Here is a 144,179-nt window from a genome sequence, read left to right on the forward strand (position 1 = left end):
ATAGCCAAAATACGCAAATGACAACAAGAGGACCACAGACCACAACATTTTGTACATTTGTTTAATTGCTTATTTATTTTTGCATTTGTACATTGAATAGCTATTTAAATTGCTTTAAAATACTTTAAAGGAATTTTATATAAATTAATTTAAACCATTGCACTGTGCGATTTATAATTTAGTAGTCTTTTGCTATTATGCAATAACAAAACGCCGACAAGCAAAAAGCAAATAGGTTGAAACGTCAATACAATACTGAAAAAAAATCTTTGTAATTCCGAAAAATTAACTGAAACTTGCTGAAATCCACACAAATGAGTGCTACAAGCCGTAAAGGCCCGGTTTTCGACCCGGGCCTGTGCCGTTGTTGCGGCGCGCTGAAGAAATGTCGCCTGTTGAACCACGAATACGAATGGCAAGGAAAGAAAGAAGTGTACTCAGATATGTTCGTGGATTGCTTTGGTTTAATGGTAGGTCCTTCTTTTCTTGCTTTTATAAACTAAGTAAACTTCTCAGGTTAATTCAGATGATGTATTTGGTATTAAATTCACACTTGTCAGTAAAAATCAATTTTAATTAGAAACACATTTCGACAGACAAACTATGTACGCCTGAAGTTTACGCCACGTTAACGTAGCTAGAAGCTGAAATAGTTCGCGATAATTGCGAATATAATCTTTAGCTATTTAATATTGTTTAAGAATATTTTACAGACCATATGAATGAGTGTGTTGGCAAAATATATTGTTTTATTTTATGTTTAAATTGCCCCAAGCATAATTGTATTTCTATCTTTTTATTTGTTATTTATCATTACTGAAGGAAAAGGATTAGTCATTTTGTGACAATTTTGTGAGGGGCAACTTAAAATTACAACTAAAACTAATTAAATCTAAAAAAGGCCCGAACATGCTGTGGCAAGGTCCCGAAGATGCTGGCTGCGTTACCCTGCTGACCTGCCAGACTGATGCGTTGAGCGATGTAACAGCCGGCTCTCCCCAGTTGTCTCTGACTCATTATTGTTTAATTTAACCATTGTTGATTGTTTATTTAAGCCTTTTATTTTTCCTTAAATAGTTTGCATAATAAAAGTTTTCTAATAATATTGTTGTTTATTTTACTATATTAAGGACCCCTGTCGGGTATAGGCCTATATTGTTGATTGTTAATCTCTAAATATTTTGCAAATAAAGTCAAAGTTGATGTCATAATGAATCTGTCACAATAATTCCAGCTTTCACACCTTGATGGCTCCGAGCTGGAGCGCCTGATCTGTGCCACCTGCGTGCTGAGACTGCGGGACGCCAGTGCGTTCCGCGGGCAGGTGCTGCGCTGCGAGGAGACACTGCTTCAGGCTAGCATACATGTGCACGGAGACAATGGTATAGCTAAATGTTGCTACCTGTTTTTAGTACTTTCAAATATATCAGCACAAAAAAGGTTAAGCAAGCTTACAATAGTACATTACGATACAAGTGCGAAAAGTAAGAAATTATATATTATATATAAATTTGAACTATATAACACTGGACACTGTGTGACATAGGCTCATCAGCTCAATAGCTGCTCGCCTATAATTATATAATAATAATAATAATAATAATGTCTTCTATACATGGATGACCTCAAATTATTTGCACCAAATAACCAAGACTTGAAGGAGCTACTGAAAACCACCGAAGTCTTCAGTAGTGCCATCAACATGGAGTTTGGTGTCGATAAATGTGCGGTTATGCATGCACAGCGGGGGAGGGTTGTAAATTCAACAAATTTACAACCTTCTGAAACAATGTCTTTCAGATCTATCTCTGAATCAGAAACCTATAAATACCTTGGTATGTCACAGTCGTTGGGTATTGAGGACGAGGGTATTAGACGGTCGGTGAAGGAGCGCTTTTTCAGTCGGCTCACAAAAGTTCTTAACAGTCTTTTGTCAGGAGGCAACAAAGTGCGCGCCTTCAACGCCTGGGTAATGCCCCTACTCACATACTCCTTTGGCATACTAAGGTGGACTCAGACCGAGCTGGATGCCCTGGATCGGAGGGTCCGGTCACTGCTCACCGCACATCGGATGCTACACCCACGCTCGTCAGTTATGAGATTGTACATCCCACGGAAATGTGGAGGCCGAGGCTTCCTAAACGCCAAGGATCTCCACAACCGCGAGGTGTACAATCTCAGGAATTATTTCCTTAACAACGAGTGTGGGATGCATCGTGATGTGGTGGCAGTAGACAGGAACCTCACGCCGCTCTCCTTGGCAAACGAGAACTGGCGCAAACCTGTGGTACTAAGTACTGCGGATCGCAAGGCGGCATGGGAGAGTAAGGTGCTACACGGGCGGTTCTACAAGGCCCTCACGGGACCCGATGTGGACCTGCTCGCGTCGGTGAACTGGCTACGATTCGGGGACCTCTTCGGAGAAACCGAGGGTTTTGCCTGTGCAATTGCGGACGAAGTAATGATGACGAACAACTATCGGAAATATATCCTGAAGGACGGTACGGTCGACATTTGTCGGGCATGCCGCCGTCCCGGAGAGTCACTCAGGCATATCATTTCCGGTTGTTCTCATCTTGCTAACGGCGAGTACTTGCACAGACATAATCTCGTAGCCAGGATTATTCACCAACAGCTTGCTCTTCTATACGGCCTTGTGGACCGCGAAGTACCGTACTACAAGTATTCACCTGCGCCAGTTCTTGAGAATGGTCGTGCCACGCTCTATTGGGATCGATCTATTATCACTGACAGGACTATTGTAGCCAATAAGCCTGATATTGTGATAATAGATCGAGCGCAACGCCGGGCCGTGCTCGTTGACATTACCATCCCCCATGATGAGAATCTCGTGAAAGCCGAGAAGGACAAGTCCAGTAAGTACCTAGACTTGGCTCACGAGATAACCGCCATGTGGGATGTTGATTCGACGATCATTGTCCCGATAGTTGTTTCAGCGAACGGTCTAATAGCGAAGAGTCTCGACCAACATCTTGAGAGACTCTCGCTAGGTGGTTGGATCAAGGGCCAGATGCAGAAGGCGGTGATCTTGGACACGGCGCGGATAGTCCGCCGGTTCCTCTCTCTGCGGCCCTGACCACCGGTAGCTTGGGCCCTGCCCCGCTGCCGGCGGCATTCTAGGTTAGGTTTTTTATGATGTGTTTATATGTATTTTTTATTGTTTTGTAAGTGTTTTTATATTTTACTTTTATATTCATATTATAAATAACCTAACGTAAGAGGAAAGATAAATAAAGGAATAATAATAAATTCGCAATATGTGGTGATAAATTGAAATACGACCAAAGGGAGTGTTTTAAATCGACACGAGTTGCGAATTACCTTTTCGCACGTGTATTGTACAACGTTTTACAGTACATATGGCTCTTTAAATTTTCAACATAGGCACGTATTGTGCTAGTTACCGCACTAGAGCGGTAAAGTGGCACCATGTGTACTGTAAAACTTCTTTGTTAAGGCCATTAAGTGCCTATGTATGTCACCATAAAATTGTACTCCAATGTACTAAAACATGATGTTACTCCAATTTTGAAAATATTGCCTCGTTCCAGGTCTTCCGGAGGTGAAGCAGGAGCCCGGACTGAAGCTAGAGAGGCCCGGGGAGGTACCCGTGGTACCCGAGGCCCCGGATGATGTCATGGACCCCCACTATGTGGATGATGGTGTTGGTGACGGTATGAAAACTTTCTTGTTATATTCTTGTTAACTATGTAAACAAAAGTCACTAGTAAATTCATCATTCAGAGACAATTTCAATATGGCGGTTTGTTTACATAGTTAGCAAGTTCCATAAAATGACACTATGTACTTTTTTTCTTACACCCCGAACCATTCCACGGGCTATCCCCGTACAAATGCATATGTGACGTTATCTATGACAAGGGACCTTATTGTCGATGGCGCTTACGCCATTATTAACGATGCTCCGATATAAATAAATACAATGCCGCGCGACGCTGTGGGGCGTAAGCGCCATCGACAAAAAGGTCCCTTTCCATAGATAATGCCCCATATTTTTTCCAGATGTAGACGTCACAGTGGCGAAGCCAAAGAAATCACTGAAGAAGGAAAAGAAGAAAGTGAAGCGGCGAGAGCAGCGCGGCAAGCGCGAGCTCATGGAGAAGATGAGGAGGACTGGGGAGAGGCTGAGGAGACTGGCGAAGATCGGTAAATATAACGTTAATTTGCTGTAATAAGGATAAGAAGGTGAAAGTGAAGCGGCGAGAGCAGCGCGGCAAGCGCGAGCTCATGGAGAAGATGAGGAGGACTGGGGAGAGGCTGAGGAGATTGGAGAAGATCGGTAAATATCACGTTAACTTGCTGTAATAAGGATAAGAAGGTGAAAGTGAAGCGGCGAGAGCAGCGCGGCAAGCGCGAGCTCATGGAGAAGATGAGGAGGACTGGGGAGAGGCTGAGGAGATTGGAGAAGATCGGTAAATATCACGTTAACTTGCTGTAATAAGGATAAGAAGGTGAAAGTGAAGCGGCGAGAGCAGCGCGGCAAGCGCGAGCTCATGGAGAAGATGAGGAGGACTGGGGAGAGGCTGAGGAGATTGGCGAAGATCGGTAAATATAACGTTAACTTGCTGTAATAAGGATAAGAAGGGGAAAGTGAAGCGGCGAGAGCAGCGCGGCAAGCGCGAGCTCATGGAGAGGATGAGGAGGACTGGGGAGAGGCTGAGGAGACTGGCGAAGATCGGTAAATATAACGTTAACTTGCTGTAATAAGGATAAGAAGGTGAAAGTGAAGCGGCGAGAGCAGCGCGGCAAGCGCGAGCTCATGGAGAGGATGAGGAGGACTGGGGAGAGGCTGAGGAGATTGGAGAAGATGGGTAAATATCACATTAACTTGCTGTAATAAGGATAAGAAGGTGAAAGTGAAGCGGCGAGAGCAGCGCGGCAAGCTCGAGCTCATGGAGAAGATGAGGAGGACTGGGGAGAGGCTGAGGAGATTGGCGAAGATCGGTAAATATAACGTTAACTTGCTGTAATAAGGATAAGAAGGGGAAAGTGAAGCGGCGAGAGCAGCGCGGCAAGCGCGAGCTCATGGAGAGGATGAGGAGGACTGGGGAGAGGCTGAGGAGACTGGCGAAGATCGGTAAATATAACGTTAACTTGCTGTAATAAGGATAAGAAGGTGAAAGTGAAGCGGCGAGAGCAGCGCGGCAAGCGCGAGCTCATGGAGAAGATGAGGAGGACTGGGGAGAGGCTGAGGAGACTGGCGAAGATCGGTAAATATAACGTTAATTTGCTGTAATAAGGATAAGAAGGTGAAAGTGAAGCGGCGAGAGCAGCGCGGCAAGCGCGAGCTCATGGAGAAGATGAGGAGGACTGGGGAGAGGCTGAGGAGACTGGCGAAGATCGGTAAATATAACGTTAATTTGCTGTAATAAGGATAAGAAGGTGAAAGTGAAGCGGCGAGAGCAGCGCGGCAAGCGCGAGCTCATGGAGAAGATGAGGAGGACTGGGGAGAGGCTGAGGAGATTGGAGAAGATCGGTAAATATCACGTTAACTTGCTGTAATAAGGATAAGAAGGTGAAAGTGAAGCGGCGAGAGCAGCGCGGCAAGCGCGAGCTCATGGAGAAGATGAGGAGGACTGGGGAGAGGCTGAGGAGATTGGAGAAGATCGGTAAATATCACGTTAACTTGCTGTAATAAGGATAAGAAGGTGAAAGTGAAGCGGCGAGAGCAGCGCGGCAAGCGCGAGCTCATGGAGAAGATGAGGAGGACTGGGGAGAGGCTGAGGAGATTGGCGAAGATCGGTAAATATAACGTTAACTTGCTGTAATAAGGATAAGAAGGGGAAAGTGAAGCGGCGAGAGCAGCGCGGCAAGCGCGAGCTCATGGAGAGGATGAGGAGGACTGGGGAGAGGCTGAGGAGACTGGCGAAGATCGGTAAATATAACGTTAACTTGCTGTAATAAGGATAAGAAGGTGAAAGTGAAGCGGCGAGAGCAGCGCGGCAAGCGCGAGCTCATGGAGAGGATGAGGAGGACTGGGGAGAGGCTGAGGAGATTGGAGAAGATGGGTAAATATCACATTAACTTGCTGTAATAAGGATAAGAAGGTGAAAGTGAAGCGGCGAGAGCAGCGCGGCAAGCTCGAGCTCATGGAGAAGATGAGGAGGACTGGGGAGAGGCTGAGGAGATTGGCGAAGATCGGTAAATATAACGTTAACTTGCTGTAATAAGGATAAGAAGGGGAAAGTGAAGCGGCGAGAGCAGCGCGGCAAGCGCGAGCTCATGGAGAGGATGAGGAGGACTGGGGAGAGGCTGAGGAGACTGGCGAAGATCGGTAAATATAACGTTAACTTGCTGTAATAAGGATAAGAAGGTGAAAGTGAAGCGGCGAGAGCAGCGCGGCAAGCGCGAGCTCATGGAGAGGATGAGGAGGACTGGGGAGAGGCTGAGGAGATTGGAGAAGATGGGTAAATATCACATTAACTTGCTGTAATAAGGATAAGAAGGTGAAAGTGAAGCGGCGAGAGCAGCGCGGCAAGCTCGAGCTCATGGAGAAGATGAGGAGGACTGGGGAGAGGCTGAGGAGACTGGAGAAGATCGGTAAATATAACGTTAACTTGCTGTAATAAGGATAAGAAGGTGAAAGTGAAGCGGCGAGAGCAGCGCGGCAAGCTCGAGCTCATGGAGAAGATGAGGAGGACTGGGGAGAGGCTGAGGAGACTGGAGAAGATCGGTAAATATAACGTTAACTTGCTGTAATAAGGATAAGAAGGTGAAAGTGAAGCGGCGAGAGCAGCGCGGCAAGCGCGAGCTCATGGAGAAGATGAGGAGGACTGGGGAGAGGCTGAGGAGATTGGAGAAGATCGGTAAATATCACGTTAACTTGCTGTAATAAGGATAAGAAGGTGAAAGTGAAGCGGTGAGAGCAGCGCGGCAAACGCGAGCTCTTGGAGAAGATGAGGAGGACTGGGGAGAGGCTGAGGAGATTGGAGGAGATCGGTAAATATCACGTTAACTTGCTGTAATAAGGATAAGAAGGTGAAAGTGAAGCGGGGAGAGCAGGTTTTCGGAGGCGAAAAATCGATCTAGCTAGGTCTTATCTCTGGGAAAACGCTAATTTTTGAGATTTTATATGTTTTCCGAGCAAAGCTCGGTCTCCCAGATATTAAGGATAAGAAGGCACACAAAAGCCATAAGGTTTACCGATGGACAGTTAACCTTTTGTACGCCAATAACCGATATATGCGCACCGTAGGTCCAACGCAGAAGACGGATTAATCGGTCACAGACCACAGAGCAACATCGACCTACGTGCATATACATAAAGTTCAACTTCAGTTTTGACACTTCAATGACGTGGTCTGAGTGACGGCTTTTGTGTTTGACACGGCGTCGAAAAGCTTAAAGGGGCGCCACTGATTACCATGTCCGCCGGACGGTATCGGCCTGTCAGTTGTTCGGAACTGTCAACTTTTTGTTCTAACTGACAGGCCGATATCGTCCGGTGGACTGTTAATCAGTGGGCCCCCTAAGAGCGTTGCTGTTTTTTTTTTATACCACATAGGTGGCAAACAAGCATACGGGCCGCCTGATGGTAAGCAGTCACCGTAGCCTATGGACGCCTGCAACTCCAGAGGTGTTACATGCGCGTTGCCGACCTTATAAAAACCTGTACACTCCTTTTTTGAAGAACCCCATACCGTAGACCCTCGGGAAAACCTCGGAAGGGAGCTCATTCCACAGCCGGAGCGTCCGCGGGAGGAAATTCCTCTTACACCGCACAGTACGCGACCATTTAGGTTCTAGGGTGTGTGGATGAACACCCTGCCTGCGAGCGGTGCGGTGATAGAAAGCTGCCGTTGGCATCATGTCAAACAATTCTTCAGAGCACAGCCCATTGTACAAGCGGTAGAACACACATAAGGAGGCAAGGTCTCTCCTCAGACTTAAAGGTTCAATACCGCTTGTGAGTTTGGGATCATCGACGATTCGTACAGCGCGCCTTTGCGCGCTTTTGTTTGTACAGTCACCTGCAATAATATGTTACACAACGAAGGCCGCAAAAATATCTGACACGATCTTATTTGTAGCGCAATAAGAGCGCGTCACATATTTTTTTTTTTTTAATCTAATTTTTATTGAGGCTTTGAACACTCTAGGTGAACATGTCAGCCTCATGGGTGCTTACATAGTTCCCTACTCAAGGGAGAGATCAATAAAGTGGTATACACTGATTGTTTTGTCAGATAAAGGCTCTGCCAATTGATCTGTCCATTGTGCATGGAGCCCAAACTACCAAACAATCTTTTTCTCAAGTCCGTGTTCCGGGCGCACTCCAACAACACGTGAGACGTCACATATTTTTGCGGCCTTCGTTGTGTAACATATTATTGCAGGTGACTGTACTATACTTTGCAGCTCGCTGTACAGTCACCACACGGGATTGTTAAGCCAATTAGGGTTCTTGCTAAATTGGTAATTCTATAGCGTAAGTATTGAACAACCAATTTAGCTAGGACCAATAAATGACGTAACCATGCATCGCAGAGCGTGATGGTACATTCAGCAGCAATAGATGCTAAGCGGGCGAGGTGTTTAAAATGATCTTGACGCGACGTGACTTTATTGTTAAGAGAATAAGAGCGTACGGTAATTTTGAACACCTCGGCCGCTTAGCAACTTCTGCTGCTGACTGTACATAATGCGGTACCTTTTAATTTTTAGCAAATAAACTGTTTTTAGGGACCATTACTGCATTTTTATTACAAGTTTTTATTTACTTTCACCTGTCCCGTTGTCTGTCAGTCTGTAATCAAATCTTGCAAGTTAAATTTGACCCACTTCCCGGTTTCCGATGAAGCTGAAAATTTGCATACGTGTGTAAGTCGGGTGACAATGCAATATTATGGTACCATCGAGCTGATCTGATGATGGAGACAGGAGGTGGCCGTAGGAACTCTGTGAAACAACGTAACCTAATTGTGTTTGGGGGTTTTAAAATTGTCTCAATGAGTATTAGCACGTATTAGTTGTCTGTGGAAAAAAAGTACAGTCAGCGATAAAAGCTTGTACCAAAAATAATTTTTTTGCCATAAACTTATTATCATCAAAATGTGTTATTGCAGAAATGCAACCGGCGGTGAAGAGGCGAGTGGTGGACGCGGACTACAAGGCGTACAGAGAGTGTGTGACGCTAGTGGAGAGCTCGTACGCGTGCCCGTTCGACACGTCGTTCAGCGACTACTACTGTGTCTACTGCCGACAGGTACATATCTAATCCAACCGGCGGTGGAGAGGCGAGTGGTGGACGCGGACTACAAGGCGTACAGAGAGTGTGTGACGCTAGTGGAGAGCTCGTACGCGTGCCCGTTCGACACGTCGTTCAGCGACTACTACTGTGTCTACTGCCGACAGGTACATATCTAATCCAACCGGCGGTGGAGAGGCGAGTGGTGGACGCGGACTACAAGGCGTACAGAGAGTGTGTGACGCTAGTGGAGAGCTCGTACGCGTGCCCGTTCGACACGTCGTTCAGCGACTACTACTGTGTCTACTGCCGACAGGTACATATCTAATCCAACCGGCGGTGGAGAGGCGAGTGGTGGACGCGGACTACAAGGCGTACAGAGAGTGTGTGACGCTAGTGGAGAGCTCGTACGCGTGCCCGTTCGACACGTCGTTCAGCGACTACTACTGTGTCTACTGCCGACAGGTACATATCTAATCCAACCGGCGGTGGAGAGGCGAGTGGTGGACGCGGACTACAAGGCGTACAGAGAGTGTGTGACGCTAGTGGAGAGCTCGTACGCGTGCCCGTTCGACACGTCGTTCAGCGACTACTACTGTGTCTACTGCCGACAGGTACATATCTAATCCAACCGGCGGTGGAGAGGCGAGTGGTGGACGCGGACTACAAGGCGTACAGAGAGTGTGTGACGCTAGTGGAGAGCTCGTACGCGTGCCCGTTCGACACGTCGTTCAGCGACTACTACTGTGTCTACTGCCGACAGGTACATATCTAATCCAACCGGCGGTGGAGAGGCGAGTGGTGGACGCGGACTACAAGGCGTACAGAGAGTGTGTGACGCTAGTGGAGAGCTCGTACGCGTGCCCGTTCGACACGTCGTTCAGCGACTACTACTGTGTCTACTGCCGACAGGTACATATCTAATCCAACCGGCGGTGGAGAGGCGAGTGGTGGACGCGGACTACAAGGCGTACAGAGAGTGTGTGACGCTAGTGGAGAGCTCGTACGCGTGCCCGTTCGACACGTCGTTCAGCGACTACTACTGTGTCTACTGCCGACAGGTACATATCTAATCCAACCGGCGGTGGAGAGGCGAGTGGTGGACGCGGACTACAAGGCGTACAGAGAGTGTGTGACGCTAGTGGAGAGCTCGTACGCGTGCCCGTTCGACACGTCGTTCAGCGACTACTACTGTGTCTACTGCCGACAGGTACATATCTAATCCAACCGGCGGTGGAGAGGCGAGTGGTGGACGCGGACTACAAGGCGTACAGAGAGTGTGTGACGCTAGTGGAGAGCTCGTACGCGTGCCCGTTCGACACGTCGTTCAGCGACTACTACTGTGTCTACTGCCGACAGGTACATATCTAATCCAACCGGCGGTGGAGAGGCGAGTGGTGGACGCGGACTACAAGGCGTACAGAGAGTGTGTGACGCTAGTGGAGAGCTCGTACGCGTGCCCGTTCGACACGTCGTTCAGCGACTACTACTGTGTCTACTGCCGACAGGTACATATCTAATCCAACCGGCGGTGGAGAGGCGAGTGGTGGACGCGGACTACAAGGCGTACAGAGAGTGTGTGACGCTAGTGGAGAGCTCGTACGCGTGCCCGTTCGACACGTCGTTCAGCGACTACTACTGTGTCTACTGCCGACAGGTACATATCTAATCCAACCGGCGGTGGAGAGGCGAGTGGTGGACGCGGACTACAAGGCGTACAGAGAGTGTGTGACGCTAGTGGAGAGCTCGTACGCGTGCCCGTTCGACACGTCGTTCAGCGACTACTACTGTGTCTACTGCCGACAGGTACATATCTAATCCAACCGGCGGTGGAGAGGCGAGTGGTGGACGCGGACTACAAGGCGTACAGAGAGTGTGTGACGCTAGTGGAGAGCTCGTACGCGTGCCCGTTCGACACGTCGTTCAGCGACTACTACTGTGTCTACTGCCGACAGGTACATATCTAATCCAACCGGCGGTGGAGAGGCGAGTGGTGGACGCGGACTACAAGGCGTACAGAGAGTGTGTGACGCTAGTGGAGAGCTCGTACGCGTGCCCGTTCGACACGTCGTTCAGCGACTACTACTGTGTCTACTGCCGACAGGTACATATCTAATCCAACCGGCGGTGGAGAGGCGAGTGGTGGACGCGGACTACAAGGCGTACAGAGAGTGTGTGACGCTAGTGGAGAGCTCGTACGCGTGCCCGTTCGACACGTCGTTCAGCGACTACTACTGTGTCTACTGCCGACAGGTACATATCTAATCCAACCGGCGGTGGAGAGGCGAGTGGTGGACGCGGACTACAAGGCGTACAGAGAGTGTGTGACGCTAGTGGAGAGCTCGTACGCGTGCCCGTTCGACACGTCGTTCAGCGACTACTACTGTGTCTACTGCCGACAGGTACATATCTAATCCAACCGGCGGTGGAGAGGCGAGTGGTGGACGCGGACTACAAGGCGTACAGAGAGTGTGTGACGCTAGTGGAGAGCTCGTACGCGTGCCCGTTCGACACGTCGTTCAGCGACTACTACTGTGTCTACTGCCGACAGGTACATATCTAATCCAACCGGCGGTGGAGAGGCGAGTGGTGGACGCGGACTACAAGGCGTACAGAGAGTGTGTGACGCTAGTGGAGAGCTCGTACGCGTGCCCGTTCGACACGTCGTTCAGCGACTACTACTGTGTCTACTGCCGACAGGTACATATCTAATCCAACCGGCGGTGGAGAGGCGAGTGGTGGACGCGGACTACAAGGCGTACAGAGAGTGTGTGACGCTAGTGGAGAGCTCGTACGCGTGCCCGTTCGACACGTCGTTCAGCGACTACTACTGTGTCTACTGCCGACAGGTACATATCTAATCCAACCGGCGGTGGAGAGGCGAGTGGTGGACGCGGACTACAAGGCGTACAGAGAGTGTGTGACGCTAGTGGAGAGCTCGTACGCGTGCCCGTTCGACACGTCGTTCAGCGACTACTACTGTGTCTACTGCCGACAGGTACATATCTAATCCAACCGGCGGTGGAGAGGCGAGTGGTGGACGCGGACTACAAGGCGTACAGAGAGTGTGTGACGCTAGTGGAGAGCTCGTACGCGTGCCCGTTCGACACGTCGTTCAGCGACTACTACTGTGTCTACTGCCGACAGGTACATATCTAATCCAACCGGCGGTGGAGAGGCGAGTGGTGGACGCGGACTACAAGGCGTACAGAGAGTGTGTGACGCTAGTGGAGAGCTCGTACGCGTGCCCGTTCGACACGTCGTTCAGCGACTACTACTGTGTCTACTGCCGACAGGTACATATCTAATCCAACCGGCGGTGGAGAGGCGAGTGGTGGACGCGGACTACAAGGCGTACAGAGAGTGTGTGACGCTAGTGGAGAGCTCGTACGCGTGCCCGTTCGACACGTCGTTCAGCGACTACTACTGTGTCTACTGCCGACAGGTACATATCTAATCCAACCGGCGGTGGAGAGGCGAGTGGTGGACGCGGACTACAAGGCGTACAGAGAGTGTGTGACGCTAGTGGAGAGCTCGTACGCGTGCCCGTTCGACACGTCGTTCAGCGACTACTACTGTGTCTACTGCCGACAGGTACATATCTAATCCAACCGGCGGTGGAGAGGCGAGTGGTGGACGCGGACTACAAGGCGTACAGAGAGTGTGTGACGCTAGTGGAGAGCTCGTACGCGTGCCCGTTCGACACGTCGTTCAGCGACTACTACTGTGTCTACTGCCGACAGGTACATATCTAATCCAACCGGCGGTGGAGAGGCGAGTGGTGGACGCGGACTACAAGGCGTACAGAGAGTGTGTGACGCTAGTGGAGAGCTCGTACGCGTGCCCGTTCGACACGTCGTTCAGCGACTACTACTGTGTCTACTGCCGACAGGTACATATCTAATCCAACCGGCGGTGGAGAGGCGAGTGGTGGACGCGGACTACAAGGCGTACAGAGAGTGTGTGACGCTAGTGGAGAGCTCGTACGCGTGCCCGTTCGACACGTCGTTCAGCGACTACTACTGTGTCTACTGCCGACAGGTACATATCTAATCCAACCGGCGGTGGAGAGGCGAGTGGTGGACGCGGACTACAAGGCGTACAGAGAGTGTGTGACGCTAGTGGAGAGCTCGTACGCGTGCCCGTTCGACACGTCGTTCAGCGACTACTACTGTGTCTACTGCCGACAGGTACATATCTAATCCAACCGGCGGTGGAGAGGCGAGTGGTGGACGCGGACTACAAGGCGTACAGAGAGTGTGTGACGCTAGTGGAGAGCTCGTACGCGTGCCCGTTCGACACGTCGTTCAGCGACTACTACTGTGTCTACTGCCGACAGGTACATATCTAATCCAACCGGCGGTGGAGAGGCGAGTGGTGGACGCGGACTACAAGGCGTACAGAGAGTGTGTGACGCTAGTGGAGAGCTCGTACGCGTGCCCGTTCGACACGTCGTTCAGCGACTACTACTGTGTCTACTGCCGACAGGTACATATCTAATCCAACCGGCGGTGGAGAGGCGAGTGGTGGACGCGGACTACAAGGCGTACAGAGAGTGTGTGACGCTAGTGGAGAGCTCGTACGCGTGCCCGTTCGACACGTCGTTCAGCGACTACTACTGTGTCTACTGCCGACAGGTACATATCTAATCCAACCGGCGGTGGAGAGGCGAGTGGTGGACGCGGACTACAAGGCGTACAGAGAGTGTGTGACGCTAGTGGAGAGCTCGTACGCGTGCCCGTTCGACACGTCGTTCAGCGACTACTACTGTGTCTACTGCCGACAGGTACATATCTAATCCAACCGGCGGTGGAGAGGCGAGTGGTGGACGCGGACTACAAGGCGTACAGAGAGTGTGTGACGCTAGTGGAGAGCTCGTACGCGTGCCCGTTCGACACGTCGTTCAGCGACTACTACTGTGTCTACTGCCGACAGGTACATATCTAATCCAACCGGCGGTGGAGAGGCGAGTGGTGGACGCGGACTACAAGGCGTACAGAGAGTGTGTGACGCTAGTGGAGAGCTCGTACGCGTGCCCGTTCGACACGTCGTTCAGCGACTACTACTGTGTCTACTGCCGACAGGTACATATCTAATCCAACCGGCGGTGGAGAGGCGAGTGGTGGACGCGGACTACAAGGCGTACAGAGAGTGTGTGACGCTAGTGGAGAGCTCGTACGCGTGCCCGTTCGACACGTCGTTCAGCGACTACTACTGTGTCTACTGCCGACAGGTACATATCTAATCCAACCGGCGGTGGAGAGGCGAGTGGTGGACGCGGACTACAAGGCGTACAGAGAGTGTGTGACGCTAGTGGAGAGCTCGTACGCGTGCCCGTTCGACACGTCGTTCAGCGACTACTACTGTGTCTACTGCCGACAGGTACATATCTAATCCAACCGGCGGTGGAGAGGCGAGTGGTGGACGCGGACTACAAGGCGTACAGAGAGTGTGTGACGCTAGTGGAGAGCTCGTACGCGTGCCCGTTCGACACGTCGTTCAGCGACTACTACTGTGTCTACTGCCGACAGGTACATATCTAATCCAACCGGCGGTGGAGAGGCGAGTGGTGGACGCGGACTACAAGGCGTACAGAGAGTGTGTGACGCTAGTGGAGAGCTCGTACGCGTGCCCGTTCGACACGTCGTTCAGCGACTACTACTGTGTCTACTGCCGACAGGTACATATCTAATCCAACCGGCGGTGGAGAGGCGAGTGGTGGACGCGGACTACAAGGCGTACAGAGAGTGTGTGACGCTAGTGGAGAGCTCGTACGCGTGCCCGTTCGACACGTCGTTCAGCGACTACTACTGTGTCTACTGCCGACAGGTACATATCTAATCCAACCGGCGGTGGAGAGGCGAGTGGTGGACGCGGACTACAAGGCGTACAGAGAGTGTGTGACGCTAGTGGAGAGCTCGTACGCGTGCCCGTTCGACACGTCGTTCAGCGACTACTACTGTGTCTACTGCCGACAGGTACATATCTAATCCAACCGGCGGTGGAGAGGCGAGTGGTGGACGCGGACTACAAGGCGTACAGAGAGTGTGTGACGCTAGTGGAGAGCTCGTACGCGTGCCCGTTCGACACGTCGTTCAGCGACTACTACTGTGTCTACTGCCGACAGGTACATATCTAATCCAACCGGCGGTGGAGAGGCGAGTGGTGGACGCGGACTACAAGGCGTACAGAGAGTGTGTGACGCTAGTGGAGAGCTCGTACGCGTGCCCGTTCGACACGTCGTTCAGCGACTACTACTGTGTCTACTGCCGACAGGTACATATCTAATCCAACCGGCGGTGGAGAGGCGAGTGGTGGACGCGGACTACAAGGCGTACAGAGAGTGTGTGACGCTAGTGGAGAGCTCGTACGCGTGCCCGTTCGACACGTCGTTCAGCGACTACTACTGTGTCTACTGCCGACAGGTACATATCTAATCCAACCGGCGGTGGAGAGGCGAGTGGTGGACGCGGACTACAAGGCGTACAGAGAGTGTGTGACGCTAGTGGAGAGCTCGTACGCGTGCCCGTTCGACACGTCGTTCAGCGACTACTACTGTGTCTACTGCCGACAGGTACATATCTAATCCAACCGGCGGTGGAGAGGCGAGTGGTGGACGCGGACTACAAGGCGTACAGAGAGTGTGTGACGCTAGTGGAGAGCTCGTACGCGTGCCCGTTCGACACGTCGTTCAGCGACTACTACTGTGTCTACTGCCGACAGGTACATATCTAATCCAACCGGCGGTGGAGAGGCGAGTGGTGGACGCGGACTACAAGGCGTACAGAGAGTGTGTGACGCTAGTGGAGAGCTCGTACGCGTGCCCGTTCGACACGTCGTTCAGCGACTACTACTGTGTCTACTGCCGACAGGTACATATCTAATCCAACCGGCGGTGGAGAGGCGAGTGGTGGACGCGGACTACAAGGCGTACAGAGAGTGTGTGACGCTAGTGGAGAGCTCGTACGCGTGCCCGTTCGACACGTCGTTCAGCGACTACTACTGTGTCTACTGCCGACAGGTACATATCTAATCCAACCGGCGGTGGAGAGGCGAGTGGTGGACGCGGACTACAAGGCGTACAGAGAGTGTGTGACGCTAGTGGAGAGCTCGTACGCGTGCCCGTTCGACACGTCGTTCAGCGACTACTACTGTGTCTACTGCCGACAGGTACATATCTAATCCAACCGGCGGTGGAGAGGCGAGTGGTGGACGCGGACTACAAGGCGTACAGAGAGTGTGTGACGCTAGTGGAGAGCTCGTACGCGTGCCCGTTCGACACGTCGTTCAGCGACTACTACTGTGTCTACTGCCGACAGGTACATATCTAATCCAACCGGCGGTGGAGAGGCGAGTGGTGGACGCGGACTACAAGGCGTACAGAGAGTGTGTGACGCTAGTGGAGAGCTCGTACGCGTGCCCGTTCGACACGTCGTTCAGCGACTACTACTGTGTCTACTGCCGACAGGTACATATCTAATCCAACCGGCGGTGGAGAGGCGAGTGGTGGACGCGGACTACAAGGCGTACAGAGAGTGTGTGACGCTAGTGGAGAGCTCGTACGCGTGCCCGTTCGACACGTCGTTCAGCGACTACTACTGTGTCTACTGCCGACAGGTACATATCTAATCCAACCGGCGGTGGAGAGGCGAGTGGTGGACGCGGACTACAAGGCGTACAGAGAGTGTGTGACGCTAGTGGAGAGCTCGTACGCGTGCCCGTTCGACACGTCGTTCAGCGACTACTACTGTGTCTACTGCCGACAGGTACATATCTAATCCAACCGGCGGTGGAGAGGCGAGTGGTGGACGCGGACTACAAGGCGTACAGAGAGTGTGTGACGCTAGTGGAGAGCTCGTACGCGTGCCCGTTCGACACGTCGTTCAGCGACTACTACTGTGTCTACTGCCGACAGGTACATATCTAATCCAACCGGCGGTGGAGAGGCGAGTGGTGGACGCGGACTACAAGGCGTACAGAGAGTGTGTGACGCTAGTGGAGAGCTCGTACGCGTGCCCGTTCGACACGTCGTTCAGCGACTACTACTGTGTCTACTGCCGACAGGTACATATCTAATCCAACCGGCGGTGGAGAGGCGAGTGGTGGACGCGGACTACAAGGCGTACAGAGAGTGTGTGACGCTAGTGGAGAGCTCGTACGCGTGCCCGTTCGACACGTCGTTCAGCGACTACTACTGTGTCTACTGCCGACAGGTACATATCTAATCCAACCGGCGGTGGAGAGGCGAGTGGTGGACGCGGACTACAAGGCGTACAGAGAGTGTGTGACGCTAGTGGAGAGCTCGTACGCGTGCCCGTTCGACACGTCGTTCAGCGACTACTACTGTGTCTACTGCCGACAGGTACATATCTAATCCAACCGGCGGTGGAGAGGCGAGTGGTGGACGCGGACTACAAGGCGTACAGAGAGTGTGTGACGCTAGTGGAGAGCTCGTACGCGTGCCCGTTCGACACGTCGTTCAGCGACTACTACTGTGTCTACTGCCGACAGGTACATATCTAATCCAACCGGCGGTGGAGAGGCGAGTGGTGGACGCGGACTACAAGGCGTACAGAGAGTGTGTGACGCTAGTGGAGAGCTCGTACGCGTGCCCGTTCGACACGTCGTTCAGCGACTACTACTGTGTCTACTGCCGACAGGTACATATCTAATCCAACCGGCGGTGGAGAGGCGAGTGGTGGACGCGGACTACAAGGCGTACAGAGAGTGTGTGACGCTAGTGGAGAGCTCGTACGCGTGCCCGTTCGACACGTCGTTCAGCGACTACTACTGTGTCTACTGCCGACAGGTACATATCTAATCCAACCGGCGGTGGAGAGGCGAGTGGTGGACGCGGACTACAAGGCGTACAGAGAGTGTGTGACGCTAGTGGAGAGCTCGTACGCGTGCCCGTTCGACACGTCGTTCAGCGACTACTACTGTGTCTACTGCCGACAGGTACATATCTAATCCAACCGGCGGTGGAGAGGCGAGTGGTGGACGCGGACTACAAGGCGTACAGAGAGTGTGTGACGCTAGTGGAGAGCTCGTACGCGTGCCCGTTCGACACGTCGTTCAGCGACTACTACTGTGTCTACTGCCGACAGGTACATATCTAATCCAACCGGCGGTGGAGAGGCGAGTGGTGGACGCGGACTACAAGGCGTACAGAGAGTGTGTGACGCTAGTGGAGAGCTCGTACGCGTGCCCGTTCGACACGTCGTTCAGCGACTACTACTGTGTCTACTGCCGACAGGTACATATCTAATCCAACCGGCGGTGGAGAGGCGAGTGGTGGACGCGGACTACAAGGCGTACAGAGAGTGTGTGACGCTAGTGGAGAGCTCGTACGCGTGCCCGTTCGACACGTCGTTCAGCGACTACTACTGTGTCTACTGCCGACAGGTACATATCTAATCCAACCGGCGGTGGAGAGGCGAGTGGTGGACGCGGACTACAAGGCGTACAGAGAGTGTGTGACGCTAGTGGAGAGCTCGTACGCGTGCCCGTTCGACACGTCGTTCAGCGACTACTACTGTGTCTACTGCCGACAGGTACATATCTAATCCAACCGGCGGTGGAGAGGCGAGTGGTGGACGCGGACTACAAGGCGTACAGAGAGTGTGTGACGCTAGTGGAGAGCTCGTACGCGTGCCCGTTCGACACGTCGTTCAGCGACTACTACTGTGTCTACTGCCGACAGGTACATATCTAATCCAACCGGCGGTGGAGAGGCGAGTGGTGGACGCGGACTACAAGGCGTACAGAGAGTGTGTGACGCTAGTGGAGAGCTCGTACGCGTGCCCGTTCGACACGTCGTTCAGCGACTACTACTGTGTCTACTGCCGACAGGTACATGTCTAATAGCTAAAACTTTCGCGTTTTGAACACATATTAACACATTCACTGCCAAAAACCCGCTGAGTGGGTTCATTTTGTATTGGGAAGGGGCCGCTTGGCACTGAAAGTGTTAACTCACATTTATGGACGGGTCTATCGCGAAATTTATTTTTCACCACACCAACTGATAAAGGCTCTCTAGATTGTTCAAAAACTGATAGCAAAGTTGCATTTTGTTCACATGTGAGGCAAAATAATCAAATGCAAATTTTGGTTGGTTTTTTTTATGTTTGCTGCTAGAATTGACTTTTAAATGATAAATATTTAATAACATTCATTCGGATTTGATTTTGTTAGATATCTTACAGTAATTATTTTCGGGTTGGTGTGGTGAAAAGTTTTGTGTTTCACTCGGGGGAAAATTTTGTTTAACCCTCGTGCTTTGAAACCCTCACAACGCTCAAGTTTCCATTGATCGACCACTCGCAACGCTCGTGGTCCAATTTTGGAATATCTCACTTGCTCGGGTATCAATATTAGCATAAGCGGTTAAACAACAACTTTACCCCCTTGTAAAACAAGTAACTATGATTACCTTTTGGCACTTTGTATAATTAAAGCATTTTTTTCCAGGTTTTCACGGACCCTGACAAGCTACGCGAGCACACTCTAACCCACGACCCATCCGCCTACAAAGACATCGTGACAGCTGTCAAAAAGCTCCCCCAAATCGACGTCCACCGCATAGACTGTCGCCTCTGCCCTGTCAAAATTAACACCCTTGACAGTTTCAAAGATCACCTCAACAACGCACACGGAACGACATTCCACCCCAACCCTAGCGATTTCCTAACTTACAAACTAACTTTAACTAACCTAACTTGTCTAGAATGTGATCAGTCTTTCGGATTCTTCCACGCCCTAAGAAAGCACATGGCTGAACACTTCGGCACGTGTATTTGCGACGTTTGCGGCGCGCATTACTTCGAAGAGCGCATGTTGGTATTACACCAAAAAACACACCAGAGAATCGACGAAAATTTCCCATGTAAAGATTGCGGGAAGAACTTTAAATCAAAACACAGTAGGTATTTACACGAAGCGCGGACACATAAAAAGGAACCGGCGTACCAGTGTGTTAAATGCGATGCTGTGTTATTTTCTTACACTTTAAGGTATCGTCATATGATCGAGGTGCATGGCGAAGAGAGGCTTTTTCCTTGCGAACATTGCGATAGAGCATACGACAGTAGAAAATCGCTTCGGGAACATAATAGGCGGTCGCATTTAAAAATATTTAAACACCAATGCGATTTGTGCGATAAAAGATTCTACCTACCCTCAAGGCTTAAAGAGCATATGGCAACGCATACTGGGGAAAGGAACTATAGGTGTGAGTATTGTGGGAAGAGTTATCCGAGACTTAGAGGCTTGAAAGTTCATATGCAGTCGCATGGTGCCGAGAAAAAGTTTAGATGCACGCTGTGTGGGGCGGCCTTTACGCAGAATGTTAATTTGAGGAATCACGTTAAGAGACAGCATCAGAGTCTAGATTTGGATGAGTTTCACGATTAATTCGAATATACAGGCATAAAGAAATATAAGTAAAGAAAGAGTGGTAACTCCATACATCAGTTTTCTTACCAAAACACGAGTTATTTCGTAGTCGACATATAACGTCAAGTAGCGGACATTATTAAAAAAAAATGGATGCAAGAAATAAAAGGCTTTTTTTATTTTTATTTAATTTTTATTTAGCGGACATTATAAGTTCTGCTAGTTGACAATAGATGTAGCGGCAAACAAAAACTCTAAGCGCCACTTGCACCATCCCACTAACCCGGGGTTAGCCGCATAAACCGTTAACCGAGTGTCAAATTGTACTGGTAACTATGGTAACTCCAGGTTTAACCAGTTAACCCCGGGTTCGTGGGATGGTGCAAATGGCACTAATGCTCGACAATTTTTAGCTAATATTATAACCGGAAGTCTATTTTCAACTCCTTCTGCTTATAATATATTAGTTGTAACTTGTAAATTGATTTAGTAGTACATTTTTCGTCAGTAGCTACAGGTGTGACATCTGGTGTCAAGTGGCGGTACTGAATAGTTCCACTACTTGACGTTAGATGTCGACTACGAAATATCTCGCATTTTGGTAATAATACTGATGTATGGAGTTACCACTCTTTCTTTACTTATATTTCTCTATGATACAGGTAACAAAAATAGTGGGGATCCGTTTAACAATATTATTGCAGGTGACTGTACAAGAACGGTAGATGGCAGCACTTGATTTTGCAATGTACCTACATGTTTGTTTCCGATTCAGGCCAAAAGATGGCAGACCCTCCAACGCGAACGGCCACAGCTGTCAAACTCGAGGCGTAATTCATTCTTAGATTTTTTTAGATCAATGAAACTTTGAGATCGAAGTATTAATTAAAATACTTATTAATAATTAGTAAAGGCATCAATTATGTACTAGGTACTACATTTTAGTATTCAATGTATTAAAATCGTGTTTATAACAATTAACAATCACTTCCAGTTATATAATCTCTAATAGTATTTTAATGATAATAAACCCAAAGTATTTTTTACTATAATTTATTTTGTAACATAGTTATTTATTTAACTTACGAGTATCATGTGTGTGAATAGAGAATTAAAATAAATATGTTTATAATGTATGTACTTTTTTAATACCTTCAAACCTTAACCCGTCCAAAGAGAATTAAGAAGACGTACAGTGCTTACAACTATACATCACTTTTGTTACCAAAACGACTATTATTTTCGTAGTCTACATCTAGCGTCAAGTAGCGGAACTATCAGTACTGCTACTCGACAATAGATGTCGCGACTGACGAAAAGTGGATCATGCTCAACAATTTATCCTCTTTGACCCGTGGAAATACCACCGTAAACAAAAGTTATGCAAAGCAATCTTGCTCTATAGTAACACACGTGTGATACTAAGACGCTACGAGCCAAATTCAGTTAATATCACACGTTACTAAGTCGCTAGACGGGTTAACTAAACGTTATACTTAAAATGTTGTGAAAATGTATGTATTTAAAAAAAGGTAGACTTACGGCTCGGCCACGACATTACGCGACTGGCGACGGCGGCAGTGACTACCATAGGCTGGAACGAAAGGTCCGATCGTTGTGGACGTTGTATCTCGCTCCAACCTATGGTTATCGCTGCCGCCGTCGCAAGTCGCACAATGTCGTGGCCGAGCCGTTAAAAGGTTTTTGGCATTCGAAAGGAAACAAGCAGTTTATAAAAATGTGTTTAATATAAACATGAGCATGTATGTACACTGGTATGTACAGATGGTACAGTTGATAAAAAATCAACAAATTTTATACTAGTGTAGTTACAAATAAAATACAGGGCTAAGCGATTAGTTTTGCTGACCGTACAATAGGGTATTTGACTGTATTTAAAATGAATAATTTTACACCATGCATGAAATAAAGCACCAGAAGATTAATAGAGAAAATGACTCAATTCCAGGGATGTTGCAAACATCCGCATCCGCAACCGCGGAACTTCCGCATTATTTTCAACATCCGCATCTGCATCCGCATAAAATCGATGCGGAGCTTATGCGGATGCGGATGTCGAACAAGTCGGTACAGAAACGTCTTAGCGGCGGCGTAAGTGCTAAGTAATTTCGTCATTATATACCTATAACGAAATCGTCTAGATCCAGAAAAGTCGGCGAAGTTACTGTTTATTCAATATAACGCACCTATATTCTTGCTCATATACTAAACGTTTTGTTTTTTTTTAATAAAAAAAATACTAAAAATGTATATTTGTCGTTTTCTAAGTACCTAATCTTGACATCCGCATCCGCATCCGCGGATGTGAGCCTTTAAATATCCGCATCCGCGGATGTCAAAAAATCTGCATCCGCAACATCCCTGCTCAATTCTAAGGATTTACAGGGCAAGCTATGCTGGCGCCATCTGCTAAATACTTCGACCAGCCAACCCCATTTGACAAATCAATAAAATAAATTTGTGTTTTGTACAATAAAGAGTTTATACATTCATACATAAGCGCTGGTGGCCTAGCGGTAAGAGCGTGCGACTTGCAATCCGGAGGTCGCGGGTTCAAACCCCGGCTCGTACCAATGAGTTTTTCGGAACTTATGTACGAAATATCATTTGATATTTACCAGTCGCTTTTCGGTGAAGGAAAACATCGTGAGGAAACCGGACTAATCCCAATAAGGCCTAGTTTACCCTCTGGGTTGGAAGGTCAGATGGCAGTCGCTTTCGTAAAAACTAGTGCCTACGCCAATTCCTGGGATTAGTTGCCAAGCGGACCCCAGGCTCCCATGAGCCGTGGCCAAAATGCCGGGACAACGCGAGGAAGAAGATACATTCATACATACAAATTATAAAAACACAGTTCACCCAAATTCCGAATGCTGGCTCTTCATATGCCCTTTCAGACTACAGTTCTGTATAAAGGCCTGTCCACACACGTGGCACCTGTACCGCCTGTCGTTCGTATGTATCCGCATGTGGTCTTTAAGCGTCTTCAGTCTGGGGTAAGTCTTCTCACACACTTTGCACTTGAAGTTTCGTTCCCGCGTGTGTGTCGGCATGTGGTTGTTGAGGGCGAAACGGGTGAAGAATTTTTGGCCGCAGAATTGGCACTCGTATCTGGGGACAAAGTCACTACATAGTATAAAACAAAGTCGCTTCCCGCTGTCTGTCTGTCCCATAGGAGGTAGCATCATATAGAAGTGGTGTACGCGTGCCTCCGTGAGGGACAAAACATATAAATTCGACCAATCATAGCGTCGCATTGCGCCGCTATGATTGGTCGAATTTATTTGTTATGGTGGGCAACAAATGAATTCGACCAATCACGGTGGTCAATTTACGGTGGGGAATAAAACAAGATGTGAGACTGTGACAAGGACAAACAATAATAGCGCTTTCGCTGCTACTCCTACTGAAAGATACATAAGACTATCCCGTTCTGTCAGTTATCCCCACCACTCATGCCCAATCCAGTTATACTAGATTCATGGTCTGTCCCTATGTATGCTTAGATCTTTAAAACTACGCAACGGATTTTGATGCGGTTTTTTTAATAGTTAGAGTGATTCAAGAGGAAGGTTTATGTATAATTTGTTAACCCGTGCGAAGCCGGGACGGGTCGCTAGTTAGAGTATAAAGTATGTGACTTGTTGTAGGCAAACTTTATTGCACAAAAGGATTTTCTTAATGACGATAGTTCAAAGGTTCAGGGTGTCATGGTCTGACCTGAATTTATTGTACCTATAACATCATTTACAACAAAATAAATGAAAACACAAAAATAATGTAAAAACCGGACAAGTGCGAGTCGCACTCGCCCACCGAGGGTTCCGTACTTTTCAGTATTTGTTGTTATAGCGGCAACATCATCTGTGAAAATTTCAACTTTCTAGCTTTCACGGTTCATGAGATACAGCCTGGTGACAGACAGACAGACGGACAGCGGAGTCTTAGTGTCAGAGATTTTAATTTTAAACTAATTAACACAAAAGTTATGGCCAGAAAACCAGGTTTTTGGTTAAGGAGTAGGAAGGGGAGTATCTACCTATAGTCTTTCAAATGGTCCTTCCGCCTGTGTATGGTGAGCGTTCTCCTAGTTCCGAACACGCGATCGCACAAGCTACAGGGAAACGAGAGCGGTGCGTCCCCGTGTACCTCTACCAAGTGTTTCAGCTTCGTACGACATCAGTTATCTATCTGTAGTATACTATACCTGTAGTCTTTCAAATGGTCCTTCCGCCTGTGTATGGTGAGCGTTCTCCTAGTTCCGAACACGCGATCGCACAAGCTACAGGGAAACGACAGTGGTGCGTCCCCGTGTACCTCTACCAAGTGTTTCAGTTTCTGCGTGTACGACATGAGTTTCACGTCGCATTTGGGGCAGAACACGCGCCCGCGCTTGTTGTGCACCCGGTCGATGTGGAGGTCCCTTTAATAAAAAATAAATAAATATTATAGGACATTCTTACACAGATTGACTAAGTCCGACAGTAAGCTCAAGAAGGCTTGTGTTGTGGGTACCCATACAACGATATATATAATATACAAATACTTAAATACATAGAAAACAACCATGACTCAGGAACAAATATCTGTGCTGTGCTCATCACACAAATAAATGCCCTTACCGGGATTCGAACCCAGAACCTCGGCCAGAACAGTATCAAAAAAAATTGACTGAACCTTAAAAATGTATCCTATTGTTTATGACGATCAAAATAAACATTTATATCTATAGAGATTATGAAAGTGAAAACAACATTAACAATCTTTTACCTAAGAATGACGTGTAAGCACAGGTAACAGTACCACCGTACAGAAAGGACACTTCCTACAAAACCAAAGTTTGACAGCGATTGAGAGTCCAATCATGATATTTCATTTCATTTCATTTCATTTATTTCCTTGCTTTGTGTGTACAGTAGGTCTTATTAATAATATTTATGTCTCAACACAACCCTGGGAGGGCACTGCAATTCACTTACAGATAAAATCTATATAATACAGTCGTCAGATATGAATAATGATATAGTACAGTCGCTATCAAATTATCATGCATTAACAAAAGATATATGTGACTTATTAAATAGTTAGTTGTTTCATTAGAATATTATAATTTTTATATGTCAATTTACAATCTACTAAATATAAAACGAATAAAAGGAAATTTATACTTTACATTTATAGAATAGGAGTAGGAACGAAAGATAGAGAGATGCATGTGTTTCATTCTCATTCATTCATTCAGTCATTGTTATTCTGTAGGTATTCGTCGACCGAGTAGTAGGCTTTTTCTACGAGATATTGTTTCAACACTTTTTGAAATTTATTTTGGTTTTGCTCGTTTTTTATGTGGTCTGGCAGGTTATTAAAGATCCTTATTGACGAGGGATAAGGTCCGTTTTTATGTATTGCTAATTTTGATGGTACTTGTATAAGATTATTTTTATGGCGGGATTCAAATCGACGATATCCATTTTTACTGACACTATCCCTTTCGGCTATTTAGGGTTGTCAAAATTCAAGTCTTATCTTATCTGTGTATAATGTAATATGTAAAAACGCGTTCAAGAAATATTACATAACGGATGGGAATGTGTGATGACAGGTGTTACCTGATAACTGTTTACTTACTACCTTATTTGTTCCTTATTGTGTCTAGTATATGTATAAGTACCATATACAAAAAAATGCATAGGTATACAAACATTCAACATGCAGTTTGAGCGTAGTGATGCATTTGCACCACGCATAAACTTTCATAAGTTTCTGTGGCGCATCTTAGTTCTAAGTTCTTTGTATTATGTTTTTGTGATGTGTAAATAAATTAAAAAAAATAATCTGTGGACGTGCACGCAATAGGGACTTCAAGTTGTGTCAACCCTAATAATTGCTCGGAGCAAAGCTGAGCCGAACGGAGCCGAGTTTGCCCGAAGTCAGGAGTGTCTCCCCACTGGTATAACATAGGAACTTAATTTGATATTGTATTTTTTTCCCTCATTTCTTAATAGTAAACATGTTTATATTAACACGCTTTTATTAGGTCGACCTGTATGTAACTAAATTGTAATGGAATCTTGCAAGTTAAATTTGATCCACTTCCCGGTTTCCGATTGAGCTGAAATTTTGCATACACATGTAAGTCGGGTGACAATGCAATATTATGGTACCATCGAGCTGATCTGATGATGGAGACAGGAGGTGGCCATAGGAACTCTGTGATGAAACAACGCAACCTAATTGTGTTAGGGGTTTTTAGAATTGTCTCGATGAGTATTAGTTGTCTGTCGTAAGAAAAGTACAGTCAGCGATAAAAGCGTGTAACAAAAATGAATTTTTTGCCAAAAACTTATTTTTATGATTAATGTACTGTATTACGTAGTTACAGAGAAAACTATTTTAGTTTTTGTTTTTAACTGATATAATTATTAACATGACTACTTGTAAATATTAATTTAATTTTATCTTTTGCAACACCCCAAGGGGTTTCATGTACTTTATATAATGTATAATAGGTGAATGCAAATAAAGAAATGAATGAATGAATGACTTACCTATTGTACTGAGCCTTAAAAATCTTCCCGCAGGTCTCACAAGGAAAGTCCCCTTCCTCATGCCTCTGCTGATGCATCACAAACCTCCCCTTATCCACAAACCCAAGCCCACACGTCTCACACACGTAGTTACTGAAATGTTTGTTCATATGCTTGTTCAAAGCGTGAAAATACGGAAACACTTCCTCACACAACGCGCACTGCTGTTCATTCAAAGTCAATCTAAACGGTAGAATCAAATCTTTCGCGTTAAAATAGTATTTCTTATTATGCACTGTCGTTATATGCCGCTTAAATTCTTCTAAATCACTAATTTTTTCACTACACAGCCTACAGTCGATTCTAGTCAAGTCCATTTTGATCATTTTCTTGTGTTCGATGACTTTGAACTTCTTCGGATGGTGTTCGGAGATGGTGTGGTGTCGGAGGGTGGTTGGGTCGGAGAAGTTTGCCCCGCAGTAGTAGCAGAGCAGATGGTTGTGTCGACACTTGAAGGGGCAAATGTAGGAATTCTCGACGACAGTGACCACGTTGGTGTCAATCATGTAGGACGGATCGCGTTCCCGCATTAGCTGCTGGACTTTGGACATGGGGAGGGCTGGAACAAGAATAAATGTTAAGTGGGCGTTTTTAGGGTTCCGTACCCAAAGGGTAAAAACGGGACCCTATTACTAAGACTCGGCTGTCCGTCCGTCTGTCACCAGGCTGTATCTCACGAACTGTGATAGCTAGAAAGTTGAAATTTTCACAGATGATGTATTTCTGTTGCCGCTATAACAACAAATACTAAAAACAGAATAAAATAAAGATTTAAGTGGGGCTCCCATACACCAAACGTGATTTTTGACCGAAGTTAAGCAACGTCGGGCGGGGTCAGTACTTGGATGGGTGACCGTTTTTTTTGCTTGTTTTGCTCTATTTTTTGTTGATGGTGCGGAACCCTCCGTGCGCGAGTCCGACTCGCACTTGGCCGGTTTTTTTTTTGTTGTCCCCTACACTTTTTTTTCAAATTTGGAATTTTTTATGTTATTTCTACTCAGAATCACGAGCTCTTTCTATCCTAATAGGAGAAAAAAAAGTGTCCTAAGGTTTTTATTTCCATTCCGTCACCGTTTTTCATAGACTTTGTATGGCGGTCGCGGAATGGAAAGATCGAAAAATGTATGGAAATATTGGGAAACTTTTTTTCTCCTATTAGGATAGAAAGAGCTCGTGATTCTGAGTAGAAACATAGAGAAATATAATGACAAGAGTGCTCACTCCATACATCAGTTCAGACTATTAATTTCAGTGTCGACATCTAGCATCGAGTAGCGGAACTATCAGTACTGCTACTTGACAATAGATGTAGCACCGACCGGAAAGTCTTATGCTGTTGAGATAAGACTTTCCGGTCGGTGCTACATCTATTGTCAAGTAGCAGTACTGATAGTTCCGCTACTCGATGCTAGATGCTAATAGTCTTTTTGGTACTAAAACTGATGTATGGAGTGAGCACTCTATGTATTTTTTTCTCTATGGTAGAAATAACATAAAAAATCCCAAATTTGATAAAAAAGTATAGGGAACAACAAAAAAAAAACGCCCAAGTACCCGTAACCATCACTACATATCTATATTTTTTATGTAACTCCTACTGTCTCCTCCATATATAGGTATTGTTTACGTCGAAATAAATCATGTTCTTCACTACATAGTATAAAACAAAGTCGCTTCCCGCTGTCTGCTTAGATATGTATGCTTAGATCTTTAAAACTACGCAACGGATTTTGATGCGTTTTTTTAAATAGATAGAGTGATTCAAGAGGAAGGTTTATGTATAATTTGTTAACCCGTGCGAAGCCGGGGCGGGTCGCTAGTAGAGAAATATAGTAAGCATGTACTCACTTATTTTCGTAGTCGACATCTAGTGTCAAGTAGCGGAATTATCAGTACCGCTACTTGATACTTGAGATGTCTCGAGTGTCGCGACTCACGAAAATTGTATTGAACAACAACTAATATTACAAGCAGAAGGATTTGAAAATAGAGTTTCGGTTAAAAGACATACTTAAGTTACTATAAGACACGCTAGCCCTATAAGTAGTACCGAGCTACTAACAATGGCGATGTATGCAGCTCGGGTGCGCGCGACCCACCCCTCGCCCCTCGCACCCAACACGATTGCCCTGTCCAAACGGCTTCGTCGAATGACTGTATTTTGAACGTTAATTATTCCCTAGCCAATTTTTAGGGTTCCGTACCCAAAGGGTAAAAACGGGACCCTATTACTAAGACTCCGCTGTCCGTCCGTCCGTCCGTCCGTCTGTCACCAGGCTGTATCTCACGAACCGTGATAGCTAGACAGTTGAAATTTTCACAGATGATGTATTTCTGTTGCCGCTATAACAACAAATACTAAAAACAGTATAAAAAGTAAGATTTAAGTGGTGCTCCCATACAACAAACGTGATTTTTGACCAAAGTTAAGCAACGTCGGGCGGGGTCAGTACTTGGATGGGTGACCGTTTTTTTGCTTTTTTTTTGTTTTTTTGTTGATGGTGCGGAACCCTCCGTGCGCGAGTCCGACTCGCACTTGGCCGGTTTTTGTTTCAATAGTTTTACTGAAATATTTAACTTACTTTCCTAGCACACCACAGCATGCTTCACCCTCATATGCCCCCTCCAGCTACACCGCTGCACGAACCCCACCCCGCACTCCTCACACCTGAACCTCCTCTCCTCATGAATCCTCATGTGCTCCCGTAGAGTCTTCCTCCTCCCAAACCCCTTAAAACACACCTCACATCTAAACTCCCTACTCCCCGTATGCTTCACTGAATGGTTCTTTAATTCCTGCTTTTCGAAAAACGACATGTCACAAACTGTACACTTATGCGGTCGCTGCATTAGATGGTCTCTTTGCACGTGGATGGTTAGCAGTCTTTGATTTTTAAACGTCTTTTCGCACGCTTGACATTTGACAGCGCTTGACACTCCATGTCTCGCAAGCATATGTTTTTCTTTAGCCCTGTAGCATTTGAATCGCTCTTTGCATACGCCGCATTTATTCAGAAAGTTAGAATTGGCGGATATATGTACGAATCTCTCGTGTAACTTTTTTTTCTGCTCCGTGTTAAAGCTTTTCGGACAATAATCGCAGTTAAAAACACCGGTTTTATGCATATTGCAATGCTGAACCAACATTCTTTTATTCGGATAACCGGTTTCGCAAACATCGCAAATGTAATTCCTAAAATGAACATTCATGTGTTCTTGTAAACTCCTGAATTTAGTGAAAACCTTTGCGCATATAACACATTTTAAACCATCATCAAACTTGAACGGAAGTATATGACTCTTGACATCTGTATGTAATTTCTTCTCATGATTGATTTTCAAATGTTCTATGAAATCTTTCAACCCGTCCATTGCTGCATGGCACAAAATACACTTTAACCCAGTTATATCTAGTTTTACAAGGAACGCAAACAGCAAATTCCTTCGCATTAACACTTTCCGTGTTCTAACATCATGTTTTGTCAATGTGTGCGTCTTTAAATCATTTGGGTGTGTGTGTATTTCCGTACAATAGCAGCATTTGTATCCGAAACCGCTGAAACAGCGTATGGGGGTGGCGTTAGAGCATTCTAGAAGGATCTTTATATTGGCGCGGTGTTTCTTTAGCTCGGTCTCGTCTTCCGCGCTCAGTCTGCGGTCTTGGTCTTCCAGACCTACAAAGAAAAGAACACGTTATTATCGCTCTTCTTTCTTCTTTGTTCTGTTTGCTGACATCAATTTCTAATGTTTTCATTTAATTCTCAGGAGTCAGTCTGCCTGATGTTTGCTTAGACAATCTTGTATCTATTTAGTGTCATGTTATTGCTGAAATTATGATGACAAGTTTTCGGTAATAGGCGCTCGCGAGATGTGAGTATCCATTTACCTCAAGAGCCGCAACTCGCCCCAAACTTATATGTATTGGTAAAAGGAAAAAACCGAACCCATATAAGATTACTTTGTTGCCTGTCCGTCCGTCTGTGTGTATGTCAAGACCCTTTATCTCGAGAACGTATGGAGTAGTCGATGTAGGGTCTAGACCTCCTCAAAATACCTCTTTATTAGCTGCAACTATTATCTGCAAAGATGCTGTGGCCAATGATGATGATGGTGCTAAATTAATCAGCTGATGATCGTCGTTTGTCCCTCTCTATGGCATAACGACAGATAGGGACAAACGACGATCATCAACTGATTAAGTTAGCAGCCGTTTATGAATAACGCCGTTATTGTTTATTAAGAAACAAAGGGTTTTATACATTTACAGTTAATGTTCATTATTACCATAAGGTTAATCCGGTTGTAATATTAGCTGAAATTTGTTGAGTATTATGGGCATAGAGTAATATAAGTTATAAGTATAAGTAAAGAAAGAGTGGTAACTCCATACATCAGTTTTCTTACCAAAACGCGAGTTATTTCGCAGTCGACATCTAACGTCAAGTACTGGAACTATCAGTACCGCTACTTGACACCAGATGTCTCAAGTGTCGCTTCTGACGAAAAATGTACTGCTAAAACAATTTACAACTAATATTATAAGCGGAAGGAGTTGAAAATAGAGTTCCAGTGCATCCAGTTATAATATTAGCTAAAAATTGTCGAGCATTAGAGTTTTTGTTTGCCACTACTAGATGTAAATGTGTAGACAATATATTTGTCAACTAGCAGAACTGATAATGTCCGCTACTTGACGTTTTGGTAAGAAAACGAATGTTTGGAGTTACCACTCTTTCTTATATTTCTCTATGATTATGTGTACGTACCGGGCGGTTGTTCGGCGGGCGGTAGTCGGCCGTTTCTCGAGCGTTTCTTGCGCCGCTTCAACGGCATGTCATCCGAGTCCACCGGAGACTGACATGCCACGCGCTCCGCTGGACGGATAACGGATACACTTTCGCATTTTATTTAATACTTTAAGTTTTATGTATTACTTAGTACAAATCCAAAAATTCAGCGTAGGAAGATATTTATAAGATATTGAAAATTGTTTAAACTTTAAAGTGACTCCACGAGACAAGCCTACCCTATTTTTGTGTGACGGTCATAGGTTAAGTAAACCTTTATTTCTGGTAAATGGGTAACTTTTTCTTGTCACTCGTTGCTATGGTTACGGTCTCCTGACACTCTTAAAATTCAAGGTTTTTCGTATTTAAATGAACGAAACTTGCATTTTATGGTAGTTATAAGACCTTTCCATAATGGGACATCTACTGAGCATGTTAGTAGAACATGGTACAGCAGTTCTTCTAACAATCTATTCTACTATTGTCTCCTCGCTGATGGGACAGAATAACAACAAGAAATAGTTGATTGACCCAAATAAACTATTTTTATATATTTATTTATGTGCTTTAGGTAATAATTGTAATAAATATTAATAACGTTATAAACTGAAATAGATATCATACACTAAAGAAAAAAGCGGCCAAGTGCGAGTCGGACTCGCCCATGAAGGGTTCCGTATCTAGGCGATTTATGACGTATTAAAAAAAACTACTTACTAGATCTCGTTCAAACCAATTTTCGGTGGAAGTTTACATGGTAATGTACATCATATATTTTTTTTTGTTTTATCATTCTCTTATTTTAGAAGTTACATGGGGGGGGGGGACACACACATTTTACCACTTTGGAAGTGTCTCTCGCGCAAACTATTCAGTTTAGAAAAAATGATATTAGAAACCTCAATATCATTTTTGAAGACCTATCCATAGATACCCCACACGTATGGGTTAGATGAAAAAAAAAATTTTTAGTTTCAGTTCTAAGTATGGGGAACCCCCAAATTTTTTTTTTTTTTCTATTTTTGTGTGAAAATCTTAATGCGGTTCACAGAATACATCTACTTACCAAGTTTCAACAGTATAGTCCTTATAGTTTCGGAGAAAAGTGGCTGTGACATACGGACGGACAGACGGACAGACGGACAGACATGACGAATCTATAAGGGTTCCGTTTTTTGCCATTTGGCTACGGAACCCTAAAAAGTGGCCAAGTTCACCGATGGACGAGGCGGGAATCGAAACCGCCCGCGTCTTCAGAAAAACTAACAATACAAATCAAAAAATAATTCATACGATAATTTGATTTTTCCCTAGTTGGATTAATAAGGTATCAGAACTCACAATTGCCAAAAAATAAAATAAAATCACGTTAAGTTTAACGCTCGTGCCTTGAAACACTCGCATCGCTCAAGATTCCACTTTACAAACTGCTCGCTACGCTCGAGGCGTGAAAAATAACTATTATACTCTTTTTTTCTCTCTTTTTATCTGCAATAGGCTGTTTTAGCCATAATCCACTTAGTGCCTCTGGTCTATTATAATTGTATGGTATATCTGTATATCAGATCAAAACACTCACATTCCTCTGGTTCATCCATATGCTCCTTAAGTTCAAGGTCAAGGTCCTCAAGGTCGTCGGGGTCGTCGGGGTCGCCGGGCGGGGAGCCCGGGGGCTCCGGGGGCTCGTCCGGTGGCTCTGGCTTGATCTCCACTTCTAACATGGCCGACGCGTCTAGACGCGCTTGCATGTCTGTAAAATTCACTTGTCTTTAATATGCTTAAATTAGTAAAAAAAAAAACATTATTCACAAATCTTGCCTACATCTAATTACATATGGTTGTGTGCAATATAATACAAATCATTTATTGAGTAAAGTAAAGTATAGTACAGTGGTTGCTCCTAAAGACTAAGAATTTATAAAGAGCAAGTCTAGGATTCCCTACAATATTAATTTATTTTTAATTATATGTAATAGCAGTCAATAGGAAAATGAAAATTTTCATCAATTATATTGGATTTTTTTATAATTCTTTTGAATTACTTGATATTGTTTAAAAATTAAGTAATATTTCCTTAAATAATATTGGAAGTAAAAAAATTATCATGAAAATCAGCTTTTTTACTACCTCGTGCTGTGCCGGATTAACCAATAAGCAAAACAAGCACGTGCTTAGGGCACCACGTCTAGGGGGGCACCAAAAACGTAGGCAAAAAAACGCACAGGCTGCATTAGCATTGCAGTCTTAGCGGAGTATGTACCTACAATATGAAACTTTTTGTACGTGTAGAAGTACCCATCTAATAACGAAGGGTCGTAGGAGTAAGAGAGTGAGAGCACGTAAGAACGTCTCCAACATAGGCTTTTGATTTGACCATACACGGGGGCCTCCTCAAGCTCATGACCAAAAAATCTTGCGGCTTGCGGCCAGCCGATTTTTTCGACATAATTTACCGATTTTATAGCGAATTATGCTCTCATGCACGCCAGATTTGTCGGCCAGGCCAAGTGGCTGCATTATAGCCGCGATCCTGCGACCTAATTGTCAGTGTTATAAGGGGCCCCGTGAAAGCCGAAACTAAAAGCATCCTATCAAGTCGCGCGCGAGAGTCGTGGTTAAATAGATTAAAGATTCGTTTCCAAGCCACTCTTTTGCAGTTTGGCGTTAGGTCTTATGCGAGGCCTTCTCCCTCACGCCAAAGTCGATCTTATGACGGACGGATCGGACGCTCCGGACGTCCAGCCTTATGCGGAGCTAGGCCTTCGGCCTCGTCCAGTAAAAATGTACAATTGTCTATCGAATTGTGTTTTTGCTATCGAAAAATTTTCGCGCTCGCTACGCTCGCGTTTCAAATTCCGTGATAAAATTATGTGACGGATTGAAAATGAACGTCACTCAATTTACCAAGAAAATTCAATATAATCTTGATGACCCGAGGGAGAGGGGGCACCATGGTCTAGAAATGCTTAGGGCACCAAAATATCTTAATCCACCACTGACCTCGTGGAAATTGTTATTATATAAATGTAACAACCTACGAAAAAAATACTATAATTTTTATTTAATATCTTGCCTATTATTTCCAATCAAAGCTTTACATCTAAACATTCTAAACCCATGTCATTCAGAAAAAATAAACTTTTCAAGACTATCTTTGTGGCGGAGTGTACTAGTAGTCCATTACATGGACCTAGAATATTACGGACGGACTGTCACCTAAGACAAACTGTGACACTGCAATGGCGGACGGTTTGAATGTATGCGTGTAGACGAGTGTTACCATGTAACACAAATTCTCCCCTAATGGTGAAACAATTATTTTTAATATCGTCCTTGTTTTCGAATAAAAAAATTGGGACAGTTTTACGTTAGACAATAAAAAAGGTGTGTACGTATCTGATTTTATAGGTCTTGAAATTCGCAATATTGCACAATTACTTTGTGCAAACATTATTTTCAATACCTAATGATACTTAGCATCGTAATGAAATCAGTTCGTCATGTTTTTTTAATTTATACATTTAACTTGAAACATATCTGGTTTTCAACAAAAAAAATACAATACATAACAAACAAACGTTAACTATCAAACATGCATGTAAGCGTCTAATCTCCTTAGTATCGGGAAATTACCATACCGACCTAGTTTGAAATGCACAATCAATAATTTAACCATTTACCTAAATGATCTCTTAATACATAATGATTTAATAAGAAGGGTATCAATTACCCTACTTTCGGGAAATTACCCTATTCATGTTACTGGTCACACTCCTGTTTTGCAGTTTGATAATTTATAAACAACAAATTATCGTGATTTTACGTACTAATTAATAAACTTAAGTATGAAAAGTTATTCCGTGACTTTTTTCTTTCGATCGGTACAATTCTAGCAGGATTTAACTACGCATGCCGGCATATTTTATATTTTTCTTCGACATGTTTACTTCAATGACGTTTCGATTCGTCTGACGGCAAACTGGTGGATGTGGACTGTCAATGTGTGTGTGTCACGCGTAAATACTACGAAACTGGTGGATGTTGGAATCACAGTTGTATTGTAAGCTAAAATCTGTCCGTAATATTATAGGTCCATGGTCCATTATTTAGACTTTTTTGCTGAATTTTGACTGACTCGATTTTTGAGTACTATCATTTAGAGATTTTACAGCCTCAAGCAAACAAAGCCAAATATTTTGTCAAAAATCAGCATAAAACTGGCCAAGTACGAGTCGGACTCGCGCACGAAGGGTTCTGTACCATTACGCAAAACAGGGAAAAGAAAACACGTTTGCCATATGGGAGCCCCACTTAAATATTGATTTTATTCTGTTTTTAGTATTTGTTGTTATAGCGGCAACAGAAATACATAATCGGTGAAAATTTCAACTGCATCACGGTTCATGAGATACAGCATGGTGACAGACAGACGGACAGAGAAGTATTAAATATATTAGAAACGGGTCACTCACGTATTTTGAGTCGTTTTTCGACTTAAAATACGTGAGTGACCCGTTTCTAATATATTTAATATGTCTTTGTCTCACAGTAGTTTTGGACAGAGAAGTCTTAGTAATAGGGTCCCGTTTTTACCCTTTGGGTATGGAACCCTAAAAAGTAGTACATAACATATAACCAATGATCGGAATAGGTAGTGCCATTTGGGGTGAATGACCTCAAACATTGTACTTAACATGGATAAGACTCGGGATTCCAAGACTCTCATTTTTAGGGTTTCGTACCTCAAAAGGAAAAAACGGAACCCTAATAGGATCACTCGTGCGTCTGTCTGTCCGTCCGTCTGTCACAGCCAATTTTCTCCGAAACTACTGGACCAATTAAGTTGGAATTTGGCACACATATGTAAGTTTGTGACCCAAAGATGGACGTGTAACGTAAATAAATGAATTTTAAATATGGAGGCCATTTTTGGGGGGTAAATGAGAAAATTAAAAAATAAAGGTTTTCAAACTATATCGTGTTACATATCAAATGAAAGAGCTCATTGTAAGGATTTCAAATATAATTTTAGGATTAATAGTTTAGCAGTTATTCAAGAAAATAGGCAAAAAATTACCATTCCACCACATCCCCCCCCCCCCCCTTATCTCCAAAACTACTGGGTCTAAACTTTTGAAAAAATACACATAATAGTTCTTTACCTATAGATGACAGGAAAACCTATTAGAAATGTGCAGTCAAGCGTGAGTCGGACTTAATGTACGGAACCCTTGGAACGCGAATCCGACTCGCACTTGGCCGGATTTTTTCACAAAAATATTTTTTGGCATGTCTTTAATTGAAGTAGGTAATATGAAATTACGGGGTGAAAAGGTATATCCATACTAAGCTTATGCACCGAAGTCCCGTGAAATGGCACTACCAATTCCGATCACTGCATATAACTACCTGCAGCCTCCGTCTCGCACATCCTTAGCTGCAGAAAAGCAGCCTCGCAGCGAAGCACCTGTGCTCGAAACGCAGCAGCCTCACGAAGACGACCCACGCATGTTGCACACACCAGCCGAGCTGATGGCTTGTCGTCTAAATGTGACATCTACAAACAAAACATTGTTAAGTTTGAGTTTGCCCTTGCTCTTGCAAATTTTTTGTTAAACCATTCGGACTATAAGGCATACTGCCTCGTCTTCGGTCAGATATTTACTTACCAATAGTCCAAAGCAATCCATTATCATATCAGAATAGACTTCCTTTTGCCCCATGCACTGATATTCGACGTTCAACAGACGGCATCGCTTCATCGAGCCGCAGCACCGACACACGCCAGGGTCGAAAATCGGCCCTTTGCCTTTATCAACACTCATTATTATCAAATAAGATTCATATTAAATTATAAACAGTAAAATTTCATGGGTTTTTGTGCGAGATTATTATTCTTTTTGGCATTCTCTTCACAGATTATTAATATGTAGCTTTAAGTATGCGTTTTGATACTGCATTTTCATTCCAATATGTCAAATTGCTTTGTTTCATTGTAGTGATTCTATTCGTCAACAGATGGCGTTAGAGTTGAATGGGCATATTCCTGTTAAGGTTGAGATAATGTACCACTGTTTATACAATTTTTACCAATTATTTTTATGGGTTTAACCTATTTTTCAACTGAAATGTATACTTGGTCAACCAGATCTTGACAGTACAAAAAGGCGGCAAATTTGAAAAATGTAGGCGCGAAGAGATATCGTCCCATAGAAAATTTGAATTTCGCGCCTTTTTTTACTGACAAGATTTGGTTGATCAGCTATATGTAAGTAAATAAATTCATTGGTAAATAATCAAAGCGTGTTATTGATTTCTGAACGAAAAAAAAAACAAACTTGTAAATGTGTCAAAACTGTCAAGTAGGGTTGGCTAAATACATTTTCTTCATAAATAATTCGTCTAAATCTCCTAAAAAATGAGTGCCCCGAGTCGTAAAGGGCCCGTATTTGACCCAGGCCTCTGCCGCTGCTGCGGCTCCATCAAGAAATGTCGTCTGTTGAACGTTGAGTACGAATTTCAGGGTCAAAAGGAAGTGTACGCCGATATGTTTATGGATTGTTTTGGATTGATGGTATGTTGACAAAAATCAAAGACCAAACTTCTTTTTTGACTGTACAATGCTTCAATAAATAGTAACTAAGATAAGCTACTTAATTCCTAACCCTTCGGGTGTGCTATTTCCAGTAAATAAATAAATATTAGGTATGGGATAATCTTAGACACAAATCGATCCCGTCCCACAGTAAGCTTAATAAGGCTTGTGTTGTAGGTCCAAGACTCTAAAACGACGATATATTACTGGATAGATGATAGATATAGGTATGGTAAGGCCTAGGGGCCTTCTAGCCTAGTTGGTAGTGACCCTACCTACTACTACTTCTACTCTACTCCCTATTATAGTCATTTGTAATTTAATATTATGAAATAAATAAACCTAAATCTATTTGTCTTTCACGCCGCAATACACATACATAATTCACATTTTTAATTTACAAACTTGCCGACTAATCTTTCACAATATTACAGCTGTCCCATCTAGACGGGACGGTGGAGACGGAGCGCCTCGTCTGTGCGACATGTGTGGGCCGGCTGCGGGACGCCTGCGCCTTCCGCGAGCAGGTGCTACTGTGTGAGGACAGGCTGCTACAGGCCTCCATACATGTTCACCAACCTAGCGGTAAGCAGTATTATGCATACAGACATCTAGACTGAACAGTGTAGACTAGAGATGCCCCGAATAGTGGTTTTGGCCGAATACCGAATATTCGGCCCCTCTCTCGGCCGAATACCGAATATTCGGCATGACACGAACATTTTGAGTCACAATTATTATGAAAACTGATCGCTAACAAAGCTCAACGTTAGATGATGACGTTAGCTAAGATATATTTTTGTTGAACAGCATTAATGAATAGAGTCAAACAAAATGGAATCATGATAAAAATGAAATGTTTTTTAATCAACAAATGCTAAAAACAGGGTCTTCATTTTTAACAACTTTCCAAGAACGCATTCTAAATATTCCTACATAGTTTTTGGTTATTTTTATTGTACAATTTTTCTTTTTAAGTAGGTGCAACAGATATTCGGTATTCGGCCGAATAGTAGGCAACATTCAGCCGAATACCGAATATTCGGCAAAGTGGCCGAATAGGCCGAATACCGAATAGTTGCCGAATATTCGTGGCATCTCTAGTGTAGACAGAGTTCCTCATTGCTTATGCACAAAACAAGCCTTATTGAGCTCACTACAGTGAGTCCCTTAAGTCTTGCACCACTGAAGGGAGTGTTTTAAATCGATACGGAGTTGCGTATTACCTATTCGCACGTGTATCGTACGTTTTACAGTACATTTGGCACTTGAAAATTTCGACATAGGCATGTAAAGTGCTAATTACCACACTATACTTCGTTTTTTTAGCATTAGAAATAAGGTAAACAATCTTGATGTGTCTTTTAATTGAAAAACACATTTTAAAAATAAGTTACGGCAAATATGTAACAATTATAAATCTAATACGATCATTTATATTCTTCTGCTTTCATAAGTAATAGTTACAGATTTTTAAAAAAGCGTTTTTCAATTAAAAGACATGTCAAGATCGCTTACCTTCTTTCAAGTTCTTTCTAATGCTAAAAAAACGGTGCGGTAAAGTAGCACCATATGCAGTACAATATTTATTTATTACTTTAAAATTGTGTAATAATTGATGACCCGCTTTCAGATACCAAGGTAGAAATAGAGCTGAAGCCAGGAGAGGTGAAGGTAGAAATGGAGGCATCGGAAGACCCTCCGGATCCCAACATTGAGTCGGAGCCGGATGAGTTGGATGCAGATGTTGATGATCACTGTGAGTTATAGTCACACAAGATGAGGTTATTTAGGTTCTTAAGTATGTCAAATCTTTAAGAGTCACACGAACTCGCCTAACTCGAAAAGGAATGAATGGATTTTCATGCGGTTGTCACCTATCAATAGAGTGATTCTTGAGGAAGGTTTAGGTGTATAATTTGTTAAGGTTGTGTATCCCGTGCGAAGCCGGGGCGGGTCGCTAGTATAACATATCTGGTAGTTTTTGTAGCAAAAAATTTTTGTACAAAGAAAGAGCGAGTAGAAATTTTGTATGTAAAACTTAAAAAATATTTTAATTATTAATATTTCAGTAATAGCCTGCCTGGCTATATGTCAAATCGGCCATGTTTATTTCCTTTTTAACCCCAGGCGCAAAAAGAAAGGTGTTATATGTTTGACGCCACTCATTATCTGTCTGTGGCATCATAGCTCTTTAACGGATGGACCGAATTCGATGCGGTTTTTTTTAAACGTGAAAGCGAGTTTCGTTCTTGGTTATGATTGAGAAAAATCTATCCAGCAGTTTGAAGAGTATCAGCTCTTTTCCAAAATGATGTAAGGCATTTTTTGCATAAAATTTATTTTAAAACTTATTATATATATTTTTTAATTTAATAGTTAAACTTGTTTCAGTATCGGACATAGACATCAAAGAAGAAACCGCGAAGCCTCGCAAAGAAAAGAGAAAGAAGGAGAGTGAGCGAGAGGTGCAGAAGCGGTTCCGCTCTCTCGGCAACAAGCTACGCAGGTTGCTAGAGCAGGACGGACCGTGCACTTACGGTACGTAGAACCATAGAGAAAAAAATACCTAGATTGCTCACTCCATACATCAGTTTTGATACCAAAAAGACTATTAATTTCAGTGTCTACATCTAGCATCGAGTAGCGGAACTATCAGTACTGCTACTTGACAATAGATGTAGCACCGACCGGAAAGTCTTATGTTGTTGAGAATTAGACTTCTCTATGGTAGAACCTAGAATAACTTAGTACTTGAGAGTTTGCAGCAAGCTCGGTTCTCCATACAAACCAAGGGAAATATAAGTAAAGAAACTCCATACATCAGTTTTCTTACCAAAACCACAGAATAAATAATAGTACTAGGTACAGAAGACTCACTCTCTAACAAAACGCGTCTGTTACGATCAGCACAGATATGGCCGCTAGGTGGCGACAGCGCCACGCGCGGCTTATGGCTAGCCACCAAAATTGGGGCCGAACGGATGTACTTTTAGCTACCTGTAGCAAAGCGACGAAATCGCGGAGTGAGACACGCCTGGTTTTGGTTACAAAACTGATGTATGGAGTGAGCACTCTATGCTAACTTATTTCTCTACCCTCCTAAGGCCCAAGGTCGTACCTATAGTACCTATTCAGTTCGATGCAATTTAAACCATGTTCAATTGGAACAGAGTCGCTTTTGCTTTGTTTCGTTCAATTTTCAAACAACGCAAATTCAACTCTATTTCCTACAATTTAGGTTCAAATTTCAATGGCAAATTTTGTATGTTTCGTTTTATGGCTGGGCTTTAGGAGGATATGGTTTGACCCAAAACCATTTTTGAAGTGAAAACTTCTTTAGCGACGCTGTGCACTTTTTGAGGTGAGGAAAAAATGTTAAACTCGCGACAGGTAACGTGATCGAAAAACTTACAATGTCATTGAGTTTTTCTTTATTGATTTAAATGCCATCTAGTGAGTTTCCCTCAAACTGGTACTTATATAACTCGAGTACTAACAGTGATGTGCTTAGGGGTTTCAAGACTTTCAAGCAATGCGACGAAATAACGCTAGATGGCGTTAACCTCAATTATACATAGTGCTGCAGACATTTTGCACTAGCCATCGAGTTTTCACTTCTGCCGGCACTCCCGGAGTGCAACCCGTTGTTTTTTTTTTCAGAACCACCCCCACCAGAGAGAGCCCGCCCAAAATGCATGGATCAAGATGACAAACAATTCTACAACACCACCACCATCATTGAAAACTCCTTTGTGTGTCCTTTCGAGACCTCTTTCAGTGACTACCACTGTGTCTACTGTCGGGAGGTCTTCACGGACCCCAAGGAACTCAGGGAACACACCTTAACTCATGACCCTAACACGTATAAAGACCTAGTTAGAATAAATAAAAAAATGCCTCAAATAGACGTCTTAAGAATCGACTGCAGGTTGTGCGAAGAGAAAATTTACGATATAGACAATTTTAAAACTCATATAACAAATCTGCACGGAAAATACTTGTTTAAAATCCAAAATGAGGTTTTACAATTTAAATTGACTGTGAGCCATTTGGTATGTATAGTTTGTAATGAGACTTTTGGGTATTTTCACGCGCTGAGGAATCATATGGCGGTGCATTATGGGAGTTGCATATGCGATGTCTGCGGAGCTCATTTCTTTGAAGAGAGGCGATTGACCGAGCATCAGAAGTCACATAATAAGAGACCAGGAGTTAAATACTCCTGTAAAGAGTGCGGGAAGGAATTTAAATCTAAAAATGGGAGATACTTACACGTAGCGACTATGCATAAGAAGGAACCTACATACCAATGTGGGAAATGCGAAGCGGTTTTCTTCACTTATGCTCTAAGATGTCGACATAGAATAGAGGTACATGGGGAAAAAAGGGAATTCGCTTGTGATCACTGCGATAGATCTTATGATAACAGAAAATCTTGGAGAGAGCATAACCGGAGAGCTCATCTGAAGATATCTAAGCATAAGTGTGACATTTGCGACAGAATGTTTTACCTGCCTTGTCAGTTGAAGGAGCATATGACAACACATACGGGGGAGAGGAATTTTAGGTGTGAGTATTGTGGGAAATCGTACCCTAGGCTCAGGGCGTTAAGGTTGCATATGAAAAGTCACAGTGATAATAAGTATAGGTGTGGTATATGTGATGCGACGTTTACACAGAACGTCAGTTTGAGGAATCATGTGAAAAAACAACATCAGGGCTTGGATATGGAGAGTTTGAGGAATTGATCAGCTTGAAGTTATTATGTTTTTTTAGTTAATTGGTAAACGTAATTTTTGTGATGATTTATTATTCATGCAAAATAAATAATTTAAATAACATAATGATATTTTATTAAGTAGGTAACGTTAAGTTACCTAGGTCATAGGTATTAGGTACTAGCAAAGAGTATAGATTTTATAGAGAGTTACTGTCATGGCAAATTATGCAGCCACAGCCACAGTACATTCACTGCCATCTTTCGACAGAAGATTAAAACTGTTAGAACGCCATTTGACTTTGGTGCTTATTCTTTCACTGATATGTGTTAATTCGTTAAATGTCAAAAATTAACGCCATCTACTCGACAGTAGGCCAAAGGTAGGGTGCAATCTTTTCGAGTGAAGGCGCTATACCTTTTGCCATAGAGAAATATAATAAGACAAGAGTGCTCACTCCATACATCAGTTCAGACTATTAATTTCAGTGTCGACATCTAGCATCGAGTAGCGGAACTATCAGTACTCAGTTATGCTGTTGAGATAAGACTTTCCGGTCGGTGCGACATCTATTGTCAAGTAGCAGTACTGATAGTTCCGCTACTCGATGCTAGATGCTAATAGTCTTTTTGGTACTAAAACTGATGTATGGAGTACTCTATGTATTTTTTTCTCTATGCTTTTGCCTACTGTCGAGTAGATGGCGTTAATTTTTGACCCCCGGTTTAAACTCTCGCGCGAGCCACGAGACGAGCCGCGAGCCGCGCCACGAGACGCGAGTCCACCGTTTACACTCGCGTTCGGCTTGTTATTCGGTTATAAACCTTATGCCGTGCCGTTAGTGTTTAAATTATATTAGCTCGACGAGCTCGCGAGCCACGAGACGAGCCGCGAGCCCACCGCTTACACTCTCGTCTCGTGGCGCGGCTCGCGGCTCGTCTCGTGGCTCGCGCGAGAGTTTAAACCGGCTATGACATTTAACAAATTGACACATATCAGTGAAAGAATAAGGATGAAAGTCAAATAGCGTTTTAACCGTTTTAATCTTCTGTCGAAAGATGGCAGTAAACGTACTGTGGCTACATGATTTACCAGGACAGTAACTCTCTATACTCTCTATTCTCTTTGGTACTAGACTAGATGGTACTAAAAAGTACGTAGTAGTAAACTAAGTTTATAGGTACGTCACGGGATAGATCGCACGCGCATCTAGGGTTCGAAATCGAATCAGTAATTCAGCCACTGAATAAATAACTCACTCTCTAACAAAACGCGTCTGTTACGATCAGCACAGATATGGCCGCTAGGTGGCGACAGCGCCACGCGCGGCTTATGGCTTTCCCCAAAATTGGGGCGGAACAGATGTACTTTTACCTGTAGCAAAGCGACGAAATCGATGAGTGAGCCACGCCTGATTCAGCTTAGGAATGGTAACAGACAAACATCAATAATTACGACTTGATTTGACGACTGGTCTGGCCTAGTGGGTAGTGACCCTGCCTGTTAAGCCGCGGTCCTGGGTTCGAATCCTAGTAAGGGCATTTATTTGTGTGATTAACACATATATTTGTTCCTGAGTCTTGGGTGTTTTCTATGTATTTATGTATTTGTATATTATATATATCGTTGTTTGAGTACCCACAACACAAGCCTTCTTGAGCTTACTGTGGGACTTAGTCAATCTGTGTAAGAATGTCCTATAATATTTATTTATTTTATTTATTACGGAACTAAATATATTTGGTTAACATAATCCCTCTGCGCCTCCAAAAACTTGGTAATGAACGCGTCATGCTTGATCAAGTGCGTGAAGGCGGTATACGAGCCAGTGTCGCAGAGGTCTTGGGAGTAGGTTTCGGGGTCGATGGGGGCCGTGGAGACGACCCCGCGCAGGTACCAGCGCGTGGCGCCGCGCTCCGTGCGAGGGAACACCAGGCCTCCGCCGCTGTCGCCACTGCACAGCTTGGTGCCTGTACATATAGTTTAGTAAAAATATAATAAGACAAGAGTGCTCACTCCATACATCAGTTCAGACTATTAATTTCAGTGTCTACATCTAGCATCGAGTAGCGGAACTATCAGTACTGCTACTTGACAATAGATGTAGCAGTACTGATAGTTCCGCTACATGCTAGATGCTAATAGTCTTTTTGGTACATGGTTTAGGGCCAGTTGCACCAACCACATTTGACAGACTGATCAACGTAAGCCGGCGCGCCCCGGCGCTTTGCTATGTAACTTGGATCTTTTTAAATCGAGAGTGAATAGACATCTTTTAGGTAAGCATGTTCCATCCTAGACTGCATCGGCACTTAGAGTCTGGCTAATGAAAGTTAAGCCTGAGATAACGCGGGAATTTCAATAAAAACCGCACCGCAATAAAATTACTATGAAATTAAATGACAGCTTGAAACTGACAGCTTATTTGATAGGAAAAAAGGTGCCATATAAAAAGTTTTAAATAAATCTCAGGCTCAACTTTCATTAGCCAGACTCTACCATCAGGTGAGATTGTGGTCAAATGCAAAAAAAAAACTTTCCATACATACAAATTTTGGGGACTCTTTAACGATACGAACAGTTTGGTGCAACTCACTCTTAATCACTTGCCTGAATATATTAAGGCCCAAAAGGGGATCAGATTTAAAAACAAGCTCAAGAAATGGCTGTTAACAAGAAGTTTCTATAATTTAAATGAATATTTTATGTACCGTTATGATGTTATGTTATTTATTTGCATGCATTGCATTAGGTTGGTTGCAAATGGGCAAGCTGATGAAATTATGTGATATTCTAATACCTTTAAACGAGCAAGTCTTGTTTATTTATTTATTTATTTATTTATATATATATATATATTTCGGGGATCTCGGAAACGGCTCTAATGATTTCGATGAAATTTGGTATATAGGGGTTTTCGGGGGCGAAAAATCGATCTAGCTAGGTCTTATCTCTGGGAAAACGCGCATTTCCGAGTTATTATATGTTTTCCGAGCGAAGCTCGGTCACCCAGATATTTTATATTTATAAAAGACCTATGTACCAACACAGCTTTGACAATAAAGTACAGTCCAGACATAGAGAAATATAGTAAGACAAGAGTGCTCACTCCATATATCAGTTCAGACTGTTAATTTCAGTGTCGACATCTAGCATCGAGTAGCGGAACTATCAGTACTGCTACTTGACAATAGATGTAGCACCGACCGGAAAGTCTTATGCTGTTGAGATAAGACTTTCCTGTCGGTGCTACATCTATTGTCAAGTAGCAGTACTGATAGTTCCGCTACTCGATGCTAGATGCTAATAGTCTTTTTGGTACTAAAACTGATGTATGGAGTGAGCACTCTATGTATTTTTTTCTCTATGGTCCAGACGAGCTGGGCAAATCGACCGATTTGATCAGGAAAATAATAGGCGCCAATCTCATCTAGCGTCCACACGTACACAATTTGATCACCAATTTGCATTCCATAGATACTATAACTTCGAAAATGGCATTTTTGTGTCCGCACCTGCTGATTTGATCGGGGAATCAAATTGATGTTTGCGTCCGCACGTCCTGATTTGATCGGACAATTTAATCAAATTGGCGAAAAATTGTCTCGTCTGGACGCCACTTAAAGAAATTTTTTCTTTCACCTAACTAGCAGTACCTACTGATAAATTCCGCTACTTGACGTTAGATGTCGACTACGAAATAACTCGCGTTTTGGTAAAAACTGATGTATGGAGTCACCACTCTTTCTTTACCTATATTTCTCTATGATATTGGGTGATATTGGCAAAGGGCTAAACAGCCTGTATGACATACTGTTCCTGGTGCCCGCGCATATCTTGTCGCTGGTGATGAAGCTGATGAAACTCTTGGGAAGGCCAGCGAAGCACTGCTCCACTTCCACGTACGGCAGCTCTATGAACTTCAGCAGAGGAGTTCTGTTCCAAGCCGCTACCTGTCAAATTATCGGTCAAAAACCATAGAAGGTAGCATCCTATAGGGCTCCTCTACACGATGGGCCAGCGCCGGCCACTCTAAGGGACGCAGCCATGCGGTAGAATGAGATAGCAATATCACTTGCTCCCTCTAACGCATAAATGCGTCCCTTGGAGTGGCCGGCGCTGGCCCATCGTGTAGAGGAGCCAATAGAAGTGGTCTACGCGTGCCTCCGTGAGGGACAAAACATATAAATTCGGCCAATCATAGCATCGCATTGCGACGCTATGATTGGTCGAATTTATTTGTTATGGTGGGCAACAAATAAATTCGACCAATCATCCATACTAATTTATGGTGGGGAATAAAGAAAAATATGAGACTGTGACAAGGACAAACAATACGCTGCTACTCCTACTGAAAGATACATAAGACTATCCCGTTCTGTCAGTTATCCCCACCACTCATGCCCAATCCAGTTTAATACTAGATTCATGTCAAAAACACTTGGTCATCCGTAAGGGCACAGACAAGACATCCTCTAGATGTCTAGACTGAGCATAGTAGCGCTACCCCCTCTGCCAGAAATATACGGTAATTTTACTCCACTTTCGAGTCAAAGTGTGTTTGTGTGACGTCCGTGTGTTTGAACGGACCAATCACGGCACGGGACTCGCTCACCTCGTCCCCCGCACCCCAGTATTTTTGGCAGCATCGGTTTCATGAAATAATTGCTCTAAACTCCGTCTAGAGGATTTCTAGTCTAGTCAAGGGTAAAACTTATTGTAGAAATTTATTGAGGGCGCCACTTCCTACGTAACTTACATTTTATGTTGCACCATACAGAAATATAAGTAAAGAAAGAGTGGTAACTCCATGCCGTCCATGTCCATACATTAGTTTTCTTACCAAAACGCGAGTTATTTCGTAGTCGACATCTAACGTCAAGTAGCGGACATTATCAGTACTGCTAGTTGACAATAGATGTCGCGGCGACCGAAAACTGATGTATGCAGTTACCACTCTTTCTTTACTTATATTTCTCTATGGTCATAGAGAAAAAAATACATAGATTGCTCACTCCATACATCAGTTTTAGTACCAAAAAGACTATTAGCATCTAGCATCGAGTAGCGGAACTGTCAGTACTGCTACTTGACAATAGATGTAGCACCGACCGGAAAGTCTTATGCTGTTGAGATAAGAGTTTCCGGTCGGTGCTACATCTATTGTCAAGTAGCAGTACTGATAGTTCCGCTACTCGATGCTAGATGTAGACACTGAAATTAATAGTCTGAACTGATGTATGGAGTGAGCACTCTTGTCTTATTATATTTCTCTATGCTATGGTGGCATGAACCAACCTTGCCAATGTTTCCTGGCCGCAGCTGTTCCTCATCGAACGTCACGCTCAAGTCCACGCAGGCCGGACGCACGTGGTAAGTGAACGTCACCGCAGTCTTCAACGTCACCAGCGCGATGTCGCTCTGGAAATGGTTTTCGGCGCCGCGGAAGTACGGCGAGACCTTTATGCTGCTGATCTGCGCAGAAATAGGAATGTTTTTTTTTTAATATTATAAATGGGCTTACTCATGGCCATAGACTAGCCAGGCGAAGACGTGGCCTACGATGGAGCGAGCCTGCCCAGAAGGTGCCTGTTCACCCTTGATTTGAAGGTTGCCGGGTTATATGGGCTCGGAAATATAGACGCCGGCAAGGAATTCCATTCCTTGGCAGTGCGCATAAGAAACGAGGAAGCAAAGCGCTTCGTTTTATGATGTTCGTGGTTTTTTTTTACGAATAACTTAACTTATTAGTTTGTTGCTGGTCCCATATTGGGATACCCTCCTCCAATTGAGGGGAGATTTAAATCTTCTCGAGGCAGAGCAATAGAGTTTTACTTTGTCGCGACATCTATTGTCAAGTAGTTCCACTACTTGGCACTACGAAATCTCGTGTTTTGGTAAGACAACGGATGTATGGAAGTTAAGAGCCCATCAACGTGCACACTAGCGCCACTGCTAAATAATCGTGATTAAGTATTTAAATTTAACGAAAGATATTTAAAAAAGGGGGCCGCTGCGTACTGTATCTTCTAGTATATCTTCTGTATCAAACTAGTTTCTATGTTGCTGGATTCGTCAATTTATGCGTCCAAAGTTAAAACGGCCGTTTTTGTTTTAAGTTCATAGATTGACGAATCCAGCAACATAGAAACTAGTTTGATGTATTCAAAAGGTAAAGATACAGGTAAAGATACAGTACGTAGCGGTCCCCTTTTTTTAAATATCTTTCGTTAAATTTAAATATTTACGATTATTTAGCAGTGGCGCTAGTGTGCATCTTGATGGGATCTTAGAGATGGGCATCATTCGAATAAACTTTTATCGGAATAATCATTCGAATAAACAATAATTCACGACTTTTTTATACGCGGATGATTCATTCGCGAATAATTCATCCGCGGATGATTCATTCGCGAATAATTCATCCGCGGATGAATCATTCGAACACTTTTCAAATGACGAATGATTTATTCGTTATTTAATTCGAATAAATCCACGAAGAATATTTAAGTTTTTTGGCTTATTCCATTCAAATAAACAACACGAATAATAGCACGTTTCATATGCCTTGTTCTTTTACTGTATATTTGTTCAGAAGTTAAAGATTGTTAAGAGTTCAAAGCTAAGCCCAGGTAGTATAATAAAAAAAGGACTGGCGTGAACAATGAATTACTCACACACAAAGTTAGTAACTTTCTGGCCTGACCTAGAAAGAGATAGCTTTATAATAAAAGAGTGAGAACACCAAATTTTCTTAGCAGTTATTTGCTTCAGAGCGAATCTCACAACGCATTTATATTTACAGTTACTATTTAGGTAGTTGCATTGCACATTACAGTTGCCAATCTTTCTAAACCGTGAAAAGTTAATAAGGTATTCGAATAAACAAATTATTCGTGGCAATTCATTCGACGAATAAATTATTCGCGGATAAATTATTCGACGAATAATTTATTCAAATAAGAATAATCATCCGACATTTTTATTCGTCATTCGCGATAAATTTTGTTATTCTTATTCGTTATTCGTCATTCGAATAAATTTTGCCCATCTCTGGAGAGTGTTAAGATCATCTTAACACTCTTTCTTTAATTATATTTCTCTACGGTTTATACCTAAGTAGGGTATTGGCATTTGGCACTCACATCTGTCTTCTGTCCATCACCATGGTCATCCCACCACGGCCGATAGACCTTGACAGCCACGGCGTACGAGGTCGGCTTAACTAATGTAGAGTCGCGCCAGAAGCAATGCGCCGCTGTTGACAAAACTGTGATCAAAAGGGACTCTAGCCAAGAAGACAATCGCTTTTAGAGTCTGTTCGGAAAGAGAGAGTCATGGAATGTATTGGGTTCCGTACATTCCACGACTCTTCTCTTTCCGCACAGATTCTACGCTCCGTCATAGAGAAAAAAATACATAGATTGCTCACTCCATACATCAGTTTTAGTACCAAAAAGACTATTAGCATCTAGCATCGAGTAGCGGAACTATCAGTACTGCTACTTGACAATAGATGTAGCACCGACCGGAAAGTCTTATGCTGTTCAGATAAGAGTTTCCGGTCGGTGCTACATCTATTGTCAAGTAGCAGTACTGATAGTTCCGCTACTCGATGCTAGATGTAGACACTGAAATTAATAGTCTGAACTGATGTATGGAGTGAGCACTCTTGTCTTATTATATTTCTCTATGGCTTCCGTAGCGATCGAAACGCAATTGTCACTTTCGCAGTGTATGGAAGTGTGATTGAGAGACACAAAGTGTTTCGTTGTCGTAGCGATAGCGATTGTCACCTTGGCTAGGCCGGCAGGGGCGCTAGCCAAAGTGACAATCGTTTTTATGGAAATATTCAGGTGACTTTTCGCAGTTTTCGTAGCATCTGTCGTACCGAAACATTTTTTTCATTTGGTTTGGCCGCGTTCGTCAGAACGATTGTCATTTTATTTTTAATGATATATGAGGCAAACGAGCAGACGGATCGCCTGATGGTAAGCGATTGCCGTCGCCCATAGACACCCGCAACACCAGAAGGGTTGTAAGTGCGTTGCCGGCATTTAAGATTGGGGTACGCTCTATCCTAGGTTTTAAGGTTGTATCGGTCCGGAAATACCGCAGGCGACATCGACAGTTCATTCCACAGTTTAGCTGTGAGCCAAGTTTCTGTGGAAACGCACAGTTAAGGACTGCCAACCATCTACCTAAGTGGTGAAAATGGAAATGTTGTCGCGTAGGTAGTAAAAAAAAACCAAAGACCTTCAAGTACCTATATGATGATACTTATGTATATGATGATGATTTGTATATACATATATCATGTTCTTTGTCATATTGGTGAGGAATAAAGAATATTTGTATTGTATTGTATCTACCATTGCCTGTTAATTGTCCATCGGTGGACCTTATGCCTTTTGTAATAAGGAGCACCGATAGACAGTTAAGTGTTGCTGTTAGTACTTGCCTGATATAACGACGGTGGCGGAGACAAGCGTGCCTCCGCATAACTGCCTGTAGGGGGTCACAGTCTTGTCGTACACGCTGGCGTGCCAAGGCACCTCTCTGGCCCCACTCACACTTCTTCGTAGTCGCATTCCCTGGGGCGGTAGCGTTCCACATTCTGAGTACAATCAAAAGCTTTTAACCTTTTCGACGCCGTGTCAAACACAAAAGCTGTCACGCTGACGCCACGTCACCGAAGTGTCAAAACTGAAATTTAACTTTATGCATGCACGTGGGTCTATGTTGCTCTGTGATATTGATATGTGACCGCGATTAATCGGTCTTTGGCGTTGAACCTACGGTGCGGATATATCGGTCATTGGCGTCCAAAAGGTTAATGGTTTTTATGTCTTGGTCGCTTAAGATAAAGATTAGATAAGGTAAACGTACTAGTGCTCGACATGCTAATGCCCAATAGATGGCACCCTGCTGTCACCTCTATTGACAATGACTTAAGTTTCAAAATGACATGTACGGGACCGCGTCGAGCACCAATACGTTTACCTTACCTACTCTAAACAAGGAGAATTTTAGTTGTTGTACCCACGAGGTGTCGGCAGCCCGTGTTGATCGAAGACCCACAGTGATTGTACTGGACGAATTGGATATATGGACTAGACGTTCGGGGAATCAGACATACGAAGTCAGGACATTCAGGGAATTCAACATTCGGGCATCGGACATTCGTGGAATAATTGCGGGGCATTGACTATATCTCAGGACTGGCCTTACGTGCACTAAAAATGATACTAGTTCAGCGGTGTCACTCACGAATTCGAGCCCATTGTGTAGTCTAAAGCCCTTGCTACACGGTCGCCGACAAGCCTTCTAACCGTCTGTCCTTGGTCTGACCTTGGTCAGTTTTGGTCAAATTTTGTTGGAAACAACTGTCTACACGGTCCGTCCAGACCAAGGCCACGCGGTCTGAGGGGCTTGTCGGCGACCGTGTAGCAAGGGCTTAACGCAACTAGATGCGACCATCACGCGGCCGCGCGCGCGTGATGCGAAATCATCAACCAATCGCGTTGCAGCATTTTCACACCGCTGTACCTACTGGCCCCATTCATGCTCTATTCTTATTGCCCGTAATAAGGCTAGTCCTGAGATATATACCTACTTGACTTGACGTCCGAGGAATCAGACATACCGGTACTGGATACTGGACATTTGGGGAATTGGACATTCGAGGCCAGAATGGCTGAATTAAGTAGTTATATAACCAGGCCTTTGAGGGCTAGGCGCCGGTAGGCGGGTGTTCATCACTTACCTATTCGACAAGTAGCGATATAATCCCAACTGCCATCTATACAATGCATGGCCCGCAGCGCGTCCTGCACGAAACCTGCTTTACATTTAGGTAGGACTCGCTGTCCGCTCGACACGAAGTTTGGACATATCGGTGATTCCATGCAGTTGTAGGTTACGCTTGGGTGCGAGGGCATCGCACATTTAGAGTCTGCAAATGAAGGAGAATGAATCGAGGCTGCAAATCATAAAGAGGCTGGCCCGCGATTGTCATGGTTTTTGATTTGTTGGATTTGTGCCCGTCCCGACCCCGAATACTTAGCAGAATAACTATTAAAACCTTGGAAATTTTCCGCAAAGTTACCTAAAGAATACTCACGCTAGCTGGGCCTCCCGTAGACAACATGCCAATCGCTAACGACCCGCAGCGAACGAAACGCTGTCACTGTCACACTATATGGAAGAGTGGCGAGTGGATTCGATGGTGAAGCGATAGCGATTGTCATCTTGGCTAGGCCGCCAGGCCCGTGCTGAGGCGTCCGACATGTCATTTTCTATCACGGCTGATCGGTGATCACGTGGTGCTTCCCATAGAAAACGAAGCGCCGGAAGCTCCGGCCCGGCCCCGACCTGGTCTAGCGTGACAGCGTGAGTCATCCTTAAAGGATAGATGTAATAACCCCTTTGCTCAGCGGGCAATAGAGCAAAGGAGTTACAGGTTACAGAGATATATGCCACCACCACACTTCGTTATACTTATTTGGTTTTTGGTACGACTCCGAACCCCCTTTTACGGGGTTTTAAAGACGTTTACCTAACGTTTCATGTCAAAAATAATTAAACATTTTGTAGGTATTTTTTTATTTAAATTGTTTATTTCTTTGACTTCTGGGGCGGCGAAAATTATTGGCCCGGGGCGCCAAATTTAAAAATACGCCCCATGGCAAAGGGGAGTACCTAGCTTGCAGCTCGGGAAGTCATCAGAAGTCCATCTGCCGCCCACGCAGCGAGGATGCTGCCCGTTGAGACTGTAGCCAGACGGGCAAGAGTAGAGGAGGGTAAAGTCGGCTAAGTCGGCGCGGAGCTCGATGGCTACGATGCTGTAGCTCCCGATGCGAGGGTAGGGTGGAAGCTGGCAGGTGCCTCTGGCAAATTTACAACAGGTATATAGTTCCCGATCGATATTTCAATTTTGATTGCGGCATAAACAAGACCGAAAGTGATCCCGTAAGAAGAGCTTGGCGAACAGTTTTGTGCGGAGCTTTAAAAAGGTTCGGTATCGGTATTATTTAAGCTGGAAACAAATTATCGGACGTGGCTGACGGACGTCAGATAACAAGATGGTGCCTGTTGTATATATAGTTTCGAGCGGGTGATGGGAGTAGAAGTGAAACACCTTATGTGTGCTAGTATAAGAACATTCTGAACGTTTATTCTCTAAATGCCTATTGTTTTATACACGTTAGGTTGCGCTGACACAAGTATAAGCAATATGCGTTTATGTCGCAGTAAACCAAAGCGTTACTGCTAAACACTAAAAGTGTCACACAGTGTCTCACAGCCGCGACTTATAGGTATCTAGATAATGAATATACACTGAACTGTGCAAACTATCGGAGGTAAGCCGTGGACGTAACCTTGAGCCTTCGGACATCCGACAGAAATCTGGCGCGCTGGATGTTCCTGACTGCACACTTTTATGTCGCGCGCGTCAGCCGCGTCCGTCAGCCGCGTCCGATAATTTGTTTCCAGCTTTAAGGTACCTCTGTGCCTGTTATGTAGGTACTTAATTAGGAAGCCAACGGACAGACGAGCCGCCTAATGGGAAGCAATCATCACCGCTCATGGACATAAGCAACATCAGAGGAGCCACACGCGTGTGCGTTGCCAACCTTGAGAACCCTAATAAATACCTGCCTTCTTGAAGAACCATAACCTTGTGGGTTTTTAACCATTTGAACGTCATGCAGTGTGCGGCGCGTCATCGTGCACCTTGTTGGAATGCACGAAGCGTTAGTTGACGTCATTGGCGGTCAATAAATGAAAACTTGGGCGTTTTTTTTGTTGTCCCAAACACTTTTTTTTCTAATTTGGTTTTTTTTATGTTATTTCTACTCAGAATCCCGAGCTCTTTCTATCCTAATAGGAGAAAAAAAGTGTCCTAAGGTTTTTATTTCCATTCCGTCACCATTTTTCATAGACTTTGTATGGTGGTCGCGTAATGGAAAGATCGAAAAATGTATGGAAATTTTGGGACACTTTTTTTCTCCTATTAGGATAGAAAGAGCTCGTGATTCTGAGTAGAAATAACATAAAAAATCCCAAATTTAAAAAAAAAGTGTTTGGGACAACAACAAAAAAAAACGCCCACTTACGGGACGCCATTTTGTGCAGCGATCGCGTAGTAGCAGTACTGCGGCCACCGCCCGCAGGCTTCAGGGCAGAGCCCCTCGTGTTCCTGAGACCAGGGCTGAGAGCACTGGAGGATAAGTTCAAGAAACCCCCTGCAAACGAGGCATCAGTGTTCATTTCAGTTTCAGACATTCGTCCGCCATTTTGGTCCGCCATATTATCATTTTTAGGGTTCCGTACCCAAAGGGTAAAAACGGGACCCTATTACTAAGACTCCGCTGTCCGTCCGTCCGTCCGTCCGTCCGTCCACCTGTCACCAGGCTGTATCTCACGAACCGTGATAGCTAGACAGTTGAAATTTTCTGTTGCCGCTATAACAACATGCAAATACTAAAAATAGAATAAAATAAAGATTTAAGCGGGGCTCCCATACAACAAACGTGATTTTTGACCGAAGTTAAGCAACGTCGGGCGGGGTCAGTACTTGGATGGGTGACCATTTTTTTGGGTGTTTTGCTCTATTTTTGTTGATGGTGCGGAACCCTCCGTGCGCGAGTCCGACTCGCACTTGGCCGGTTTTTGACTGGCTAATAGGCATTGAAGGCACGGACCCATTGTTAGTTGCAATATAATATATTTTTGTTATTGTTGTTGTTGTTATTGTTGTTGTTGTGTTGTTGTTGTTGTATTGTTGTTGTATGTTGTGTCTCATGTAGACGTTTTGGTGTTATACTGTAAGTTTACATTGAAATAAAAGAAATTAAATTTATTATGAAATTAAGTGAGACTTACACAGAGATGTTGTTTGCAACACTCAATGATAATGTAACTGAAAGAATGTTGTACCGTACGGAGTAACAAGATAGTAAAAATGATAAAGGATGACTCACGCTAGAACGGTCCCGGTCCGGGCCGAGACGTCCCACACTTCGTTTTCTATGACGGGTGATCGGTGATCACGCGATGCTTCCTGTAGAAAACTGAAGTGTCAGACGCCTAAGCCCGGACCCGGACCGTTTGAAAATTTAAACTTAAAGTAGTTTAATTCTTAGATTATTGCTTATATTCACTTATTCACGATGAAAACGCTACAAAACTTACAAATAAGAAACACTAGAAGATACATCTTAATAAATACTGACTAATTTAATTAATTATGGCTGAAGAGACGCTTGACGAACTCTTGACGTACTTATACAAATAAGAGACAAGTTATATAATAAAAACTGTTGATCTTTGTTATATAGCTAGCGACCCGCTCGCCGCACGGGTTAACAAATTATACATAAACCTTCCTCTTGAATCAGTCTATCTATTGAAAAAAACCGCATCAAAATCCGTTGCGTAGTTTTAAAGATAGACGGACAGCGAGAAGCGACTTTGTTTTATACTACGAGGGGCGTTCAATATATAATGAGAATGAGATGTAAACTCTTTAAATATTAGGAAAGTAAATACTGGCCGGTAAAGCTAATCTACCTAGCTGATTGCCATGAAAAAAAAAAAACTAACTGTTTTTTGTTTAAAAAAAAATACGGCGATTTCTTTGCGATGCAATTGAGTACGTTAGCGAAAATGGAGAAAATTGAACTGCGCGCCGTTATCAAATACTTGTGTTTGAAAAAATTTTCTACGGACCAAGTCGATTTAGATTTACGGGACACTTTAAGGTCTAATGCTCCTCCGTATTCGACAGTCGCACGTTGGTGCGCCGAATTTAGACGTGGAAGAACATCGACCATGGATGACCCCCGCTCCGGACGCCCTACTACAGCAGTAACTGAAGAAATTGTGAAAAAAGTCGAAAACTTAGTTTTGGCGGATCGTCATGTCACGGTTCGTTTTATTGCTGAAAATGTAAAGATTTCAACGGGGAGCGTGCATAATATTTTACATGAACGCTTGGGTATGAAAAAGGTATCAGCGCGTTGGGTACCCAGAATGCTTACTGACACGCAAAAACAAACTAGAGTCGCGATTTGTCAAGAAGGTTTGGACCTGATACAGCAAGACAGGGAACTTTTTTTGGCTCGATTTATAACAATGGACGAAACATGGCTCCATCATTACGACCCTGAAACGAAACCGCAGTCTATGACATGGAAAAGGCCATCATCTCCAACTCCGAAGAAATTCAAGGTGGGCCCATCTGCCGGTAAGGTCATGGGCTCTGTTTTTTGGGATGGTAAAGGGGTCGTAATGATTGAGTATCTCGAGTATGGAGCCACTATTACGGGCACTTTATATGCCAAACAAATAGCAACATTGCGCAATGAGATCCGTGAAAAACGGCGAGGTAAACTCTCGAAAATTGTGTTGTTCCATCAGGACAATGCACCGGCACACAAGTCCGCCGTTGCAATGGCTGCAATACGTGATGCTGGGTTCGATATCCTTAAGCATCCTCCGTATTCACTAGACCTCGCCCCTAGTGATTTTTAGCTATTTCCGAGATTGAAGGAATACCTGAGAGGCAAGAAATTTGAAGACGACGACGCGGTAGTCGCTGCAGTACAGGATTTTTTAAGTACTCAAGATGAAACCTTTTTTAGAAATGGAATTTTAAGTTTAGAAAAAAGATATACTAAGTGTATTATGCTAAAAGGTGACTATGTCGAAAAATAAAATAATATTTAATAAAAGTTGTATATAACATACTCATTCTCACTTTTTATTGAACGCCCCTCGTATGTAGGTAGTGATTTTATACTAATTTATTTATTTAACCTTTATTGCACAAAAGAAAAACTTACAGTTAAAAAGGCCGACTTAATGCCATGAGGCACTCTCTACCAGTCAACCTTTAGGCAAAGCAGAGAGATTTCTTTGTGTGATGAGCAAGATATTTAATTGTTCCCGAGTCATGGGTGTTCTCTATGTATTTGTATATTATACATATATATGTAGGTATGTAGTTCTCTGAGTACTCACAACACAAGGCTTAATAGTCAATTTGTGTAAGATTATGTTCTATAATATTTATTTATTTGTTTATCATGTCTTAAACCAACAGTTGGGCTAGTTGTTGACAAGGAATAAGATTATTTGTAGATGAAAAGTCTTTATTTTTACGTGTCTCTGGTGAAATATGTTATTGAAGATTTTTCCTGTGCAATAAATGTGTGAGTTCTTCTAATTGTTATATTTACCTTTTAATAAATTCGTAAACAAACGGCAAACACATAATATATATATTATAGTTATAGGTATACAATGTTATATGTTTGTTTATATTTAATATTAAACAATAATAAAACGAAAACAAAAACAGTAAAAAGACGAATAAATAACTTATGTACTAAATACACCTATGAATAATACTAAATTAAAACTAACAACCCTAAATAATATATCTAAAATAAAACAAGGAATAAAAAAAAAACTACTGAAAGAGGCCTCCCCGCGCTACCCCTGGCGCAAAAGTGCACATCACACTCGCAGCGTTACCGCGTTGAATTGCGATGGAAAGGTATACAATAAATAGCTGAAATCTATATTTAATATTTATTTTAAATAAAGGAGTTATTATGTTTTCGCCGATTTTCAGTTTTTTTGCTGCTATTATGAGAGAGACAGGGAAAATAAAGAATTGATCTAGAAATCCCTAATATACCTATATACCTACTGACGTACCTACTTTTTACTTACAGTCAAAGAATTTAATCCGACCCATATCTTACTAGTTAGTTTTTTTAAACTATTTTTTTAGGGTTACGTACCCAAAGGGTAAAAACGGGACCCTATTACTAAGACTCCTCTGTCCGTCTGCCCGTCCGTCTGTCTGTCCGTCACCAGGCTGTATCTCATGAACCGTGATAGCTAGACAGTTAAAGTTTTCACAGATGATGTATTTCTGTTGCCGCTATAACAACAAATACTAAAAACCGGCCAAGTGTGAGTCGGACTCGCGCACGGAGGGTTCCGCACCATCAACAAAATATAGAGCAAAAAAATAGTGTTTGTTGTATGGGAGCCCCCCTTAAATATTTATTTTATTTTATTTTTAGTATTTGTTGTTATAGCGACAACAGAGATACATCATTTGTGAAAATTTCAACTGTCTAGCTATCGCGGTTCATGAGATACAGCCTGGTGACAGACGGACGGACAGCGAAGTCTTAGTAATAGGGTCCCGTTTTTTACCCTTTGGGTACGGAACCCTAAAAAGTACGGAACCCCTCGGTGGGCGAGTCAGTCTCGCAGGTCCGGTTTTTTTACAAAATCAGGTTTATTTTTGTACCTATGCTATGCATAATCTTTAAGGTCAACTAGTGCGTCGGGCCATGTAGCCGGGGAAGCACGGATCATATTCGTAAACAAGGAAAATGATACAGAAACTAGTTTTTGTGCTAACAGGTTAGTACTTACACTTAGTAGTATTGTCTAAAGTCTATTTTTTTATTCGGTAGACTGAAATGACAGTTAATAGTATGAAATGACATTTCATGTTCATACAATTAACTGTCATTTCAGTCTACGGAATAAAAAAATAGACTTTAGATTTAAATATGATCTTATATAAACGGAGTATAAAGATTAGATAGGCTGTTCGCAAGTCACATAGGATAGGTGCTTTCCAATTTCCAAACAACTTCAGCTAGGGAATGATTGCTGCCCTATTACTTATATTTTCACCACTGTTCTCTCTTTATTGTTCTAAAACTGATAAGAGTAAATTGCATTTTATCCACAAGAGGGGCAAAGTAATTTGATGTAAATTTTGAGTGGTTTTCTTATTATGCCGCTCGGGTACCTATATTTAGCCAATTTTCTGAAATTTCCAAATAGGTAGGTAGTTCCTATTTATTGTCTATGTTTACCTCAGTGTGGCTACCACCAGTTTGGCACTGACATATAGGCTATCGAGAACGTAACTTTTACTTTCTATGCATTTTTATGTGAGAAGTATAGAAAGTTAATTACGTAGACATTAGCGTATATATGTCAGTTTTGACACTGTCAGTGACTCATGGTACGGGTACAGGACTGATGTTAGCTGAAGCCGACATCAAGGCATACAGCGACGTGGACTACCAAGCCGACGGGGCCCAGCACTTGAGATGGGCTGTGGAGGTCTACGATTATTCCCACGGAGAACGACACCACAAGTGTGGGGGGTCGCTTGTCACACCTACAGCAGTTATATCAGGTAATACCGACCCGCCCCGGCTTTGCACGGGTTAACAATTTATACATAAACCTTCCTCTTGAATCACTCTATCTATTAAAAAAAACCGCATCAAAATCCGTTGCGTAGTTTTAAAGATCTAAGCATACGTAGGGACAGACAGCGGGAAGCGACTTTGTTTTATTAGGAATTAGCGACCCGCCCGGCTTTGCACTGGTTAACAAACTATACATAAACCTTCCTCTTGAATCACTCTATCTATTTAAGAAAACCGCATCAAAATCCGTTGCGTAGTTTTAAAGATCTAAGCATACATAGAGACAGACAGCGGGAAAAGCGTCTTTATTATGTAGTGCAGTGGTTCCTAACCTGGGGGTAATTACCCCCGTGGGGGTAAAACTGGTATTTTACGGGGGTAATAAGTTAACCTAATATATCAATACAACAAACGTACACGTTTTATTTTTTTATTAACATTGGGAGGAGGGGTAAAATCGGGTTTCCTATAGTTAGTCAAAGGGGTGGCCGGACTGAAAAGGTTAGGAACCACTGAATTGTAGTGATATGTAGTGATGATTAAACGAACTTACCTGTAAGGTGATATTTTAAGTAAAGAAAGAGTGGTAACTCCATATATCGTTTTCTTAAAACCAAAACGCGAGTTATTTCGTAGTCGACATCTAACGTCAAGTACGAGTAGGTAGTGGAATTATCAGTAGGTACCGCTACTTGACACATGTCACAAATGTAAGAATAAATTTAAAAGTGGAAAAATTAACTGCCATCGGTGAACTCACGGCCTGTGGATCGATGCTCCAGCGCTCTGCCAACTGAGCCACCAAGCACCAAGCAACAAGACAGTATTTTATATTATATTTCTAGCGGCTCGGTGCTTCTGGGGCAAAGGGGAGCAGCTCCCCGCCTCCGGGTTCGAGGTGGCGAGGACCTACCAAGGGTTTGGTAATGTTTGGCAGATGGCGAAGAAGTCCAAAGTAAGATTATTTGAAAAAGTTTTTGGCAAAAATTTCAGTTTTGGTACAAGCTTTTATCGCTGACTGTACTTTTCTTACGACAGACAACTAATAATCATCGAGACAATTCTAAAAACCCCTAACACAATTCGGTTGCGTTGGTTCATCACAGAGTTCCTATGGCCACCTCCTGTCTCCATCATCAGATCAGCTCGATGGTACCATAATATTGCATTGTCACCCGACTTACATGTTTATGCAAAATTTCAGCTCAATCGGAAACCGGGAAGCGGATCAAATTTAACTTGCAAGATTCCATTACATAGTTACATACAGGTCGACCTAATAAACGCTTGTTAATAGAGCCTTTACCACCACCAAACCAAAGCGCATCGTGTCTGTTTGCTTGGCCCCCTCGAAAGGATGGGTGAAGATCGGGCAGCCAAAAGGGCCTACTTAGGTCGACCAACGGGACGCCGTCCTGTTGGTCATCCTAAATATCGTTGGACGGGCAAAGTGGAGGCAGATCTCCGTGAGCTCGGCGTCGGCGAAAGCTGGCGTGATACCGTTCTAGACCGAGCAAAGTGGCGTGCTCTTGTGTTGGAGGCCAAGACTCATTTTGGGTCATCGCGTCAGCCAAGTTAAGTAAGTAGTAGAGCCTTTACCAGCTGGTGTGGTGAAAAATTAGAATATAAGTAGGTAAAAGTTTTTAATATCAAAAAGATTTATTTTGTCAAATTTCTTATACCAGGTCCGCACAATCCACCTTCATCCGTCGTACCAGGACAGCGCAGGTCGGTACGCAAACGACATTGCAGTGCTGACGCTCACGGACCCGCTGCGCGGCGTGACGCCTATATGCGTCAGTTTCAACGAAGACCTGGAGAAAAGGCAGTTGACTGAAGGCAACTTCGGTCGGGTGAGTCGAGGATAACTCACGTAACTCACGTTACACCGGGCCGTGTCCGCTTCCGGAGCTTACTTTTCTATGACAGATGCCCGGTAATCACGTGATGCTTTATAGAAAACGAAGCTGCACTGCACGCCCAACTTGAGCGTCCACTCAGACCTTACACTAATTCCTACCTTTTGCACAAACCACGCTAGGCAATTTTACATATTTTTGTCGGTATGGTTTTCAGAACATGGGCACACTACAACTGGCCGGCTATGGGCTTCCCTCGCCACTGTTCACGGCTCTGGAGGTGCCCTATGTGTCGCGGGACCTCTGCGACCAGGGGGAGCCCTACTACAGGGAACAGCTCACGGACGACAAGATCTGCACTGGATTTAAACCAGGTAAAATCGTCGGCGTCCGTAAAGACAGCCATCCATCTTCCTCGCGTTGCCACGGCTGCGAGCCTGGGGTCCGCTTGGCAACTAATCCCATGAATTGGCGTGGGCGACTAGTTTTTACGAAAGCTACTGTCATCTGACCTTCCAACCCAGAGGGTAAACTAGGCCCGCATTGGGATTAGTCCGGTTTCCTCACCATGTTTCCGAGACAGCGTCGTGACAATATTTTCATCGGATTTTCTGAATTAGGTATAATTTTTAAGAAAAAAAAACCGACTTCTATGCGGCCCGGTGAAAGATTATTGTAGATGGTGCGCTATGTAGAAAAGGAAGCATTTCGTTTCTGTAAGGCTCGCAGTTCTAACCTAACCTAACCCACTTTTGTTCGGTTCTGTGAGGATAGCAGTTCAAACCTAACCTAACCCACTTAACGGCGCATGCGGTGCGGTGTACGGGAGTTTGAGCGGGAGGGGTTTGGCCTCATCATACTTTATACCTACATTTTATGGTAGGTAATCATAGTGGTTTATTTAGTTTAGGTATCATGGTGGTTTTCCAGGTTAAGGTCCGGGTCTGTGTCCGAGTCCGGGTCCGAGTCTGGGTCTAGTCCAGGTCCGAGTCCGAATCCGAGTCCAGGTCCGGGTCCGGGTCCGAACCGGATCCGGGTATGAGTCCGGATCTGGATCCGAGACCGGGTCCCAGTCCAAGTCAAAGTCGAAATTTGAAATCACCAAACATGTACTATGCGTCGTTGAAGAGTCTGTTCTGATCATCATCAGCAGTTCCAGTTCATCAAATGCGACAGTTTTTAATGTTAATGCTTTATTTTATGATGAAAATACAGAAAATTCTATACGTGTGCCTTTAAGATTTGAGGAGTTCCCTCGATTTCTCATGGATCCCATGTTCAGAACTTGAGCTTGACATAAATATGGCTTAAAAACCTAACTTGCTTAACAAACATAACGAAAAGAAAAAATCGCCAAACGCGAGCTATGCGTCGTTAAAGAGTTTCGTTCTGGTCATCATCAGCAGTTACACTTCCTCAAATGTTACTTTTTAAATGTATATGCTTGATTTGTTGATTAAAACACAACAATCACTATATGTATGCCTTTAAGATTTGAGGAGTTCCCTCGATTCCTTATGGATCTCATCATCAGAACTCGAGCTTGACAGAAATGTGGCTTAAAAACTAAACTTGCTTAACAAACATAACGAAGAGGACAAATCGCCAAACGTGAACTATGGGTCGTTGAAGAGTTCTGTTCTGATCATCATCAGCAGTTCCACTTCATCAAATGCGACAGTTTTTAATAAAAATGCTTGATTTTCTGATGAAAATACAAAAATCTCTATACGCACACCTTTAAGATTTGAGGAGTTCCCTCGATTCCTCATGGATCCCATCATCAGAACTCGAGCTTGACAAAAATGTGGCTTAAAAACTTAACTTGCTTAACAAACATAACGAAGAAGACAAATCGCCAAACGTGAACTATGCGTCGTTGAAGAGTTCTGTTCTGATCATCATCAGCAGTTCCACTTCATCAAATGTCACGTTTCTGAATGTATATGCTTGATTTGTTGATAAAAACACAAAAATCACTATATGTATGCCTTTAAGATTTGAGGAGTTCCCTCGATTCCTCATGGATCCCATCATCAGAACTGGGTTTTGACAAAAACGGGACCAATCTGTATGAATATACATACAATCAAAAAAAGAATTTTCAAAATCGGTCCAGTAATGACGGAGATATGGAGTAACAAACATAAAAAAAAAAAAAAAAAAAAATAAAAAAAATAAAAAAAAACATACAACCGAATTGATAACCTCCTCCTTTTAGATTTGGAAGTCGGTTAAAAATAGGTTTCGGGGATGATACCTAATAGCATCGGCGACACTAAATCCCACAGACTTTGCTGGTTCGGCCTATTTAGAAGAGGATCGGGCTGCCAACTTGCCAAGTGGGTGTAATTTGGTAAGACCGACTGGTGGTCGCCCGGTGGCTTGACCCAGATACCGCTGGGGAGCTATTATACAGCGTTGAAACGGCGCAGGATCGGGAAAATTGCAGGCGGTTTGGGTCGCTGAGCCACATTAGTTAGTTGAATTAGGTAAAAGCACGTAAAAGTCAAAGCCCCAATGGTGCTGCCAGTTAACGCTTCGCAGCTTGTCTGCAGTTTGAACAAGAACCGTACGAATAACGGTTACCGCTGAATGAATTTTACCGGTTAACTAAATAAATTTTAAAGTCACTCGCGTTAGCTGCTAGCTGGGTAACATTCGGAAGACCGCGCACTTCTAGATGCGATTAACCCATGACCGGGATAAGTGGCGTTCACGAAGAGAGGCCTATGCTCAGCAGTGCGCGATAGGAGGCTGAAATGATGATGATGACTACCTAGTTATTGTAGTAACATTAACACCTTCGTTTACCAGGTCCCGGCGACAGACCAGAGTCGCTGATCTGCCGAGGCGACCACGGCAGTGGCCTGGCGTTCTACAGCGGTACAGAGTGGAATGCTGTACCATACCTGCGTGGTGTAGCGTCCACACCCTTCCCTGCCCCTTCTGAACCTTATGGGACAATTAGCAGTTGTTCGACATACAAGTAAGTACTCGTAAACCCTCATAATAACCCAGAACCTATGGTCACGTATACATTGCGGTATCAGAGGAATTTCATTCCGCTAACGCTGTTGTGGAATTACAACCAGCTGTGATTGTATCGAGGGTCTACATTAGGGGATTCTTCAAAGAGTGTACATCTCTGTAGCATAGGTACCCTTCGTGGTGTCGCGTCCACACTCTTCCCTGCCCCTTTTGAACCTTATGGAACATATCCGTACCATGAAGTTATATTTTTTAAACTGGAGCGAGTTGTCACTTTTTTTGCCATACTAATTTGAACCTTATCACTGAGACAGAAAGTTGTTCGTACCAGACTAGAGAAAACGGTCCACTTGAGATAGAAAAACCCGAGCCCTGTGTCTCACTCGCACATGTTGCCAATGTTAAAAAGATACCATTGTGGTAGAAATTATATCATTAAACTACTGAATTTAATTACCTTCTTATACAATTTTAGTGTTATATTCAGATTACAGTTCTGATATATTTTAAGTAATTTGTAAATAATTATGATGCCAATATTATTAACTGATTAAACCAAGCGCATACACAGCAAAAAAAAACCTAAATTTTAGTATGGTAGGATTTGTAGTAACTTTAAATATTAATTGGTATCCCCAACTTGATGACATTTCTTCAAAACACGTGAATGCGAAATTTCTTAAAAATTGTGAAGAAATGTTATGTTAAAGGTTGTTGGAGTGAAATAATTGCTAATTGTGGAGTATTGTTTCACAAGAAAGCCACAATTATTACATTTTACTATAAAAATACAAGACAACATTGTCAAACTCATTAGGGTGACTATGATATGATGTCGGCACGTTGTGAATCGGTCTCACAGAATTGTTATTATTAACGTAGGTAATGTAAAAGTAAGTTTAACTTAATAGGTATGTCTTTATTTCGGCATGTTTAATTTAAGATTTGTTATAGAATACCTAATTGAAGGGATGTTTACAAAAACAACATAACTGATTAGAGCGGTTGTCATTTTTTTTAAGAACATGTTAATCGTTTCAGGTGTCAACCAGTGTAGTCAGTTATGTTGTTTTTGTAAACATCCCTTCAATTGCCAAAATTAAAAACCAAAGTGCTTAACTCCTTAAACATTACAGACTCTCATTTATACATAATATTTTGTTACGGAAAAGGTGTGTCAAACTGTTTATATATATGCAATCGATTCTTTATAGGTAGGACACATTTCCGTCAATAGAAAAAAGGCACCAACTTTAAAAAAAACGTCATATTTGCTAAACAGATCTTAAATGACGCTTACACTTAAAAAAAAGCTGAAGTGGACAAAAGGGAAGCCTACCTTTATGAACATACCATGAGTGAGTGCTAAAGAGGCCGACTACAAATGAAAGAAAAAACCCGACTACTTAAAATTTCACTTTATTTAGAAAATGTCACACCCTACTGATATATTTCATGTTATCCTAATATCCCACATACAGATGTCTTATGGTCACCCTAATTAGAACGAGATGCAGGGCTCTAGTTTGACTTCTCATGTGGACACACTTTTTGGTCAATGTACTCGATCCAGTTTATTAACTCTAAATCCGTGATCCGTACAGGCGGCGACGTACATAGTACCTAGTACCTATATAGTAGTTGTTCCACATAATAATATAGGTAGTATTAATATTAACTTTCCATGTCCATAGCGACAGTTTGATCCTTAAGAATGACACACGTTAGACCGGTCCGTGTCCGGGCCGGAGCTTCCGATGCTTTGTTTTCTACGGAAAGCATCACGTGATCACCTGTCATCTGTCATAGAAAAGCGCTGGAAGCTCCGGCCCGGACACGGCCCGGTCTGACGAGGCGGCAGTCTTTCATTTTTTTTAAACACAAATTGTAATTTCGTTAAGTGTCACACGAACCAAGCCGCCGCCATACAATCGATTTACTATAAGATAAGATAAGATAAAGTAAAAGATAGTTTATTTAAGTAGGCATAATTACAATGCGCTTATGAACGTCAAATAAAGCTACACCGGCTCCAACCCTACACCTCTGCCCCGAGAAGATTTAAATCCCCCCTCAATTGGAGGAGGGTATCCCAATTGGGACCAACAACAAACTCGGCGGGACACATCTTTAAAAAAAAATTACATCTTATAATTTTATGATACTGACTACATATGTATTAACAGTATAAGTGTCTTGGCTGTAGCGTAAACTTAGGTAAGTGTTTGCCTGAATAAAGAATGAAATGCCTTTTTTGACAGGTACGCTGCGTTCACGCGCGTTTCATCGCACCGACGGTTTTTGGAGCAACATCTACCCGGATTAGAGGATAAGTGTGCGCAGTACTACAGAACTAATAATGCTGACGGCAACGTCGAATGTAACTGTCATTGTAACAATAATGCAACTGGTACTTAAGTGTCTCTTTATTTTGAAGCAACACTTAGGAATAGAGGATAAAGATGACTCACGTGTAGGGTTTTTAGTATTTAGCATATCTACTTAATTCGTTTTTAAAGTTAAGGGTAGTTTGAAATTGAAGACTGTTATTGGTTGGGTATAAAAAGAAACGACACTTGACCGACGGGTCTCTTTGGTTGTTGAGTCGTGCTAACAAACTGTTGTCATTAAGATGAGATTATTGTGAATTGGAACAAGACAAGAAAATTTAAATAATAATAATAAATTGAGCCTATATGCGTCCCACTGCTGGGCACAGGCCTCCTCTCATGCGCGAGAGGCTATAGTCCCCACGCTAGCCCAATGCGGATTGGGGACTTCACATACACCTTTGATTTTCTTCGCAGATGTATGCAGGTTTCCTCACGATGTTTTCCTTCACCGAAAAGCTAGTGGTAAATATCAAATGATATTTCGTACATAAGTTCCGAAAAACTCATTGGTACGAGCCAGGGTTTGAACCCGCGACCTCCGGATTGAAAGTCGGACGTCATATCCACTCGGCCACCACCGTTTCATAACCTGAAGAAAATAAATGGATAAATATCTTCAAGGGTGTTGTTATTTTTACACACGCTAGACCAGGCCGGGCCCGGGCCGAGGCGTCCGACATGTCATTTTCTATGATCACGTGGTGCTTTACATAGAAAACGAAGCGCCGGATGCTCCGGCCCGGCCCCGGCCCGGTCTACGAACCGAGTTGAGTTCGTCCTTAAGTGTGCGCATGCAGTACTACAGAATTAATGCCGAAGAGAACTTTGAATGCGACTGTCATTGTAACAATAATGCAACTATGTATAATTCGCTTTTTTTTAGAATTAGAAATAAGGTAAACTTGATGTGTCTTTTAATTGAAAAACACATTTTAAAAATAAGTTACGGTAAATATGTAACAATTACGAATCTAATACGATCTTTTATAGTCTTCTGCTTTCATAAGTAATAGTTATTGATTTTAAAAAGTGTTTTTCAATTAAAAGACATGTCAAAATTGCTTACCTTCTTTCAAGTTCTGTCTAATGCTAAAAAAAGGAACTAATAGTAAAGGTACCTACTATTAAAGTGTCTTTCTAATTTGGAGCAAGAATTAATAGGTTGTGTTACCTAACCTATATGACTCAAAGATATGACTGCAATTCTTGTTTTCCACCAACGTTTAAAAAATAAAACTCATTTTTTTGTGAAAAACCTCCAATTTATTACTTTTATTAGCAATAACAATTACAAACGTACTGTCTCACATCCACATCCCTTGTCAACAACGCGCCCACCTGCGGGTAATACTTCCCACACTCTTCCACAACACCCTGTATATTTTCCTCTAAGAACACCCTGTGCGTACGAACATTCGTGTATAGAGTCCGTTGGCCCGCGTCGCACGGGTGCGAGCGAGACGCCACGCCGCGTAGGAACGGGACGGCGATGCCTTTTGCTAGGTCTTGGTTATTGCCTAGGTAGAAGGCTAGACCGGCGCCTGCGTCGCGGGTGCAGATTTCACCTGTAATTTTTTATGGGTATTACCAAAAGTTCTTTACCTATAGATAACAGGGAAAGGAACCCATGGAACGCGAGTCCAACTCGCACTTGGCCGTTTTTAGGGTTCCGTAGCCAAATGGCAAAAAACGGAACCCTTATGGATTCGTCATATCTGTCTGTCCGTCTGTCCGTCTGTCCGTCTGTCTGTCCGTCCGTATATCACACACACTTTTTTCCTAAACTATAAGACCTATATACTGTTGAAACTTGGTAAGTAGATGTATTCTGTGAACCGCATTAAGATTTTCACACAAAAATAGAAAAAAAACAATAAATTTTGGGGGTTCCCCATACTTAGAACTGAAACTCAATAAAAAAAATTTCTTCAAACCCATACGCGTGGGGTATCATGGATAGGTCTTCAAAAATGATATTAAGGTTTCTAATATCATTTTTTTTTTAAAGTGGTAAAATGTGTGTTTCCCCCCCCCCCCTGTAACTTCTAAAATAAGAGAATGATAAAACTATACTTGGTCAACCAGATCTTGACAGTAGAAAAAGGCGGCAAATTTGAAAAATGTAGGCGCGAAGGGATATCGTCCAATAGAAAATTTGAATTTCGCGCCCTTTTTTACTGTCAAGATTTGGTTGACCAGCTATAAAAAAATATATGATGTATAGCTAGTCAACCAAACCTTGTCAGTAAAAAAAGGCGCGAAATTCAAATTTTCTATGGGACGATATCCCTTCGCACCTACATTTTTCAAAGGGTATAGCCGGGTAAGCATGGCCAAACTGCCCTTAGCGAAAAAAACAATTTCCTTTTACTGGATTATTAACCTATGTATATGTAGTGCTTTCACCAAATATTAAGCCTCAAATGCTTCAGATTTAAAAAAAAATGCAAAAAAAGAAAAATCATTTTTATTTTATTACAGCCAAAGTACTAATCCGATTTCTTTGTAATTTGGGTATGTTGTATATACAATTAAGGTCGCTTTCTGAAAAAAATAATATTGAATTATCTGAAATATCAAAAAATTGAGATGAAAATTTTCAGAAAAATAAAAAAAATACGTGCGAGATAGCGACAGTTACCAAATTTACATATTTTATGTAGAATTTAATAATGTTTAACATATATTTTTTTCAAAAATTAAAATCGGGATTAACAGTGTGTAAAACTCGAATTTGTAACATCCCATAATACTCTCTCTTCATACAAGCAAAGCTAAGTAGTCATAAACGAATGAAGTATATTGTGAACGCAGTCTTTACGAATTTGAATTTAGAATGTGACGTATTTTATTCATCAAAGGAACAGACATTTTTCAATCGTTAACGCTCTGTATAAAATTCGTGCCTATTTTCCTGTTCCCGCGCTTTTTTTAGGGTTCCGTAGCCAAATGGCAAAAAACGGAACCCTTATAGATTCGTCATGTCTGTCTGTCTGTCCGTCTGTCTGTCCGTCCGTATGTCACAGCCACTTTTCTCCGAAACTATAAGAACTATACTGTTGAAACTTGGTAAGTAGATGTATTCTGTGAACCGCATTAAGATTTTCACACAAAAATAGAAAAAAAAAACAATAAATTTTTGGGGTTCCCCATACTTCGAACTGAAACTCAAAAAAATTTTTTTCATCAAACCCATACGTATGGATAGGTCTTCAAAAATGATATTGAGGTTTCTAATATCATTTTTTTCTAAACTGAATAGTTTGCGCGAGAGACACTGCTAAAGTGGTAAAATGTGTGTGGCCCCCTGTAACTTCTAAAATAAGAGAATGATAAAACTAAAAAAAATATATGATGTACATTACCATGTAAACTTCCACCGAAAATTGGTTTGAACGAGATCTAGTAAGTAGTTTTTTTTTATACGTCATAAATCGCCTAAATACGGAACCCTTCATGGGCGAGTCCGACTCGCACTTGGCCGCTTTTTAAATCTCTGAATGCCGATGCCATTCGCCCTAGCCGCATACAGCCACGGAGTTTAAGGTCCGCGCTCAGCGAAATAAGTCGCGTTCTAAATTCAAATTGCGTTGGGAATATAACTTTCTAGTATAACGTACAAGTTATTTTGTATGAAGAGAAGGTATTATGGGATGTTACAAATTCGAGTTTTTAACACTGTTAATCCCGATTTTAATTTTTGAAAAAAATATATGTTAAACATTATTAAATTCTACATGAAATATGTAAATTTGATAACTGTCGCTATCTCGCATGTATTTTTTTTATTTTTTTGAAAATTTTCATCTAAATTTTTTACTATTATTTTAAGAGATAATTCAATATTAATTTTTTCAGAAAGCGACCTTAATTGTATATACAACATACCCAAATTACAAAGAAATCGGATTAGTACTTTGGCTGTAATAAAATAAAAATGATTTTTCTTTTTTTGCATTTTTTTTTTAAATCTGAAGCATTTGAGGCTTAATATTTGGTGAAAGCACTACATATACATAGGTTAATAATCCAGTAAAAGGAAATTGTTTTTTTCGCTAAGGGCAGTTTGGCCATGCTTACCCGGCTATACCCTTTGCCGCCTTTTTCTACTGTCAAGATCTGGTTGACCAAGTATACATTACCATACAAACTTCCACCGAAAATTGGTTTGAACGAGATCTAGTAAAGTGTTTTTTTTAATACGTCATAATTCATAAATCCCCTAAATACTCGCACTTGGCCGGTTTTCTTACCTAACACTGGACTCGTCCCAGGTTTGAACCCCGCGCATATTTTATCTTCCGTAAAATACTGCAGAGTATTCTTGGCCAGGGACCTCTTGCAATCTTCCGGAGAGGCGTACGGGACGTTGAGGGTCTGGAGCTCTGTCAGCCCTTTCTGCAGCAGACCGACACCTAAGGTCTGGGAAGAGACAACAGAATAAGTTAGAGACGTTCTTACAAATCGCTACAAAGTGAATCGGCGAATCAGGCCGCGTAGCCAAGATGCCAATCACTTACGCTCCGTAGCGATTGAAACTCAACTATCACTGACGCACTAATATGGAAGAAGCGATTCGATGGCGAAGCGATAGCGATTGTCACCTTGGCTAGGCCGCCAGCATTTTTGGGGAGCGATCATGATGATGGATCAGTAGGCCTAGCACATGATTGGCGCGACAGTATCTCACGGGGAGATAGACTACCCGTCTTTTTCGATCTATGTTAATAAAAGTGGGACGGGTAGTTTATCTCGCGAGATACTGTCGCGCCAATCATGTGCTAGCCCGGCAGAACACAGTTGTTTCAGAAAAGATTTTCATTTGGCTCAAAACAAACCGAAACACTTCCCCCGCGACTCCCTCGCACTTCGCGTTCGAAAATTATTTGAAATTGAAATAGGACATCTGCCGCTGTGTACAGTGCCACGACACCATTCTCTATATTATCTTATCTTTGAGTTATCTTATACTATAGCTGGTCTTGTCAGTAAAAAAAGGCGCGAAATTCAAATTTTCTATGGGACGATATCCCTTCGCGCCTACATTTTTCAAATTTGCCGCCTTTTTCTACTGTCAAGATCTGATTGACCAAGTATAAAATACTCTTTGCATCACACTAGCGTCTCCCGAGCGTCGGCGTCTAGTCAACTGTCAACTCTATATGACTGCTGATGGGGTCGACAACATGCCAATCGCTAACGCTACGTAGCGAACGAAACGCTACTGTCATACTAATATGGAAGAGTGAGAGAAACAAAGCCACCTTGGCTAGGCCGAAGCAACGTTGGCTCAACTGCGCAGCGACGCCATTTCCCATAGCACTGACTAAACGCCGCTCAAAAGACGCTAGTGCGGAGTGGCCCTTAGTGTAAGACCTGAGCGGACGCTCGAGTTGGGCGTGCAGCGGGGCGGGGCGTGCGGCGTGCATGTTAAACTAATGCAAACGTATAGGAGCGGCCTTAGTGCACGCTGCTCACATCACGCGTGAGCCCACAGCCACGCCGCACGCCCCGCCGAACGCTCCGCTTCGAGCGTCCACTCAGGCCTTACACTTAGGCTTACCGTGGCTATATTTCCAGGTCTCAGTTGCTCCTCCTCCAGGCCATCATCGAAGCTGATGCACACAGGCCTCATGCCAGAGGAGTCGTAGAATGGCCACGTTAAGTGTACCACGGCGATATCGTATTGGAAATTATTAGCAGCTCCGTTGAAGGTTGGAGGGACTTTTATAGACCCTACCTGCGAATAAAACAATATATAGTTGGTCAAACCAATATGTCAGTAAATAGGAACAAAAAAACTATACTCATCCTTTTGGGTGCTAGTACTAGTGTAAGACAAAGATAGTACTCTCTGTAGTCTGTGTTTGAAATGAGACAGTCCTTTGACAAACTATAAATATTATTCAGAGCAAATTCATCGAATGAGGGCAGAGAGGGCCTGTACTCACGGCCTCCCTTTCAAATTCTATTCAATAATAGGCTACATTCCTAATAGTCAAATCAGCTTCTTTTTTAGAACTGTCAAAACGATTTGCTAATGGAATTTATATGAAAACGGGTGAAGTGACGTCACGGTCAACTCACCTACTTTTTATATTTCAATCCGATTTATTAAATACAAATTGTGTTTAAAAATAGCTGCTGTCTATGTTTTTCTAATAATTATCTGGTGCTTTATTTCGTGCACGGTTTGAAATAATTTAAGTACAGGAAACATCCCTATTCCAATGACATTTTGCATATTTTGCCACTCTTGAGTTAAGGATGACTCACTAGCGCAGCGTGGTCTAGCGACCGGGCCGTGCCCGGGCCGAGACGTTCGACATGTCATTTCCTATGACCACGTTGATCACGTTGGTGCTTTCCATAGAAAACGAAGCGTCGGAAGCTCCGACCCGGCCCCAGAGTCTAGCGTGAGTCATCCTTTACGCCACTGAACCATGAACATACTAATAAGCCCCCTTCACACTCGCGTTCGCGGCTTCGCGCCGTGATTCACGCACATAGTCTGGAGGCAGGGCCGGATCTAGGGTAGAGCGAGTGGAGCGGCCGCTTTAGGCGCCGGATGGCAAGGGGGGCGCCAAAATGGCAAATGAAAAAAAAAGTTTTAAAAGACGCGAGTGGGGGGGGGGGGTGGAAAATACGCTTGATAACTTCAACGAAGGGCGCCAAAACCCGATTTCGCTCTACCCTGATCAGCTCGGGCTGGCACTGTCTGGAGGGGGCTCCACATAGGTAGACATACGTCATTCTGCTGCCGGTAGCTTCCGTAGTCATCCAGTTCATAGGTCAGCACTTCACCAGCGCCCACAGCAAATTGTGAAGCAGGCAGCAACCCCTGACCTTCCTTCCAGAAACAATGAGCCGCTGAAACAACATATTAACCCTTGAAGTAGGTAATACGGTATTTCACTTTTAAATCTTCGGTCTTCGGGTCGGGCAATTATAGGCACATAGTGACTGATAAAGAGAACACACATCATTGGCGACATATCTCATAGGTACTTAATAGTTAGGGACAACGTAGTTCTGGACAATCTGGACCTATCCAATATCAAAAATAACCTAAGTAATTGCTGGAACACGCAGCGTGGGAAAGCTCCAGACTAGACGGATCGACGATCTGGGGTTAAAGTCGCGAGAAACCATTGGTTGAGGGCAGCGAACGACCATTCGTTGTGGATAAAGTTTGTTCAGCAGTGGACGTCTTTTGGCTGATATGATAATGATGAATAACTTATGTTCATATCATAACTGCATTAAACTACTGGAACTACTGCCTCACCTGAAATCACAGTGGTCCTGCTGACCATGGACGCTCCGCAGACCCTCAGGAAAGGCTCCGCCTGTTTACTGAACACGCTCACTTGCCACGGGAGACGTTCGTTATCTTTGACCTTAATGGCTGTTTCTGGGTTCCAGTTGGGATCAACACTGAAAAGATACATGCGTGAGCTACCAATGGGAGCGGCTAAGGTGCTCACAACTGAATCTGTACACATGAGAGTCGGGTTTGGGCAAAATGGGTCATAGCTTCAGACTTTCACTTAAATTCCAAGTGTCACATGTGCGTTGACACACGACATGAACGAGTTACCTATATACTTTCTTAGATATATTCACTGTGGGATTTAGCATAATGCATTAATATATATATATATCTAGTATACTTACGTGACTATATTTGTTTGATTATCAATAGGATCTGTCGAACGATCTCCGATTCCATCTTTCGGCGCCTCCGTGCTCTCGAGAGGTAAAGCCTGCTTAATACCATCTTTAGAAAAATCATAGTCATCAGTAAACGTGAAAGTAGATAAAGGTTCCCCTCCAGCTATAGGATAATCCATTATAACAGGGACATATTCAGTCGTTGTTTGAAGTTTGGTAGTTGTTCCCTTTCCATGGGGTAGACTGATATTTAATCTTTGTCCAAAGATTAATTTTTTGTTTGTATCTCCGTCATATGTCGACTGATCTTGACTTTGTATTTGACCGGATGTTCGGTATTTTTGACCTTGGAAACTGTCGTCTGGTGAGTCAGAAAGGTCAGTGATACCTGGATCTATTTTTGTACTTGGGTCGTTTCGAACATTTGCAAGTGTCCGAGGTGGCAAATATTGTCTCTGTTGCAGACTTCCGGGTACCAAAAGGTAAATAACTGAAATGAAATGGATTGTTTTTGGTTGTAAGTTGTAACATAGAGAAATATAATAAGACAAGAGTGCTCACTCCATACATCAGTTCAGACTATTAATTTCAGTGTCGACATCTAGCATCGAGTAGCGGAACTATCAGTACTGCTCCTTGACAATAGATGTAGCACCGACCGGAAAGACTTATCTCAAAATCTCAACAGCATAAGACTTTCCGGTCGGTGCTACATCTATTGTCAAGTAGCAGTACTGATAGTTCCGCAACTCGATGCTAGATGCTAATAGTCTTTTTGGTACTAAAACTGATGTATGGAGTGAGCACTCTATGTATTTTTTTCTCTATGGTTGTAACAATGCTAATACCTAGGCTGTATTGGGCTATCTCCGATTCTAACTTTCGACGCGTCTGTTCCGCCCAGGGCTAAAGTTGACTGTATTTTACAGATGCCGCCAGCATAGGTTTTATCTGTCAGTCCTATAAATAGTGTCGAATTGTTGTTTTTTTTACAGGAAACCATCCCTGTAAGCCAAATCTCGTAGAACAAAACTGGAGACAGGTAAAACCTATGCTGGCGCCATCTCTCAATACTTAAGTGACTTACCTACATATAATAAAATTCTCTTTGCTATAATCAACAGGGACAACAGATTTCAATAAGTAATGTATCTGTCGGCGGCCGATCGTAAGATCAGGCATATCGTGAAATTCCTAGGCATATCGTGAATCGTGAAAATCTTTGACCCGTTCCCTGAGTCGACGGAGCCCCGCGTAGCTATTTCTGGGCAGAGGGCCTACCGCGAACCACGTTCGACGTGTTGCCTCCCTGTCACACTTACGTACGAATTTACAAGTGCGACAAAGAGGCAGCACGTCGAACGTGGTTCGCGGTAGGCCCTCAGTTTGCCCTTCGGGCATCTAAAGCAACCTAACGAACCTATCCTACCTATTATATTGGTTTAATGCACGGAAGAAAGAAAGAGCGCGCCGCGCTGTTTAATGTCACTATCGTCAAAACATTACACAGGAACATTACGATCGTCCGCCGACATATCAACTATCATTCATTATAGTAGGTATCATTTCAGCAAATGGCAAGTGACTAAAGAAGTGATTTAATATTTCTTATTATTTGAAAAGGAACTTGTTTTATAATAAAACTCACCCAACACAACCGTAGCGTACATATTGGTCACAATTTTCCTTGTATTTGTTTACATCGAGTAGTCCGACACCTTTAAAGTTTCTTGAAACACTACGAATACCTACAAAGTTTAGGATCTTTAGACGTGAATTTTGCTATTCGATTTGGAACACTCTTCATAAGCATATAAAGTTTATTTTTGTGCGTGTTGTTTGATATAGTTGGATGTTTTAATTTTGCAGTGCTTTTTTGCTTTATTTATATTAAAGGTAGACAGAACACGGTACCTATACATATATAGCCATTTTATAGTTTTATGGTAAAGGACTTTGTTGACCTTGGCAGCTGGATCTAGGGTTGCCAACTATTTTTTGGTGGAATATAGTATTTTCCAGAATAAGGCATCAAAAATATAGTAATTTCAAAAAAATATAGTACTTTTAGACAAAATACTAAACAAGTGTAAAATACGTTTAATCGGAAATATAGTATTTTAGCGTACTATATATTTTTCCAAAATTATATAGTACAGAGAGCCAAAATATAGTACAATACTATATAATATAGTACGGTTGGCAACCCTAGCTGGATCCAAAGAGAATTAAATCCATTGACATATATATCTAGGGACTGGCTTTACGGGCAATAATAATGAGGCATGACAGGGGCCAGTACAGCGGTGTGAAATCGCTAGAACGCGATTGGTTGATGAGTTCGCATCACGCGCGCGATTGGTTGACGAGTTCGCATTACGCGCGCTATTGGTCGCTACTAGTCGCGTTAGACTGCACGATTGGCTGGAATTCGTGGGTAGCACCGCTGAACTAGTACGATGTTTAGTGCCCCATTAGCCCGTCCTTAGATATTATACGTCAATGATTAAATCACTACGATGTAATAATGTCCTTGATCTCAGAAGTGTCACTCGCAGTGTTGTGAATAATTTTAGGCTTAAAGACTCGAGCCCTCGACACTCGTAAGTCTTGAAGACTCGACTATATTTGAGATAGTTATTTGTACAACAAGAGATCAAAGTTTGATATTTCTTCGAGTGCTTATTTTGAGTCCCGTGCAAGCTAAAGATTCTATACTAATTTAGAATCTTGAGCGTAGTAAAGGTACTCAAAAGCGCACGAGATGTAAATAACTTTGATCTCGTATAGTTCACAAAACTTTTCACCTCAGCAGTGAGAACATATTAGAGAATCCGAAAAATGTATTCCTTCTTCATCACTTACCTCTATTCACTCAAGTTTTCTTAAGATATACCAACAATTAAGTTTTCACCTCAGCAGCTCGAACAAGGGTACTTTGCTACTTAAAAACAGTGAACAAAATCGCATTTTGCTCACTGAGTGAGACAAAATCAGCAAAATGCGATTTTGCTCACTCAGTGCTTTGCTCACATTTTTCGGGTTCTCTAATATGTTCTCACTGCTGAGGTGAAAAATGTTGTGTACTACACGAGATCAAAGTTATTTACATCTCGTGCGCTTTTGAGTCCCTTACTACGCTCAAGATTCTAAATTAGATTCACGAGCGTAGCGAGCGTATTATAGAATCTTTCGCTTGCACGGGACTCAAAATAAGCACTCGAAGAAATATCAAACTTTGATCTCTTGTTGTACAAATAACTATTTCACCTCAGCAGCTCGAACAAGGGTACTTTGCTACTTAAAAACAGTGAGCATTTTGCTCATTTTGTCTCACTCAGTGAGCAAAATGCGATTTTGCTCACTGAGTCAAATTTTCTATGGAAGGACAGCGCTTCGCACGTATTTTTTTTAAATTTGCCTCCTCTTTCTACTGACGGAAATTGTTTACCAATCCTTGCCAACCTTTAATAATGGATTATTTATTAGTCTGTCAAAGGACTGTCTCATTACAAACATAGACAGAGAGAATCATACTCGCTTTGTCTTACACTAGTACTAGCACCCAAATGAATAGGATGAGTATATATTTTTTTGTTCTTGTTTAAAGTGTGTCAAAGGTCTGTTTGATTTTAAACATAGACAGAGAGAATCATACTATCTTTGTCTAACACTAGTACTAGCACTAGCACCCAAAAGAAAAGGATGAGTATAGTTTTTTTGTTCCTATTTACTGACAAGATTTGGTTGACCCAGCCACACCCAGTACCATAGATATAATATTTGTAAAGACGGACCCTAAGCGAGCTGTCACTGTTGCCACTTTGTTTTTATGTACGATTAACAATATAGCTGGTCAACCAAATCTTGTCAATAAAAAAAGGCGCGAAATTCAAATTTTCTATGGGACGATATCCCCACGGATTTAGAATAACTTCATGGATATCCCTTCGCGCCTACAGTTTTCAAATTTGCCGCCTTTTTCTACTGTCAAGATCTGGTTGACCAAGTATATGTAACCACCTTGCTGTGGCCATGTCGATAAAGTCATATCGATAAACTATCGACATTTCTTGCAATTTGAATTTTACTTGAAAAGTTTACCGATACCTAAAATGCAACAGCAGGGAACGAAGGGAAAGTTCAGATTTTTAATTACAATACATAAATACGTCCTAAAATATGTGTTCCGCAATAATTGAATAATTTTATTATACTTTAATATATTCATAATCCATTAGCAGTTCAATTTTGTTTATTTTTAACGAAGATATTGAAGTTTTAATTAATCGCTTTCCGTTCCGCTGTGTAGCGTTTATTTTATCGATATATAACATGATTAAAATCGACTTTTCACGTCCCTAAAAATGCACACGTTTTTACGCACACAGCTTTCACCAAAACGACAACAACTGGATTTGAAGTTCGTCTTGTAAACAGTATAGTGGTCCTTTTTTGACAAGGGGCATTTTCACAAGAGGGAGGAGAGAGAACTAATACTAGTTTCTGCGCCGTCAAAGAGAACAGACAACGTTGGAGCCTTGCCCCTGACAAATCGATATTTTTTTTTATATTAAATCGATTCTAACTCAGATACGCGTGGTATGTCCCTCGTTAAATCTTACAGTCAAATATAAACTCCCCCCTGAATGTTCAGTTTTCACTGGTGAATGCTTGGCCATTTGGACGACGATTAAACATATACTCTCTAATAGACTTCCTAAAACAGGCAATTTCCTCTCGGCCTTTTTTAAATTGTGCTCGCAATTATCTAATAGCTCAAATCAAACAAGCTATTTTTTCTTGCCGCTTAGCCAATATGGATATATATTTTGGATGGATCCCGAGTCATTGCGGAATTTTAGGTAACGAGCTGGCAGACCAGGCTGCAAAAGATGCTGTTCTACGCGGAAATGATTCCTTCTTTAAGATTTTCCCTTCAGATCTGGTTTGTATCCCCTCAAAAACAATTTAAAAAAAATGGTCTGCTCGTTGGAAATCTTCCAAAAAATGTTTTTACTCGTACATTCAGCCCCCGATACCCTCTCGCCTTTGGTTTTTTAAAAATCGTTCTCTCTCGAAAAGGCACACCAGTACCATTATTAGACTCCGCTTGGGCTTCTATTCTTCACCAGAACTCCTGCATCTCTTCAAACGCAGAGACTCTCCTATGTGCGATTGTAATGTGGAAGTGGGATCATTGGATCATATTTTCTTTAACTGCCCTCGCAACTCTCCCTTCTTTAATTTATACTCCGTCTTAACAAATTTAAAAATTCCCCTCCCTATAAAATCTTCGACCTTACTAAGTCTCACTGATAATAAAAAAGTATTCCGGTTTCTTGCTAGGTTTCTGAAGAAAAATAACATCGTACTATAGTAACCGTGTAGTATAGTATAACTAATAACTCTATATAATGTGTGTGTCGTCTGCATTTGAACTAATTTAACCTTTGTTTTACTTAGTTATAACAAAACGTGTAGTGCTTTCATTTTCTGTGTGGGCGTTGGTATATGTTTGTGTTGTCGTCTGTTCTCAGGTGCAGATCGCAGTATTTTATACTTGACATTGGCAAATTTGTGCCAACTTGTTTGGCCAGACCGCCATAAAATAAAAGAAGAAGAAGAAGAACTCGGATACGCTTCTGGCTAAATACTTCGTATCTGAACATTTTTATTTTGTTTTAAAGTTTGACGTTTTGCTTAGCTTGACATTTTTTATTTTTGTTCATGTCATGTGTTCACATGTGTTTGCCAGTGTTTGGACTTGGAGAAAGCGTAGTCGAAGCGAATAAACTTATAACATAACTTAAAATGTCGCTAATTGTGGTCGAGGACGATTCGAGCGACGAGATAGCGTCCGTGTCTGACGGCGAACAAGGCAGACATGCCCACGAAAATAAGATTAAGAGTAAAGCGAGCGCCCAAGAGTTGACGATGGATGAGAGGTCTTACGACGACGCAGAGACCGTATCTACTCAATCTACTGGGGATAATAATGATGATGAAGGTAATGTTATCTTAATTATCACACTTTAAGGGCTCATTTAGGCTGGTTTTAGTGTCATACGGACCGTCAGTGCGGAGCGATCCGCGCGGAGGTGATCTAGGCGGATCGTCCGCACAAGTCGTTTTAGTATCGTGCGGACCGTCTCGGAATACAGACGCGAACAATGCATCCAATGTGGAGGGTGTCATTGCACTGTATACAAGGAAAAAAAAATGCATAGAAGGAGACTACATGTTCACCCTTTAATCTGTCAGCTCCCAGCGGCTCATATTTGAGCCAGAACGCTTATGGGTGACGTCATATCGTGGGATTCGACAGGTTCGAGCAGAGAGCCGTCGCGGGAGAATTTGTTACATTATACGGTGATTTGTTTGAGGGCTGACGAAACAAAGTTCTTCATATACTTTCGGATGTCGACCAGAAGTTTTGACGAACTACTGTCAAAGACACGAATTCTAGTCTGTTGCAGTTTACGACGTGTGCCTATACCACTTCGTCGATTACTCGTTTGTATCAACATCGCGAATATCGTGAGTCGCCATGATTGTACTGCGCTGATGCGTGCACTCCGCACGATACTAAAACGCTCACTGCAGGCAGAGGCGCGCGAGCAGCCGTCCGCGCGGATGGCTCCGCGGCACGGACGCATCGTGCGGACGGCTGCGAAGCTCTCCACGCGGATGGCCGCCCGTACGGACGCGTCCGCTTTACTCTAAAACGCTCCCTAAGCTTAATACATATTAGTCCGTGCGGAGCGATCCGCACGGAGGGTCCGCACGACACTAAAACCAACCTTAGAGCGAGTTTCATTACATTGCGTTATTTGGTCGGTCGGCTGAATTGTTGTAACCTCAACAGTCCGCAACGTAACTACATCACAAGTTTATTAGCGACCCGTAAGAGTTTGGTACCACGAAGGCAAAGTGAGGCTTTACGTTCGTAGTGTTCTGTTGAGCAGATGAGCTGCCAGTCTGAAAATCAACACTGAAACTACACTTTGCCAATTACGAACTGCTGACTGTACTTTTCATTCAAGAGGCAACTAATAGTCATCGAGACAATTCTAAAAACCCCAAACACAATAAGGTTTCGTTGTTTTATCACAAATTTCCCATGGCCACCTATTGTCTCCATCATCGGATCAGCTCGATAGTATCATATCATAATATTGCATTGTCACCCGACTTACACACATATGCATATTATCTCTCTTCCATATTAGTGTGACAGAGACAGTTGCGTTTTGTTTGTTACGGAGCAAAACAATTGTTTTTTAATTAAGTGCATATCCATGATGCACTTTGTTGCCGCTGCTCGCTGGCTTTATAAATAATAGGTACAAGTTATTTTCCAGATAAACCCCTGTTAGAACTAATGAAGCACCTAATAAACTACAACGGCAAGCAGAACACCAAGCTGACGAACAACCAGCTGGTTGGAATCCTGAAGAAGGAGTTCCAGCTGGACCCCGCCAACCTGCACTTCATCAGCGTGGACATATATATGAATGTGCTGAAGAAGTTCTTGAAAAGTTGGCCGCAGTGGGATGAATTTGATCAGGTAATCATTACAGATGTAGGTCTTCACTTCAAAAGTGTCACGTTGTGGACAGATCTCCATGGTAATATTGTGGACAGATCTCCATGGTAATGTTGTGGACAGATCTCCATGGGGCGTACAGACAACCATTTTTTTTTTCATGTTGTTTTCTTTTACCGACAAGCAGTGTTGGTAAGAATTCGAGTGTATTAAGTCTAAATGTGAACAACTAGACTGGTTTTACGAGACTCTGTTAAAAAAAAAACAAGTTTTATAAGTCCCAAGTTGAGTCCTTTATTGAGTCTTTTAAATGCAACTCAAAGGAACTTGAGCCTCTGAATAAAGACTGACAATTTTTTTAGGTTTTATAGAAATAACATTAGAGATAATAGGCCTTACTGTATGTAAAGTTAACTGAAAAAAAAACTCGAGTCTCTACAAAAGCCTCCAGGATATGACAAGTTGAAAAGGACTCGAGCAAGCAATGAGTCTGAAAACCTGAGTCCAGTAAAAAAATTGTATTTTAACTTTTAGGTCATGCATGAAACCCGCTGCATGGATGACCAGGAAGAGATTGAAAAAATGCTGGACATAGAATACACATCCCTAAAGGACTACCTCACCACCATTTTGAAAGCGACCGAACCTTTTGCCAGGGAAGCGGCCCAGAAACTAAAACGAAGCCAGGAAATACCAGAGTCCAGCAAAGCGGTCCCTGGCGATGTTATCTTAGAGATTAATTGCTCTAGAAATCAATTGAACAAACTGTTTTTTAGAAAACCGCATCCCGAATACAATAGCACGATATTCAATATAAACCCTTACGTACCATCTAAAATATGTGTCAACCAACAGACTTTTCAGTCTATGCTGAATTCATGCTATATTAACATTACTATAAATATGGCCTGCTTTAACTATAAAAGGGAAATTCTGCCGAATTTCAAGCATAAGCTTATAAATAAAAATCTAAGACAGATACAACGGGAGCCGAAATTAAACAGCCATTTGCAATCAGCGAAAAATACGAAATCTCAAGGGGAAGTGGCGAGAAAAGACTTGAAATTAGTTATAGGGAAAATACAGCGGTCAAATAGATATAGTATAGAGCAGCAACAAGACGTAGATATGATATTTAAGACTATAAATGAAGATTTGAAAGTGTTGCCAGCGACATACAATAATGGCAGGGTGGAGATACCTTGTACGTTCAGGTTTCATATGAGCGAATATCCATATGTGAGACATTTGTATGAAGAAGTTGATGCTGAATCGGAGAAGTATGATTTGCAGTTGGAAGAGAAGATTTCACCAATGCTGTGGTTCCATATATCCAGGTATTATTTTACTCTAAATAAATATTATAGAATATCCTTACACTAATTGACTAAGCCCCACGGTAAGCTCAAGAAGGCTTGTGTTGTGGGTACTCAGACAACGATATATACAGTTACCGTGTATAATATACAAATACTTAAATTGGTACCTACATAGGAAAAACCCATGACTCAGGAACAAATATCTGTGGTTATTACACAATTAAATAACCTTACTGGGATTTGAACCCAGGACCATCGGCTTCATAATCCGTTAGACCGATATTTGTTCTCTGTAATAATGTCCTATAATTATTATTTATTTGTTTATTTAATATGACAATAGGGAATATTACGCGAAACTGCGTAGGGGGCGCCAATGCTACAATAGGCTACATGACTAATTTTTTTTTATGGTATCAATAGATCGGGTTTGTTTTTAGGATCAAATGTCTATATGGGACCCATTGCATTAAAGTAACACAAAAGTCAGAAATTGTAGTCAAAGTCCGACAGTCGCACTTCACTCGCGAAACGCCCTATACAAAACGGCCAGAGGCCGTGACGTCATCGCCCATCTTGTAGTATGGACAAAACAAGAAAATTGCGTTTTTGTCGGTGAAATATTGCGTTTATGTATATAGTTGCTATACAATATTTTTTTTGGTGAAATGTAAGGAATCGAATGGTACCCTTACTTTTATCGTTTTTGGAAGTTAAAAAAAAATTAAATTTTGAAACTTTCAGGTCCTGTAATTTTGTAATTTTTCAATATTTTATTTTAATATCCACATTATTGTGATAAATTGCTCGTTTGCTATCTATTTTACTAGATTTTGTTATAAAATTCAACATGTGTCATCATCCCTATTACTTACAACCGGAGAGTCTACCGCAAATGAGAGAGTCTAAATTTTGTTATCTAACCTCTATCACTCATGCATATTCGGGCGATAAAGAGGCAGATAGCTGAGTTTCGATTTCGCGTTTCCCGGTAGGCCCTTTGTAAACAAACCGCCTTGATGTATCAATGTCATATTTTATTGTCTGTGAAAACTTGTCATAAAACAGTTTAAGGCATAGTATGTATAAGTTACTCTGAAGCGCTGGTAGCCTAGCGGTAAGAGCGTGCGGTGCGACTTTCAATCCGGAGGTCGCGGGTTCGAACCCCGGCTCGTACCAATGAGTTTTTCGGAACTTATGTACGAAATATCATTTGATTTTCACCAGTCGCTTTTCGGTGAAGGAAAACATTGTGAGGAAACCGGACTAATCCCAACAAGACCTAGTTTACCCTCTGGGTTGGAAGGTCAGATCAGATGGCAGTCGCTTTCGTAAAAACTAGTGCCTACGCCAATTATAGAATACTCACACACATACACACACACACACACACCACACACACACATACACACACACATAATATATATATATATAATGTAATTGCTATGCACTCATATTAGAATGGCATTGTTTTCTGGTATCAAAACAGGCCCTATAATTAATTGCTTTAAATATAAAATAAAAACAAAATGGGAAATGTAGTAAATAAGTCATACTAGATTCGATGTTTCTTATATAGTTTCTATTGTCTAGGAGAGGACACTGACTTCTGTAACACAGGTCTTTACCTAGCTCAGAAGTCAGGGACTTCAAAACCCACTTAGTAACTTGTTTTTTGTCAATATTTTTTTTTTAATTACTGGGATTAGTTGCCAAGCGGACCCCAGGCTCCCATGAGCCGTGGCAAAATGCCGGGACAACGCGAGGAAGATGATGATGATGTATAAGTTACTCTATGGTTTACGATGGGTGCTAGTGCTGCACTCTGGCGGCATAACATTGCAGTAATACTCCCTATTATTGCTCTGCAGGTTAAGCGTGGTGAACAAGTCGACGAACACGGACAGCACCTGGCTGCGGCTGGAGTGTTCCATCTGTCAGACCAAGTATCACGGCGTGCAGGGGATAGACGCGCTGAAGGCACATTTTAGGTGGGTACACATATGTTGAAGGCGCATTTTAGGTGGGTACACATATGTTGAAGGCGCATTTTAGGTGGGTACACATATGTTGAAGGCACATTTTAGGTTGGTACACATATGTTGAAGGCACATTTTAGGTGGGTACACATATGTTGAAGGCACATTTTAGGTTGGTACACATATGTTGAAGGCGCATTTTAGGTGGGTACACATATGTTGAAGATGAAGGCACATTCTAGGTAGGTACACATATGTTGAAGGCACGTTTTAGTTGGATCCACACTACTCATGTTGAAGGCACTTTTTAGGTGGGTACACATATGTTGAAGGCACATTTTAGGTGGATACACATTACACATGTTGAAGGCACTTTTTAGGTGGGTACACATATGTTGAAGGCACATTTTAGGTGGGTACACATATGTTGAAGGCGCATTTTAGGTGGGTACACATATGTTGAAGGCACATTTTAGGTTGGTACACATATGTTGAAGGCACATTTTAGGTGGATACACACTACACATGTTGAAGGCACTTTTTAGGTGGGTACACATATGTTGAAGGCACATTTTAGGTGGGTACACGTATGTTGAAGGCACATTTTAGGTGGATCCACACTACACATATGTTGAAGGCACATTTTAGGTGGATACACACTACACATATGTTGAAGGCACTTTTTAGGTGGGTACACATATGTCGAAGGCACTTTATAGGTGGGTACACATATGTTGAAAGTGGATACACACTACACATATGTTGAAGGCACTTTTTAGGTAGGTACACATATGTTGAAGGCACATTTTAGGTGGATACACACTACACATGTTGAAGGCACTTTTTAGGTGGGTACACATATGTTGAAGGCACATTTTAGGTGGGTACACATATGTTGAAGATGAAGGCACATTCTAGGTAGGTACACATATGTTGAAGAAACATTTTAAGTGGATACACACTACACATATGTTGAAGGCACTTTTTAGGTGGGTACACATATGTTGAAGGCACATTTTAGGTGGGTACACATATGTTGAAGGAATATTTTAGGTGGATACACACTACACTTATGTTGAAGGCACTTTTTAGGTGGGTACACATATGTTGAAGGCACTTTTAAGGCAGGTTTTAGGCCTAGTTAAGGTGACGATCGCTTGCGCTTCGCCATCAAATCGCTTTGTGTCTCTCTATCACTCTTCCATATTAGTGTGACAGTGACAGTTGCGTTTCGTTCGCTACGGAGCGTTAGCGATTGGTTGGCATGTTGGCTACGGGGCCAGTTTTCTTACCAAAACCATTATTTTCGTAGTCGATATCTAGCGGGTTCATCAGTACCGCTACTTGACACTAGATGTCACGAGTGTCGCGACTGACGATGCCTATGCTTACATATTTCTCTACGATGTTTGTATGTATGTTCGCGATGATCTCAAAAAGTCCTTACTGAACAGATTTTCATGAGGTTTTCATCTATCAATAGAGTGATTCTTGAGAAAGGTTTAGGTGTATAATTTGATAAGGTTTCGTATAACCCGTGCGAAGCCGGGCGGGTCGCTAGTCTATTATACAGGGTCATTTTTGGACTGTTAGCCATATTGTGCCAGGTGATTAGGTAGGCTATACTGAACAACTTTTTCTATGGGACCAACTCCGAAATCACAAAAATTTTTTTGGCCGTTTCATACATTTTGGTCGCTAACGGTCCAAAAATGATCCTGTATATATCGTCGCCTACTACTCACAACACAGGCCTGTGTGAGATTGTCTTATATATTTTTTTTTTCCAGAGAAGCCCATCAGAACGAGCCTAATTGGAGCTGCAGCCACTGCGACAAGGAGTTCGCGGCCACGCAGCTGGCAACCGCCAGGTGGCACCACCAGTGCGAAAACATTGAGGAACACAAACTGTTCTAATAACTCGGGACTTCCTATCTGTCCCGGACGAATAGGAAACAGAGGTTAGTCACATGGCAACCGCCAGGTGGCACCACCAGTGCGAAAACATTGAGGAACACAAACTGTTCTAATAACTCGGGACTTCCTATCTGTCCCGGACGAATAGGAAACAGAGGTTAGTCACATGGCAACCGCCAGGTGGCACCACCAGTGCGAAAACATTGAGGAACACAAACTGTTCTAATAACTCGGGACTTCCTATCTGTCCCGGACGAATAGGAAACAGAGGTTAGTCACATGGCAACCGCCAGGTGGCACCACCAGTGCGAAAACATTGAGGAACACAAACTGTTCTAATAACTCGGGACTTCCTATCTGTCCCGGACGAATAGGAAACAGAGGTTAGTCACATGGCAACCGCCAGGTGGCACCACCAGTGCGAAAACATTGAGGAACACAAACTGTTCTAATAACTCGGGACTTCCTATCTGTCCCGGACGAATAGGAAACAGAGGTTAGTCACATGGCAACCGCCAGGTGGCACCACCAGTGCGAAAACATTGAGGAACACAAACTGTTCTAATAACTCGGGACTTCCTATCTGTCCCGGACGAATAGGAAACAGAGGTTAGTCACATGGCAACCGCCAGGTGGCACCACCAGTGCGAAAACATTGAGGAACACAAACTGTTCTAATAACTCGGGACTTCCTATCTGTCCCAGGGACGAATAAGAAACAGAGGTTAGTCACATGGCAACCGCCAGGTGGCACCACCAGTGCGAAAACATTGAGGAACACAAACTGTTCTAATAACTCGGGACTTCCTATCTGTCCCAGGGACGAATAAGAAACAGAGGTTAGTCACATGGCAACCGCCAGGTGGCACCACCAGTGCGAAAACATTGAGGAACACAAACTGTTCTAATAACTCGGGACTTCCTATCTGTCCCGGACGAATAGGAAACAGAGGTTAGTCACATGGCAACCGCCAGGTGGCACCACCAGTGCGAAAACATTGAGGAACACAAACTGTTCTAATAACTCGGGACTTCCCATTTGTCCCGGGGACGAATAGGAGACAGAGGTTAGTCACATGGCAACCGCCAGGTGGCACCACCAGTGCGAAAACATTGAGGAACACAAACTGTTCTAATAACTCGGGACTTCCTATCTGTCCCGGACGAATAGGAAACAGAGGTTAGTCACATGGCAACCGCCAGGTGGCACCACCAGTGCGAAAACATTGAGGAACACAAACTCGTCTAATAACTCGGGACTTCCTATCTGTCCCAGGGACGAATAGGAAACAGAGGTTAGTCACATGGCAACCGCCAGGTGGCAACACCAGTGCGAAAACATTGAGGAACACAAACTGTTCTAATAACTCGGGACTTCCTATCTGTCCCAGGGACGAATAGGAAACAGGTTAGTCACATGGCAACCGCCAGGTGGCACCACCAGTGCGAAAACATTGAGGAACACAAACTGTTCTAATAACTCGGGACTTCCTATCTGTCCCGGACGAATAGGAAACAGAGGTTAGTCACATGGCAACCGCCAGGTGGCACCACCAGTGCGAAAACATTGAGGAACACAAACTGTTCTAATAACTCGGGACTTCCTATCTGTCCCGGACGAATAGGAAACAGAGGTTAGTCACATGGCAACCGCCAGGTGGCACCACCAGTGCGAAAACATTGAGGAACACAAACTGTTCTAATAACTCGGGACTTCCTATCTGTCCCGGACGAATAGGAAACAGAGGTTAGTCACATGGCAACCGCCAGGTGGCACCACCAGTGCGAAAACATTGAGGAACACAAACTGTTCGAATAACTTGGGACTTCCTATCTGTCCCGGACGAATAGGAAACAGAGGTTAGTCACATGGCAACCGCCAGGTGGCACCACCAGTGCGAAAACATTGAGGAACACAAACTGTTCGAATAACTTGGGACTTCCTATCTGTCCCGGACGAATAGGAAACAGAAGTTAGTCACATGGCAACCGCCAGGTGGCACCACCAGTGCGAAAACATTGAGGAACACAAACTGTTCTAATAACTCGGGACTTCCCATTTGTCCCGGGGACGAATAGGAAACTGAGAGGTTAGGGGTCATCCATTCATTACGTCACAAAAATTTCTAGGTTTTTTGACCGCTCACACTTGGTCGAATTTGGTACACGACAAAGTAAGGTAAACTGTTTTTTGGGCGTTTTCTAAAATAAATATCGAAAACCTGATTCTTTCAAATCTGGACATTCTTGGGCTCATTCTACTCACAATCGACAGCACTCTCCACCCTTCCATTAAAAAAAGATGTCCCAAGATGTCCATTCCATTAAGTCACGTTTTATTATGAGAAAATTTTTCACTTGTATGGACGTGTCCTTGGAGGATACAACTAAACGGAGTAGCCATTGACAGGCTTTCCCCTCTGTCGAAAATAGACGGCCAACGGTCATACACAATGTATGGACTGACGTTTATCTGACATGGCTATTTTTACGTTACGCATACATTTGACGTTCCCCTCCCCCGCAAAAATCGGCAGACTGTTTTGTACAGAAAATTACAGACATGGCGTCTCCGTTTGATTATATCCTCCAAGGACGTGTCGTAGGGGAATGTACAATTTTCATACAAATTTTTGGGACATGTTTTTTTTATCATCAGGGCTGAATATGCTAGTGATTCTGAGTTGAAAGAACCCAAAAACACCAGGATCCGTGAGAATCGGGTTTTCAATATTTATTTTAGAAAACGCCCTTTTGACAAGTTTTCACTGACGATAAAACATGACATTGATACATCAAGGCGGTTTACAAAGGGCCTACCGGGAAACGCGAAAATCTAAACCCGGCTATCTGACTCTTTATCGCTCGAATATGCAAGAGTGACAGAGAGAGTAGATAACAAAATTTCGACTCTCGTTAGCGGTAGACCCTCAGATTGTGATGGATTGTGGTAGTGGCGCCCCCTACGCAGATATTCGCGTAATATTCCCTATTACGGCGGTTAGTTAGGTTTTGTGATACTTTTGTGATAAAAACGAGGATATCAATTGCATCTAACCTTTTATAAGAAGTACAATTGTGACATTAACGGCTCGGTTACGACATTGCGCGACTGGCGACGGCGGCGACCATAGGTTGGAGCGAGACACAGCGATCGGATCTTTCGTAACCACCTATGGTTGCCGCCGCCGCCGGTCGCGCAATGTCGTGGCCTGGCCGTGAGAGAATTATAAATGTAATTGTAAAACGGACTTGATGAATTTTCGAAATATACATTTTTGTACCTATATTTTTGTATTATTTCCAAAAGGGTGGCCGTTTCGGGTGTGATTTTCTGGTAAAGTTTAGATTTCTTATATGCCACAAACTATTACCTATGACTTAATCACAAAATAGTACAAATTTGATCAGGAAAATAATTGACGTCAATCTCCAATTTAATCACCAATTAAAAATTTATGGTGATATTTGAGCCCTCTAAGTTAAGGAAATGTTCCAAAACGAAAATATTAGCGTCACAAATAGTCTGCACCCCATTTTATCGGTAATATCGGTCATAATCGGCGGTCGAATTCGGCGAGCCAAATTGGCGTGTGCGTCCGCACGTCCTCATTTGATCGGACAATTTCATCAGATTGGCGAAAAATTGCCTCGTCTGGACACCGCTTAGTAGAGTCCAGACGAGCTGGGCAAATCGACGAAATCGACCGATTTGATCAGGAAAATAATTGGCGCCAATCTCATCTAGCATCCACACGTACACAATTTAATCACCAATTTGCATTCCATAGATACTAACTTCGAAAATTAGCATTTTTATGTCCGCACCTGCTAATTTGATCGGGGAATCAAATTGGCGTTTGCGTCCGCTCGGCCTGATTCGATCGGACAGTCTCATTTCATCAGATTGGCGAAAAATTCTCTCATCTAGTAGCACGGTCGCATTTTTATCGTTTATCACCATGCCTGTCACGTTCTAACAAATATGTAAGTGCGAAAGTGACAGGCATAGTGATAATCCATAAAAATGAAACCGTGCTGAGCCCGCGGACTCCACTTTAATAGTTTTGTTTTGTGAGGTTTTGTGGTAAAGGATGAAAGTTGAAAAGCCACAACACACTAACGCACCGCACCGTGACTTTGGTGCAGTCAAAATATCTCTTTCTCGCTCTAACTTATAGCTGCGTCCTTAACGCGCGTACGGCGACTACCTTACACACTATCGATATGTGCGCCGCACCGCACCAAGGTTGCGGTGCGGTGCGGTAGTCTGTTAGGGCTTGTGTTTGAGTTTGCCAAGTTGAAAAAAAAAAGATCTGTCAAATATATCACACTACTGTCACTGTCACTGTCAGTCTTCTGTTCCTTGGTTAGTCCGTCCGTCGGAGTAAAATGTGAAAAAAATGGGAGAAATCTTATTCCGGCAAAAATAAATCTTAAAATCAAACGTAAGTACCATTACACGTATTTGCTGGTGATTGATAATATCTAATACTATACAAATGTCATTTTCATCACACGTAAAGTATGTAAAAAATGTAAAAACTGTTTTATTTTTATCCTCGTGATCTCTTCTTTCATTCAAGGATATTTATTTATTTTAACAAGAGAAAGTACAGTTTAAAGATATATTTTCAAGTAAAAAAAAAAAAAAATTAAAAACTAAATTGAAATGTCGCTTCTCGACTTTTATTTAAATTGTTTAAAATAGCGATCGGCGTTTTGTACACCATTTTAAAATTTAAACTAAAGACAATAAAATTTACATCAAACGGTATTCAATAAAGTCGGATATGGTTAATAACAATCATTAAACATTAAATCTTGTTTCTTTGTATTTAAAATAGGTAGAAACTGTAAGAATAGTAGTTTATTGTTAATTATTTCTCAGCAGGGGTCTTTGGCACTTCTCCAATCTTGTAACCATCAGCTAAACATTGCTTGTATGTTAATTTTATGTTATCATTGACTACTATCTATTTATTGGGCATGTACAGTGGGCCAAGAATGTGGTCTACCAGTTTTGACAAAAGTTTCTGCGATATCTAACGATCGCTAAGGTTGACTTTTCTAACAGAGTTTAAAGTAAATCGACCTTGTTGTCTTATGACGTTCAGACGAACCTCAACCGTAGGGTGGTAGACCACTTTCTTGGCCCACTGTACACAATACACATATCAAATCAATGCAATCTATAAAACTTACTGGTATACAGTTATTTTATAGAAAGTCCTAATATAAACCCTGCCTATCCTGTGCCATTGTTTTGTGTTTTGTACAATAAAGAGTTTATACATACATATATAAACATTACATTAGCTTGATCTGTCTATTTATTACTGCCTTAGTGTAAGGCCTGAGTGGACGCTTGGAGCGGAGCGTTCAGCGGGGGCATGCAGCGTGGCGTCGGGCTCACAAGTGATTTGAGCAGCGTGCACTAAGGCCGCTCCTATACGCTTGCATTTGTTTAACATGAACGCCTCACGCCCCGCCCCGCTGCACGCCCAACTCGGGCGTCCACTCAGGCCTTACACTAAGGCCTGGGTCGACGCTCGGAGCGGAGCGTTCGGCGGGGCGTGCAGCGTGTCGTCGGGCTCACGCGTGATGTGAGCAGCGTGCACTAAGGCCGCTCCTATACGCTTGCATTTGTTTAACATGCCCGCCGCACGCCCCGCCCTGCTGCACGCCCAACTCGAGTGTCCACTCAGGCCTTACACTAAAACCCACTCCCATACATCACAGGTATATTTTAACTTACTAGGAGACTCGTCTGTTACGATCAGCACAGATATGGCCGCTAGGTGGCCACGTGCGGCTTATGGCTTTCCCCAAAATTGGGGCCGAACTGGGTATGTACTTTTAGCTACCTGAGCAAAGCAACGAAATCGTGGAGTGAGACACACGCCTGCAAGTAGCTAAAAGTACATTCATTCCGCCCCAATTTTGGGGAAAGCCACAAGCCGCGCGTGGCGCTGTCGCCACCTAGCGGCCATATCTGTGCTGATCGTAACAGACGCGTTTTGTTAGAGAGTGAGTCTTCTGTACTTAGTACTATTATTTATTCTGTGCTTTAGTAAACTAAAACCACTACGATTGTTTTCAGATGGCGTTGTTCATGAAGCAAAACTTCTCCCCGCCGCTGCTGTCGAGGAAATGGATTGCCATAAAATTTAGGCCTAATGTGGTAAGAGATTAAAAGTTTAAATTAAACATTTTTTTCAAATCTGTCTTTATGGCCTCCTAGTAGGTAGTGACCCTATCTACACAAAGCTTGAACGTAAAACTTTGACTTTTGTCTTTTTTTTTCCAACTCGCAGTCAAGTGAGGATGCTGATTCTTTTTTAGCAACTGCGCCATTTGTAAAGGATTGTGTTACAAAAAGAAACATTCTTAAAAGTTCAATAGTTTTTTTTTTTAATAAATTAATTGTTTCATCCCGGAATTTCTTAACTAACTAAAAGTTCAAAAGGATTGTGTTACAAAAAGAAACATTCTTAAAAGTTCAATAGTTTTTTTTAAATAAATTAATTGTTTCATCCCGGAATTTCTTAACTAACTAAAAGTTCAAATATTCATAACTCGAAAACTACGAAAAATCGGCTAACATACATGGGGTATATTCTGATAGCCCACGATGTGAGGAATCTAAAAAAAATTTTAGACGTCTATGTTTGGACCACCCTGTATACATGTGACGCAGCAACAAGGTTCAGACGGTTTTTGTTTTTGTCCACGTAAGTGTAATTCTATGGAACTTGCTAATAACTATACACACTGCATTACTCATACTCATACTCATTCTTTATTGGTAATAGGTGATTACATGTCAACTTACATAGCTAGTACAAATAACATAATAAAAACAAAAATTACAAAGTATCTAAATATTAAAGTAATTACATACTGCTCTCGTATTAAAATCACGTGGTGTCAGTAACTTTTAGAACTGTAACTGTTTTTTGTGTCCCGTATTGTGAGCTTTTATTGTGGAACACCTTCATCATCAACTGTATTGTTTTCTTTTATTGAGGTGTGCAATAATACCTAGTAGTTTAAATTGTGTTACAAGGGATCAAAATGATATATTTCCGTCAAGTACATTGAATCCTGAATGAAGCGACGGATTCTACAATTCTAAAGTAGAATCCTAAACGTAATGAGGGATTCAAGTGTTAACGCCCAAGACGAAATAATTTTGATACCGTGTGACACATACTGCTTTTCACATCAACTATGAGGAAAATAAAAAAATCTTAGTGTTGACACAATCTGATGCTTAAACAGATTATTTAAGCTAAAAAAATAATGTGCAAAAAAATGTAAAAATAGTGTACTAGAACAGAAAAGTGTTACTTTGATCCCTCTTAGCAGGGAGGAAAAGTGCCACTTTGATCCCTCCTAGCAGGGAAGAAAAAGCTCTTTTCTGAATAGGAGGAGTGAAAACAGTATTTGTATCCCATAATATATATTTTCTGTGATTAGCTGCTGTACAGCCGGGAGCAAATCATCTGTATATTAGAGAGTGGTCTGCTGTTCCGAGAGGACAGCGCCACCGTGGAGCTGGAATGCCCGCCTCCTGAAAAGGTAAGGATTTGAAGTTTAACCTTTTAACCTCTCGTTTCCCAGGACCTCTCAACGCCTTATAATTACGACCCATATTTGAGCCACTGGGATACGACAGCCGCCAGACGGCGAAGGAATATGCCGTGCGTCCGACGCCAGGCGATCGCAATTATTTAAGCGAAATTCAGCTTTACGGAGTCCCGCGTAAATCCCTCGACGAAATTTAATTACGTACTACTTACTTAACTACTATTTTTGTGAAGTCATCAGTCATCACACTTGTGAGGAAAAAAGGAAAAAAATAAAACGTTTTTTTTTAGCATTACAAAGAAGGTAAGCGATCTTGACATGTCTTTTAATTGAAAACCGCGTTTTAAAAATCAGTAACTTATACTTATGAAAGCAGAAGAATATAAATGATCGTATTAGATTCATAATTGTTACCTATTTGCCGTGACTTATTTTTAAAACATGTATTTCAATTAAAAGACACATCAAATTGTTTACCTTTTTTCTAATGCTAAAAAAAACGAACTATTGGCAAGGTGCGAAGTCGGTGGAGGGGAAGTGGCGCTGATCGTCACAAACACAGGTAATCTTATGGAATGTCCGACATTAGTACTAGCGGCAGCCGCTTGAACTAATTTTACTCCATAAGATTTAACGTAGAAAGTCCGACAAAATGAGGGCAGCGCCAGTCGTGCACCTAGCTAGAATAGGTCTAGGTCGAAATTTAGGATTTACGACCCGCATTGCCTAATACATGTAATAACACCTTTTACAAGCAAGTGGAATTAAATAGAGAGCCATTTGTACTATTGTTCCCCTCCCCTCTAGGTGTGGGTGGGGGCGGGCGGCGGGGGGTGGGGGTGGTGCACGCGCGGGGAGCGGGGCGCGGCGCTGCTAGCCGCCGGGGCGTGTGTGCTCGCCTTCCCGCCCAAAACGTGAGTTCTCTCATTAAACATAGTGAAAATTATAAGAAACACAAAAAATATAAACATTTTAGAAGTAAGAAAACATAAATTTTGAAATTTGGTATTGTAATTTTTTTTATTAATTACTCATTTGACCTTTTCGACGCCAACGATGGATATATTTGAAATTCCGAAACGCAGGTCCAACGCCAAAGACGAATCAGGTAATTCGTTACAGAGCAGCATATATAGACCTACCTACGTGTATATATGTCACCGTAAAATTGTAAACACTCGTCAGTTTATAATCTCGCTAGTTAAATTATAAACTGACGGCAGGGAGATTATAAACTAACCTAACCTAACCTACGTTAGATTATAAACTAACGGGTTCACAATCTTACGGTGTCATATACATAAAGTTCAATTTCAGTTTCATATGCACGTGTTCGTTCTAGATTTTAATAATTGATATATTTTTTTGGTTTGATGACTCCGCGTAATTTTTAATCGAATAAACAGTTAATTTCATATTATTAAAAAATAACAGTTTTAAACTTTTGACACTTCGTGTGAGGCCTGAGTGGACGCTCTTGTTGGGCGTGCAGCGGGGCGGGGCGTGCGGCGTGCATGTTAAACAAATGCAAGCGTATAGGAGCGGCCTTAGTGCACGCTGCTCACATCACGCGTGAGCCCACAGCCACGCTGCGCGCCCCGCCGAACGAGCGTCCACTTAGGCCTTTCACTTCGGTGACGTGACGTGGTGTCCGATTGATAGCTTTTGCGTATTGAACAATCTCAATTGTTTGATGTAGCTTATCCCGCGGCGCGCTAGGCCGTCTCGCCGCCAGCCTGGCGTGCGGCGTGCTGGCGCGCGGCCTGCTCCGGTACCGCGCACGCTCCCTGTCCCGTCTACCAGCTCTCTGTGACGTCATGCGCCGGTACCTGGCGCTAGCGCGCCGCGCGCAGGCCTGCGTGCGGGACAACGCACAGCACAACACACTGTGAGTGTCACCACACTGTTACACAAGGAGGGAGATAGCACGCAACAGATGACAGAGACAGCCAATAGTATCGCCGCTTGCTTTGGTTGGACTCGCTGTCCCGTCTACCGGCTCTCTGTGGCGTCATGCGCCGGTACCTGGCGCTCGCGAGGCGGGCGCAGGCCTGCGTGCGGGACAACGCGCAACACAACACACTGTGAGTACCACAACACTGTTGCAGCACACGGCAGCGTTGATGACAGAGAGAGACAGCCAATAGTATCGCTAGCTTTGGTTTGTGCCCACTCGCTGTCCCGTCTACCAGCTCTCTGTGACGTCATGCGCCGGTACCTGGCGCTAGCGCGTCGCGCGCAGGCCTGCGTGCGGGACAACGCACAACACAACACACTGTGAGTGTCACCACACTGTTGCAGCACACGGCAGCGTTGATGACAGAGAGAGACAGCCATCAGCTAGCTTTGATTTGTGCCCTCTCGCTGTCCCGTTTACCGGCTCTCTGTGACGTCATGCGCCGGTACCTGGCGCTCGCGAGGCGGGCGCAGGCCTGCGTGCGGGACAACGCACAACACAACACACTGTGAGTGTCACCACACTGTTGCAGCACACGGCAGCGTTGATGACAGAGAGAGACAGCCAATAGTATCGCTAGCTTTGGTTTGTGCCCACTCGCTGTCCCGTCTACCAGCTCTCTGTGACGTCATGCGCCGGTACCTGGCGCTAGCGCGTCGCGCGCAGGCCTGCGTGCGGGACAACGCACAGCACAACACACTGTGAGTGTCACAACACTGTTGCAGCACACGGCAGCGTTGATGACAGAGAGAGACAGCCAATAGTATCGCTAGCTTTGGTTTGTGCCCACTCGCTGTCCCGTCTACCAGCTCTCTGTGACGTCATGCGCCGGTACCTGGCGCTCGCGAGGCGGGCGCAGGCCTGCGTGCGGGACAACGCACAACACAACACACTGTGAGTGTCACAACACTGTTGCAGCACACGGCAGCGTTGATGACAGAGAGAGACAGCCAATAGTATCGCTAGCTTTGGTTTGTGCCCACTCGCTGTCCCGTCTACCAGCTCTCTGTGACGTCATGCGCCGGTACCTGGCGCTCGCGAGGCGGGCGCAGGCCTGCGTGCGGGACAACGCACAACACAACACACTGTGAGTGTCACCACACTGTTGCAGCACACGGCAGCGTTGATGACAGAGAGAGACAGCCATCAGCTAGCTTTGGTTTGTACCCACTCGCTGTCCCGTCTACCAGCTCTCTGTGACGTCATGCGCCGGTACCTGGCGCTAGCGCGCCGCGCGCAGGCCTGCGTGCGAGACAACGCACAACAACACACTGTGACTCATAGACTAGGAATCCTCTAGACGGAGTTTAGAGCAATTGTTTCATGAAACCGATGCTGCCAAAAATACTGGGGTGCGGGGGACGAGGTGAGCGAGTCCCGTGCCGTGATTGGTCCGTTCAAAGAGACGGACGTCACACAAAGACACTTTGACTCGAAGATGGAGTAAAACTACCGTATATTTGTGGCAGAGGGGGTAGCGCTACTATGCTCAGTCTGGAGGATGTGCTGTGAGTACCACACTCTTGCAGCACAAGGAGGGAGATAGCACGCAGCGTGGGTGACAGAGATAGACAGCTAATAGTATCGCTAGCTTTGGTTTGTGGTATAACGGCCCGCGGCTGGTTCCGCTACCGCGCCCGCTCTCTGTCTGTCTACGGCTCTGTGGTGTCATGCGTCAGTACCTATAGTTCGTTCTTTTTAGCATTAGAAAAAAGGTAAACAATCTTGATGTGTCTTTTAATTGAAAAACATGTTTTAAAAATAAGTCACGGCAAATATGTAACAATTATTAATCTAATGCGATCATTTATATTCTTCTGCTTTCATAAATATAAGTTACAGATTTTTAAAAAGCATTTTTCAATTAAAAGACATGTCAAGATCGCTTACCTTCTTTCTAATGCTAAAAAAAAACGAACTATAGCATAGAGAAATATAAGTAAAGAAAGAATGTTAACTCCATACATCAGTTTTCTTACCAAAACGCAAATTATTTCGTAGTCGAAATCTTACGTCAAGTAGCGGACATTATCAGTTCTGCTAGTTGACAATAGATGTCGCGGCAAAATAATTTTTTAATGCTCAACAATTTTCGGCTAATATTATAACCGGATGCACCGGAACTCAAGTTTCAACTCTTTCTGCTTATAATATTCGTTTTAAATTGTTTTAGTAGTACATTTTTCGTCAGTAGCGAAACTAGTGACATCTGATGTCAAGTAGCGGTACTGATAGTTCCACTACTTGACGTTAGATGTCGACTACGAAATAACTCGCATTTTGGTAAGAAAACTGATGTATGGAGTTACCACTATTTCTTTACTTATATTTCTCTATGTTACCTGACTAATCGCGATTTAATTTACGCGTTGGTCTATTTAAGCTAACACGAGCTATTATATTTAGTAACTTTATTTTTGAGTATAATTACATGGACACACCTCATTCGGTTCTCGTATGCAATTTTATTTTTACTATCATTTTCTTTAATTTAATGAATGTTTTAATTAGGTATACAGGATTTTGACTCTTGGAGACCCTATACATCTCTAAGGATAATTTGATTAACTACTATATATTGTAATCTTTTAGTTATGATGACACTTAGAGACATTTACATCTCTAAATAATTTTAGATTATAGTTTTTGTATCTTTGTGTTTTTTTTTTCAATACTATTGTTATTGCGTTTTTTGTAATTCGACATTTAGAGGCTTTATACATCTCTATGTTAGTTTGATTTGATATTTACGGCTTAGTTGTATTTTATAATTATTGATGTGTTTTTTTTTGCTGTATGTATTGCTTGTGGCCTATTTGCTGAATAAATGTTGATATTTGATATTTGCGTATCTTCAGGGGGTCGGTGTCACAAGCGCTGCAAGCCACACATGAGCTGCTTTGTCGCCAGCAAGCGTCCCTGGCGACGCTCATGTCGCGCGCGTCGGTCGCGTTGCTAGGCAACGCGCCGTGGCTGCGGGACGACCTGGCCTGGGCCACGCTGCCGGATGCTACCGATCCTATACAGGTACTTTATATACATAAATACAGGTTGTTTTTTTAGTCTTATGCAATATTTTTATTACGGAATGAAAAAAGTAGAAAAAGAATATAGGTCATACTGAGCAACTTTTACTAAGTATAGAATTAATTTAAAAGTGGAAAAATTACTGTTGGGTGAGACTCGAGCTCACGGCCTCTGGATTGACTTAGTTCGTTTTTTTTAGCATTAGAAATAAGGTAAACAATCTTGATGTCTCTTTTAATTGAAAAACACATTTTTAAAATAAGTTACGGTAAATATGTAACAATTATGAATCTAATACGATCTTTTATAGTCTTCTGCTTTCATAGGTAATAGTTATTGATTTTTAAAAAGTGTTTTTCAATTAAAAGACATGTCAAAATCGCTTACCTTCTTTCAAGTTCTTTCTAATGCTAAAAAAAACGAACTGTATATGTCCAACCCCGAAATCGCGAAAATTGGCTTTTTCATACATTTTGGCTGCTCTGATGTTGATATTTTGTATGGGAGAGTCAAATTTTTTCGCGATTTCAAAGTTGGTCACAGTAAAAGCTGCTCATACACAGAAAGAAAGAACTTCATTCCTGCTCACTTCATCATATCATTTGTTTCCTTTCCTCCTAATTTCCTGGATATACTCCCCCTCTTAAATCTTCGTTATTACAGAAAATCCACCACGCCTTCCTAGTGGTCCAGTCCACTTTGCTCAAGCACATCGCAATGGCGCACTTTACGCAGCCGCTACACACACAACACGTCTACAAGAACCATAACGAACGCCTACACTGGATACACACAGTATTACTACAACACCTACTTGAAGAATTCCAAGAAAACTATGAGGCTTTAGATCGCATGTATAGGATATTCAAGAATTATGGTACCAAAGATGTAGAAAGGAAAAGCTTCCCTGTAAACGATAGGTGGTTATACTCTGAGGTACATAGCGGAGTCGCTAGAACTTGCCTAGATTTAAAAATGGCGCTCGAGAAATGTACCAATCTAGACATGTTTCTAGACTCCTGTGCTATTAACGATCAAAAGCTAGATTTAGATGTGCTTAATGAAGATATTGATAATCTAATTGATGAATTAGCTAAATGTTTAAACACTATGCAAAGCTCTCAAATTAGGTTAAAGAAATTACAGAGAAAATTCAATGTTGAAGAAGAGAGGAAAGAAGTAAGTGAATCGGAAGAGGAAGTGGTTTTGAGAATAGAAGATAAACCAGTTGAAGTCAAAGATGAAGTATTCTATTTGCTCAAAACTGAGGAAGACAATGAAAGGGAAGACATAGCTGATGTGACCACAGCCCCGGGTAAGAAAGAGAGGGAAGCAACGGAGTTTATGCTAAACGAGTTAAAGAGGAAACTGGTGAAGAGAGAAGACGTTATGAGAGAGAGGGAGAGGCAAGCTTTAGTCAAAACTATGCCTGAATTGAAAGTCGTTCCTGAATTCCCGAGACAAATGGAGGACTGTACAGACAAAAAGGGGTTTATAAAGAAGATACTCAAAGACAGCTATAAAGACAGACTGTTCAAAGATTATAAAATAGGTTCTAAGACGAAACGTAAAAGGAAATATAAGTTTAATGTTAATAAATATGAAAGCGAATCTGAAATTAAAGATAATATGGAAGCGAATGCTAAATTAAGCGCTAAAAGTAAAATAATAAGCATTTCCTGTAAGAATAAAGAATTGATAATCACAGAATGGAATAAAAAACAATCTAAAACTGAATCGAGCTATACTTCAGAGAAAGAGACTGAAGGATCATTCAGTCAAGCGTTCAATAATACTGTCAATAACGCCGTCAATAAAACAATCAACGAAGCAGTCAATAAACTACACCTTGAATCTAGCTACACATCTGACAAAGATACCGAAGCACAAGCCGTCAATAATACTGTCCATAAAGCCATCAATAACACTGTCAATCAAGCAGCTAACAATCAAATTAAATTCACAAAAAAAGATCTAGATTTCTCCACGTCTTCTGAAAGCGATTATGACCACGAGCACCAGATGGCGTTGCTAAAAGATATAAGGAGGCATAGAGTTGCCAGGAAAAAAAATTATCCTGTCAAACGCGTGTCCATAGACATTGTAGACGAGAGTCTAAAGCCCATAGAGTATAGTTTTGGGACTGGTATGGCCATAGCGTCGGTGTTGCAAGTTAATAACTTGAAAATGCCCAATATGGCGGCGGAGGAGGTATTCATTGGGGATGGGGAGGTGTCTAATGATAGCGGAAATGATGAAGATGCTTAATTTTGTCTATGGTTTTTTTTAATATGTTAAGAATAAAGCTTTTATGGTTTAACAAGAGATAAACCATGGACATAGAGAAAAAAATACATAGATTGCTCACTCCATACATCAGTTTTAGTACCAAAAAGACTATTAGCATCTAGCATCGAGTAGCGGAACTATCAGTACTGCTACTTGACAATAGATGTAGCACCGACCGGAAAGTCTTATGCTGTTGAGATAAGACTTTCCGGTCGGTGCTACATCTATTGTCAAGTAGCAGTACTGATAGTTCCGCTACTCGATGCTAGATGTAGACAGTGAAATTAATAGTCTAACTGATGTATGGAGTGAGCACTCTTGTCTTACTATATTTCTCTATGACCATGGAGAAAGGAAAAACGATACTCATAAAGAGTATGATAGTGTTGTGAGAGTTTAAATGCACGAAAGTCTAACTTAGCTGCATAGCAAAACAAAATAGTTCAGTTCACAATGCGACATAACAAACCTAATTCAGATCCTATGCTTATTAATATTTATAATTAAAAATCAGCGTACAGACGTACCTAGTGCCATAGAGAAAAAATACATAGATTGCTCACTCCATACATCAGTTTTAGTACCAAAAAGACTATTAGCATCGAGTAGCGGAACTATCAGTACTGCTACTTGACAATAGATGTAGCAGTACTGATAGTTCCGCTACTCGATGCTAGATGTAGACACTGAAATTAATAGTCTAACTGATGTATGGAGTGAGCACTCTTGTTTTATTATATTTCTCTATGCTAGTGCATAATTATTTTCCGTCGTATTTTCTCGGAAAAGTTCGTATTTGTCATGCAGGTCATGCTACTTCAGTCAACCTCAGTACTTTTTGTACCGACACTGACTGAAATAGCAAGACATGTTCGTACGTTTCCGTGAAAATACGATGGAAAATAATTGTACACTACATCTGTATGAATCTTTTACAAACCAACGTGAAGAAAAAACTATTTAGATTATCGAGATTAGTGTTGATTTACCAATTGATTTCAAATAATACTTAAATCGAGCTTTTGGAAGTGTGCAAGTAAAAATACAGTGCAACATAAAATAGTAGAAATTAAATAAGATGGAACTAAAAAATGACCATACTAAATTGATGCCATGTGCAATTTTTTTCTACTATTTTATGTTATGTCGCACTCTATATTGGTGTCGATAATCTATATATAGCTGGTCAACCAAATCTTGTCAGTAAAAAAAGGCGCGAAATTCAAATTTTCTATGGGACGATATCCCTTCGCGCCTACATTTTTCAAATTTGCCGCCTTTTTCTACTGTCAAGATCTGGTTGACCAAGTATATTATGTAATCTATTAAAATGCTCTTTAATTTAAAAAATCTGTGTGCGTTAAAATAGCCTTAGATATAATAAGGCCGAGTAAAATCATCAATTTTAATGAAACTTAATTTAAAATCCAAATACTTAATATTTTCAATTTATTATGATTGTGATAGTAACGGATACTGTGATTATAATAATTGACAATTGTATTTGATTAATGGAAATAATAATAATTACTATTAATAATTAAATTATTGCATTTATATTCGCTGTTTTTTTCTTCTTTCTAACCTAACCTAACAAAGAATTTATGTGTATGTATAAACTCTGTATTGTATAAAACACAAAATATGGCACAGGATATAAAATAATGTAAAGTCTGACCAGGAATATATGATCACGCGACATGTTGCGGATTTTACTGGAACTATTTTTTTCATACTAATGACGGAACAAAGCAAAAGCGACTCTGTTCCAATTGAACATGGTTTAGATTACATCGAACTGAATAGGTACTATAGGTAGGACCTTGGGCCTTAGGAGGATAAATATAAAATAAAAGCCAAAAATAACAAAGTAACAAATGTATTTCTTCCACCATCTATAAATAATACATAATTTTAGTTATTTTCACTGAAAACCTTAATGTCCGTGCGGCCCGTGCCCTAAAATTGGATTTCCAGTAGGTACTGGCTGTGTGCGCGACCGTAGCGCCTGCCTGGCGGCCATTTATTGTATATATTTTTAAATGCAAGTTACTATGGAATGTACCAATTACCGAGGTTTTTTGTAAAACTACATATTTCCGCCCCTACCACATAAGTTAAAAAATTAAATTATTCATATTACAAACACAACATAACATAAATAACAAGACAATAACGGTTTTGCACTATCTCTAAATAAATAAAAATGTGACGTTATCTATGAAAAGGGACCTTATTGCCGATGGCGCTTACGCCATTATTAACGATTCTCCGATATAAATACAATGTCGCGCGATGCTGTGCGGCGTAAGCGCCATCGACAATAAGGTCCCTTTTCATAGGTAATGCCCCAAATAATACAAAATTTCCTTTTTAAACCTATTAAAAAAGATTATTTAAACTTAGGGAACAAATAAAAATATTTTATTAGATATTTTGATTTGTGTTTTAAGTAGTCATATAAATTATACACTGCAAAAGATGTCAAATACTAAAAATCGGCCAAGTGCGAGTCGGACTCGCGCACGAAGGGCTCCGTACCATTGCGCAAAAAACGGCAAAAAATCACGTTTGTTGTATGGGAGCCCCACTTAAATATTTATTTTATTTTGTCTTTAGTATTTCTTGTTATAGCGGCAACAGAAATACATCATCTGTGAAAATTTCAACCGTCTAGCTATCAAGGTTCATGAGATCGAGCCTGGTGACAGACAGACAGACGGACAGTGAATTGTTAGTAATAGGGTTCCGTTTGTACCCTTTGGGTACGGAACCCTAAAAAATTACCTACCCCCCCCCCCCCCCCCTAAGTTTAAAGTGCCATATGTACTGTAAAACGTTGTACGCTACACGTGCGAATAGGTAATTCGCAACTGCACGGCTAGCACATGATTACCCGCGGGATAGCTCGCGCCGCGAGAGACGGCAGTCGCCCGTCACAAATTTCTATCTCTATCTGTCAATTCCTCGATTTTGGCAGCACGAGTTCGCACATTGAGAAAAGAGTTCCACGAGAGAGAGCCATCCCGCGCGCGACTTAGCCAATGTGGCCATTTATACATGGAACAAACTTTTCATTCGTGGCAACACTGAATCGGTAAAATAATAATCGGATAAGTAATGAATAGTCAGCCTTAGAAACGGAGCGTCCCTAGTCACGATAACTTTGTCTCTTTCTCGCAGTATGAAGAATAAGAAATAGCAAATATTATTTTTAAGTCGAAAATGTCAGTGTCAATACTGTCAATCAAAATTTGATTCGCTTTGTCGTTACAAGTTGGGATATATTATTATAATTATCTAAAGATTACCTACCTAATCATTAAAATACAACTCCTTACGAATAATTGGCGTTTTGTTAAAAGTTTTGGCTAACAAAATACCATCTTTACGAAGAAGTCAAGTTGTAAGTACGTACACAATTCAATCTTCATAAAGCTCTTTTCCGTTGTCTTTTGCAAAAAAATTACATTCCTTTTAAATCTTATTTACAGACTAAATATCTTATGCTAATCCCCGACATATCTCCCTTATGGCTTCGAAGATAGATTGAATGATAATCATGCACAAGCCTGTCATCAAACACGGAGGTATTCTCTACACCTAAGCATGCTGCTGCTAACCGCAGCCCTCCTGCCATCACGGAGGACATAGAAGGGCTCAAGTTGGGAACCTACTCCGTGCAAGGACAGTCGAGTGTTGATAACACTTCTCAAATAATGTGACTTTTAAATAAATACTACCAAAAACTTTAAATGATTTTATTTACTTTGACCTTTTTGAGATAGGTACTCAGATTTAAGTACGATTCGTCGGAGTCGGAGCGCATTTCACATTTGTATGCCCAAAGCCGCTCGGATGGCTCCGGACGGATTCTATCGCTTCTGCCACACATTATGTAATAGGTACACTGAAAAAGCACTCCGGCGCGGCCCAACTCTAGCCGGTCGGTGGGAATCGTAACTTAAGGATTAGGCTAGTACCAACTCGTACACTACAAAGTAAGTATTACGGCTGTGGTCTTCTGTGAGGTGGAGGTTGAGTTGAGCTGCCAGATTCATTATTTGCATTCTTTGTGGAATGATGTTTCACAAAATTTCGTCTAAATCGGTTCGGCGGATTAAGCGTCAAGAGGTAGCATATAGTCAGCAGCAATAGTTGCTAAGCGGGCGAGGTGTTCAAAATTACCTTGACGCGCTCTTATTCTCTTAACAATAAAGTCGCGTCAAGATCATTTTGAACACCTCGCCCGCTTAGCAACTATTGCTGCTGACTGTACATAGGTACATATTTACTTTTGCATTTACTTATTATAAGTAAGGTTGATCGCAATATTCAGGTCGGGATTGTGTTGTTTATATCCCGCAATGAATGGAAACACCTAAGGAGCGACATAATATAGGTTGTCAACAATAATTGCATGTAAAAATACGCGTGTAAGTAAATATAACGGGTTAGCACTGATTGATAGCACGTAATTGTTTCGCGGATTAGCAATGTACTATTTTTGTATCAATTATTTATGTTTCTATTAATTATCCCCCAGTCAATTCGCCACCAAAGGTTTGCTTTGTTGATGAGGTCGTGGTCGTACAATCTTAGGCTTAGATTTTTTTCTGTCGGATTTTCGTTTAACTTAAGAGAACAAACAAGTCATTGTGAAAAAATATAATCATTTTGATATTAATGGCATGATCATGAAACTCAAGATTCAAATTATACTTAAACAAAAAAGTGTTGTAGTATGAAATAAATATAAAATATGGAAAATTATCTTTCTTTTAGAACAAAAGTCAACAAAACTTCGACCAAATGCGCTTGTCGCGACCCTCTAGCCTCGAAGACAATTTCTCTCATTTTGACGTTCAAACGCGGGACATTTTGTCTCCCATAGTACACTCGTGCTACGATTTTTGAGAGTATCCCGCGTGGAACTGTCAAACGACAAAATTATGTCGCTTTGACATTTGTCCGCGAGACAGCGGGTTGTCGCGCGGTTCTTATGCTACCGATTCGCGAGAGAGCTCTATGTCGCGGCATTTTCTCGCCTGTCGACTGTCGCGCCCATCATGTGCTAGCCGTGCAGGTGTCGATTTATCGCCACTCGTTTCGAATTTCCTCTTTTCCGCACTTGTAAATAACAATTCTAATACAATAAGAAAAAACAGATATCACAGCTTAGCTTTCCTACCCAGCCCGTCCACTCCATACAACAAAAACAGCTCGACAAACGCCGCCATCCTCTCCGGATGCATCACATGCACATCATGTTTCCCCTCCACTGTGATCACTCTATAATTGTTATGTGGGTAACAAGTTTCGTCAAGCGCGAACGGGGTGGCTTTATACGCGCCACGCTCTAGAGACTCCGTGGCTACTATTGTGAGAGTGGGCGTTTTTAGGTTGGTGTAAAGTTTACGTAAGTGCTCGGATGTGTTCGGCGGGAAAACGACCGTTTTGGTCCGCTGGTCGAAGATGTATCTGTGGAAATAACATAATCCCATCAAAAATATAAATGAGAAATGAGAGCCAAGTTCAATATTAGCATAGATAAATATAAGTAAAGAAAGAGTGGTAACTCCATACATCAGTTTTCTTACAAAACGCGAGTTTATCGTAGTTGACATATAGCGTCAAGTAGCGGACATTATCAGTACTGCTAGTTGACAATAGATGTCGCGGCGAACGAAAACTCTAATGCTCAACTATTTTTAGGTATCATTATAACCGGATTCACCGGAACTCTATTTTCAACTCCCTCTGCTTATAATATTAGTTGTAAATTGTTTTAGTAGTAAATTGTTCGTCAGTAGCGACACTTGTGACACTGGTGTCGGTACTGATAGTTCCACTACTTGACGCTAGATGTCGACTACGAAATAACTCGCGTTTTGGCAAGAAAACGGATATATGGAGTTACCACACTTTCTTCACTACCTAGTATAAAACAAAGTCGCTTCCCTGTCCTGTCTTTCTGTATGTATGCTTAGATCTTTAAAACAACGCAACGGATTTTGATGCGGTTTTTTTAATAGATAGAGTGATTCAAGAGGAAGGTTTGTGTATAATTTGTTAACCCGTGCGAAGCCGGGGCGGATCGCTAGTACGTACTTATATTTCTCTATGCTCGTACCGAGTACAGTGGCGGAAGTGCCCGGATTTTGGTATTTTTAATTCACTGACAGCTGTCAAACTTACCTGACGAGCCCCTCCCCCAGCGGCTCGGATATCCTGTCAAGCACCATGCTAGCTACGGCGCCTGTCAGACCGCGGTTGTGCTCCAGCATTGACAGCGCCTGTCAATGTCAAACAAAATGAGGCGTTTTATGGGGTTGGCCAGTCGAAGTATTTAGCAGATGGCGCCATTATAGCTTGCCCTGTCAATCCCTAGAATTGTGTCAAATTTTTGTTTTTTTAATGCCTTGGATGCCAACCCTTTAAGCCAAATCTCATAGAAAAATGGGCAAGCTATGATGGCGCCATCTATGCAAACCTTTGACAGTTGCCGACCCCATTTCCTACCGTTTTACTTGACGTTAGGTACGGGCAACACCAAAGTCAAGTCCATACAAAGAAAAAAAAACGCACAAGTATTTATTATAGGTATAATACTAGTCATAGAGAAATATAAGTAAAGAAAGAGTGGTAACTCCATACATCAGAATTCTTACCAAAACGCGAGTTATTTCGTAGTCGACATCCAGCGTTCAAGTGGCCATAGAGAAATAAGTAAGACAAGAGTGCTCACTCCATACATCAGTTCAGACTATTAATTTCAGTGTCTACATCTAGCATAGAGTAGCGGAACTATCAGTACTGCTACTTGACAATAGATGTAGCACCGACCGGAAAGTCTTATCTCAACAGCATAAGACTTTCCGGTCGGTGCTACATCTATTGTCAAGTAGCAGTACTGATAGTTCTGCTACTCGATGCCAGATGCTAAGTCTTTTTGGTACTAAAACTGATGTATGGAGTGAGCAATGTATGTATTTTTTCTCTATGAAGTGGCGGACATTATCAGTACCATAGAGAATAAAATACATAGAGTGCTCACTCCATACATCAGTTTTAGTACCAAAAAGACTATTAGCATCTAGCATCGAGTAGCGGAACTATCAGTACTGGTACTTGACAGTAGATGTAGCACCGAACGGAAAGTATTATCTCAACAGCATAAGACTTTCCGGTCGGTGCTACATCTATTGTCAAGTAGCAGTACTGATAGTTCCGCTACTCGATGCTAGATGTCGACACTGAAATTAATAGTCTGAACTGATGTATGGAGTGAGCACTCTTGTCTTATTATATTTCTCTATGTCAGTACTGCTAGTTGACAATAGATGTCGTGGCAAACAAAAACTCTAATGCTCAACAGTTTTTAGCTAACATTATAACTGGATTAACCGGAACTATAATTTCAACTCCTTCAGCTTATAATATTAGTTGTAAGTTGTTTTAGTAGTACATGTGTTTATGCTTTCGTCAGTAGCGAAACTTGTGACATCTAGTGTCAAGTAGCGGTACTGATAGTTCCACTACTTGACGCTAGATGTCGACTACGAAATAACTCGCGTTTTGGTAAGAAAACGGTAAGAAATGTAACGGTAAGAAAGGAAACGGTTTGGTAAGAAATGTATGGAGTTACCACTCTTTCTTTACTTATATTTCTCTATGTCAACTTAAGAGAAAATTCGACCCTTGCCGCCGTGGCCCAGGTGGCCGAGCGGTTGAGGCACCAACGCACCTTAGGGGCTGTTCATAAATTACGTCATCTATTTCTGACGATTTTTGACCCCCCCCCCCCCCCCTAAAATCATCCAAAAATCATAATTCGAATGACCCCCTTTCCTCCTACCCTACGTCATGCTACCATCATCCGATATTTCCCCCCCCTAATTTGAAATGACGTAATTTAAGAATAGCCCCTTACTTCACATTTGGCGCTTACCTTTTCTCTCGTGTATTTCGGAGCATTATCCTTCGGCGAGTTGTAGACGTGGTACTTCTGGTAATACCTCGTGAAGTAATAATGGTACCTGTAAAAAACTTATATTAAAATCATATGTGTCGGAAATCATCCCTGAAGAGGGTGAAAAGGGGAGGGAAATGGGAAAATTCACGAATTACCTGTTAATTGGTGTAAGCAATAAGCATATTATGCGCAAAATTATTGCTATTAGAGTTTATCCAGGCGCTGTACTAATTCCACGCAGACGAAATCGCGGGCAACAGCTAGTAATTTTTTTTTCAAGATAAGATAATATTTATTCATTTAAAACTTATGCTAATTTGATTGATGCAATGGTAATTATTATCCAAAACAATGCTTACACTAGTACATTCATAGATTCAACTTAAAATAAGTCATAGACTAGGAATCCTCTAGACGGAGTTTAGAGCAATTATTTCATGAAACCGATGCTGCCAAAAATACTGGGGTCCGGGGGACGAGGTGAGCGAGTCCCGTGCCGTGATTGGTCCGTTCAAACACACGGACGTCACACAAAGACACTTTGTCTCGAAGACGGAGTAAAACTACCGTATATTTGTGGCAGAGGGGGTAGCGCTACTATGCTCAGTCTAGAGGATGTCTTGTCTGGGACATTTTTGTTTTTCTAACTGTTAAAAAAGTATTTCTGATTAATTGCAAACTATAAAATTGAGATAAGACTTATCCAATAACAAGACTTAAACTATTATTACGTACTTTAACTAGAGATGTTATCTTTGTAGTTGTTTTTTGTTTAGAAAATTTTTAACCCGCATAAATGTCAATGTGGTTCAGTGAAGGGGACGGACTGAAAATCAGCGCTGCGCAGGCAATTTGTAATGAAATGACTGACGCAGCGTATGCTGAGCCCGTTCCTTTTCCCGCACAATTATTCTTATTTTTTCAATCCTTATGTTTTGTAACCTGTATGCTTTTTGTGTTGCAATAAATGGTTTCTTATTCTTATTCTTTATTCTTAAATAAGTAAAGGTCATGTTAAGAACTATAATAATAATAAGGAAAGGTGAGTCATCTCACCATGCAGAAAACTGGTCTGGTCGGACGGCGGCGTACGCCGGTGTGGGATCGAAGTCCACCACGAACGACATTCTGTCCGGGTACGACAGGTTGTACACTTTACCTGCAACCATGGGATTTTTAATAGGGAAGATTCATTGACATATATATATATTTTAGGACTAGCCTTACGGGCAATAAGAATGGAGCATGAATATGGGGCCAGTACAGCGGTGTGAAAACGCTGCAACGCGATTGGTTGATGAGTTCGCACCACACGCGCCGCGCGATTATTCGCAACTAGTTGCGTTAGACTACACGATTGGCTCGAATACGTGAGTGACACCGCTGAACTAGAACCATTTTAGTGCACGTAAGGCCAGTCCTAAGATATAAGTCAATGGGAATATTATGCGAAACTGCGTAGGGGGCGCCACTCCCAGAATAAGTCACAATCTAAGGGTCTCCCGCAAACGAGAGAGTCGAAATTTTGTTATCTATCCTCTTAGTCACTCGTGCTTCGAGCGATAAAGAGGCAGATAGCCGAGTTTCGATTTCGCGTTTCCCGGTAGGCCCTTTGTAACCGCCTTGATGTATCAATGTCATATTTGATTGTCTGTGAAAACCTGTCAAAAAACAGTTTAAGGTACAGTACGTATAAGTTACTCTATGGTTTACTAAAGGCGCTAGTGCTGAACTCTGGCGACAAAACATTGCAGTAATACTAGGATATATAAATATCCATATTAATGAAGGAAATAAAGTTAATAAAATAAGTTTTTGGCAAAAATTTCATTTTTGGTTTATCGCTGACTGTACTTTTCTTACGACAGACAACTAATACTCATCGAGACAATTCTAAAACCCCTAACACAATTAGGTTGCGTTGTTTCATCACAGAGTTTCTATGGCCACCTCCTGTCTCCATCATCAGATCAGCTCTATGTCATAATAATATTGCATTGTCACCCGACTTACATGTGTATGCAAAATTTCAGCTCAATCGGAAACCGGGAAGTGGATCAAATTTAACTTGCAAGATTCCATTACATAGTTACATACAGGTCGACCTAATAAAAGCTTGTAAATAACACTGTGAGGAGCGTGGATGACCTATAGGGGGCAGCACAGGAGCCGTCAGATTTTTGGCGCGAGGCGTAATATCCCCCACCATGCCGGCCCTATCTGGGCGTTTTCTAAAATAAATATTGAAAACCCGATTCTCACGGATCCTGGTGTTTTTGGGTTCTTTCAACTCAGAATGACTAGCATATTCAATCCTGATAATAAAAAAACTTAAATAAAAAATTTGTTCGAAAATTGTACATTCCACTACGTCACGTCCATACAAGTGAAAAATTTTCTCATAATAAAACGTGACGTAATGGAATGGACATCTTGGGACATCTTTTTTTAATGGAAGGGTGGAGAGTGTTGTCGATTCTGAGTAGAATGAGCCCAAGAATGTCCAGACTTGAAAGAATCAGGTTTTCGATATTGATTTTAGAACACGCCCATCTGCCAATAGATGACCTTGAGTGAGCGTTGCCAGGGACCTTACCTAGCAGAGTCCCTAGTGAATGTCCCATGAACCCGAAGGTTTTCCAGCGGAAGTGCCTTCGGACCACCTCCATAGAGTACACCAGGTCGTGCACGGACATCATGACACCGGGTGGGAACCAGTCAGAATGCGCGTTGCCTGGCAATTCCATGGCTGCAAAGAGAAGCCCTAATTACGGCACAGAATAAATAATAGTACTAAGTACAGAAGACTCACTCTCTAACAAAACGCGTCTGTTACGATCAGCACAGATATGGCCGCTAGGTGGCGAGAGCGCCACGCGCGGCTTATGGCTTTCCCCAAAATTGGGGCCGAACACATGTACTTTTAGCTACCTGTAGGCCTGTAGCAAAGCGACGAAATCGCGGAGTGAGTCACGCCTGCTATTGTGAGTTCGCTGTGATAATGATTCAATGAAGCATTTTTTTATTTTTACATTTTTTAAGCTTATCGCGAGGTCTACAACTCGCAGAGTAATTTTTTCAACCATTTTTTTGTGTTGGTGCCTTGGTGTTGGTGCTTACCAATGTAGTAGAACTGGTCAGGGAGCCGCTCTATGATGGGCCTCCAGCTTGCTGCCGAGTCCACAGCTCCATGTACCAGTAGTATAGGTGGGTTGAAGCAGGAGCCCCAAGCCACAACTGCAACATGTGCTTACCAATGTAGTAGAAGCGGTCAGGGAGCCGCTCTATGATGGGCCTCCAGCTTGCCGCCGAGTCCACAGCTCCATGTACCAGTAGTATAGGTGGGTTGAAGCAGGAGCCCCAAGCCACAACTGCAACATATAAAAGTAGTAATCAAAAACGACGACCGGTCTGGCCTAGTGGGTAGTGACCCTGCCTATGAAGTTGGTCCCAGGTTCGAATCCGAGCGAGCTGAGTACCGAGCTACTAACAATGGCGATGTATGCAGATCGGGTGCGCGCGACCCATCCCTCGCCCCTCGCACCCCACACGATTGCCATCTAGACCATAGAGAAAAAAATACATAGAGTGCTCACTCCATACATCAGTTTTAGTACCAAAAAGACTATTAGCACCTAGCATCGAGTAGCGGAACTATCAGTACTGCTACTTGACAATAGATGTAGCACCGACAGGAAAGTCTTATCTCAACAGCATAAGACTTTCCGGTCGGTGCTACATCTATTGTCAAGTAGCAGTACTGATAGTTCCGCTACTCGATGCTAGATGTCGACACTGAAATTAATAGTCTGAACTGATGTATGGAGTGAGCACTCTTGTCTTATTATATTTCTCTATGTCTAGACCTAGACTGCTTCGTTGAATGACTGTATTGTTTTTTTACTGCGATAGAACTTTCTATAACCCTTTTCTTATTTTCCCATCTACTTATCTTTTTGACAAGTCAAATAACTCCAAAAAAACCGCAGTGAGAGTCGGACTCGCGTTCCAAGGGTTCCGTACATTAAGTTCGACTCACGCTTGACTGCACATTTCTAATAGGTTTTCCTAGTCTATTTTTTCAATATTTTAGACCCAGTAGTTTCGGAGATAAAGGGGGGGGGGGGGGGGAGAGGATGGTCGGACAGACAGACAAACGCACGAGTGATCCAATAAGGGTTCCGTTTTTCCTTTTGAGGTACGGAACCCTAAAAATAAAGCTCTTAAATATAATAATAATAATAATGTGAGCCTATATTCGTCCCACTGTTGGGCACAGGCCTCTTTTCATGCGCGAGAGGGCTTGGGCTATAGTCCCCACGCTAGCCCAATGCGGATTGGGGACTTCACATACACCTTTGAATTTCTTCGCAGATGTATGCAGGTTTCCTGACGATGTTTTCCTTCACCGAAAAGCTAGTGGTAAATATCAAATGATATTTCGTCCATAAGTTCCGAAAAACTCATTGGTACGAGCCAGGATTTGAACCCGAGACCTCCAGATTGAAAGTCGGACGTCATATCCACTCGGCCACCACCGCTTTAAATATAATTCAACTAATTTTTAACTCACACATGACCTTCAACAAAATGATATTGCATTAAGAATAAAAACAAATAATAATGTTAGTAATGACATTGAAGAAAACATTAATATTCTTTATTATGACTTTATGATAATTTATGCAACTTTGTGAATTGTTATAGAACATTCTAATCATATTGAGCAGTGTAAATTTTAAATAGTTATTTGTACAACAAGAGATCAAAGTTTGATATTTCTTTGAGTGCTTATTTTGAGTCCCGTGCAAGCGAACGATTCTATACTATACTAATTTAGAATCTTGAGCGTAGTAAGGGACTCAAAAGCGCACGAGATGTAAATAACTTTGATCTTGTGTAGTTCACAAAACTTTTCACCTCAGCAGTGAGAACATATTAGAGAACCCGAAAAATGTATTCCTTCTTCATCACTTACCTCTATTCACTCATGTTTTCTTAAGATATACCAACAATTAAGTTTTCACCTCAGCAGCTCGAACAAGGGTGCTTTGCTACTTAAAAACAGTAAACAAAATCGAAAATTTTGTCTCATTCAGTGAGCAAAATGCGATTTTGTTTTTAAGTAGCAAAGTACCCTTGTTCGAGCTGCTGAGGTGAAAATAATATTGTTACATTGTAAGTAAAATGTTGAAGTTGACTTTGTACACACTTTTATTTGTCTTATTTTTAAACTTGTACATTCACCTGCAATAATATGTTAATCTTCGAAGGCCGCAAAAATATGTGACACCGACACACTCTTAGGGCTCTACAAAAAAGATTGTCAGATATTTTTGCAGCCTTGTAACATATTATTGCAGATGACTGTACCTAGGTCCTCGCTTCCAGTACTTTATACATACTACCATACCTAATAATAACCTGAGTTAAATACCATAAAACTAGTGTTAGTATTTACTACATAAATGAGTAAGATAAACCATATGGGGCATAGGGATTCTTAAGATCCTAAATATTATTTATTAAAAAAGATAATAAGATTAATAAGAAACCGAGGCGGTCACAGATGGGAAGGATCCTCATTTGTCCCCGCCGGCTACAGATGGGGATCCTTCCAATTTGTGCCTGGCGGGGACAGGTGGGAATGAAACTATTCCCATCTGTTCCCGTTGGGGACAGATGGGAATGCACCAAAATATACTTACCACAAATTCTTCCCCATGGAGCTTCGATAAACCATTCTTTTTCAGAGTCAAGCATTTTAATAAACTATTTTATTCACACAGTATTTTATAATTTCACACTAAAACAATTTATGACACAATTTTCTTGCCGCTTGTAACATTCGTTCAACGTGCTAATCTTTCGCTAATATCTTATGAATCTAATCATTTAAATTCCTCACTAAATTTATAAATTCAATGATAAAAAGTTATGTCCAATATTTCTGATGATAAACTCGAGACACCTAAAACAAATGAGACACACTGAACACTGCTAGAAATTTAACTAAATCATGACTAAACCTCAACAAATATAGCATAATATATATGTACGTGTTGAAATCATAAGCTACAAATATAATATTATAATTTATTTTAATTAATAATAATTTATTCTGATTATAATCCAGTTTAATGTCTCAAAGAACTGTCATTATTATTACGCTGCACAAACTTCTTCAATGATATATAACTATGTAGTACGCGCTTATCATTTTAGCCTATTCCATGAATGTTACAGAGAGGCAAAGCCAAAATTAAAAATATGTATCTGATTTATGAACGTAACTCCTACGTTGAACGGTTCCCGCGCTGTCAACTGTCAATGTCATTGTGTTTATTCATGTTAGCCTAGACCATTAGGGCTTAATAAAATATAACTTTTTTAATAGGAAATAATAGTAAATATATAATAAATATGTGAAAAAATAAAATATTAGTGTACGACAGTCCGACCAATTACAAAATTGGAAGAAAATACAAGAAGATTGAAGAAGAAAATGCTACTTTCGCGACCAAGGTCAAAGGCGGCGTCGTTTCGTGGATAGCATGACTATCCACCCGGACATGTTGCATATCAAAATAAGAATCTAGCAGCATCATCATCTCCATCTCCGCCAGCGGCGTAGAGAAAAAAGCGATTTTCGCGTGGCGTATAAAAAGCAATCTGTGCCCTCCTCGCTCGCCAGCGACCGAATGTACATATCTAAAATTCCGAAAGAAAATAAACGCAAGGTAAGAAATATTTGTTCATGATTTTCGACGTTTGTGCTAACCTGTGCATTCTGGATTTTTTGGAACACTATTCTAGCTAGGTGTATATCTGTCCGCTAACTGCACATGGTGACTGAGCTGTGCACTGCATTCTGGAGCACTATTCTAGGTGCATCTGTCTGCTAACTGCACACGGTGGTTGTGCTGTGCACTGTGCATTCTGGAGCACTATTCTAGGTGCATCTGTCTGCTAACCGCACACGGTGGTTGTGCTGTGCACTGTGCATTCTGGAGCACTATTCTAGGTGCATCTGTCTGTTACCTGCACACGGTGGTTGTGCTGTGCACTGTGCATTCTGGGCCACTATTATAGGTGTGTCTGTCTGCTAACTGCACATGGTGACTGAGCTGTGCACTGCATTCTGGAGCACTATTCTAGGTGCATCTGTTTGCAAAATAGCTATACTAAGCTTTTTGGAGTACTAACCTAGGTATCTCTGATGATATTTGGACTTGGCAATCTTTCACATACTAATACTAGGTGCATTCAATGCCAGTATCTTTGGGGCATTGTGGTGTTGTCACTTATTCCTTACTAACAGCACTGAGATATGGCTCATATCCTACCTGCCAATGGCAGTGGAAGGCCACAAGTCTTGCTAGAACTGGGTTTTGTAGACTAGACACGGCTCTTAACCCCATGAGTTAATCAATGTGGTATGCAAAATTAGGCCGTCTCTTGGTATGTACTATGACTTCAAGTAGGTGAATTAAAACATTTATTCTTATTTCAGCAAGCAAGGAATTAAGCGAGTAAATCTTGACATCATGGGACGGAGGCACCAGAAATTTGGATATGGAAAAATCCTAATAGGACAACCTCGTTGTTTGTTTTCAGATGTACAATTAAGAACATTACAAAACCAGTATGACCCAAACAAGATTATGCAAAATAATCTGCGCTGTAAAAATTTTATTGGTGCTCTATTGGTGAGATGCTTGTCAGTAAGGAACAAGGCTAAGTATTTGTTTGCTAACTGTGATGATTTAGCTCTCAATCAATTTTGTGCTGAAACCGGCTATGACAAGCTGGTGTCGCTTTTAAGTGACTGACCGTCTTTTGTGTGATTATCATCACTGAGAATCTTCGCTAAGGCAGTGGTCCTTTAAATACTAAAGCACAATAAATGGCATTAGAGATTTTTTATTTTATTTTTAAACATGCTGTCGACAAGTGATATTATAAGAAAATCTAGCAGAAAAACGAATGGCTTACGGCCCGGTACTTCAACTTCAAGGGCTCAATTATCAATCATATTTTCCAATGTATGTTTTGCTGTTACTTGTATTTGTTTCATATAATAAAGTATTCATTTAACATTACAACATACAAAAACCCTGGTCAAAAGCAGCGATAAAGAAGCGGAGCAACACTTTCCTCTCTGCAGTCACAATGTGGTCGCACTCAAGTGACATTACAACAGCCTGTGTTCATTTAGAACAAATTCTCAAAAGCTGTGGTTTATTTAAATACACTTCTTTAATTGCAGTGACATCATATTCAATATTTACAAGGATTTTGTCATACAAAATTAAATTTTTGTCAGTGCCAATACCGAAGGTTACAATTCCGAAATATGATCAATTCTGTGAAATTGATAGTCAAATACTAGAAAACTATGTGACTGTGATATATACTGTGTGTATATGCCTATGATGTTCTTATAAAATAATGTACACTTTATACAGTTTAATATTGACTTTAATATTTTCTCTACCAAATCCTAAGAAATAAATACAGATACCTATATATTTAAGAAGTCAATTTATTGCAACTAAGCAGTTTAACCCGTCAACTCCCAGGTGTGACGTCACCCATAAGCGTTCTGGCTCAAATCTGAGCCGTGGGATCTGACAGGTTGTCAACAGGGAATTGGAACTGTTATGAAACTAATGAAGTAATGACAACATAAGTCCAATTATTAGACTATTAGACTAGGTGTCGATATGTGTCAGACCTTTCATGAAGTGTCTAAGATCTAGAGGTCACATAATGAGCAATTGTTTAGATTATATATCTATTGTTGAAGCTCATTATTATAAATGTTTTTTATACTATGTAGGTGCATACATATACAAAATACACTTAATTAGTCTTGATACCATTACCTATATGCAGCTATAATCAAATGAAACTAGCTCCTTAGTACTTACCTCAGAAAGCTGGGTAATACTAGAATTATTTCTTTAGCCGATAAGGACAAATACAAACTTAAACAACAGATAAAGTCCTTTATATATTGGTCGCATTGTTATTAGTTTTAATGAACTTTGCTCATATAAATGGGTTGTTGTACCTATAGCTACAAGTTTGGCCAATGAATATGGTTATGTGTGTATTTAAAGAGCTGAATAGATAAAAGTACCTATACTGAATTTCGTATATTGATGGCTAATTAAAATAAAGGGTTATAAATATATATTTTTTGCAGATATTTAATTACTTACAGTAACACTTACACCCGTGTGGAAATTATTAAATGAGCCTAATAGAATGCATTAGGTACATTAATTTTGTTCAGGTTATGGTGGTCTTGTTTATGTTTAAAGACCCTCTTTTCCGGTTTACCACACTGAGATACATCTGAGAGAAGACAACACAGCTATCGCAATTATTTATAAACCGGTGAAATGAAATACAGTATTTTTATGTCTAGGAACATTAGCAGTGGTGTGAAAAGAGACATTACAATATTCTACTTAAATGCTATATGTGCTTCAAGTGTCATAAGCTGATTGAGAGAAAATAATGTAAGATTTCAGATTTAACGAAAATTAAATTTGAAATTTCTTACAACATTTTGGAAATCCATATACCTACCGAGTTATTGGATATTATACAAATATCCTGGTGAAGTAACCCAGATGTTTTTTCTACATAAGTACTTAGATGCTTTTGCAAAAAATATTTTATCTATGTTTTCCTTCCAACTGAAACGAAATCTAAGGTATTAAAATTTAGGAAAAGTAGAAGGCATCAAGGCACGGTCATTGTAACTACTCAGTTTACGAAATATTTATATGCATACCTATGTACTTACATATAATTGTATAGATTTGCGCCCCAGCTCTCATATATAAAAGCATATTTTATTAACTGGTTTCAAGTTTCAACAGCGTTTTATCCTGGTTACCCTAGTGTTATCCAGGAAGTGCCATCAGCCATCACTGAAGGAGAAGAGGAAGAGGAGAAAGGAGTACAGTACAGTGTAATCCCTTGCGCCCTACACCGTCAAGCACACACACACACTTGAAATACTGGTGTATGTTATGTAAAAATAATTACATTAATTATTTTATGGCATCTGTTTCAGAAGTGCTTGCCGTTTTAATAGCATTACTTATGTAATGAGGGAGCTAGGTATAGATGTGTAAATAATTGTAAATCTGCTCTTGTGCTTTTATTGGAGAATAGGCTCTCCTCAAATGATAGAATTGAACACTTTATGAAGAACGTTTTTTCGATTACACAAAACTCAACCTTAAAGTGTGACCTAGTACCCTTAATCGGTCTTAAATTATTGATTAACAATGTCACCAACTAATGAAAATTATTCATTACAGTATTAAGAAAAAGTAAGAAATTACTTTATCACTTTTATTAGCTGTTGTGATTGTACACAACGTGCAAAACCCTGTCCTTGATAAAACATCAAACTTTACTGTTATTCTGATTGATAAATTTCAGCAACCCATGCTATCCATAGCATTATTTTTTTCAGGGAAAACACTAATTTTAAATTGAATGAGGTGTAAAACATTGATTACCTATATATAAATAATGAACAATAATATTCGTGATGGTAGTTATTAACTTGTTAGTGATTATTTATTGCCCTCAAAATCATGAAAAAATCACTTCCCAAACGATTTGTAGAGGGATTAAGTCAATTCTTAAAAGATTTATTTTTATTTTCACCACCTATTTAACCTGTTATGTGTTGGTGTCAACCGTAAATCGTTTAGGAGTTAATATTAGTGGAAGAAAAACATCAAGGTGGAGTGATTCTTGTACTTAATGATATTTCTCAATTTCATAATCATGGTTCCATCCAATAATTTTGGTAAATCCTTACTATGATAAATGAGAAAATAAGTGTTACTTAAAGGTGTAACCAGCAACACACTGCCAAGAGTTGCTTATACTTAGTTGTTGTATTCGCCAATAATTGCATCTCATGCTATCCTTTGATTTCTTTGATATTCCTATAATAATTAAGTTTTTATGTGGTATTTGGTGGTATAAATGAAAATACTTACCTATTACTAAATAAGGATCAAATTATTTTTGTTTCAACTATCTATATACTATACGATAGACAGTTTGATGAAATGATATCACTAGATCTCTAAATAATGTTGTAAACTAAATATACATACCTACCTATATTTTGGAAATAGTTACAGATAACTAAAAAGGTACCCAATTTAAAATGAAATAATAAATCATTGTTAATCAACGATTTCATTGTTATAATACAAAGCCAAAACAAACTTTGAATACTTATCTCTAAACATCTACATAGTTATATATCATTGAAGAAGTTTGTGCAGCGTAATAATAATTGGAAATTAAACGAACTTACCTGTAAGTGAAGTTCATTTCAATTATATTAGCTGCACAAACTTCGAAATGATAACCCATCCCACCCAGTACCCACGTTGTCCTGAGACAACCAGGGATTCGTGTACCTATAATCCCTGTCAAAGTTATGGTAATATTGGCTTTGCTGAATTGGGGGCCAAGTTGTTCCATCTATTGGCATATTCACTGCCAGCGTGAGCTACAAGCATAGCGGATACTATATGTTTTTTCCGCTTTGTAGCGATAAGTACCTAAGAATAGAGAACCCTAGCGGGCTACTGGCAGTGAAAGTGTTATGTCTTGGCTTGTTACTCTAAACTAAATGACATTGACAGTTGACAGCGCGGGAACCGTTCAACGTAGGAGTTACGTTCATAAATCAGATACATATTTTTAATTTTGGCTTTGCCTCTCTGTAACATTCATGGAATAGGCTAAAATGATAAGCGCGTACTACATAGTTATATATCATTTCGAAGTTTGTGCAGCTAATATAATTGAAATGAACTTCACTTACAGGTAAGTTCGTTTAATTTCCAATCGTATCGTATGGTCCCATATCCCAACGTACAGGTGAAATTTTGACAGATGCGCGTTTTGTTACTGGCGTTACTGCTAGTAACTTATTTTTTCTTGTAAAGTAAAAAAATAAGAACAAAAATAGATTTATAGCTGGTCAACCAAATCTTGTCAGTAAAAAAAGGCGCGAAATTCAAATTTTCTATGGGACGATATGCCTTTGCGCCTACATTTTTCAAATTTGCCGCCTTTTTCTACTGTCAAGATCTGGTTGACCAAGTATAATATGTTTTATTTTAAGGTGTACAATAGAAAAGCAATATTTATGACTGTACTCAACAAAGTAAAACTTTTACACTTCACTATATTTATTATTTGATTTGCCTAACCATAACAAAGTTTAAAGTCTATTTTTTAAAAAATAGACTTTACGTAGGTGTATGTATAAATAAATCTGTTTTAGTTTTAAGAGTAATGAAATGTAATAACAAAATTAGCCAAAGTCCAATTTAAGTCTAGCATAGTTTAGCTGCCCGGTCAAATAGTATACAGTGAGTACCTTGCGCTTTATTTTGACCGGCTATAACTGCGAAAAAAGAAGTTCGTAAATTGCGGGCATTTTTCTCTTTCACTCTAATTACGCCTTCACTGGAGTAAAAGAGAAAGATCCCCGCAATTAGCGAATTTCGGTTTCGTGGTAGCTCCTCTGCTTGTAATCCACTTTCTGATCTAAGCTATAGGTGCATCTCTTATCTATTGAGTTCAGGTAATCTTATAAATCGTGAGGCGTGATGATGATGACGTTAAACATGAGTTAACATGACTGGACTTTAATCCTTTCTACTTATGTTGAACTAAACATTACACTACCTGCCATTGACATAGATATCTGGGACTGTCTTTACGGGCAATAATAATGAGGCATGACAGGGGCTAGTACAGCGGTGTGAAATCGCTACAACGCGATTGGTTGATGAGTTTGCATCACGCGCGCGATTGGTTGACGAGTTCGCATTACGCGCGCTATTGGTCGCAACTAGTCGCGTTAGACTGCACGATTGGCTGGAATTCGTGGGTAGCACCGCTGAACTAGTACGATGTTTAGAGCCCCATTAGCCCGTCCTTAGATATTATACGTCAATGCTACCTGCACTATTAAATGTTTAAGTCGGCTTATCACACCGTCGCGTCGCGGCATCCGGAACCGGCGTTAGGATAATAGCCGCATAATCTCAATAATATAACAATATCTTTATTTGACAATAAAAGTTTAACACAGGCGTTTAATACCTAGTGGTTTATTTGCTCTGCACGTTTTGATCTCCGTCTCTATTGCATTATTTATTTATCGTATGGCATTTACATTACACAGTTCGTTCATTAACTACATAGTTTTTATAATCATCTACATTTTTGCAAAACTTGTAGGTGATGGCACATGTTGTGGGTAGGTGGTACACCGTGGTACATTTAGGTATGTATTGGCTATTTTAGCTATTTGCATAATCTGTGAAATATAATTGGAAATTAAACGAACTTACCTGTAAGTGAAGTTCATTTCAATTATATTAGCTGCACAAACTTCGAAATGATAATTTTAACTTGTAGTACGTGCTTTATCATGTAGCCTGTTCCATGAATGTTACAGAGAGGCAAAGCCAAAATTAAAAATATGTATCTGATTTATGAACATAACTCCTACGTTGAACGATTCCCGCGCTGTCAACTGTCAATGTCATTTAGTTTAGAGTAACAAGCCAAGACATAACACTTTCACTGCCAGTAGCCCGCTAGGATTCTCTATTCTTAGGTACTTATCGCTACAAAGCGGAAAAAACATATGGTATCCGCTATGCTTTTAGCTCACGCTGGCAGTGAATATGCCAATAGATGGAACAACTTGGCCCCCAATTCAGCAAAGCCAATATTGCCATAACTTTGACAGGGATTATAGGTACACGAATCCCTGGTTGTCTCAGGACAACGTGGGTACTGGGTGGGATGGGTTATCATTTCGAAGTTTGTGCAGCTAATATAATTGAAATGAACTTCACTTACAGGTAAGTTCGTTTAATTTCCAATTATTATTATTACGCTGCACAAACTTCTTCAATGATAATTTTAACTTGTAGTACGTGCTTTATCATGTAGCCTGTTCCATGAATGTTACAGAGAGGCAAAGCCAAAATTAAAAATATGTATCTGATTTATGAACATAACTCCTACGTTGAACGATTCCCGCGCTGTCAACTGTCAATGTCATTGTGTTTATTCATGTTAGCCTAGACCATTAGGGCTTAATAAAATATAACTTTTTTAACAGGAAATAATAGTAAATATATAATAAATATGTGAAAAAATAAAATATTAGTGTACGACAGTCCGACCAATTACAAAATTGGAAGAAAATACAAGAAGACTGAAGAAGAAAATGCTACTTTCGCGACCAAGGTCAAAGGCGGCGTCGTTTCGTGGATAGCATGACTATCCACCCGGACATGTTGCATATCAAAATAAGAATCTAGCAGGGCATGGACGTAGGTACCTACTTTTTATTTTAGGTCTGCATCATCATCTCCATCTCCGCCAGCGGCGTAGAGAAAAAAGCGATTTTCGCGTGGCGTATAAAAAGCAATCTGTGCCCTCCTCGCTCGCCAGCGACCGAATGTTTAATACGTATCTAAAATTCCGAAAGGGAAATAAACGCAAAGTAGGAAATACAGTGGACCCAGTATCAAGTGCTTATTTGTTCATGATTTTCGACGTTTGTGCTACTTGTGCATTCTGGATTTTTTGGAACACTATTCTAGCTAGGTGTATATCTGTCCGCTAACTGCACATGGTGACTGAGCTGTGCACTGCATTCTGGAGCACTATTCTAGGTGCGTCTGTCTGCTAACTGCACACGGTGGTTGTGCTGTGCACTGTGCATTCTGGAGCACTATTCTAGGTGCATCTGTCTGCTAACCGCACACGGTGGTTGCGCTGTGCACTGTGCATTCTGGAGCACTATTCTAGGTGCCTCTGTCTGCTAACTGCACACGGTGGTTGTGCTGTGCACTGTGCATTCTGGGCCACTATTATAGGTGTGTCTGTCTGCTAACTGCACATGGTGACTGAGCTATGCACTGCAATCTGGAGCACTATTCTAGGTGCATCTGTTTGTAAAATGGCTATACTAAGCTTTTTGGAGTACTAACCTAGGTATCTCTGATGATATTTGAACTTGGCAATCTTTCACATACTAATACTAGGTGTGTTCAATGCCAGTATATTTGGGACATTGTGGTGTTGTCACTTATTCCTTACTAACAGCACTGAGATATGGCTCATATCCTACCTGCCAATGGCAGTGGACTTAAGGCCACAAGTCTTGCTAGAACTGGGTTTTGTGGCCCCATGAGTTAATCAATGTGGTATGCCAAATTAGGCCGTCTCTTGATATGTACTCATCTTCAAGTAGGTGAATTAAAATATTTATTCTTATTTCAGCAAGCAAGGAATTAAGCGAGTAAATCTTGACATCGTGAGACGGAGGCACCAGAAATCTGGATATGGAAAAATCCTAATAAGACAACCTCGTTGTTTGTTTTTTCAGATGTATAATTAAGAACATTACAAAACCAGTATGACCCAAACAAGATTATGCAAAAATAATCTGCGCTGTAAAATTTTATTGGCAGCGACTTGAACTGCGGCTGGTGAGATGCTTGTCAGTAATGAATAAGGCTAAGTATTTGTTTGCTAACTGTGATGATTTAGCTCTCAATCAATTTTGTGCTGCAACCGGCTGTCGCTTTTAAGTGACTGACTTTCATTTGTGTGACTGTCATCACTGAGAATCTTCGCTAAGGCAGCGGTCCTTTAAATACTATTAAAGCACAATAAATGGCATTAGAGATTTCTTTAAAACATGCTGTCGACAAGTGATATTATAAGAAAATCTAACAGAAAAACTAATAGCTTACGGCCCGGTACTTCAACTTCAAGGGCTCGATTATCAATCATATTTTCCAATGTATGTTTTGCTGTTACTATTTGTTTCATATAATAAAGTGTTCATTTAACATTACAACATACAAAAAACCCTGGTCAAAAGCAGCGATAAGGAAGCGGAGCAACACTTTCCTCTCTGCAGTCACAATGTGGTCGCACTCAAGTGACATTACAACAGCCTGTGTTCATTTAGAACAAATTCTCAGTTTATTTAAATACACTTCTTTAATTGCAGTGACATCATATTTACAAGGATTCTGTCATACAAAATTAAATTTTTGTCTGTGCTAATACCTAGAGGTATTCCGAAATATGATCAATTCTGTAAAATTGATAGTCAAATACTAGAAAACTATGTGACTGTGATATATACTGTGTGTATATGCCTATGATGTCCTTATAAAATAATGTACACTTTATACAGTTTAATATTGACTTCAATATTTTCTCTACCAAATCCTAAGAGAAATAAATACAGATACCTATAGAAGAAGTAAATTTATTGCAACTAAGCAGTTTAAGTCAACAGGGAATTGGAACTGTTATGAAACTAATGAAGTAATGACATAAGTCCTTTTATTAGACTATTAGACTAGGTGTCGATATGTGTCAGACCTTTCATGAAGTGTCTAAGATCTAGAGGTCACATAATGAGCAATTGTTTAGATTATATATCTATTGTTGAAGCTTATTATTATAAATGTTATTTATACCATGTAGGTGCATACATATACAAGATACACTTAATTAGTCTTGATACCATTACCTATATGGAGCTATAATCAAATGAAATTAGCTCCTTAGTACTTACCTCAGAAAGCTGGGTAATACTATAATTATTTCTTTAGCCGATAAGGATAAATACAAACTTAAACAACAGATAAAGTCCTTTATATATTGGTCACATTGTAATTAGTTTTAATGAACTTTGCTCATATAAATGGGTTGTTGTACCTATAACTACAAGTTATAGGTACCTATAACTACAAGTTATAGATATTTAAGTTTGGCTAATGAATATGGTTATGTGTGTATTTAAAGAGCTGAATAGATAAAAGTACCTATACTGAATTTCGTATATTTTAAAGAAATACAATGCCAATATATCACCTAGTGTGACATAATTTGGTGGCTAATTAAAATAAAGGGTTATAAATATATATTTTTTCCAGATATTTAATTACTTACGGTAATACTTACACCCGTGTGGAAATTATTAAATAAGCCTAATAGAATGAATTAGGTACATTAATTTTGTTCAGGTTATGGTGGTCTTGTTTATGTTTAAAGACCCTCTTTTCCGGTTTACCACACTGAGATACATCTGAGAGAAGACAACACAGCTATCGCAATTATTTATAAACCGGTGAAATGAAATACAGTATTTTTTATGTCTAGGAACATTAGCAGTGGTGTGAAAAGAGAAATTACAATATTCTACTTAAATGCTATATGTGCTTTAAGTGTCATAAGCTGATTGAGAGAAAATAATGTAAGATTTCAGATTTAACGCAAATTAAATTTGAAATTCTTACAACATTTTGGAAATCCATATACCTCACGAGTTATTGGTTATTATATAAATATCCTGGTGAAGTAACCCAGATGTTTTTTCTACATAAGTAGATGCTTTTGCAAAAAATATTTTATCTATGTTTTCCTTCCAACTGAAACGAAATCTAAGGTATTAAAATTTAGGAAAAGTAGAAGGCATCAAGGCACGGTCATTGTAACTACTCAGTTTACAAAATATTTACACGCATATGTACATATAATTGTATAAGATTTGCGCCCCAACTCTCATTTATAAAAACATATTTTATTAACTGGTTTCAAGTTTCAACAGCGGTTACCCCATTATCCATTATCCTGGTTACCCCAGTGTTATCCAGGAAGTGCCATCAGCCATCACTGAAGGAGAAGAGGAAGAGGAGAAAGGAGTACAGTACGGTGTAATCCCTTGCGCCCAACACCGTCAAGCACACACACACACACACAGTACACACTTGAAATACTGGTGTATGTTATGTAAAAATAATTACATTAATTATTTTATGGCATCTGTTTCAGAAGTGCTTGCCGTTTTTAATAGCATTATGTAATGAGGGTATAGATGTGTAAATAATTGTAAATCTGCTCTTGTGCTTTTATTGGGGAATAGGCTCTCCTCAAATGATAGAATTGAACACTTTATGAAGAACGTTTTTTCGATTACACCAAACTCAACCTTAAAGTGTGACCTAGTACCCTTAATCGGTCTTAAATTATTTATTAACAATGTCACCAACTAATGAAAATCATTCATTACAGGATTAAGAAAAAGTAAAAAATTACTTTATCACTTTTATTAGCTGTTGTGATTGTACCTATACAACGTGCAAACCCTGTCCTTGAAAAAATATCAAACTTTACTGTTATTCTGATTGATAAATTTCAGCAACCCTTGCTATCCATAGCATTAATTTTTTCAGGGAAAACACTAATTTCAAATTGAATGAGGTGTAAAACATTGATTACCTGTATATATAAATAACGAACAATAATATTCGTGATGGTAGTTAACTTGTTAGTGATTATTTATTGCCCTCAGAATCATGGAAAAATCACTTCCCAAACGATTTGTAGAGGGATTACATAAGTCAACTCTTAAAGATTTGTATTGATATATTTTTATTTTCATCACCTATTTAACCTGTTATGTGTTGTGTCAACCGTAAATCGTTTAGGAGTTGGTGGAAGAAAAACATCAAGGTGGAGTGATTCTTGTAATGATTTTTCTCAATTTCATAATCATGGTTCCATCCAATAATTTTGGTAAATCCTTACTATGATAAATGAGAAAATAAGTGTTACTTAAAGGTGTAACCAACAATAACACACTGCCAAGAGTTGCTTATAGTTGTTGTATTCGCCAACAGATGCATCTCATGCTATCCTTTGATTTCTTTCCTATAATAATTAAGTTGTATGTGGTATTTGGTGGTATAAATGAAAATACTTACCTATTAATAAATAAGGATCAAATTATTTTTGTTTCAACTATCTATACTATACGATAGACAGTTTGATGAAATGATATCACTAGATCTCTAAATAATGTTGTAAACTAAATATACATACCTATATTTTGAAAATAGTTAATGATAACTAAAAAGGTACCTAATTTAAAATGAAATAATAAATCATTGTTAATCAATGATTTCATTGTTGTAATACAAAGCCAAAACAAACTTTGAATACTTATCTCTAAACATCTACAAGTTAAAATTATCATTGAAGAAGTTTGTGCAGCGTAATAATAATTGGAAATTAAACGAACTTACCTGTAAGTGAAGTTCATTTCAATTATATTAGCTGCACAAACTTCGAAATGATAACCCATCCCACCCAGTACCCACGTTGTCCTGAGACAACCAGGGATTCGTGTACCTATAATCCCTGTCAAAGTTATGGCAATATTGGCTTTGCTGAATTGGGGGCCAAGTTGTTCCATCTATTGGCATATTCACTGCCAGCGTGAGCTAAAAGCATAGCGGATACCATATGTTTTTTCCGCTTTGTAGCGATAAGTACCTAAGAATAGAGAATCCTAGCGGGCTACTGGCAGTGAAAGTGTTATGTCTTGGCTTGTTACTCTAAACTAAATGACATTGACAGTTGACAGCGCGGGAATCGTTCAACGTAGGAGTTATGTTCATAAATCAGATACATATTTTTAATTTTGGCTTTGCCTCTCTGTAACATTCATGGAACAGGCTACATGATAAAGCACGTACTACAAGTTAAAATTATCATTTCGAAGTTTGTGCAGCTAATATAATTGAAATGAACTTCACTTACAGGTAAGTTCGTTTAATTTCCAAAAATAGGTGATGAAAATAAAAATATATCAATACAAATCTTTAAGAGTTGACTTATGTAATCCCTCTACAAATCGTTTGGGAAGTGATTTTTTCATGATTCTGAGGGCAATAAATAATCACTAACAAGTTAACTACCATCACGAATATTATTGTTCGTTATTTATATATACAGGTAATCAATGTTTTACACCTCATTCAATTTGAAATTAGTGTTTTCCCTGAAAAAATTAATGCTATGGATAGCAAGGGTTGCTGAAATTTATCAATCAGAATAACAGTAAAGTTTGATATTTTTTCAAGGACAGGGTTTGCACGTTGTATAGGTACAATCACAACAGCTAATAAAAGTGATAAAGTAATTTTTTACTTTTTCTTAATCCTGTAATGAATGATTTTCATTAGTTGGTGACATTGTTAATAAATAATTTAAGACCGATTAAGGGTACTAGGTCACACTTTAAGGTTGAGTTTGGTGTAATCGAAAAAACGTTCTTCATAAAGTGTTCAATTCTATCATTTGAGGAGAGCCTATTCCCCAATAAAAGCACAAGAGCAGATTTACAATTATTTACACATCTATACCCTCATTACATAATGCTATTAAAAACGGCAAGCACTTCTGAAACAGATGCCATAAAATAATTAATGTAATTATTTTTACATAACATACACCAGTATTTCAAGTGTGTACTGTGTGTGTGTGTGTGTGCTTGACGGTGTTGGGCGCAAGGGATTACACCGTACTGTACTCCTTTCTCCTCTTCCTCTTCTCCTTCAGTGATGGCTGATGGCACTTCCTGGATAACACTGGGGTAACCAGGATAATGGATAATGGGGTAACCGCTGTTGAAACTTGAAACCAGTTAATAAAATATGTTTTTATAAATGAGAGTTGGGGCGCAAATCTTATACAATTATATGTACATATGCGTGTAAATATTTTGTAAACTGAGTAGTTACAATGACCGTGCCTTGATGCCTTCTACTTTTCCTAAATTTTAATACCTTAGATTTCGTTTCAGTTGGAAGGAAAACATAGATAAAATATTTTTTGCAAAAGCATCTACTTATGTAGAAAAAACATCTGGGTTACTTCACCAGGATATTTATATAATAACCAATAACTCGTGAGGTATATGGATTTCCAAAATGTTGTAAGAATTTCAAATTTAATTTGCGTTAAATCTGAAATCTTACATTATTTTCTCTCAATCAGCTTATGACACTTAAAGCACATATAGCATTTAAGTAGAATATTGTAATTTCTCTTTTCACACCACTGCTAATGTTCCTAGACATAAAAAATACTGTATTTCATTTCACCGGTTTATAAATAATTGCGATAGCTGTGTTGTCTTCTCTCAGATGTATCTCAGTGTGGTAAACCGGAAAAGAGGGTCTTTAAACATAAACAAGACCACCATAACCTGAACAAAATTAATGTACCTAATTCATTCTATTAGGCTTATTTAATAATTTCCACACGGGTGTAAGTATTACCGTAAGTAATTAAATATCTGGAAAAAATATATATTTATAACCCTTTATTTTAATTAGCCACCAAATTATGTCACACTAGGTGATATATTGGCATTGTATTTCTTTAAAATATACGAAATTCAGTATAGGTACTTTTATCTATTCAGCTCTTTAAATACACACATAACCATATTCATTAGCCAAACTTAAATATCTATAACTTGTAGTTATAGGTACCTATAACTTGTAGTTATAGGTACAACAACCCATTTATATGAGCAAAGTTCATTAAAACTAATTACAATGTGACCAATATATAAAGGACTTTATCTGTTGTTTAAGTTTGTATTTATCCTTATCGGCTAAAGAAATAATTATAGTATTACCCAGCTTTCTGAGGTAAGTACTAAGGAGCTAATTTCATTTGATTATAGCTCCATATAGGTAATGGTATCAAGACTAATTAAGTGTATCTTGTATATGTATGCACCTACATGGTATAAATAACATTTATAATAATAAGCTTCAACAATAGATATATAATCTAAACAATTGCTCATTATGTGACCTCTAGATCTTAGACACTTCATGAAAGGTCTGACACATATCGACACCTAGTCTAATAGTCTAATAAAAGGACTTATGTCATTACTTCATTAGTTTCATAACAGTTCCAATTCCCTGTTGACTTAAACTGCTTAGTTGCAATAAATTTACTTCTTCTATAGGTATCTGTATTTATTTCTCTTAGGATTTGGTAGAGAAAATATTGAAGTCAATATTAAACTGTATAAAGTGTACATTATTTTATAAGGACATCATAGGCATATACACACAGTATATATCACAGTCACATAGTTTTCTAGTATTTGACTATCAATTTTACAGAATTGATCATATTTCGGAATACCTCTAGGTATTAGCACAGACAAAAATTTAATTTTGTATGACAGAATCCTTGTAAATATGATGTCACTGCAATTAAAGAAGTGTATTTAAATAAACCACAGCTTTTGAGAATTTGTTCTAAATGAACACAGGCTGTTGTAATGTCACTTGAGTGCGACCACATTGTGACTGCAGAGAGGAAAGTGTTGCTCCGCTTCCTTATCGCTGCTTTTGACCAGGGTTTTTTGTATGTTGTAATGTTAAATGAACACTTTATTATATGAAACAAATAGTAACAGCAAAACATACATTGGAAAATATGATTGATAATCGAGCCCTTGAAGTTGAAGTACCGGGCCGTAAGCTATTAGTTTTTCTGTTAGATTTTCTTATAATATCACTTGTCGACAGCATGTTTTAAAGAAATCTCTAATGCCATTTATTGTGCTTTAATAGTATTTAAAGGACCGCTGCCTTAGCGAAGATTCTCAGTGATGACAGTCACACAAATGAAAGTCAGTCACTTAAAAGCGACAGCCGGTTGCAGCACAAAATTGATTGAGAGCTAAATCATCACAGTTAGCAAACAAATACTTAGCCTTATTCATTACTGACAAGCATCTCACCAGCCGCAGTTCAAGTCGCTGCCAATAAAATTTTACAGCGCAGATTATTTTTGCATAATCTTGTTTGGGTCATACTGGTTTTGTAATGTTCTTAATTATACATCTGAAAAAACAAACAACGAGGTTGTCTTATTAGGATTTTTCCATATCCAGATTTCTGGTGCCTCCGTCTCACGATGTCAAGATTTACTCGCTTAATTCCTTGCTTGCTGAAATAAGAATAAATATTTTAATTCACCTACTTGAAGATGAGTACATATCAAGAGACGGCCTAATTTGGCATACCACATTGATTAACTCATGGGGCCACAAAACCCAGTTCTAGCAAGACTTGTGGCCTTAAGTCCACTGCCATTGGCAGGTAGGATATGAGCCATATCTCAGTGCTGTTAGTAAGGAATAAGTGACAACACCACAATGTCCCAAATATACTGGCATTGAACACACCTAGTATTAGTATGTGAAAGATTGCCAAGTTCAAATATCATCAGAGATACCTAGGTTAGTACTCCAAAAAGCTTAGTATAGCCATTTTACAAACAGATGCACCTAGAATAGTGCTCCAGATTGCAGTGCATAGCTCAGTCACCATGTGCAGTTAGCAGACAGACACACCTATAATAGTGGCCCAGAATGCACAGTGCACAGCACAACCACCGTGTGCAGTTAGCAGACAGAGGCACCTAGAATAGTACTCCAGAATGCACAGTGCACAGCGCAACCACCGTGTGCGGTTAGCAGACAGATGCACCTAGAATAGTGCTCCAGAATGCACAGTGCACAGCACAACCACCGTGTGCAGTTAGCAGACAGACGCACCTAGAATAGTGCTCCAGAATGCAGTGCACAGCTCAGTCACCATGTGCAGTTAGCGGACAGATATACACCTAGCTAGAATAGTGTTCCAAAAAATCCAGAATGCACAAGTAGCACAAACGTCGAAAATCATGAACAAATAAGCACTTGATACTGGGTCCACTGTATTTCCTACTTTGCGTTTATTTCCCTTTCGGAATTTTAGATACGTATTAAACATTCGGTCGCTGGCGAGCGAGGAGGGCACAGATTGCTTTTTATACGCCACGCGAAAATCGCTTTTTTCTCTACGCCGCTGGCGGAGATGGAGATGATGATGCAGACCTAAAATAAAAAGTAGGTACCTACGTCCATGCCCTACTAGATTCTTATTTTGATATGCAACATGTCCGGGTGGATAGTCATGCTATCCACGAAACGACGCCGCCTTTGACCTTGGTCGCGAAAGTAGCATTTTCTTCTTCAGTCTTCTTGTATTTTCTTCCAATTTTGTAATTGGTCGGACTGTCGTACACTAATATTTTATTTTTTCACATATTTATTATATATTTACTATTATTTCCTGTTAAAAAAGTTATATTTTATTAAGCCCTAATGGTCTAGGCTAACATGAATAAACACAATGACATTGACAGTTGACAGCGCGGGAATCGTTCAACGTAGGAGTTATGAGTTATGTTCATAAATCAGATACATATTTTTAATTTTGGCTTTGCCTCTCTGTAACATTCATGGAACAGGCTACATGATAAAGCACGTACTACAAGTTAAAATTATCATTGAAGAAGTTTGTGCAGCGTAATAATAATGAAAAATATTCTCATGTATGCAATTTTTGCCACAGCTTGCGCTGTCATAAACTCTGACTTTCTTTCAGTTGAGACGTATGCTAGCACGAAGTAACTAGTTAATAATCTGTGGTACAGTCACCTGCAATAATATATAATGTTACACTTCGAAGGCCGCAAAAATATGTGACGCTCTTATGGCTCTACAAATAAGACTGTGTCAGATATTTTTGCGGCCTTCCAAGAGTAACTACTTTCGAAACACTTATGTACAGTCAACAACATAGATGCAAGGTCAGCGCCGCGTCACTCGAGGGATTTCCGAACCGATACCTACCACCTTCTTTTAAACCTTCGAGAAAAGAGCGTACTCCTATTTTAAATGCCGGCGACGCACTTGCTACCCCACTGGCGGCAGTTGCTTGCCATCGATTCGTCTGTTCGTTTGCCTGCTACCTGTACCATAATTACACACACACACACCCACACACAGTCACACACTGATGACTGGTGAAATTCGGCTGAGCTCGCAGCGGACTCTTAACATCGAAGACATCTCGGCTTCCTTAGTTCAAGTTCAAAGAAAACAATAAAATATGATAACATGCATTGTGTGCTACCTGATAAGATAGCATCTCATAAACTCAGTTGAATTGACGTCATTTTTCATGTCACATTTATTTAAATGTAATAAATTAGGAATAGCTTAATTGTGTAAGATAAATGCGGTTTTGCAGGTAAACTGGGCATAAGTTATGAAGATATCACGAATATTTTACAAGCAGTATACGAAACCGTAAGTAAATAATGTTGTATGGAATAAGAATAGTCTTAGAACGATGATATCTCCTATAGTATCTTTACGAGATAACAAACTTGCGAAATTATATCTACAGTAGATTTATACTTATAACTATAAAAAAAATGTTCCATGACATCTGTTTGTATTGTATATTCTCAGTTCCACTGTTTGTATTGTATATTTATATTTGTAAACACGATTACGAAATTTTTCTACTTTTATTTTAGGTTTAACTTATTATGATAAGTACCTACTTCTTACCGCTACCTAGCGACATCTTTTGTCGAGTAGGAACAACTAGTGCTTACACAATTTTTTGTACTTATTTGTTATCAAAGGTTATTATTATATTGTGTTATAATTATTATATTCACAGATCGTTAAGAGCAATCCAGTTGGCAGAAAAAGAAATAACTATACAAGCACCATGGGGCAAACTTAGAGGTATTATATTCTCTATTTTGTTTCATCTTCACCACAATTTCTGATTTATTATATCTTTGAAATATTGAAGAAAAGAACTGCAGAAATACGATAATTACTAGAGATGAAACGGATAGTAGTTTGGCCGGATACCGGATATCCGGCCTGGACACTGGCCGAATATCCGGTATCCGGCTTATACCTATATTTGAGTTTTGCAGGTGCGCGTCGTGCAGGTTTCGTAGTGAACGTTCGCGCGGACACATTTCTAGGATCGTAACGAGTTTTATCATGTCATTACGTATCACAATTTGCCTTTGATGGATTTCCAATATTAAAGACAAATAACTCGTTTTTTTAATAATCATCAAACTTAATTAAAATATTAAGTTAATATACTGATTCGATTATGACCTTGACTGTTTTTTAGATTCCATTTTTTACCCCAAAATGTGTTAATTTTACTATCCGGTATCCGGCCGGATACTATTATAACGGCCGGATAGGCCGGATACCGGATAGTAACCGGATATCCGGTGCATCTCTAATAATTACATAAAAGATAACCCTTGAATGAAATAAGATAACCCTTGTGACTCTACTAACAAATAATATTTAGAAGCAGAGGGAGTTGAAAAATAGAGTTCCGGTTAATCCGGTTATAATATTAGCTGAAAATTTAACTCAGGACTAACATGGGGTACGGAGGGCGCCCCACCAGTGTTCCTCTGCCCCGGTCGGATGGACTCGTGCTCCGGATTCCGTCCTCTCTTGCAGCTTCTGCCGCGCTGTTTCTACTATGTGGCTGTGGATCTCCCGGGGAATGGCGGGTGAGGACCTTCAACTCCTTAGGACTAGGTACTTGTCTACAACGCTCGGAACCGGTTTTTTCTTCATACAACAAATACCGGTATTATTACGTTCTTTGGTTTATTATTTCATTTTTAATGGGACAATCTACATAATAATATGAAGTTGTTACCTAAATACATGATTCAGTCCTACGTAAAGAGAATAAAATAATTAAAAATATTGGGCTATTTTGGGTTTTACAAAAAAACAGGTTCCGAGCCCTGCTTGTCTAAACACCAGAGTAATATAAGTAAAGAAAACGAGTGGTAACTCCATACATCAGTTTTCATACCAAAACGCGAGTTATTTCGTAGTCGCCATCTAACGTCGAGTAGCGGAACTATCAGTACCGCTACTTGACACCAGATGTCACAAGTGTCGCTAATGACGAAAAATGTACTGCTAAAACAATTTAGAACTAATATTATAAGCGGAAGGAGTTGAAAATAGAGTTCCGGTGCATCTGGTTATAATATTAGCTCAAAATTGTTGAGCATTAAGCTTTGGATTCCTCCGAAAACGGTGCCGTCATATGACGGCCGTCATATAGCGGCCACAAAAGACGGCCGTCTTTACGGTGACGACATGTGGAAAGTACCACGGCGTCATAACACACCGTCAGCCACCAAGGTCAAAGCGGCAAATTTGAAAAATGTAGGCGCGAAGGGATAACGTCCCATAGAAGATTTGAATTTCGCGCCTTTTTCTACTGACAAAATTTGCTTGACCATCTATAATTTACTTGGAGGATGAAATATCATCAGAAGAGGAAAATAATCGTAGTACGGAATCATTTGTTCAAATCTCGTGTCATTTATTCAAAATGGCGTCACGGCTATCTAATAAAACGTTCACGAGACTATCGACACCGTCATGATGGCCGTCTTTTTACGTTACGTTGACAATCAACGCCGTCTAGGAAACCGCGCCATCTTGTTTACATAGACAACGTTCTAGTGACGTCATTCAACGCTATATAGCGGCCGTAATATGACGGCACCGTTTTCGGAGGAATCCAAAGCTTTAGAGTTTTACTTTGCCGCGACATCTATTGTCAACTAGCAGAACTGATAATGTCCGCTACTTGACGCTAGATGTCGACTACGAAATAACTCGCGTTTTGGTAAGAAAACTGATGTATCGAGTTACCACTCTTTCTTTACTTATATTTGTACTTGTCTAAACACTAACGTAGGGTATGAAGGGTCTACCGGTGTTTCTCTGCCAGTCTACCACGGTCGGATGAACGCGCCGCGTTGCCATTTTTATATTGTATATTGTGACCTTTTTTGCCACTTTTGTGTTATTCTATTTCAACTCAGAATCACGAGCTCTTTCGATCCTAATGAGATAAAAAAATGTGTCAGAGTTTTTTTCCTATTATGTTACCATTTCCCCATATACTTTGTATGGCGGTAACAAAAAGGAAAATTTGTGTGAGTACTGGCCACGGGACTCTCGCCGCCGAAAAGTTTAAATCCTCGGATGACATTACTTAAAATATATCCTTCTATTATTGCTGTCATTCGATCAACATTCAATATACAATTTTATCTATAAACTCCAGCTATTCTTTGATATTCCCTCACAAATGGTAGCAGAGCGTGGTTCCTGAAATTCCGCGCCTGGAAATTATCGAGATGGCATCGACGAGTTATAAAAATATTGAAACGTTGAACAAGTCAAATTATGACACATGGTGCTTACAAGCGCAAGCCGTCCTGATAAAAAACGATTATTGGGATATCGTCAGTGGCGAGAAAATATTGTTACCAGAAGCGGATGAGACGACGAAGGCAAGTTTCGCCAAGGAAGACTTGAAGGCAAGGGCTGAAATTTTTCTTTTGCTGTCACCTTCCGAACTAAAACAAGTGAAGACCTGCACGTCATCAAAATCCGTATGGGACAAATTAAAAGCGATTTATCAAAGCACCGGCCCTGCGAGGAAAGCAACCTTGCTAAAACAATTGGTTCTAAAACGAATGACCACAGAAGAAGATATCCGTGATCACATAAATAATTTCATGGACATCAAGGACAAGCTAGCCGATATGGACATAAAAATACCGTCGGAATTGCTAAGCATAATGTTACTCTACAGCTTGCCAACAACATATGAAAACTTTCGCATCGCAATTGAATCGAGAGACGCCCTGCCCTCTCCTGATGACCTGAAGGTAAAAATTCTTGAAGAATACCAGGCCAGGAGTGGTAGTGAACAACCAGAGAGCTCCGAAGCGTACAATTTCAAGAAAAAGAACTTGAAACCGTACTGCAAGAGCTGCAAAAAGAAAGGTCACACTACTGAGGCATGTTGGAACAAGAAGAAGACTTCAAATGAGAAGATGGACAGAAAACAGACTAGCAACTTCAACGTCTGTTTGAGTACCGTAAATTCAAGCGCCAGAGAAGATATTTGGTGTTTAGATAGCGGCTGTTCTTCCCACATTTGCGGCGACAAATCTAAATTCTCCAACATAACCTCAGAAAACGGCACACTCAAGTTGGCATCAAATAAACACACAAGTAACATTGAAGGAAAAGGAAGAGTAACAGTCAAAACAGAAAAAGGTGATGGTTACAACATAGATGACACCTTATTCGTTCCTGATGTATCAGTAAACCTAATGTCCGTTGGAAAGATTACCGACAAAGGATATAAGGTCATCTTCGACAAAAATAAAGCTCTTGTCACACAGAAGAATGGCAAAATATTACTGACAGCTCAGAGAAAAGATGAACTGTACTACCTAAAATTCATGAAAGAAGCAACTGCAAACTACACACCCAAAGGGCATTGTGACATCATGGAGTGGCATTTAAAACTTGGCCACATAAATGTAAAGGATCTTAACAAGATGGCCGCAGACAACCTTATGTACGGATTGAACCTACATAAAGAAAAATTAGATAGCTGCGAGACCTGCATCAAAGGCAAGATGTCAAGATTACCTTTTACAAGACATGATGATCTCTACACGACGCAACCGCTAGAAATCATACACAGCGACGTTTGCGGACCCTTCGAATGTGAGTCACTGACAGGCTCAAGATATTACGTCACATTCATTGATGATTTTACCCGATACTGCTACGTATATTTCATCAAGAAGAAAAGCGACGTATTCAAATGTTTCCAAACTTACAAAAATGAAGTTGAGACGCTCCATAACAAGAAGATTCGACACCTGCAATCTGACAACGGGACAGAATACCGCAACAAGGAGTTCGACAACTTTCTCGCTTCGCATGGCATTCAAAGAAGATTGACCACTGCTTACACGCCCCAAATGAACGGAATAAGCGAAAGGAAGAATCGTTCCTTGCTCGATAAAGCCAGATGCCTGTTAATAGAAGCCAATGCTCCCAAAAAGCTTTGGGCAGAAGCGGTCTCTACGGCAAATTACCTTATAAACCGTAGCCCTTCTAAAACATTAAATGGCGACATACCATTCACGAAATGGATGAACAAGACACCATCCGGAAACCATCTTCACGTTTTTGGCAGAAAGACCTTCGTACTGAAAAAGAACAGACGAGGTAAACTGACACAAAAAACCAAAGAGGGTGTATTTGTAGGATACTCGTTGACCTCAAAAGGCTACAGAATCTACATACCTGAAGATGACGACGTGGTGATAAGCAGGGATATCAAAGTCATAGAAAAAATGTATTTTGAAGACGAAAATACAGATTATGAAGGCCTTGTACGCGAAGAGGAGCGCAAGACAAAGAAACCTGAAAAAGGAAACAGAAATAAACATCAGAATAGTCATGACAGACGACAAATAGAGGTAGAAATCACGGAGCACAGACATGTAGACCCCCTCCAAATTCCAGTGATATCCACTCAAGAAATCAGGCACAATGCAACAGATTCCATTCAAGAGGACGAGCCAGAAGAAGCAGATCACTTCGATGACGCTCCAGAGGTTGCCGAGATGCCAGAAAACGAGAGGCAGATACCTGAGAACGAGAGGCAAATACCTGAGAACGAGAGTCAGATACCTGAGAATGGGAGGCCCCAAAGAGAAAGGCGTCAACCTTCATGGTGGAAAGACTTCATACTAGGTGACAGTGAACAAAGTCACATGCTCACGGAGATAAGCAACCTTTTTGACGAAAATGAAAATGACGAATACTGGCATGATGCAATAAAAGCTGAAATACGAGCACATGTCAAAAACGGGACTTGGAAGATCGGAAAGAAAACCAAAGATATGAAAGTTGTAGATTACAAAATGGTACTTAGAAATAAAATTGGACCCGATGACAGCGTTACTAGAAAAGCAAGACTTGTTGCACGGGGCTTCACACAACGACCAGGAATCGACTACAACGAAACATACGCTCCCGTTGCAAAATTAAGTTCGATCAGATCTGTCATTAGCATCGCTATGGAAGAAGGGTTACAGTTGAACCAGATGGACGTAACAACGGCGTACCTAAATGGAGAACTGGAAGAACAAATCGTTATGAAATACCCAGACTACCTAGAAGATTATCTGACAGAAATTATGGTTGAAGAAAGTACAAGAGATGATTTAACTATCTTCAATAAGACGAAGGACATGCTGATAGACATAAAGAATGCTCCAAAAGAGAAAGTATGCTGCCTTATTAAAGCACTTTATGGACTCAAGCAGGCAGGGAGGCAGTGGTACAAGAAGCTCGACACAGAATTAAAACACATTGGATTTAAAGCATCAGAAGCTGACCCATGTGTATACGTACTAGAGAAAAGAGGAGCCAAAGTTATAATAGTCATTTATGTCGACGATCTACTAATTGCCTACTCAAGTCCAAAGATACTTAATGAAGTCAAATACCTACTAAATGCCAAATTCGAGTTGAAAGATTTGGGAAGACCAAAGAGGCTTATCGGCATAGACGTGTCATTCAAGAATAACGAAATAAAAATCAACCAAGAAAAGTTTATTGAAGACACTCTTAAGAAATTTAGAATGGATGACTGTAAACCAGTATCCACGCCATTGGAGCCCGGTCTTAAATTAGAAAAAAGCGAAAAAGAGGAGACTCAGCATTTGCAGCTCCCTTACAAAAACCTGATAGGTACACTCATGTACATAGCAGTGGCGACACGACCCGATATTATGTTCGCCATAAGCTACTTATCGCAGTTTAATGATTGCTATAACGAAGAGCATTTTAAATGCGCTAAAAGAGTACTTCGTTATTTAAAAGGAACAAAGAGTGTGGGCCTGACATTTAAGAAGACCGGCAACGATTTGCTTGGAATGGCCGATGCAGACTGGGGCTCATGTAAGCTCGACCGAAAGTCATTTTCAGGCTACTGTTACAAGTATGCTGGTACATGCGTAAGCTGGATGTCAAAGAAACAAAAGAGCATCGCCTTGTCAACAGCAGAGAGCGAGTACATTGCATTAACTGAAGCAGCGAAGGAAGCCATCCACTTAAAGAACCTTTATAAGGACCTAGGGGCTAACTATGAGCGCATTGTCATCCTGAATGATAATCAAGCTGCCCTAAAGCTAAGCCAAAACTCAATGGTGACTTCAAAGTCGAAGCACATTGACTTGAAGATGCACTTCATCAGGGACTGCATCCAAGAAGGAGCAATAGAGGTGAAGTACCTGCAAACCGAGGACATGGAGGCAGACCTTCTCACTAAAGCTTTGCCTGGCCCAAGGCTAATGAAATTGAGGAACAGCCTGGGGCTACACTGATAGCTACGACAGTGCCGTGAAGAGGAGTGTGAGTACTGGCCACGGGACTCTCGCCGCCGAAAAGTTTAAATCCTCGGATGACATTACTTAAAATATATCCTTCTATTATTGCTGTCATTCGATCAACATTCAATATACAATTTTATCTATAAACTCCAGCTATTCTTTGATATTCCCTCACAATTTGAAAAATGTATGGACATTTTAGGACACTTTTTCTCCTATAAGGATGAAAAGGGCTCGCCATCATACATATATCTCAACGGCAGGTCAGACCACTTACCGCGCGGCGTGCAACTGAACGCCATGGACTATGTGCCCACCGTGAAGGTCGTTAAGGAACACTTCAAATGGGACAAGTTCATGTACGTGGGACACTCACTCGGTGCGATGCTGGGTGAGCATTTATAAATCAACCTTCTTGGACTAAAAGTCTTAAATTAAAGAGTATTAGAGAATGATTAAGCTACCGTGCGAAATATGAATATGATTTTACACTTTCATGGTGGTTAACCTTTTGGACGCCAATGACCGATATATCCGCACCGTAGGTTCAACGCCAAAGACCGATTAATCGGTCACAGACCACAGAGCAACATAGACCTACGTGCATATGTATAAAGTTCAATTCCAGTTTTGACACTTCGGTGAGCTTTTGTGTTTGAACAGTTCAACTTTCATCCATTCATTTACATCAATATATTGTTTTCTAAAAGTTAACCGGACTAATCCCAACAAGGCTCAGTTTACCCTCTGGGTTGGAAGGTCAGATGACAGTCGCTTTCATAAAAACTAGTGCCTACACCAATTCCTAGGATTAGTTGCTAAGCGGACCCCATGCAGGCTCCCATGAGCCGTGCCAAAATGCCGGGGTAACGCGAGGAAGATGATGATTTTGTTTTCTAAGTTCATCATGTTCACCCAACTTCAAAAGT

The 144,179-nt window shown here is 41.3% G+C and overlaps 10 protein-coding genes across 12 annotated transcripts in view; 6 read left to right on the forward strand and 4 right to left on the reverse strand.

Annotated features, from left to right (window-relative positions):
• Window positions 1-269: 269 nt before the first annotated feature.
• LOC134659863 (zinc finger protein 208-like) lies at window positions 270-20,657 on the forward strand. The gene is made up of 16 exons (XM_063515572.1): window positions 270-470; window positions 1,235-1,382; window positions 3,573-3,695; window positions 4,045-4,199; window positions 4,352-4,465; window positions 4,618-4,731; window positions 5,017-5,130; window positions 5,283-5,396; window positions 5,549-5,662; window positions 5,815-5,928; window positions 6,214-6,327; window positions 6,480-6,593; window positions 6,746-6,848; window positions 9,108-9,230; window positions 18,933-19,047; window positions 19,690-20,657. The coding sequence occupies exons 1-16, from the start codon at window positions 315-317 to the stop codon at window positions 20,642-20,644; spliced, it is 2,790 nt and encodes a 929-aa protein (XP_063371642.1). The 5' UTR covers window positions 270-314; the 3' UTR covers window positions 20,645-20,657.
• A 2,824-nt stretch (window positions 20,658-23,481) lies between these two features.
• Window positions 23,482-37,928, reverse strand: LOC134659510 (zinc finger protein 25-like). The gene is made up of 7 exons (XM_063515168.1): window positions 37,691-37,928; window positions 37,431-37,578; window positions 33,601-33,771; window positions 32,001-32,108; window positions 27,196-27,793; window positions 24,855-25,070; window positions 23,482-23,758 (listed from the first exon to the last, which is right to left on the reverse strand). The coding sequence occupies exons 1-7, from the start codon at window positions 37,844-37,846 to the stop codon at window positions 23,503-23,505; spliced, it is 1,653 nt and encodes a 550-aa protein (XP_063371238.1). The 5' UTR covers window positions 37,847-37,928; the 3' UTR covers window positions 23,482-23,502.
• A 488-nt stretch (window positions 37,929-38,416) lies between these two features.
• On the forward strand, window positions 38,417-43,368 carry LOC134659561 (zinc finger and SCAN domain-containing protein 12-like). Its single transcript, XM_063515228.1, has 5 exons — window positions 38,417-38,595; window positions 39,051-39,201; window positions 40,250-40,375; window positions 41,011-41,157; window positions 42,280-43,368. Exons 1-5 carry the CDS (start codon window positions 38,440-38,442, stop codon window positions 43,365-43,367), a joined length of 1,668 nt encoding a protein of 555 aa, XP_063371298.1. The 5' UTR covers window positions 38,417-38,439; the 3' UTR covers window position 43,368.
• A 4,639-nt stretch (window positions 43,369-48,007) lies between these two features.
• LOC134659864 (modular serine protease-like) lies at window positions 48,008-55,649 on the reverse strand. Its single transcript, XM_063515573.1, has 7 exons — window positions 55,457-55,649; window positions 54,039-54,224; window positions 53,104-53,292; window positions 51,799-51,954; window positions 50,483-50,595; window positions 48,636-48,812; window positions 48,008-48,034 (listed from the first exon to the last, which is right to left on the reverse strand). The coding sequence occupies exons 1-7, from the start codon at window positions 55,647-55,649 to the stop codon at window positions 48,008-48,010; spliced, it is 1,041 nt and encodes a 346-aa protein (XP_063371643.1).
• A 4,093-nt stretch (window positions 55,650-59,742) lies between these two features.
• LOC134659865 (chymotrypsin-like protease CTRL-1) lies at window positions 59,743-67,866 on the forward strand. Its single transcript, XM_063515574.1, has 7 exons — window positions 59,743-59,789; window positions 60,418-60,582; window positions 61,444-61,553; window positions 62,284-62,451; window positions 62,675-62,831; window positions 65,275-65,446; window positions 67,710-67,866. The coding sequence occupies exons 1-7, from the start codon at window positions 59,759-59,761 to the stop codon at window positions 67,864-67,866; spliced, it is 960 nt and encodes a 319-aa protein (XP_063371644.1). The 5' UTR covers window positions 59,743-59,758.
• Window positions 67,867-69,116: 1,250 nt separating this feature from the next.
• On the reverse strand, window positions 69,117-75,694 carry LOC134659867 (prostasin-like). Its single transcript, XM_063515575.1, has 6 exons — window positions 75,519-75,694; window positions 75,130-75,278; window positions 74,590-74,711; window positions 73,405-73,581; window positions 72,095-72,263; window positions 69,117-69,406 (listed from the first exon to the last, which is right to left on the reverse strand). Exons 1-6 carry the CDS (start codon window positions 75,692-75,694, stop codon window positions 69,117-69,119), a joined length of 1,083 nt encoding a protein of 360 aa, XP_063371645.1.
• A 5,631-nt stretch (window positions 75,695-81,325) lies between these two features.
• On the forward strand, window positions 81,326-88,279 carry LOC134659868 (uncharacterized). Its single transcript, XM_063515576.1, has 5 exons — window positions 81,326-81,525; window positions 82,880-83,085; window positions 83,599-84,401; window positions 86,255-86,374; window positions 88,153-88,279. The coding sequence occupies exons 1-5, from the start codon at window positions 81,330-81,332 to the stop codon at window positions 88,277-88,279; spliced, it is 1,452 nt and encodes a 483-aa protein (XP_063371646.1). The 5' UTR covers window positions 81,326-81,329.
• Window positions 88,280-94,377: 6,098 nt separating this feature from the next.
• On the forward strand, window positions 94,378-103,134 carry LOC134659818 (uncharacterized). 2 transcript variants are annotated; one of them, XM_063515523.1, is made up of 6 exons: window positions 94,378-94,463; window positions 95,762-95,863; window positions 96,680-96,786; window positions 97,572-97,760; window positions 100,688-100,856; window positions 101,520-103,134. In XM_063515523.1, the coding sequence occupies exons 1-6, from the start codon at window positions 94,383-94,385 to the stop codon at window positions 103,122-103,124; spliced, it is 2,253 nt and encodes a 750-aa protein (XP_063371593.1). In that variant the 5' UTR covers window positions 94,378-94,382; the 3' UTR covers window positions 103,125-103,134. The 2 variants fall into 2 exon arrangements, with proteins under 2 accessions (XP_063371593.1, XP_063371592.1); XM_063515522.1 differs by lacking the exons at window positions 94,378-94,463; window positions 95,762-95,863; window positions 96,680-96,786; window positions 97,572-97,760 and adding an exon at window positions 98,834-98,916.
• Window positions 103,135-108,298: 5,164 nt separating this feature from the next.
• LOC134659527 (serine hydrolase-like protein 2) lies at window positions 108,299-116,936 on the reverse strand. 2 transcript variants are annotated; one of them, XM_063515192.1, is made up of 7 exons: window positions 116,829-116,936; window positions 114,375-114,491; window positions 113,717-113,869; window positions 112,177-112,279; window positions 111,097-111,184; window positions 109,344-109,441; window positions 108,299-108,626 (listed from the first exon to the last, which is right to left on the reverse strand). In XM_063515192.1, exons 1-7 carry the CDS (start codon window positions 116,881-116,883, stop codon window positions 108,317-108,319), a joined length of 924 nt encoding a protein of 307 aa, XP_063371262.1. In that variant the 5' UTR covers window positions 116,884-116,936; the 3' UTR covers window positions 108,299-108,316. The 2 variants fall into 2 exon arrangements, with proteins under 2 accessions (XP_063371262.1, XP_063371261.1); XM_063515191.1 differs by lacking the exon at window positions 114,375-114,491 and adding an exon at window positions 114,241-114,357 and having other exon boundaries at window positions 116,829-116,927.
• Window positions 116,937-135,746: 18,810 nt separating this feature from the next.
• LOC134659869 (serine hydrolase-like protein) overlaps window positions 135,747-144,179 on the forward strand; it is a 10,352-nt gene continuing 1,919 nt past the window's right edge. Inside the window, exons 1-5 of the mRNA XM_063515577.1 lie at window positions 135,747-135,753; window positions 136,197-136,255; window positions 136,600-136,705; window positions 137,373-137,514; window positions 143,514-143,641. Of these exons, the coding sequence (XP_063371647.1) occupies window positions 135,747-135,753; window positions 136,197-136,255; window positions 136,600-136,705; window positions 137,373-137,514; window positions 143,514-143,641 (442 nt within the window). The remainder of the gene's footprint in view (window positions 135,754-136,196; window positions 136,256-136,599; window positions 136,706-137,372; window positions 137,515-143,513; window positions 143,642-144,179) is intronic.

The sequence above is a fragment of the Cydia amplana genome, chromosome 25, assembly GCF_948474715.1.
Source record: "Cydia amplana chromosome 25, ilCydAmpl1.1, whole genome shotgun sequence".
NCBI lineage: Eukaryota > Metazoa > Arthropoda > Insecta > Lepidoptera > Tortricidae > Cydia > Cydia amplana.

Bases quoted from the DNA above. Each gene is read 5' to 3' on its own strand.
- LOC134659864 (XM_063515573.1), bottom strand. From the start codon at position 55,649: ATGGCGGACCAAAATGGCGGACGAATGTCTGAAACTGAAATGAACACT. The intron at 51,955-53,103 runs GTAAGTGATGAA...GATTGTACTCAG, and splicing joins TATCGCTACTTGTCGAATAG to AATGTGGAACGCTACCGCCC. The intron at 50,596-51,798 runs GCAAGTACTAAC...TTTTGTCAACAG, and splicing joins CGCCACCGTCGTTATATCAG to CGGCGCATTGCTTCTGGCGC.
- LOC134659561 (XM_063515228.1), top strand. From the start codon at position 38,440: ATGAGTGCCCCGAGTCGTAAAGGGCCCGTATTTGACCCAGGCCTCTGC. The intron at 39,202-40,249 runs GTAAGCAGTATT...ACCCGCTTTCAG, and splicing joins ACATGTTCACCAACCTAGCG to ATACCAAGGTAGAAATAGAG. The intron at 41,158-42,279 runs GTACGTAGAACC...TTTTTTTTTCAG, and splicing joins GGACGGACCGTGCACTTACG to AACCACCCCCACCAGAGAGA.
- LOC134659865 (XM_063515574.1), top strand. From the start codon at position 59,759: ATGATACAGAAACTAGTTTTTGTGCTAACAG. The intron at 60,583-61,443 runs GTAATACCGACC...TTATATTTCTAG, and splicing joins ACCTACAGCAGTTATATCAG to CGGCTCGGTGCTTCTGGGGC. The intron at 61,554-62,283 runs GTAAGATTATTT...TTCTTATACCAG, and splicing joins AGATGGCGAAGAAGTCCAAA to GTCCGCACAATCCACCTTCA.
- LOC134659818 (XM_063515523.1), top strand. From the start codon at position 94,383: ATGGCGTTGTTCATGAAGCAAAACTTCTCCCCGCCGCTGCTGTCGAGG. The intron at 95,864-96,679 runs GTAAGGATTTGA...CCTCCCCTCTAG, and splicing joins AATGCCCGCCTCCTGAAAAG to GTGTGGGTGGGGGCGGGCGG. The intron at 97,761-100,687 runs GTGAGTGTCACC...GCGTATCTTCAG, and splicing joins AACGCACAGCACAACACACT to GGGGTCGGTGTCACAAGCGC.
- LOC134659510 (XM_063515168.1), bottom strand. From the start codon at position 37,846: ATGAGTGTTGATAAAGGCAAAGGGCCGATTTTCGACCCTGGCGTGTGT. The intron at 27,794-32,000 runs GTACGTACACAT...TTCTTGTTCCAG, and splicing joins GCCCGCCGAACAACCGCCCG to CCCTCCCCATGTCCAAAGTC. The intron at 25,071-27,195 runs GTAAGTCATTCA...TTTTTATTAAAG, and splicing joins TTTAAGGCTCAGTACAATAG to GGACCTCCACATCGACCGGG.
- LOC134659867 (XM_063515575.1), bottom strand. From the start codon at position 75,694: ATGGATTATCCTATAGCTGGAGGGGAACCTTTATCTACTTTCACGTTT. The intron at 75,279-75,518 runs GTAAGTATACTA...GTATCTTTTCAG, and splicing joins AATCAAACAAATATAGTCAC to TGTTGATCCCAACTGGAACC. The intron at 72,264-73,404 runs GTAAGCCTAAGT...GTCTCTTCCCAG, and splicing joins GACCTGGAAATATAGCCACG to ACCTTAGGTGTCGGTCTGCT.
- LOC134659863 (XM_063515572.1), top strand. From the start codon at position 315: ATGAGTGCTACAAGCCGTAAAGGCCCGGTTTTCGACCCGGGCCTGTGC. The intron at 471-1,234 runs GTAGGTCCTTCT...CAATAATTCCAG, and splicing joins TGGATTGCTTTGGTTTAATG to CTTTCACACCTTGATGGCTC. The intron at 5,663-5,814 runs GTTAACTTGCTG...TGCTGTAATAAG, and splicing joins AGAAGATCGGTAAATATCAC to GATAAGAAGGGGAAAGTGAA.
- LOC134659527 (XM_063515192.1), bottom strand. From the start codon at position 116,883: ATGCTTGACTCTGAAAAAGAATGGTTTATCGAAGCTCCATGGGGAAGA. The intron at 112,280-113,716 runs GTAAGGTCCCTG...CCATGGTTGCAG, and splicing joins TTCACTAGGGACTCTGCTAG to GTAAAGTGTACAACCTGTCG. The intron at 108,627-109,343 runs GTAAGTTTGACA...TTATTTCCACAG, and splicing joins CTGGGGGAGGGGCTCGTCAG to ATACATCTTCGACCAGCGGA.
- LOC134659868 (XM_063515576.1), top strand. From the start codon at position 81,330: ATGTCGCTAATTGTGGTCGAGGACGATTCGAGCGACGAGATAGCGTCC. The intron at 83,086-83,598 runs GTAATCATTACA...TTTAACTTTTAG, and splicing joins AGTGGGATGAATTTGATCAG to GTCATGCATGAAACCCGCTG. The intron at 86,375-88,152 runs GTGGGTACACAT...TTTTTTTTCCAG, and splicing joins GCGCTGAAGGCACATTTTAG to AGAAGCCCATCAGAACGAGC.